The 141,473-nt window shown below is 42.7% G+C and overlaps 11 protein-coding genes across 30 annotated transcripts in view; 4 read left to right on the top strand and 7 right to left on the bottom strand.

The window, feature by feature from the left end:
- kcnc3b (potassium voltage-gated channel, Shaw-related subfamily, member 3b) overlaps nt 1-5,545 on the top strand; it is a 24,895-nt gene extending 19,350 nt beyond the window's left edge. The window contains exons 3-5 of the mRNA XM_047032874.1: nt 1,555-2,536; nt 4,260-4,457; nt 5,424-5,545. Of these exons, the coding sequence (XP_046888830.1) occupies nt 1,555-2,536; nt 4,260-4,457; nt 5,424-5,545 (1,302 nt within the window). The remainder of the gene's footprint in view (nt 1-1,554; nt 2,537-4,259; nt 4,458-5,423) is intronic.
- A 19,860-nt stretch (nt 5,546-25,405) lies between these two features.
- Nucleotides 25,406-31,158, top strand: LOC124475433 (potassium voltage-gated channel subfamily A member 7-like). The gene is made up of 3 exons (XM_047032032.1): nt 25,406-25,728; nt 26,127-26,887; nt 29,162-31,158. The coding sequence occupies exons 2-3, from the start codon at nt 26,207-26,209 to the stop codon at nt 30,053-30,055; spliced, it is 1,575 nt and encodes a 524-aa protein (XP_046887988.1). The 5' UTR covers nt 25,406-25,728; nt 26,127-26,206; the 3' UTR covers nt 30,056-31,158.
- A 263-nt stretch (nt 31,159-31,421) lies between these two features.
- Nucleotides 31,422-32,534, bottom strand: fgf21 (fibroblast growth factor 21). Its single transcript, XM_047032692.1, has 4 exons — nt 32,360-32,534; nt 32,169-32,246; nt 31,979-32,082; nt 31,422-31,715 (listed from the first exon to the last, which is right to left on the bottom strand). The coding sequence occupies exons 1-4, from the start codon at nt 32,490-32,492 to the stop codon at nt 31,422-31,424; spliced, it is 609 nt and encodes a 202-aa protein (XP_046888648.1). The 5' UTR covers nt 32,493-32,534.
- Nucleotides 32,535-34,526: 1,992 nt separating this feature from the next.
- LOC124475432 (liprin-alpha-3-like) lies at nt 34,527-55,429 on the bottom strand. The gene is made up of 32 exons (XM_047032031.1): nt 55,149-55,429; nt 51,239-52,119; nt 49,474-49,575; nt 48,754-48,918; nt 48,568-48,642; nt 48,390-48,449; nt 48,036-48,164; nt 47,382-47,474; nt 46,957-47,009; nt 46,378-46,471; nt 45,814-45,948; nt 45,285-45,368; nt 45,023-45,154; nt 44,844-44,906; nt 44,230-44,333; nt 43,569-43,755; nt 43,156-43,349; nt 41,417-41,663; nt 41,005-41,144; nt 40,618-40,766; nt 40,149-40,245; nt 39,849-39,930; nt 39,492-39,692; nt 38,639-38,701; nt 38,019-38,045; nt 37,483-37,658; nt 37,125-37,222; nt 36,785-36,960; nt 36,394-36,462; nt 35,956-36,118; nt 35,671-35,739; nt 34,527-35,503 (listed from the first exon to the last, which is right to left on the bottom strand). The coding sequence occupies exons 2-31, from the start codon at nt 51,572-51,574 to the stop codon at nt 35,687-35,689; spliced, it is 3,747 nt and encodes a 1,248-aa protein (XP_046887987.1). The 5' UTR covers nt 51,575-52,119; nt 55,149-55,429; the 3' UTR covers nt 34,527-35,503; nt 35,671-35,686.
- Nucleotides 55,430-56,883: 1,454 nt separating this feature from the next.
- Nucleotides 56,884-68,651, bottom strand: si:ch211-234p6.5. Of its 4 annotated transcripts, XM_047032030.1 has the most exons (24): nt 68,358-68,651; nt 65,937-66,009; nt 65,727-65,825; nt 65,259-65,331; nt 64,983-65,083; nt 64,744-64,862; nt 64,425-64,628; nt 63,982-64,297; nt 63,807-63,866; nt 62,866-62,934; nt 62,678-62,758; nt 62,262-62,414; nt 61,758-61,856; nt 61,519-61,627; nt 61,227-61,306; nt 61,021-61,125; nt 60,814-60,904; nt 60,605-60,660; nt 59,947-60,081; nt 59,291-59,824; nt 58,951-59,072; nt 58,481-58,611; nt 57,061-58,277; nt 56,884-56,972 (listed from the first exon to the last, which is right to left on the bottom strand). In XM_047032030.1, exons 1-24 carry the CDS (start codon nt 68,396-68,398, stop codon nt 56,928-56,930), a joined length of 4,113 nt encoding a protein of 1,370 aa, XP_046887986.1. In that variant the 5' UTR covers nt 68,399-68,651; the 3' UTR covers nt 56,884-56,927. The 4 variants fall into 4 exon arrangements, with proteins under 4 accessions (XP_046887986.1, XP_046887983.1, XP_046887984.1 ...); XM_047032027.1 differs by having other exon boundaries at nt 56,884-58,277; nt 65,937-66,006; nt 68,358-68,649; XM_047032028.1 differs by lacking the exon at nt 68,358-68,651 and adding an exon at nt 66,442-66,640 and having other exon boundaries at nt 56,884-58,277; nt 65,937-66,006.
- A 7,056-nt stretch (nt 68,652-75,707) lies between these two features.
- LOC124475984 (stonustoxin subunit beta-like) lies at nt 75,708-85,469 on the bottom strand. Of its 3 annotated transcripts, none has more exons than XM_047032911.1 (6): nt 85,396-85,469; nt 83,610-83,742; nt 80,915-81,518; nt 78,157-78,219; nt 77,900-78,042; nt 75,708-77,782 (listed from the first exon to the last, which is right to left on the bottom strand). In XM_047032911.1, exons 3-6 carry the CDS (start codon nt 80,958-80,960, stop codon nt 77,348-77,350), a joined length of 687 nt encoding a protein of 228 aa, XP_046888867.1. In that variant the 5' UTR covers nt 80,961-81,518; nt 83,610-83,742; nt 85,396-85,469; the 3' UTR covers nt 75,708-77,347. The 3 variants fall into 3 exon arrangements, with proteins under 3 accessions (XP_046888867.1, XP_046888869.1, XP_046888868.1); XM_047032913.1 differs by having other exon boundaries at nt 80,915-81,061; XM_047032912.1 differs by lacking the exon at nt 85,396-85,469 and having other exon boundaries at nt 83,610-83,748.
- LOC124475983 (stonustoxin subunit beta-like) lies at nt 84,669-86,743 on the top strand. Its single transcript, XM_047032910.1, has 5 exons — nt 84,669-84,801; nt 85,089-85,121; nt 85,301-85,363; nt 85,480-85,622; nt 85,725-86,743. Exons 1-5 carry the CDS (start codon nt 84,750-84,752, stop codon nt 86,151-86,153), a joined length of 720 nt encoding a protein of 239 aa, XP_046888866.1. The 5' UTR covers nt 84,669-84,749; the 3' UTR covers nt 86,154-86,743.
- A 3,279-nt stretch (nt 86,744-90,022) lies between these two features.
- Nucleotides 90,023-111,077, top strand: mybpc2b (myosin binding protein Cb). 14 transcript variants are annotated; one of them, XM_047032086.1, is made up of 36 exons: nt 90,023-90,158; nt 96,248-96,265; nt 96,420-96,452; nt 96,716-96,733; nt 96,839-96,850; nt 96,968-96,988; nt 97,524-97,547; nt 98,000-98,026; nt 99,277-99,303; nt 99,406-99,438; nt 100,918-100,983; nt 101,193-101,341; nt 102,010-102,127; nt 102,234-102,282; nt 102,671-102,730; nt 102,899-103,068; nt 103,167-103,299; nt 103,954-104,078; nt 104,466-104,571; nt 104,759-104,922; nt 105,033-105,198; nt 105,508-105,614; nt 105,792-105,821; nt 105,917-106,059; nt 106,260-106,419; nt 106,536-106,640; nt 106,791-106,979; nt 107,132-107,266; nt 107,519-107,686; nt 107,922-108,010; nt 108,239-108,434; nt 108,531-108,670; nt 109,520-109,679; nt 109,922-110,058; nt 110,242-110,428; nt 110,945-111,077. In XM_047032086.1, the coding sequence occupies exons 1-36, from the start codon at nt 90,137-90,139 to the stop codon at nt 110,974-110,976; spliced, it is 3,519 nt and encodes a 1,172-aa protein (XP_046888042.1). In that variant the 5' UTR covers nt 90,023-90,136; the 3' UTR covers nt 110,977-111,077. The 14 variants fall into 14 exon arrangements, with proteins under 14 accessions (XP_046888042.1, XP_046888041.1, XP_046888044.1 ...); XM_047032085.1 differs by having other exon boundaries at nt 96,417-96,452; XM_047032088.1 differs by lacking the exon at nt 96,968-96,988.
- A 104-nt stretch (nt 111,078-111,181) lies between these two features.
- Nucleotides 111,182-118,375, bottom strand: LOC124475466 (testicular acid phosphatase homolog). 2 transcript variants are annotated; one of them, XM_047032101.1, is made up of 13 exons: nt 118,278-118,375; nt 118,126-118,168; nt 117,704-117,800; nt 117,335-117,430; nt 116,997-117,083; nt 115,041-115,196; nt 114,579-114,677; nt 113,343-113,438; nt 112,812-112,944; nt 112,513-112,595; nt 112,186-112,292; nt 111,771-111,949; nt 111,182-111,423 (listed from the first exon to the last, which is right to left on the bottom strand). In XM_047032101.1, exons 3-13 carry the CDS (start codon nt 117,785-117,787, stop codon nt 111,314-111,316), a joined length of 1,230 nt encoding a protein of 409 aa, XP_046888057.1. In that variant the 5' UTR covers nt 117,788-117,800; nt 118,126-118,168; nt 118,278-118,375; the 3' UTR covers nt 111,182-111,313. The 2 variants fall into 2 exon arrangements, with proteins under 2 accessions (XP_046888057.1, XP_046888056.1); XM_047032100.1 differs by having other exon boundaries at nt 118,126-118,375.
- A 12,251-nt stretch (nt 118,376-130,626) lies between these two features.
- Nucleotides 130,627-137,363, bottom strand: lrrc4bb (leucine rich repeat containing 4Bb). Its single transcript, XM_047032476.1, has 3 exons — nt 137,256-137,363; nt 132,797-133,377; nt 130,627-132,670 (listed from the first exon to the last, which is right to left on the bottom strand). The coding sequence occupies exons 2-3, from the start codon at nt 133,037-133,039 to the stop codon at nt 130,682-130,684; spliced, it is 2,232 nt and encodes a 743-aa protein (XP_046888432.1). The 5' UTR covers nt 133,040-133,377; nt 137,256-137,363; the 3' UTR covers nt 130,627-130,681.
- Nucleotides 137,364-140,722: 3,359 nt separating this feature from the next.
- LOC124475848 (coiled-coil domain-containing protein 18-like) overlaps nt 140,723-141,473 on the bottom strand; it is a 14,090-nt gene continuing 13,339 nt past the window's right edge. Inside the window, exon 19 of the mRNA XM_047032691.1 lies at nt 140,723-141,473. This exon is cut by the window's right edge and continues 445 nt beyond it. The gene's annotated coding sequence lies outside the window, so the exon portion shown is untranslated.

Below are 141,473 nucleotides of genomic sequence, written 5' to 3'. Positions count from 1 at the left end.
AAATAAAATAAAAACGATATATTCTTTCTGAAACGGAGTCACTGGCAGATTACTGTCTGGGCGGAGTGCAGATCTCAGCGCAGGAACACTCTTATGACTGCTTTTGTTTTGCTTTCCATCCAACAAATGTGCCTTGAGGAGAGTTTTGGAAGGGGATGAGCAGAAAGATGCCAGACATTGTAGAATGGAAATGATGGCAGGCCAGATTCTCAGGAGAGGCAGGAAATTGGAGGCGGTGTCCAACCAGTTCTGGAAATGTACTGATGACACTAATGCTTTTCACGAACATCATTACCTACTTTGGCAGTTGATTTTAGAATATCACTTCATGAAAGAATATCCTGAAATACATTTTAAAAGAAAAAAAAGAATTTTAGCTCACTTCCACACTGTCTCTCGTCAACATCAACGTACATTAGATATGGACATATTTCTGCAGTGGAATATAAAATATACAATTGTGACTGACAGTAGTAACACAATGTATGTTTTGTGGTAATGCACTTACATACCATTATGGGTCTATAATGTGTTAGTAATTTTACCCAAATCAACATTTTGTATGTTCTTAGTTTCCCCAAGTACATTTAGGGCAACAGATAATACATTTGTAAAAATGAGTTCAGACTATTAATAGAGATTTAAAATAAGATTGAGGGTCTGGTCTTCCCCCTTCCCAGGCCTTCTTCCTCCATTGGGGCCCTGGGTTGTCAGTCCCACTCTTCCCCCCACTTCGACGCCCCTAATTGGGTTATTAAACACTGTCCCACAGCCTGGCCCGGAGACACTGAGTGGAGACTGTAAGAAGCCAGGAGCAGGTCCAGTGGGAGCCTTCTGATTCTGAACCCCTCTGACGGTCCTCTGGGATACACAGCATCTACAAGTCACAAGCCCCAGATCGGTTTCTGCCCACTCCGCCTCCCCTCTCTCTGTCTCCCATCAATACTCCCTCTCCTTTCCCTCCATCCTCTCGTCCTCACCTCCTCCTTGCTTTGGCGCTAGTGCCGGTGAGGGAGTCATAGTCTGTGTTCTTCTCATTCCACCCAGGGTCCCCTCCCCCCTTTGCTCTCTCTTCTGCAGGTTTATGACGTGTCTCCACAGTTATTTCCTTTTTTACGACAGCTTTTCTCCTTGGGCTGTCATGCCTATGACCGTTGCAGCCGTTTTCTGAGTGTCAGATAGAATAACACTGTATAAACATCATGCCCGGTAACAGTGTGACCCTGCATTTCACCCTGAAGGTCAACAATTATCTCTCTTTAGGGTCTAGTCGGGCTTTACATAATCCTGGCTTATTATCTCACAACACTGAGTAGTACCCTGCAGTGCCCTGCAGTCTCTCAGATAACCCGGGTCCTGCTGTTTTCCCCTGTAGCTCGCATGGTAAACGGAGTGGTGGAAACCCATCATTCATCTATCTCTCTCTGGTGTCTCGGTTTGCTGGCCTGTCGCTATGTGGATGGTTGCATTTCTGAATGACTGATTATACTTCCCCCATCTTTCTCTCTCTCTCTCTGCACCCGTCCCTTCTGTCTCTCTCTCGTTGTTCTGCAGTATGTGGCGTTTGGTTCACTCCTCTTCATCCTGATCTCCATCTCTACCTTCTGTATGGAGACACATGAGGCCTTCAACACCATCTACAACAAGACGGAGAACGTGACGGTGGGGAACGTGACGCGCGAGGAGATTGTCTACGAGGTGGTGACCGACAGTTGGCTGACGTACGTGGAGGGCATGTGCGTTATCTGGTTCACCATCGAGGTGATGATGCGCGTCATCTTCTGCCCGGACAAGGCCGAGTTCTTCAAGAGCACCCTCAACATCATTGACTTCATCGCCATCCTGCCTTTCTACCTGGAGGTGGGGCTGAGTGGCCTGTCTTCCAAGGCTGCCAAGGACGTCCTGGGGTTCCTGCGTGTGGTCCGTTTCGTGCGCATCCTCCGAATCTTCAAGCTGACCCGCCACTTTGTGGGTCTCCGAGTCCTGGGCCACACCCTGCGCGCCAGCACCAACGAGTTCCTCCTCCTCATCATCTTCCTTGCCCTGGGCGTGCTCATCTTCGCCACGATGATCTACTACGCCGAGCGCATCGGCGCTTCTCCCGATGACCCGACTGCCAGCGCCCACACCAACTTCAAGAACATTCCTATTGGCTTCTGGTGGGCTGTGGTCACCATGACCACCCTGGGGTACGGGGACATGTACCCGGAGACGTGGTCCGGCATGCTGGTGGGCGCGCTGTGCGCCCTGGCGGGCGTGCTGACCATTGCCATGCCCGTGCCCGTCATCGTCAACAACTTCGGTATGTACTATTCCCTGGCCATGGCCAAGCAGAAGCTGCCCAAGAAGAAGAACAAGCACATTCCTCGGGCCCCTCAGCCCGGCTCGCCCAACTACTGCAAGCCTGACGCCCTGGCTATGGCCACTGCCTCTCCTCAAAGGATCCTGGGAAACGTAGTTGGTGGGGTGATGGGGCCTGGAGGCCTTGCAGGGGACTGCCCTCTGGCTCAGGAGGAGATCATAGAGATAAACAGAGGTGAGATGTTTCCATTTTGGCTGTACCTTCAGGAGACACGTTAGCAAGTTAGCCTCCTCGTTCAGCTAATCTCGTTCTGTTCGTGCTACCCTCCAGGCAGATTTGAGAGTTAGGGTCCCTTGCGTAAGCTGTTGTTTAGTTTCACCTGTCTTCAGGACAAACAGTGACTTAGCAAAGGTAAACAACCTTGAGTCAAGGGACCTTGATGATTCACATCAGCACATTAGCACAACACAAAGCTTAGCTGAGCATCTGGGCCTCTTGCCCTTCAGCCCAGGGAGCACAAATTACCCAGGCCAAGGCTTCTATTTCTGGGGGAGAGCCTGTCAAACTTTCACAGTTTAGCAGTCCTACATCCCATCAAACCTAAGACAGGGATTTGCACACTAAGTGGGGGGAAATCTGCTGCACCAGATACTTTGGAATCCGAATGTTCAGTGTCAGCTGGTGATACTCAGTAATGAAGCAGTTCTTTCAATCCTCAGGAGGGTGGGGTTGGAGGGCAATGAGGGGCTTTTTCTCAGAAAGGTAATGTTAGACGTTTCTGGATGGCTTGTGGAGCGGATTCTTGATCCAGCCAGAAGAGATAGAGGCCCATCAGAGCTCATTTGTAATTTATGATCAACTTGTGTGTCCACATTCGCCATGAGGCGTCCATCTGCCAGTGAAGAACAAACTGTTTAAAGAGAAATGGAACTTAATTGGAGCCTAAGTGTAAAAAAAAATCTAATGTAATTTGAGTGAGAACATTTTCTAACGGTTAAAGACGTACATTTGCCGACACAGCCTATGTATAAATGACATTTTTGTGTGTGGATGGACGTGTTATACAAGTAAAAATCCACACACATGAATTGTGAACACCTAAAATCTTCGTTGATGTGGCAATAAAAATGTTGTTACTCCACAAGCACTTTCCCTTCCTCAAACACGCACAGACATACGCGCTGTCTTCAGAACAGCTCTGGATTGTGTCGGTGTACTGCTGAGTTGGAACTCGTGCTTGAGATTGGGTTTGACAGCTGCGTCCAAAGATATAACCTCCAGTCACCCTGTACACATGGCACATACACAGACACAGCACACACATCTTTCTGTGTTTAGTTCACCATACCAGAGTGAACTGATATGGTGTCCATACACTGGCACTGGTTACTAGGCAACATCATATCACCTACCCCCTCCCAATGTAAAATATGGGGATACATACATCTGTGGTGCTAAAGATACACCAGTTTCATATGACCACAAGGCCTTCAGCTCTGGTTGGACTGCAGGGACAGCTGAAACCAACGCTCTGAAGTGCTGTTTGCCAGTTCAAGGACAATTTAAGGAAATAAACCATTAAACTCAAATGTATTTTACACTAACAATATAATAACCGTTAATTAACCTTATCGCAGCCCCGAAAGCTAGAAATATCACCTTCCGTTTCCTGTTTATTTTTTTTAAGTAATGAGGAACTAGGGACTCGTGCTGACTGTACAAAGAGGGAGGCAAGACGCCATTTCTACAATCTTTGATCCTACAACACAACAAAGTATCTCACAAAAACACGCTTGATTCTGTCATACTTTGAGTATGAGTATGCAGCGTGTCACCGCCCAGACACTAAGCCTCAGTCTACAATCCCTCTCTTCCCTCATTTCCCTCTTCCACTCCCTCCACCCTTCCCCCCCCCCCCCCCCCCCCCTCCTTCCCCTCCATCTCTCCTACCCTCCAGATTCCAAGCAGAATGGCGACGCGGCATCCGCCGCCCTGGCTAACGAGGACTGCCCCACCATCGACCAGGTGTTGAGCCCAGACGAGAGGAGCCCGGCCGGGCGTGGAGGCATCACCCGGGAACGCTACCAGCAGGACCGCGCCTGCTTCCTGCTCAACACCAGGGAATTCCGTGCCACAGATGGGAATGTGCGGAAAGGTATGTTTCTCCTCGGGGGACGGATACACAAACACACACCACTGACGTAAACACAGCAACACCCGCGGCAGGAGAGGCATAAGGGCCGCTAGATCCTCCCCTTGGACACGCACAGGCTAGGCGCACTGGCACTAATGCACTCACGCTGACTGTAGATACGGGTGAACACACGGTATATATGTGAAGTAACACAACATGATATTCATCGGAGCTGAGGCTGTTTTATATTGAAGTGAAGCTCCAGTCACAGACACAAGCACACACATGCAAACAGAAAACTTTGGCTCGGCTCATCTGCTCTGCTCTGCCTGTTTCCGCCTCATCACATCCACGTTGTCCCAGGTCTCCATCGCCCTCAGACTTTCGTTCCGCTGTATTTTCTCTCTCTCTTTCTTGTTTTTTTTTCCTCACTCTCCTCACTGTAATCACATTGATGTCTTCCATTTTGATCGTGCTGTCCTTGTGTTTTTTTATGTGTCTCATAGCATCTCTCTCTCTATCTCTCTCTTGCTCTGTCTAATGACTCAGACAGTATACCATGGCATTAATTTATCTTCTCGTCACGTCTGTTTGTTTCTCTCCCTCTCTCCTTCCCTCTCGCCCTACTCCCCACCTATTTACTGTGTTGGCTCCTACCTCTCCCTTGTTTATGCCTGCCCCCCCCCCCCCATTCCCACCCCCTTTTCTGTCTTTCTCTCTCCCTCCCCACCAACCTTGACCCCCATATTGAATCCATATTCCCATTCTGTTCCTGCCTCTCTTTGTTTTTTGGGGTACACACATTCCTCCCTTTGACCTTATGTGTCCTCTCCTGGTGACACTGAAACCCAAAACCGAAATCCATTTATTTACTGTTGCAACAAACTCTCTAACCCTCAACCACCACCTCCACCACCCAACCAACCTGCACCAAACACTCCCTCGCACTCCTCCTTACTGCTCCACACCCTGTTGACAACTAACTAGAGGCCGCAGCTCTGGCAGCCAGCCCTGACTCCCCCTTGACTGAGGATTGGTATAAGCTGGAAGGGTCTCTGTTACAGCAGGACCTCAATGCAAACTCCACCTCCTCCTGGATCAAACCATAAGCCAACAGAGGTAACACCATAAAGTCACATGGAGCTAAACCTGAAGCCCTTAGCTGGTATCAGCTCTGTCTTGAGAATCTTCAGAAACCAGATATGAGGTTGATTCTAGGAAAATGCATTGCATGTTTGCAGTCACACACACACAAACACAAACTACATATGCAAACACAGACACACATACACACACTTTGCATGGTTGCAGATCACAAATTGACCATTGTTTCCACTGTATTGTGTTGTACCTGTGTGTCTGAGAGAGTTTACGCAAGTGTCACCCATGTCTTCAGTGGGATTGAGAGCGTGTTGTGGACATGAATGAATATAAGTTACAAAGGAAGAGATCCTTCCATTCCTTTGAGCTAAGGTTGGGTAAAACTAAGATCTTTATTTGATTCGAGCGTCCGCTAAATGAATAAAAGTAAATGATTATCGAGGCCCAATTGCATTGCTTTGTCCAGAGAATCATTGAATTAGAAGATAGCCTTTAAATGAAACTCACCTTTAATGTTTTGCAGCTCTGTGTTCTTAACCTCAGCCCAGATTTATACATTTGTCTATGTAAAGTGAAAAGAACATTCATCCAGTACATGTAGAGAATGTCATGCAAAGTCAGTGACATTCCTCAATAACTAACTATTCATAAATATCTAACATCTGACCACAAACTGTGCAGTGAGTTGATAATTAGTGTTTTTGTCAAAACCAAAACTTCAACATAGGTACACACCAAGTGCACACACCGAGTGTGCGTGTGTGTTCTGTTTAGTTTGAATGCAGTACAGGTGTGTGGGTGTGTCAGTGTGTGTGTGTGTGTGTGTGTGTGTGAGGTGGCAGCTCCTCTGGGAGCATAGCACAGTTGTGTTGTCAGGGAAACGAAGGGTCAGGTGGTGTCTGATGTGTTCTGTGTGGTTGTTGTCTCTCTCTTCAGGTTGTGTCATATCACGCGTTTGTATGTGGGCTTATTCATTCTTACATGTTACACTCTGTCCCTGTCCTCTCAATGCCATCTGAGTGTCGTGCTGTATTTGTCGTCGTTGTACTGTGGCTGTTGTATTTCTTTTGTGTTACTTTTCTGTGGGGTTTTATGTGTCACTCGAAGGTCCCTGGTTCCCACCCCTCTGACCTTCACCCTGACGATAGCCAGTAACACACTGTCATGTCTACACAAAGACCAACCCACCCCTCTTGTACGAAGGGGTTTTTATGGCATGTCCGTGTACAGTAGTTAGGATTGAAGGCACACGTTCTACCGTGTCTTGACTTTTATCATTCCTACTGTACATGCGTTGTGCAAAGTACAAAACACCCAGTACAAATCCCCACTTTTAAAACCAATTATTCTTCAGACCCTTGTCATGCGTATTGAGATAAACGGATATTTGTTAATGTAAAGGAGCCCCTGTTTTCACCTGGGTGGAGTGTCACATGCCTGTTGAATGTGGCGGTGTGTGTCAGGCATCTCTCAGGGGGTCAAAGGTCCCAGGGGTCAGGGGATCCTTTGAGGTCAGAAGGGAACAGTACCTGACAAGGACATGCCACGCTGAGATTAGAAACATTCTAACAGGTTCCATGGTTTAGGTCCCATGGCTTTCTATACTGCACATAGGCCACTGTCTTCCATTACAGTAATGCTGTATGAAAAAACAACAATGTTTTTATCCTCAGACGTGTTATGTCTTAAAAAAAATACTGTTCCCTTGACCTCTACCTGTGCTTTCAGTGCCTAGTGTGGTTTCCAAAGCGATGTTGTGTTATATTTGTATTGTGCAGACTTGGGTACTTATCAAAAGCCAAACAGTATGTACACTAAAGCTGCACTTGGTGACTGAAACACAAACACACAAACTGACTGACTGCCTGAAAAACAGTCAGGCAGACAGACAGAGACAGAATGATTGAAAACCAGCAATGCTGTCTAAGGTAAGCGAGTCCTGAGCTGTTAAGAGACCTTCTCCTCCCTGACTGCTTCCGTTTGTGTTTTGAAGGCTCTTTTGTATGAAAATCGCAACTTAAATGCCTCAAAAAGAATCCCTCTTTAAAATAGAAAAATGGAGTCAGTTATCATTGCAACCAACAAAGCGGTTAGGATGACATCAGCAAATCTTGAACTTCTCTTTATCGCAGCGCAAAAGGTTGCTTGGAAGGAAGGATACGCCCTTGAAATCTCACAATTAATTTTTTTAGGAGTTGGAGTGACTCTTTTCTTTTGGAAAGAGCACAATGTTCTTAGCAGATCCCTCCCATTTCAGCAGCGCGCAGGATATACTAGATATACTGCACTGTACCCGGAATCTGTAACAAATGACTGGTAATGTAATATCATGTATTTGTTCCACTGTCCAAATATAGAATAACTGAGACAGGCATTGCCATTCAATATCACAATCCAATGGAACGCAAAGTGCATTGGAATGAAGGACAGAATTCCGAAAGGGGCTCTGGAATATAAAGTCCCTGGAGATCAGTATAATTGCCCCAGATAAAGAAGAATAGAGCCTCAAAAAGAGCTTCTGTTTTTGTTTTAAAGTGGGATTCCTTTGCTGTCTATAACTGGTCTGTGTGTGCTTTGTTCAGTTTCTTTCAGAGATATTTGCATATGTTTTTGCAACTTATTTGTTAGCATTTAAGTCTCTGCAATACTTGTCCATTTGACCTGCTCCAGGCCAATGCAATAAGCCTGGCTCCACAGGATCAAACGGCCAATCAGCTCTCTGATTTTTCCCTCTAAATCATCCTCTCAAACTTGTAAGCTCTTTACCTTAAATATGTTGTTTTCCTCTCCTCCCTTCTCACTGTCTTTTGAACTTACTCTGTATTTCTCTCTGTCTCGCTCTTCCACTCTATCTCTCTGTCTCTCTCTGTCTCTCTCTCTGTCACTCTCTCTCTCTCTTGCACACGCACACACAATGTTCCACTTTCTTCCTTGTGTGTGCGTGTGTATCTGTTTGTGTACGAGTGTTTATGGTCAATATGTCGTGTGGATGGATGTGTCTGTGTTGACGTTTATGTAGTACTGCCTGTGTGCGTGAACGTATGTTCTGTATGTTCTTGTGGACCTGTGTGTGTGTGTGTGTGTTTGTCTATCAGTTATTTTCGATATGTTTTTGTGGTTGGCGGTACCGGTGTTTATCTGGCGTTTGCATAAAACGCTCCTTTGAGTTCTGTGTGGATGTCGTTTTTCCTTTCAATCTGTCTAAACCCTTTTTTAATGAAGAACTTCTGAGGATTCCGATTGATTTGTTTAAATTTGATGATCAGCAGAAGACCTACATACACAGTAGTAGAAGTGTAAGTCATTATCGATTTGAAGGTATGTGAGTGTATATGTATAAACTGCATATATATTCAAATGTAATCAAACTCACAGGGTCATAGGGCTCTATATCACGGTATTAAGAAACTGAATGAGGACATAAACAGGAAATAATGAGGACTAAAAAAGGAACAGAGAGTAGCAAAGTAAGCAACAATGTTGCGCAAGATTAGTTTAGGGGAGTCAGATGGCTGAGTGGTTAGGGAATCGGGCTAGTAATCAGAAGGTCTCTGGTTCGATTCCCGGCCATGCCAAATGACGTTGTGTCCTTGGGCAAGGCACTTCACCCTACTTGCCTCAGGGGGAATGTCCCTGTACTTACTGTAAGTCGCTCTGGATAAGAGCGTCTGCTAAAATGACTAAATGTAAATGTTTAGGAAATCAGGGCTATGAGCACTATACGCTGATAAGAGTTTTTACTTTTTACTTGATCACTTATGTTGTTTTCATGGTAGCATAACTTAAACTAAAAACTCAATTTAAAACTGAACACAGATCTTCTAGTTTTGTTAACACTTGTCTGTTCATTATCCATTGTACATTTTTCAGATCTGTCACTAATACGTGTTCGTGTTTTCATCTTATCCAAGTGCATGTGTTTTATTTGTGAACAATTTTACTGTGTATGTTCGTCACAAATATTAACTGGATCTGCTTTTACCTGATTTACGGTTAGTTTAAATAGTTTAGTACTAAGTATAATACAATCCCAAGACCTTATTAAACAATAGTAGTAATAAAGTGACCATAGACATGGATACAGTTTGACGTAAATGTGGTTGACACTACTTCTAATTCATTGCAGTTTTCCCTCACGTGCTCAACACATTGCAGCTGATGTTTTGGAACAATAGATCTCATTATGAGACACTTGACCCCACATCAAAGAAGCCTACTGAACTCATATAAGAATGTGATACTCTCTGAGGTCATGTCACATGGCCTGCAGAATAGGTATCTATTTACCATATAGTTCCTTTAAAATTAGAATATCTCAGAGTCATCCTATGTTGGTCCATCACCCACAAGACAGAAAGGATGTGCCTCATCAGGTAAAAAGTCTGGTCTGCATATTTTCATCTCTTCTTTTGTCTTCTTCTTCAATGTCTCACTCCATCTTCCGCTCCTTTCTGTCCTGTGATGACTCCCTCTCTCCCCTGGCTCCCTTCTCTTCCATGGTTTGTCCATCCACGCCATATCCATGTCCTGTAATTAACACTCATTCTCCATCCCACCCACCAGGCCGCCAGTGCAGTGCAAGTGTAACTAAAGTCTGACCTGTGGTAGGTGTCTTTTTTATCATAAAACTACTTAACCTATAGGTGGTTTTCTTCACCTGCTAGATATATTTAGGAACATAAGATGTCTTTTAACTTACTATTTTGATCTTCCAAGATGGATATTTGACCATCGAAATTCTAATAGGCAGATGTTGGTCCCCGTTTTTTGATGAAAAGTCTGTCACACTCCCATCTTTATCTTAGAATAAGAGTCCATCTGACTAAACTGAGATACAATCATCTGTAACCTAAGCATGTCCATTCAAAATACATATTTTCCGAATTTTGTCCTCATCAGTTTGATTCGAGATATCTGTGAAGTGAACGTGTCAGTTTTTTATTGTCTTTTATCCATAAGCTCTCATACATGACAAGTGTTGCCAAATCCTTGATCTTAGATTTACAGCCTTACTTCTATACAAGCAGACATCTACAAATGCCTCTGATGGATCAATCTAATTATCTTATTCTTTTGAATCATGATTTTCATTATATTTAACATAAGTCATAAATCATGCATACCAGTTGCAAAAAATGTCAACATAAGTAGCATTTATATCATGGTGTTTGCTTTCACAGCAATCCAGTCCAAGGGTGTATTGATTTGATTCCTTCAGAAGAGAAGATGTAAAAGAAGATCCTAATGTGCTGTAGGCCTTAGTTATGTTTAGTTTACTTTAGTTTATTTTGTTTATTTGATTTGTTTGTTTTGTTTGTTTAGTTTTTCTAAAAGAGCTAAAGGTGACAGCTTTAGAAGCATCAACACATACTGCACAAGAGGGCTGTTAAAAGCAAACATTAAACGCAGGCTCAGTCAACTTAAATTCACTTTCTTTAAAGATATACTTTATCGGAGCTTTAACATGACATATCGTAGTGAAGGTACTCAATAGAGTTCATTTTGAAGCCGGAGGGTGTTTTAATGTTTCACAACCAAAGCGACTATCTTGCTTATATACAGTTTGTCAATAAGTAATGCGAGAAGCCTAAAGTGATCAACCTCAAGGTTGTGAGCTTGTGGCGGGAAGTTGGACAGTCTTTTGATTCATTTTTATCCTCCATATCTGAAGGCTGAGACCTGAGTCTATGGTCGCTGTGTTCTACCCTTAATGAATATGACCCGGCATTGCTAGCATGTAGCTCATCTTTGGTGAGAGCTGTGGAACAATCCCCCCCCCCCCCCCCCCCCCCCCCAAGAGGGACCTCTAGTGTTTGTGAACCTCTGATAAATGTTCTTAAAGAGGAACACAGCGTTGTAGAGCAGCCATGTGAAAAAAGCCGAATGATAGAACCTACTATCTTTACCTCACGTTCAGCCACTCAGGTCTTCAGTTTTAGTTCTTTGAACAGTACAGACTGCATGACGACAGGCAGTATAGGACATGCTCATTGGAAAGGCATCATCAATATTTCACTGAGTTGGCTTCCTACTAATGTGCCTGAGTGAGTCTGAAAAAAAATAGATGATTTTTATTTCTGGAGGACGAATGATGTTTAATGTAGTGCCCAAGCTGGTCACTGTGAGCTTCGACGTTGCCATAGAGAATTCATTGTTGTCCTTGTTGTTTATTCCGTAACAACAAGGCACATAGGGCATCATGCCAAATATAGTTCTTTGTTGTCTTTGATGTGTTTGTGAAGCCTAATGATGGTTGGAGTTTGATATCAATCCAGTGACTTGATCATTTCAAACCAGAAATCACATTCACGGAAAATCAGATCATGTTCCATCACAACTGGAACGACAGAAATGTACACATTTTCCATGCTTTTCAACAACAACAAAAAACTTTACAGTTGGTATAATTATGCAGAAAAAGCTGCTTTCAAATATCAGACTGACACTTACTGGATTGTCCAGACTCCACTCATCCTGGGTCAGTGCTCCATGGGATGGTACACCATTTCCTACCAATGGTGTCATACACTTCCTGCCCCGACAACACCTCAGCACACCACTATCAGCTGTGTGTTCTCTCTATACAGGGGGAGTTTCAATGTGTGCATGCCTCGCCCTGTGTTATCCACTCAGTGTACAGTACAGAGGGGAAAGACACAATCAAAAGTGCTTTACCACAACCTTGATATAAAGGGTTTTAGGGTGAATTATCTTGGGACAAAATGTTTAACTGGTATAGTGATTCCCAACAGCAGCATTTTATGATGACAGTGTGAATTACAGTACAGCACTGTTCATATATGTCGTTCTCCTCTGTCAAAATAATTGTCACCTGATCTCAGTTGCAGGATGGGGTTAGCGGGGGGGGGAGATGAAGTTGTGGAAATGTGGAAGGAAAGCTATTGCTATGTTGGACATTGGAAGTTGTCAGAAACTTAAAATGAGGAATTTTCAAACAGCCATAGAATTCTAAACTTCGTTTAGGCTCTGAGACCCATGACCCTATGTAAATCATCAAAATAATCATGTCGATTGTGCAGCAGCGTTTTGTGTTTCTTGACAACTCCATTCTGCCGACAGTGATATCTACACAAGCTTTGTGTATTTGCTGTTGTTGTTGCTGTGTTGGTCTAAAACTGCTCTGCTTTCGGCCAAAATGATTGTCTAAAACACCTGGACATGAAATGGAGTGTGCGGTGTTGTTGACCACATGTTGGGTGCTTTATTCAACTGGCCTGGGTGTTGCATATGAACATAAATCTTGAACTTATTTTCAGTTTGAAAAAATTATTGACATAAATCATAACTCGCATCTTCTTGTTTTGTCCTGTCCTGTCTCTGTGTCTGTCCTTGTCTGTCCTTTCTATGTTCCTTAACATTTATGATTTCAAAACATTTTGATTTGACTGTCCTTTTTATTGTTTCCATTCATGTGTTTTTACACATTTTATTGTATGACTCTCTAACCTACATCCAAATGTTCCAATGATACATTGTCTTCACCTATCACCCTATGAACCACATACATGTCCACATTCAATCGCCATTCGATCATTTAAACTTGATTATTTACTTTTTTTTTGATCCCTATAATACCAAACCAAAATAATTTAAAAACTAAACTAACAAACGTTTCAAAACCCCAAAACATTGTTTGGTAAAAAAAAAAAAAATCGCCCCAAAGCAACTGGCTATGAGAAATCTCTCAGTCTGAGTAACATATCAGGAATGGCCGGGTCTGCGTTGCGACTCGCCCCTATCCCGAGCCCCCCCTTTGAGACGTACGAGGCTCCAGGACCACTGCGCCGCTGTCGGTCCCCCATCCCCTCCATTTTGTAGCGGCAAGGAGTTCACTGTTGAATGGAATAAATGGCTCAGCGCTGAACAAAATGCATCTACACCACCACTAGGATTCATCACAGTGCAAAACAAATAGCAATAATGTTAATGATCTTGAATGTAGAGAGAATGACCTCTTGTCTTGTCGGTTGGTATCAGTTGCATGCGTCAGGTAGGAGATGGGGTCTATTAAAGATTTTAGCTTTAGAAGTATCTTGTTTTGAAAAAGTGAGAAACTAAAAAAAAAAATTGGGTGTTCGTAGACAGCAATATGCTGTAACAAAAGCTGAGAACATGTGCAGTCAACCTTTTCAGCTTAAAATAGGTGAGTAGATGAACATACATTTGTGTGCTGTCTGGACCAAATCACAAGTAAATTATGTCCAGAAAAAAATCATCATGAAACAAATTATAGGATTTATGTAACCAAAGAAGAAACAATTGTAGATGAGCTCAATCTTTAGTAGGTTTATACTTCATTTATCACATCTGAATGTTAGTGTTTGTACAGACATCTTTTAGGTGGTTATCCCAAGTTTATGTGAAAAACAGGCATATAGATTGACCCTTTAGAAACTGTACATTATCGGATAACTGTAGATTTAACACTCACTTTAAGTGTGATATCACAAGGCACTTTCAGTTATTAGTTAATAATAAGACATTCAGCAATCTAAGAATAACAATACACAACGTTTAATTATCCTAGCCCCGTCTCAATCGATTGTGGCAGGCTATGACAACATCAAACAGGATTTAAAAAAAACATGTGGACATACAGAATGACATAGGAACTGTACTACCTTGCTGTCAAATGTTATACTTTATGACAACTGGTTGTCATACACTGGTTAAAAGCGATATAGGCAGTTGGCATACCACAGTTTTTGGCCAAGTGTAACATGATAATAAATAAGAGGATGCCAAAAGCATTGCTAATGTACTGGTGAATAGATAGTTTATATAAACAAGGTAAAAAGACTGTGAAGGAAATGTATGTTTAGTTTAAGTCTGACTGAACATAGTATTCTGTATGTATTAGCTGTCAATAATTCAAGCACTTTACTAACACTTATTGTTACTTTACTAACATTGAATCATCAAGTTGAACATGCATGTGTGGATTCAACATAATACACATTCCATGTTATAGTGCAATTATACATTTCTGGAAGTGGAAAAAATATGAAATATATTTGACATTATTCTAAATCATGGGGGGCTGAACTGTCGTGATACATTTTTATAACAATTAGATTTTTAGTTTTTTCAAAATATCCGTTTCGCCTTTTTAACATTTACATATCATTTTGTACTTTTTCATTCTTGTTTTTCTTCCTATTTACCAAAATCCATGATTGCTTTTCTAAACTGACTTAAAAACAAAAAAAACGAAGTTATCATCTACCCACAGTTCACTACAGGGTATTATGAGAGTGTGAAAAAGCTTTTAAAAGGTATAAGAACAAACAAAAATCTTTTTGAAAACCTTCTTAAAATGTTATGGTTATTAAATGTGACAGATTGTCGCTATTGGGGTTCCTATGAACAAAGTCAAGTCAGTCTTCCTATCTTTGATTTCGATCATTATATGAAAATCGATAATCACACATACTCATATATGCAATATACATGCAATATTACATTAATGCTGGAAACATACTGTGCACATACATATGTAAATATGCAAATCTATTTTTAATCCAGAAAGCGTGCACAGACTAATAGGAAGCCTACCTATTAGCATTGAGTTAGATGTTCACATTTCTAATGTATACTGTATTACAATGACATAAGCCATCTGTCTTGTTCTTCAAGTTGGTCTTGTTGTCTTGCTGGTCTTATAGATTTTGATGTTGTAGATGTTTTTTTTAATTGTTTTTATTGCCAAGATAGTTTTATACTTCCTGAACCTGTATTAGTCCTGTGTATTTTATTGTAAAATGGATTTGTTGTGCTATTGCATATTCAAACATCTACTTTAAATGACTAAATCATTGTTCACTTCACAATTTTTATCTAAGTTTGAACTAAATGTTAGCAAAATAAGATGTCTAAGCTGCACCAATCACTCTTTTACATAAATAAGGATATAAATGATCTAAAATCAAATTATCTTATTCCAGGGCCCTTCGTTAAAAGACCATGTATCTACTATCCGAAAAGTATTATTTTGTCAAAGTCCATGTGCTTCCAGACTTTAGGGTCTTCAGAATAGAGATTTGTGGGCCAAATACGAACTTGAGATTTATGACTTGAATTTTTGCGTGAACTTTGTCATTGATTACAAATCATGATTTACTCCGTTGGAATTCATCACGCACTTTTAAAGACTCCATCTGAGTTCACATTTTACCAAGTAATGCTTGTCTTTAATTTAATCATTGATTGTCATTAAGTTCAATAATGGTGTGTGTAGTATTCCAACAGCCCCACTCCCTACCATTGTCATTTTCCCATTTGTGAACATTGGCAGTCTTTGTTATCTACAATGTATTGTAACAAAGGTATAAGAATGTATAAAAAAAAATCTGTAGAGACTGAATGCTTTCACCACATGGTCGTACAACATACTTAGGACACTTTGACATAAACCTTGTTTAAGTAAACAAACCTACATGTTGAAAGTACCTCTATGAGGCTACTGTAGGCTGTAATGTCAATTTAAGAACCCATGAAAACTAGCTAGATTTAACTAGCTATATCTGCAAAGCAATGCTTTATAGGTAAGTAATAATAATTGAAAGTGTACATATCTGTTATCTACACATGTGAATATATATTAAAATCATCTGAAATATAATTTTTCAATGTAAATTTTGTCTGAAAGGTGGGAATGGTTTTGAACTTTTATTTTCCATTTTAACATTCTGTATTAGCATTTGTCAGCCATCCACAATTAATGTGACGTGGGTTCCCCTTTTCTTTTGGATGAGTAGTTGAACTTGTGTGGTCAGATTCCCCATCATGTGATTGTTGAACATTACAAGTTGTGCTGTTCAAAGCATAGTGTCTGTACATACATCATACTCACATTACATTTTAATTAATTATACTTATAAGGTTCATATCAACACTTTCAACATATATATATTGAATATTGAATTACAATACCTGACATTTTTGGTGACATACCAAATAATCAGCAGATCTTTATTATTTTTATTGATATTCATAATTATGCATTTGATTCATCATTATAGAACGTTGCAGACCATAAATGGGCTGTTTCAGGGGTAAATGTATTCATCTTAAATTATTATAAAATAAAGTCTCAAATATTCCTTTAGTTTTGATTGTTGGTTTCATTGCACTCTTTGAATACATAGCACATATGTAAACATTTGTATTTTTTCCATGTGAAAAATTCTACTAGTTGTCACAATACTTTTCATATCACCTTTGACTTTACCATAACGAGTTGACACTTTTTTTCATTTATTGTTTTGTTAAAAATTCTATTTTCAACAGATGTGCTATAAATGGTCAAAGTGTGTTTGAGTTTCATGTTTTAAGATTTTACAGTATAGACATGTGGACTGTGTTATGTTTTTCCACCATGAAAGTTACCTTTTCTCAAGCAGGCTTTGAAAGATGAAGAGGGAGAGAATCAAAGCACAGTTTAAGAAGAACTGCAGCCATAAATGATGATAGTCAGGTGGCTGAGCGGTTAGGGAATCGGGCTAGTAATCTGAAGGTCGCCAGTTCGATTCTCGGCCGAGCCAAAAAGATGTTGTGTCCTTGGGCAAGGCACTTCACCCTACTTGCCTCGGGGGATTGTCCCTGTACTTACTGTAAGTCGCTCTGGATAAGAGCGTCTGCTAAATGACTAAATGTAAATGTAATGTAAATGTACAGTAGCCTACATAGCGCTTGTGAGAAGCTCATGGGGATATTTATATTGTTGAAAATATTTAATGTATTAAAACTGTACATCATGCATACATGTATTTAATTATACAGTTTAACCTATACCCTCTGATTGTTGAAAAGCTTTGACTAAATAGAACTGCACACACAGACTTTAGATGGGGGTTTAAAAAATTGGTATGATGTCTGAATATAGTTTTAGCATTTATTCAGCTCTATCATGTGCAGGACAATAACTTAACTGTTGTGTTAATTGGGACTGTGTGTACTGGTCATGTTTCCATTCCTAAAATATGTATATGTATGTCTGTCTGTCTGTCAAATTGATGTTCCATTCATGTCTCACATATATACGCATAACACACACACAAGCAAACACACATACACTAAATACATACACGATACTTATCATGATAAGTTGCCTATGTTAAATGTTTTCGGCATATTGTTGTAATGGATAAAGTAATCCACTCTACATTCTGTAGGTCAGATCATGTAGAGTGAATGGTTGCAAACTGGAGTGTTTGATGCTGATTGTTTGGTGATTTGGTGCTTGTTGTGTTGTTCTTAACCACCCACAACATTTTTGTTATACACCCTTGTGTTAAGGTACTGTTAAGGGGCTTTATGTATGATGGTTAAGAAAGAACCCAACTTGTGTTTAGACAAAAAGTTGGAATAATGGTATTTAGTATTTATATTTCATTCTCACATGCACAGTAAACCAGCAGTATCCAGGTAAAACGAACCCATGATTACTTATATATGTATATTAAATTATGTTTAAATAATGTTTGCATTAACGGAAAAATATTATTACATATGACAGATCCTTGTAAATGAGTAGACTAACTGCTGTGGGCTATTTTCTATACCTACAATACAGAATTTAACAAGTAACAGTGGAGGCAGTGATAGCATTGACATGAGTTTAGAAACCCTAAACTTTACTTAATCTTATCAAACTTATATTTATTTTGCCTGGAAATGAAATATTAACTACTGTCTGTTCTTGTCTTTGCAGTGTTAAGTTTCTAGCATTCGCCTTTTCTCTAAAGAAGACACTTTGAGTCAGTTACCGGTAATCACAAATTAGCGGCAAGAGCTACATAAGAGCGACGTGTGACGCTGATGAACAGTTTAAGGAGACCTTTGGCGTGATGAGAGAGACCGGAGTGTAATCAGAAAAAAACATAAGGTCTGATCTTCACGTTGTTACCAAAGCAGCCTCTTGGAACGCCACAATTTTTGACGACAGTCCTACAGATTTTGACAAACTGACTGAGCATTGCACTGACACACTTTGGAGAGAAAAGGACTCTTGCTCTTACATTCCAGATGACATGATCTCTGATGCTCACTATTGTGTACAATGACCAATAACTGGCAGCAGAGCTGGGCAACTTAGTGCATAAACAAATAATCATTCACCTTCATCAAGGACAAACTAACAATGTAGCATCTCTGCTAACTCAACTGTAGCATTTGTTGGCTGGGAAATAACTTAAAGACTTTCTTCATCGATAGTTTGAAGAGAGTGACACGGAATCATGCACTGAATGAAACCTTTTTGATGTCATTTTCCTCTTGTGTTCCTTAACGTTAAAATAAGTTAAATTAAATTGGTTACATGAGAGACAAAGACATAGGAATCTGCCAAAGTAGTGGTATCGTAGCTATTCATCCCAAAATGCTTCTTCAAAATAGAGTAAACGGCAAATATATTAGTTACAGGCTAGGTTAACCGAATCATAGAATATGACTGTCTGTCCTCCTGCCTCATTCTTCAGAGCACAGGACTTGTAGAATAGTGATCAGTTTTTACCTTCAAATCCTGAAGTCTTCCATTTAGTTCCCTCAGATTCCTTCATCCAACCCTCAGTGAGATTAGAACATGTGTACTAATGTACACAACCAAGCCTATGTAGCACTTGGAGGGGTCAGATGGCTGAGCGGTTAGGGAATCGGGCTATTAATAAGAAGGTTGTCGGTTCAATTCCGGCCGTGTTAATGACGTTGTGTCCTTGGGCAAGGCACTTCACCCTACTTGCCTCGGGGGGAATGTCCCTGCACTTACTGTAAGTCTCTGGATAAGAGCGTCTGCTAAATAACTAAATGTAAATTTACCGAAATTATATTTATAAGAAATATGTGGGCCTGTAGATTATCCTTTACAGTAAGACTGCTGTGGGAAGACTTTTTCTCTCTGTCTCTCATGTAGTCACTAGAACACGTGGCATAACAAAGGTCCTACGCATGCACTTGCTGAATGACCTTCTTGTAAAGTGATATACAGTAGGACTACTATTCCACATATCCAGGACAAAGTATGAACTGTTCCTGGTACTTGCTACTGCCTCATTCGGGAACAAAGGAACAAGTAGAAAATGTCATGAGCGCATCAGAGTTGTAAAAGAGGCAAATGCTGAGTAATGTGAACTCTGCCTCAAGAAACCCCCTTATGCACATGTGACGAACACAACTATTAGTCACTTATTGACTGACTGACTCACTGCTCAAATCAATCATGAGTAGACCGATGGACTGACTTACAGAGACAGGCCTCACTTCCTTGAGACTATCTGCACAACTTTCTCCATTAAGGGGAAACAAGGGCCTACCTAAATTACAAAGCAGAGGATACATCAACTACATAGATGCTGTTAAGACACAAGTGTCCAAAGTCTGACGGTCTTCTGATGGGACCAATCGGGCTAAATACTACCCCTGCCACATATATACTGCCAATAAGGCAAAAACTACCACAGACACATACTGCCCCATCTCTGTCTTGTTTCCCTTGCCAATGACTGCTTTAGAGTTTAGTCTAGCCTGGATCAAGATTGGGATGGCCCTATAGGGGAGACTGCGAACGATAGAGGAACTGAAGGGAAAACGGACCCAGGAAACCAGAAAAGTGGAAGGAAGTGTACAAAGAGAACAAATCTATATTTTGATAAACAGATAAATTATCCATGGCTTCAGAGGAAGTGCAATGGCAGAGAAGAGGCCAACACGCAAGAGAAAATCAGTTGCAAATGCCCAAGTATCACTGTTTGTCAAAACAGAGTCAAAGTCATTGGGGGAAAAAGATAAGTTAAAAGTCATTGGATTTGACTGTGGGATGTCATACCTGTGTTCCCACAAGGAATGAAAAAAATGTTATGGAAAAGACTATGAGCGACCATACAGCCTTGTGTCTGTGGAATAAAGACACAGGGTTGACCTTAGAGGACGGACGCTGAAATAAACAAATGAAGAAAAAAAAATGAAAATGCATTTTTGTAACTTTGTTTACCAGCATGACTACTCTGCATGACTGTCTTTGCAAGCCCTTAGAGACGAGGGTGCTAGAGATACAAAAAAATATATAAAATGAGTTTAAAAAAATGTTATATGCAATTAATGTTTTAAAAAAAGATTATAATGAAAGAGAAGAGCTATATTTTGTTTTGAAAAAGTAAAAAAATGTGAATACTGAAACATGTATGTTTGCAAAATACATCCTGAACAATGTTTTGTTTGATGAAATCTCTGCTACTACTGCCCCCACGTTCTGCACTTGTTCAGTCATGTTTCCCATGCCTACAGTACATTGTACTTGTTCAGTTCGATCACTTTTTCAGTTCAATCCATCTTCTTCTGTATTGTTTTTAAATATGTGTCCTCATTCTTTCCAAATGGAGCATTGAAGAGTTAACATGACTCTTTACATTTGTGAGGAGCCCTGATTCTTCCCTATAAACGTGTGTATGTTTCCCTCATTTGCACAACTACTGTAGCAGCGGTTCTGATACAATAGCTTTCCATGCTGTGTGTTTGACTGGTGTATGTATTACAAAAATATACAAAGTTTGCTTTTTTACTTTGGCAATAATATACAAGTGTTGTTATATGATTGTAGCAGGGCACAATGGATAACTGTAATGGCTATCTTCAACCCCTCTTTGTTTTGAGATGTGTAAGGGTTGTTATTAGAGGTGACTGGGTGATGCTGGGATAGGCAGTGCTGCCCCAGTAAGGCTCAGAGGAGAGATGATGGAAGGAAGAGTAGGAAGTCGTCCAATAAAGACTGATGTCTGATCTCCCCAGATTCTGCATCGGTGGTAGATTAAAGAGAGATTTCAGGTTTGCATGGAACCAACTGCCATTCCAAAGTTGTGTGTTCTTAAGGACTCAGGTGTGTTGGTAGTGTGCGTGGATGTAGGTGGTTTGCTATTTTTCTTACACAAATAAATTCTAGTATAGATAAGATAATGTGAACACCTCACAGTGATGTTTAAAACGCATGCATTATGACTTGATTGTCGACTTCCCGAGGGGATCCACAGTCTCAAAATATACCCAAGCTCCTTCGTTGTTCGTCATGAATCCAGTCCTGATATTATGAGCACTGCGTCGTGTTGTAGAGCATCATCGTCTTCCTTCGAGAGACAACTGAACACTACTCACCCTCGCAGTGTCAGTATGAGTGTATGGAGGTAGCTCGTCATTGTTGTTAGGTGGTCAGGTCTTGCATCCGTCTTATCCATTGAAGCGTGCCTCCAGCTGGTTCGCTCACAAACTGCACACGTCTCGCAAATACACTTCACAAAGACCCAGAGCTTCCAAACTGATGTCATTGAAGTACTTTAGAGAAGGAGAGGGATGGTGAGAGAAACCAGTGGCCACTGTGCAAGTTGGTTGATATAGGAATATGTTGTTTTCACCAAGGGTCCCCCCCCCCCCCCCCCCCCCCCCCCTGTTGAGCAGGTTTGGCTGAATGTAGACTCTCCTAATCCATGTCTTATATGGTGGTTAACACAGGTTTCAGGACCTGGCTGGACCAGTGTCTGCTTAGGCAGCTGTAGAACAGGCCACAGTCCATCCCTAGTAATGCATTACAATTGGACTTTTTAAGACTCAATGGCGTGAAATATGAAAAAGGCTGTCCATCTATCGAGTTGGGTCTATGCTGGTTTTACAGGGTCTGTAACTTTGTCCACTTTGGAGAAAAAAAATGGTACAAGGCATTAAGCCACTTAGGTTTTGGGGGTCGCAAAGTAAGTCGTTTGTGAGTATTTCAGAAGTTAACTTCCAACAACAATGAGCACACGAGCAAAAACTCGGTTTTACTGAAGATTTATTAGCACTAGACTTATTCATTGACTATTAAGTTTGCCATTCCCTCTTTTAACTGTACTTTTGACTGCCCATGCCAGGCTAAAAAAGATGTCCTAACTTTTATATTGCATAAAACTGCCATTTGATTTAGTCATGTTGAAAAGGATGAGTTACAATGTAAGAGTGCTAAGTCTGTTTTATCTAGAATTATACTTAATTTTTTAATCATTTTAGTTTGATTAACATGGCCACAACTGGGTATTGTGAAACATAAGGACTACTTAACATAGTAGCAGTACTGGCATAATCCCCCAAAATTATATCTATAGGTCAACAAAGCTGCGTTTATAAACGGTGGATTATTATGACACACTTTTGTTATTATGACATATTTACTACAAATGCATATCCCTTAATATACCTGGTTGTTTCTCACTATGTGTCACTAATTTACATTGTGTGCCTGATGTTTATAGCCAAAACACTCACATATTTTCAGTTGGATATGATTTTGAATTGAAGATATGCAACTTAAACCACTATACCACTACTAGAATGGTCTCCCGCCGAAGTCATTCTGTAAACGGTTTAGGTAGTTGCAACCATAGCCATAGTGTACTATGGTCAGTTACTCTTGACACAGTAACTGCACTAGAAGTGTGAATGGATTTGGATAATATGTTGTATATTCTGAGGCTTTTATGGCTGAAGACATACAAAAACCTTAATACGGCATTACTGTTACATGCATTGAAACATCAATTATTATCAGTCATTATATTTTGAAATCTCTCAATATAATTTACATCTTACAAATAAGACACTCTTTAAATTCATACCAATTGAGTTCAAATGATTGATGATACAGTATGTAATATCAACAATATATTTTTCAGCATTCCAAAGACAATTGATCAACAAATATGTTCATTTCATGTGTCATTTCAACCTATGAAACAGACTTGGGTACTATTGTTCCATTGTAATGTTCTCATACTAGGAGAAGCAAAGATGAAAAGAGGAGGTCACTGGAATATATGTTCGAGACTTATGCTGGATTTTATTTTTGAAATGTTGGAACACAAAGAATAATTCATCGAAAACTGTATAAAGTATATTTCAATGGAATGTTCATGATCTATCTTTTTATATTTTGAAAAAAAATAGAAACATATCAATAAAGTGTCATAATTGAACATATTTCGACTATCGAGACTTAAAATGTATGAATGTCAATGCGGTTTTATGTGAATCAATCTCCATAGCAGCTTGAATGAACAAATGATTAAAAGTCATGAGATGCTTTTTCAAAGACATTAAATTGCTTCAAATCATTGAAAGGAACTTCAAATAAATTAAAGTAAATGAAATACAAGAGCTTTTGTCCGATTTCTAACCAATGCAAGAAAAATGCTAAAGCACTTTTTACATTTGTTAAAATAATCATACACACCTTACCCCCACTAGATAGCACTTTTGCTTTTAAATACACATTTCTGGTTACTATTGTATTTTACATTTTATTTAACACACTTTTTGCTACCATATTGGCACTTGTGTGAAACGTATATTGCATTCAAGTCAAACTGCAGAGGATATATTTATATCAAATGCCTGTACAGTGGCCTACATTTTAGTTTTGTATTCATACACTCTTTTCTACAACGTTCTTCCATTGAACCGTAGGGGTTAGGGTTGGGGTATAATGCATCACTACATTGGCATTCTTTATGTGGTTTGACAATGTGGAATTGACAGTAACACATACAGCACTGCCCAAATCAAGGACCAATAAAGGGAAAAAAGAATGAAAACAAACACTGCAGCTCAGAGAACAATGTAATATGTTATTTTTATGGGTCGGAATGTGAAATGCCACAAAGCTTAAGCAGGCTAGAATTATGCCATTGATCAATGTCAACATGTATTAGAGATAAATAAGCAGTATGTGTCCTTCTGTGTGTGTGTGTGTGTGTACTGGCAGTGCATATGTGTGTGCATGTGTGTGTGCGAGATGGAGAGATAGAGAGAGAGGAAAGGCAGCCATAAGCAAATGTCGGCCAAGGCCATTGCGTTTTCTTCTTCTCCTGGGCTCCTACCCACCACTGCCCTCAGGTGGTGAGTCCTGGGCATAGGTCCTGGGCCTGGCAGAACTCACCACTGCCCTCAGGTGGTGAGTTCTGGGCCTAGCAGGACTCATGATGGAACTTCAGTCCCATGAAAAACAGAAAGGAATGTTTTCTTCATCTCTACAACCAAAACTGCCTCCTTTACTGAGTAGATATAACACGGCTCCCGAAAATGTTTTTTCTGTATGATTTCATATCCTCTTTGTAGTGCTTATGGGGCAATTTCAAGGTCAATTTGAAGTTGGTTTAAGGAAGATTAGTACAATTAATAAGGAATCAACTCAAATAATTAATAAGCAATTACTACATGAAATCCTAAACATCAAAATATAAAATTATCGTAATAGTATTACAAACTGTTAAATATATCTGATATATGTCATTTTGTTTCTACCCGGTACCGCACAAACAGTTGTATATTTGTACCTCTGTTAACTAATGGCAAATGAGTGAGTGAAACTCTAATGAGGACTGCACAGTAGTTTGATTTGAAAGACTACTGAAGACCCTGTCTCATTGTTTCCCAACACAGCATGTGCTATTGTTACACAATCAGACAGACAGATATGGAGACTAATCACGACTTCAGTGAGTATTGAGCTATTCATATTGGCAGGCATGGGAATCCCATTCAGTAGAATTGCTTTTTAGATCAATCTTTCTGTAGTTTGTTTAGCTAACTACTCTTCATGATACCATTCTGGGGGCACGTAACGTACAAATCTGTGCCCTCAGACAGATCTATAGGGCCCTGTGCCAGTTAGGAAGGCATGACCAAGTCGCTCTGGCGGGCAGAGGGGGCTGACATTTGATACAGGGGGTGAAGGTTGCCTTGGCTCAGAGCAAAAACGGAGGGAAAAGGACAGGGAGGGGTTGGTGTTGGGGTGGGGATTGAATTTCAACAGGACAGCATTCCCGAAAAAATTTCAAGACGGACATCGTGAGAAGGGATAGGGCAAGGGGGACAGGGGTTGTGGAGATCCAGCCGCAAACAAGCGCGTACAGCCCAGAACCTGGCCCTCGCTGCGTGAGCTCAGAGTGGAGGGGGGACTGGAGGAGGGGTGTCGAACAGGAACGAAGACTCGTCGTACTCAGACCAGGTGTGGTACGGACGGACATTGGGACAGCCTGTCGGACGGATGGACACGGTGTGACGGAGAGGAAGAGCGACCACCAGAAGAGTCATGGGAGATAAACAATGTGACTTTCCGTTCAGACGTTAGTCTCTGTCACTGGCTGTTTTACACTCAGTGAGTGATTGTCTTCATCTGGCTAACTGTGCTAACACGTCTTTACACCCTAAGAAGCGTATCATTACTAGTCACTTGGGACCACCAAAAAGTCACATAAAATTGTATAAAGTAGCGATGACTAACAAGTAGTCTTAATACATAAAACTATTCTTTAATGATGTGTAGCATTATATTCACAGTGTATAGTAGCCTATCTACTGGCCAATATATAGTTTTTAACTACACTGTTTTAGTGATCTGTAGTTGTTCAACAGTAAAATCAACAGTAATTCATACTACTATGTTCCCATGGCAAATATTATTGTACAGCAGATTCCACCAACAAAGTTAGCAATCATTCCTCTACTGTAACTGTTGGTTATTGATTATTGATTAAACTCCCTCTTGGTTTTCAGCAAGACTTGCTCAAAGTCCAAGTTTGCTACTCGTCCTAAGCAAAGCAAGGCCAGAGTGTTGGACCAGGACATAAGTGGGAATGGAGAACAACGACAAAGGGGGGGATGAAGGAGGAGGAAAAGATGTAGAGGAGGAGAAAGAAAAGCAGCTTAAGAACCAGCTCAACAGTGAGGAGAAGGGGGAGAAAGAGATCCAAGTGAGCGAGAAGGAGAGAAAGAGGGAGAGGAGGCGTTCCGGGTCGCTGTGGAGGAGTGGGTGGGCGTTGAGTGAACGTTTGGCCATCAACGTCTCTGGGATGCGCTACGAGACCCAGGCCCGAACCCTGGCCCGGTTCCCCGACTCCTTGTTAGGCGACCCTCGCAGACGGCTGCGCTACTTCGACCATCTACGCAACGAACTGTTCCTGGACCGCAACCGGGCCTGCTTCGACGCCATTTTGTACTTCTACCAGTCAGGGGGAAGGCTGCGTAGACCAGCCAACGTGCCCCTGGATGTGTTTCTGGACGAGTTGCGCTTCTACGAACTTGGAGAGGAGATCATAACCCGCTTCAAAGAGGATGAGGGTTTTCCCAAAGTGGAGGAGACGCCCCTGCCAACCAACAAGGTCCAGAGGGAACTATGGATGCTGTTCGAGCACCCAGAATCTTCCTCGGGTGCTCGGATCATAGCGATCATCAGCGTCATGGTCATCGTGGTGTCCATCCTCATCTTCTGCCTGGAGACACTTCCTGACTTCAGGCAGGAGAAGGAGTTGCGTGAGGTAAGGATGACCCTTTGGAGAAAATCAAGATATGGAAGCAGGAGAACGTTGCATATGTCCAGGGGGTATCCAATAGGGTGTCTGGAATAAGAATCTCTCTCTCTCTCTTGTGGCATTCTGAAAGTTACAGAGTGTGTAAGTCGGACATTAGAGGTTAGGAAGAAAAACAAGCCATCTTAGGTGTGAAGCAAAGGCATGTGGCTAGAGGCTTTTAGAGGCCAGCACAGGAATGAGTGACAGTGAGGGTGGAGGGATTGTATGCAGCCAGGAAAGTGAGAGTGACAAGTACTTTGAAAAGAGGAAGACTGGAAGAGCAAGTATATCCACTTCAAACAACTTAATTATTTACTACCAAGCCCATTCAGAGGGCATTGCTTTCACTGAGGCACAGAGAAGCAGTAATGTGATTACAGCTACTGAGTGAAAAAGTAAATTTCAGTCTACGTCTCACTTGTTCTGCTTTGAATATTTAATCACATTTTGATAGAAGTCAAGGGGAGAAGGTGGATCACTGGAATGATGGATGGAGGAATGTGTCATTTGATAATGGCATTACTTTCCTTGGAGCGAAATCCTTCCAACTGACATTGACCAAATTAACACATCTGTATTTATTCGTTTTTTACATAGAGGGGTCAAATTTGATGGTTTGAAGCAACGAGCCAAACCCCCACCCACCAAAACACACATAACCTAGATGCCCTCTGCCACATTTTATTTACATAAATTGATTATCTCTTATGATGTCAACTAAATATCAATAAATAGCCTGGTATTCAGAATAGTTTAATTGCTGTGTATTTTTACCCAGCAAGCATCTCTCTCAGGAAACCCTGAGTTGTTGAATGGGATGCGTGTAACTACATATGTCAAAATGGTAACATGATATATGGCTAACAGCAGGTTCCTAGGTAAACATAGTCTCTCTCAACAACTGTGTGTTGAGAGGGAACAATATTGGCAGGGACACAACTAACTGCCAAAACGAATCAGAGGCAAATGGAGAGAGACAGAGGAAGGGTGACGGAGTGATTATTTTTGTCAGAGTGTTAAATTTGATACACTTGAATTGGGGGAGCGTCAAAGGGTAGAGGGATCATTGAAAAGGGCAACGAAACACAAATACAGATGGAGAAGAAAGAGGAGGAGATTCAACTCGGAATATCGGGAACGTGAAGAGAGAACGGTCCGGTCTTAACAGTTTGTTTCAACGGGGAGACGAGACTGGGATGAGACAAGCAGCAAGCGTGTGTCATGTTAACACATTCCTCAGGGACTGCTGCGCTAGGCTGGCCAGCCTTTGCACGAGGGGCCATGCCAGGAACCTACAGTAACCCGGTCCCTCAGCTCAGGCCACACCTCATGGCAGCAGGGCGGCTACATGACTGGGGTTCAGCTTAGAGGAGGATTGGTGAGCGACGGCAAAGATTGATTGGGAGTGGCATGGCACTCTCATGTTTCTCCTCGGAGATCTCTAGGGGCTATATATAGTGTTAGGACAGCCCTAAGAGCACATCAACACATAGATGTCTGCCTTTATTAATAAACACTGTCACCAACCTGCTACTGAGAGACTTAGGGAATAGATCAAATGTAAATGAGCTCAGTACAGTAGCCTACACCTTTACCTGTGTCATGTCAGTCCCCAGCAGTGACGGTGTTTTCTCTTGGTTGGTACGCTACTTTCAAATCTTTTTTATTGCCAGCCATTAAATATGAGAGACCCGAAACAAAATGGCTACTGTGTGTAGTGCCCGACTTTATGACAGGGGGTAAATATTCTGACAGGTGGACCGGCTGATGGACTGGCTCCAAACATCCTGAAACTTAAAGCCATTAGAGATGTCAAACGCGTCACTTTTACGATGGGGCCCTCACAAACCCCAAGAGACTGCAAGATTTTGAGTTTGGCCCCTTTCGTAATCGGAAAACCATCCTCTCGTAAACATTAGCTTGTGAATGAGACGTGTGCAATAGTACTTGATAAATTACCAAGGGAACATTATAGTATAGAGGAGAATACTTAGTCAAATACAAACCCGTTTTTGTCCATCTCTTTTTCATTTCTAATCATTTTGATAAATACGATACATACAATACCTACAGATATGTCGACTAAATGTAAGAATAAAGGTCCACCAAATCGACCAACCTCTCACCAAATCTGTGACACCCATACACACGTTGTACTATCTCACTTCTCTTCTCTCTCTCTCCCTCTCTCTCTCTCTCTCTCTCTCTCTCTCCCTCTCTCTCTCTCTCTCTTCCCACCAGGAGTACTTCTACCGGTATCACTCGTTCAGCAAAAATGAGTCTGAACACATGCCCCTTCCCTCCAGCGTCTTCCACGATCCGTTCTTCCTGGTGGAGACCATATGCATCTGCTGGTTCTCCTTTGAGCTCCTCATGAGGTTCGCCTGCTCCCCCAGTAAGACCTACTTCTTCAAGGACGTCATGAACCTCATCGACTTCGCCGCCATCCTGCCCTTCTTCGTCACGCTGGGCACGGAGCTGGCCAAGGACAAGGACGCCCAGCCGGGCATGTCGCTGGCCATCATCAGGGTGATCCGTCTGGTGCGGGTGTTCAGGATCTTCAAGCTGTCGCGGCACTCCAAGGGGCTCCAGATCCTGGGCCAGACCCTTAAGGCCAGCATGCGCGAGCTCGGCCTGCTCATCTTCTTCCTCTTCATCGGAGTCATCCTCTTCTCCAGCGCCATCTACTTTGCCGAGGCCGACCACGAGAAAACGTCCTTCGTCAGCATACCGCACGCCTTCTGGTGGGCCGTGGTCACCATGACGACCGTGGGCTACGGCGACATGTACCCGGAGACGGTGTGGGGGAAGTTGGTGGGCTCCATGTGCGCCATCGCCGGCGTCCTCACCATCTCCCTGCCCGTGCCGGTGATCGTGTCAAACTTCAGCTACTTCTACCACCGCGAGACAGAGTGTGAGGACCACTCAGAGTACAACCATGTCAAGACCTCGCTGTGGGACAACGAGGAAGGGGAGGAGGAGGAGGGGGAGGAGGAGGGGGAGTTAGAGGGGGATTACTACGCCATCGAGGGCATTTGTAACCCTCTGAACGGGACTTTGCTGTGTGCGGGGCAGAGTAGAGAGTCCAAGGGGGGGGTCCTGTGCCTCAGAGAGCCCCTGGTGACTCAGGTGTGACAGAGAGGTGACCCTGTGACCTGGGATCATACTTCAGCTGCAGTGCTGATCCGAGATCAGGCCCTTGTCTGTCCTTACGATCTCATTGAAAAGGCAGCACTGATTCTAGGTTTGTCCTAAATTAGATTCTTGATGTCTTCAGGTCCTGATAGATTTTCTCAGAAAGCAAATGCAAGTAAAGAGACAGTGTGAAAGACAGGTGCTTCTTGTGAAAGCAAATAGACTGTCATATTGAGAGTGCAGGACAGGTAGAAGGCTGTACTTCCAGAAAAGACTACAGTCTGGTCATACTGTCAGAGTGCACTTAGTAATGATATCACCAGGGGGAGACATTGACAATATTTGAACAGAGAACAACTTGAATCCTGTACTGAAAATGGCCGGGTTTCCCAGATTTGTTAAGAAGCTCTTAACGCTAAGAGCTTCTTTGGAGCGTTCTGAGAAAACTGTAGAACGTTCATAGAATGCTCCTAAGAAGCTCTTAGCATTAAGAGCCTTTTAACAAATCTGGGAAACCCGGCCAATGTCATCCTAAAAGAGAGTAGAATAATATGCATTTTTGAAAGAATTATACTTACTAAGCTATTTAAGATTTGTAAATTATAAATTTTTATTTTAGCTTGCGTGATATGAAGCTACAATGTCTTAGTAATTTGTGACTGAATTTTATTTCTGTGCCTGAATATTTGAAACAAACATTTTGTTCAGTGCAACAACTTTTTTATTGTGAAAGAGGACTTGGTTGAAAACGATGTACAAGTTACAAATCCTTACAAACACAATTTTCCACAAGATGACATGTTTTTACAGGATTATGGGAAACACACAATCTGTTTATTGTACAGTCTGAACCTTCTTTATCATGCATGACATAATGTGTATGACACATGCGTAATCGTGTGTTTTAGACATTTCTGATGACCTGTCAGTGTGTTGGAAACTAGCCATGTACAAATGTGTAGAAATGTGTATTTTGTAGTCTGAAGTCTGTGATGCTACTGTTACCTATCAAAAGTAACTGACGATCAGTCAGGGAAAACAGCTTTAATCTGTTGAATTTGTGTTTGTGTTGTTTTTAATAAAGATTCTATTTTATTAATTTTCTTGATAGTGTTGCTTGTTTTAATTTGGTTTGTTTTCTCTTAATCATTTCTGCAGGATATCAAAAAGAAACTTTTGCCAAGAATAAAACATAAAAATACAGTGTCATTCAGTAATATTATATAAATAAAATAAATAAATAACAATAAAATATTGTTGTAAAACATTATACAGCCAAAGTTAAATGTCAGTGGGCTGTTTTCATTTTACTTACATAATGCAAAAGTTATTCCGATTTTGAAGCAACAAGACACACTGGAAGTCTTCATCTTCCGTCCTTTGAGAAATTCGGACTCAAAATGTGTTCGCGACTCATCATAAAAGGGTCATGTGAATCCAAGTTCAACTGCTCCTGATTCGGCGCAGAAACTCTCGGCTGCTCATGTCCCGGGACTAAAGTATTCTCCAGCGGAAGAAACCGCGAGAATGGAGGATATTGCTCGAAGGGGCGTTTGGATGACAGAGACACAAAATGTCCATGATGTGAAGACCGGAAGCGATTGTATCCATCCCCCAGCCACTGCTCTGTGAAAGTACAGTCTGCATCTGTGTGTTCCTGCTGTAAAAGGATGTGATAGAACCATCTTCATTAATTAGATATCGTTTTCATTGACCAGATATATTTTATGTGCGTGTTTGTGTGTTTGTGTGTGTGCGTGTGTGTGTGTGTGTGGGGTAGGGGAAGTTCAGGCCCTATACTGAAAAGCTATGCTAGAAAGTAATATACAGTTGGATTATTTATGACCATTTGAATTCACTATGACGAAGAGAAAAAGCTAATCATTGGCTCCAACACTCGCTGACAATGTGTTTGTCTCTCACCTGTCCTCTCAAACGGCCTTCACCATCTATACACAGGTATAGTGATGATAAAACACCCTTAATCACAACCTTTCCTTGGCGGACAGCTCTCAGCTCCAGCACACCTGGGAATATGGACATAATTCTTGAAGTAAGTATGGATGCTGTGTATTCCAAATAGGAAAATGTCTGTCTGTCCTGTGTTACTCACTGTGAGCAGTCTGTGCAGGGCTCCCCATGACTCTTCCATCCAGAGTCATCTCTAGAAACAGGCCTCTCCTATGATTTTCTGCAGCGGGAAAACATAATTTCACATTAACGACAAAAAACAAAATGTTTTGATAGTTCTTACATGAAATGTGCTGAAACATTCTGAGAGAAAGCAGTTGAATGAGCAGATACCTGTGTAGAGATGCCTCTCCCTGACCTGATCACCCAAGGACAGGAGTGGGTTGGAGTCTGGGATGTATAAGGATGAGGAGAGAGGGAGCAGGAGAGCGAGGGAGAGCAACGAGGACAGGGCCCACAAGGACATTTAGAGAGATGGCTGTAGAAAGAATACTCTTACAAAAAAAGACTTATTAAAATAAAACCTGAATGGTTTTAACATACACTGAAATGGAAAAAGAGACGCAATCAAACTCAATAAATATGAGGTGAATAAATAATTAAATAAAAATAATAAATAAATATTAAGTTAGTTAATAATACACTGTGTTTCTCTGGTCTGCATCTATTCAACAGGTTTTGATGTTTTATATAGTGGCCAGGAGGAACCAACGGCAGTCTCAGAGGGAGGTCTCTGTAACAGTACATGAGTCACATAGATTTGGGGAGTTTACAGTCTGGAAACCGATCCTATGACCGGCCCAAAAGTTGGGGATGTAAAACATTTACAATTGCCTTTTATGGACTTCCTTCTTCACTTTTTGGTGTAATTCTTGGCAGCAAACATTTGCTTAAATTCCTATCATTACAACTTTTTGTGTATGTAAATTATTTGATCAACACCTTCGCACAACCACAGCATTATATTGAAATAAAACATGCTTCTTTTGTTAGCGGATTATCACCCCCTTCAAACATAACTTCACAGAAATTATATAATGTCCAAGGACATACTGTCCAAGGGCAGTTATTATTTGGGGTTTTAGTTTATTCTTTGTCACAACCTTCATTCTTTGAAGGTTGGTTGGGAACCCCAAAACAGGTACACCGAAGTGATCACTTCCACTGAAGTGTGATGCTTTATTTGTGGAACTGGGTGTGGATGCATGTTTGTGTAATTGTGTTAATGTGTGTGTGTTACTACCCGTGTGTCAATCCACAGAATGTCCTGTATTAACAAAGCAGTGGTGTGTTTACTTGGCCCAGCTGTGTTGAGTTCTACAAGAAAACCGGATAACCCTTATATGGCTTTCGTTGGCACGTCAGAAGGACACAAACATCGCATGAATCTTTGTTCACCAACCGACAAACGTGCAGTCACTCTTATTTCAAAAAGAGTGCGTCAAGTGTGTGAGGGTGTTTTCGAGAATGCGTTTGAGTGCATGTGAGAGTGTGTGTGTGTGTGTCCATCTCCACAGGAGCACAGATACAGTCATTTCTGGAAGTCAGGTGACCTCTCTACAGGTGGTCTGGAGAATATCAACTTGATACCCTTACCCTGACCCGAGTTGTTGCATGGCAACTGTCTTTGCAGTTTATAATACATCAACGGCAGTATCTGTGAGTGCACGGCACCACATAAAGATGTTCCTGCCCTGAGTAATCTTTCAGTATCCAAATTCCCACTTTATACAATTGGCACTGACTCAATAGAATCTCATAATGTGTGTGTGTGTATGTACGTATGTACATTTGTATGCAAACTGCAGGTTAAAGTAGGCCAATCCCAGTTTCATCCAAGACACTGTGATTTATTTTATCCTCAGCCATTTGTATACTTCATGGTGCAATTCAGTTCATTTCGTTTAAATCCCAAAACTATATTGGAGTATGAGGGTTGATGCACCAGTCCCCAAACAGCACATCACATTCCGCTGTGGGAGAAGCTTGTCACTGGTCCATGTCACACATTAAACGTGAACGTGTTTCTGCAAGTATGTTTAGCTTTTTACTAGAACTGTATATAGTCTAAGTAGGTGATGACTCTATTGGGAAATTACAGAAATCAAACTGTTGGGTAATGAACAAGCATTGTTTAACGATTGGTATCTGACAAATCAGAAGTAATGTATTCGTGAACTTCAGTTCTGGCAAATAAACTTCAGTTCCAGCAAAGGACCTTAATTTGTTCCGGCAAAGGACCTTTTATATTTTATGGGACGTGGAAGATACTTTATGGATGTTGTTCTCGATTTTCTGCCAAAACCCTTAAAAGCACTTAAGGAACCATCTGAAAAATGTGTGAGACATCTGTATTACAAGTGTGAGAAGTAGTTAGCCTAACAATTTGGTTAAAAATATTTTCTTCTTGGTAAAATAAATAAAATATTATTGTTGACATTTCTGTTACCATGGGAAAAGAAACACAGAAGAAAAAATAATTATCACTGGTATTCCTGAGTCGCATTTTACAGATATTTTTTTAATTACAGCTTTTACAATCATTATTATTAGTATCATATTATATTCAATTATCATCACTACTCTTCATTATTCATATTAATTTAAATCATAACACAATTTGTTTTCAAAATGTACACATACAAGTAGCATATCGTAAATGTCCATCATTTGAAAGGTATTTACTTTTCAACCTAAAACAAAAATACAGTCAGTCTTAACTAAGTATGAAATGAACAAACAGTTCAATACATACATACACACACACATACACACACACACACAACATACATACATAAGCAGTTATCATAAAAAATGATAAAAAATAAAATACACACATTTTACAAACTCCTTACCCAAGCTTTCACATCATTAGATGATTGATATTTCTCTCACTCTAAAATGATTTGTTTTGGCATGCATATTAACACAAACGTTAATTCTCCATTTTTTTTGTTTCGTTTTTTTACAACATGGTTTTGTCATAATGCACTTCACTAATTGTCCATCTGTGTTACTGGAATTGTGCATCTCATTGTCTGTTATGGCTTACATACTGCTTCCCTGTTCTCCTCTCCCATCCTCCCGCTCCTCTGCTACCTACCATACCTAAGCTCTCACTGGCCGCTCGACACCTGCTTAGCTACTTCCATTTGATGAAAGACATCTCTCTCTCCACTGCTCAAGTCAAATAAACATTTACTATCCCAGGGAGATTGCATTCTCTTGCTCTTAATGGCCATTTCTCTTCACTTTCAATGAGAAATTGAAAAAATGTAAATATCAAGTGATTGTGTCAATATTGCCATCCCACACTCACAACTGAAGATTAACTCACAATGGGTAATGGAGTCACTTTCTACATCATCAAACAGCTTCATGCCACAACTGTGGACCAAGACAGAGACAGAGAGAGATCTTCTTCATTTTTTCTTAAATAAAAAACAGGGTTGATCCTTTTTTATGGGTGGAGGGGGACTGTAAAACAGAATGTGACACAACTGAGCATAGCAACAATCTAATTCACCTCTTTATAAGTATGTTTGCCTTTTTTTTCCGTCTGTAAACATTGTGTTGAATGTTAACCTGTAAACATTGTGGGACTTCACTGTAAACATACATTCTTAGCAGGGCCTCCTACTCACCTGATGTGCTTATCTTTTAGCAGGAATATGTTCTGACAGATGCAGCTTCACTCCGAGGACCAGTGTTGACTAAAACAGAGAGGAGATAAACCAACCATTCAAACGTCAGGAATGACACCAAGCTGCCCATGGAGTTACTGTGAAACCACGTGGATGAAAATGACCCCTGACAGACACTGAACAACAAAGGAATTCGAATACGTTGGAATAAACTGTCAGTGGTCCAACGGGTAACCAGGAGAAACTGGGTGTGGATGAAAGGAGAGACAGGTCGTGGGTCCTCACCCTCACTCTGGACCTTCCGCAGGGTGACCGAGGGGGTGGAGATGGCAGAGGCACGGAAGTTTGCGGGTAGTGTTTCCGAAGAATCCGAGGTGACTCCGCGGAGGTCCTTCTCTCTGAACATCTTCCTCCAGGAGGGGGATCTTGTGAAGGTCTTGGTGCCGTCCTGTCGGAGGAATGTGAACACATGGAAGATTAAACACAGACAGAGCATCCAATTCTTAAAGAGATCCACTGCAGGTTCCAGAAGCAAGGAGTCATTTCATGTCATTTAGTAATTTAGCAGGCGCTCTTATCCAGAGCGACATACAGTAAGTACAGGGACATTCCCCCCGAGGCAAGTAAGTAGTAGTCTACCTTATAATCAATTTAAGTTTTCTAATGATATGGGATATCAGAAATCTTAATAACCTAAATAACCTCAACCAAAACTAAACCTACTTCATCTGGCCTCCTTTCTGTTCCCATGGAGATGAGTGTATTGTATTCCTTCTCAAGGAGCTGCCGTGCCTGAGAGAGAGAGAGAGAGAGAGAGAGAGAGAGAGAGAGAGAGAGAGAGAGAGAGAGAGAGAGAGAGAGAGAGAGAGAGAGAGAGAGAGAGAGAGAGAAAGAGAGAGATAACAAGTGTTTCAAGATTATAATTAAGATTATTGAAAATGGTGCATGATTTAAATAATCTTGATCTGAAAACTGCTGTAGGTGTCCTAATAGTGATGTGCCGGACAGTGTAGTGATGAAGTCACAGTAAAATCATGTTATATATCCATTGACTTGACATGTAACTGAGTTAACGTGTCATCGGATTGGATGGTGAAAGCAGGAAGAGGAGTACCTGTGTATTCGGATTGGGTATCTGGAGCAGCAGAGCTAGGTCGGTGTAGTCAAAGGTGTCGTCTAGGGCCAGAAGAGCTCCATGAACACCACTCTCTGTCAGGTTGTCTGCAAACTCCTTCAGACCAATGGTCTGCACCCAACACATGACCCGCTCATTGGACCACACCATTACATCTGGGGGAGGAGGGCACAGCCACTGAAGTCATCAGACATATTTAAAATCATTGTGTGTGTCTGTGTGTTTGTGTGAGTGTGCACACTACTATACACGAACCAAAGCCCTTAAAGAAAATAATAACAACAATTGATTGAATCCTAAACATATGTGGAGGCCCCACCTTGGTTCTGATGCTGGCTCTCATCCCTCCTCCTCTCCAGCTCCTTCCTGTCGTAGTTCAAGCGCTTCAAGCACATAATGCCATAATGCAGACTGACCCTGAGAGACAGGCAGAGCAACTTGTCAAAGACATGACTGACAAAGCCCACACACACACACTCACATCACATACTCTCACACACACACATACTTACAAGTACATCCAAACAAAATACTGTACTAACACAAAAGAAAAATCCAGTAAATTGCATCAAAATACACTAGAAACACACAAAACACATCACGCTGTTTAAGCACATCTTTCCGTTTCAACACATTCTATTTTACTACGATTCTGAAGACTGTATCCTCCCAGATACCTGTGGAAGCTGTCCACCATTTTGAGCTGTCCTCTCAGCTCCTTCTTGGTGAGGTGGTCCAGCATGCGGGCGTCCACCAGGGACTCCATGAAGTAGGAGCGGTACTGGGGCAGGCCCAGGCTGGGCAGCCAGTCATTACCCACCCACTCATGGTTCATGTCCCCATAGGCCAGGATCTGGCGGGTAAGATCAAAGAGAAGGATGCAGGTAGAGAGTAGTGTGTGTGTGTGGGGGGAGGGGGATTGATGGGGAAACAAATGTGAAGAGGCATCAAAAAATTGAAACACGAAACATTTTAAAGTTATGAGCGAATCCTGTCCTCTGGCAGACATTCTGCCTCCACTTGTAACAAAGAATAAACTAAAATACAGACAGATCATCTTTGCAACTGCTTGGATAGTAGAATGGTTTTCCTTTTATGGCAAACGTTTATTAATACTTTTGCTTTAGTTGCTTTCCAACAAAATGTACTTACTGTAAGTCGCTCTGGATAAGAGCGTCTGCTAAATGTTAATGTGCGAGGTAAAACATCTTACCTGGTCCCAGCTAAACTCTTTCTGTTCCTTTTTGGTGAAGGGGCGGGCAAAGAGGAATAAGAGAGAAAAGGAAGAGAGATGGAGGAATGGAAGGAGAGGGGACACGTTTTTTAGGATAAATATGAGTCAGAAGAGGGTCAAAGAGAACGTAAAAAATAATAAAGGGAAGGAGAGAAGGAAGGAGAGAAGCAGGAATAGTTTGTTAGTGAATGAGAATTAGTTGGAGAAATGCTACGTTTAAATAGATTTGTAGGAAACAGTTGGGGAGAGATGCAGCCATATATGCCTAATCAGGAACAAAGACAAAAAAGGACAGTGAATCAACGTCATTTCATCTGAGTCCAGACCGACTGGTTCATTTCAAGCAAGTTGCTTCACCTGCAATCAATAATGGAACACTGTCTCCTCCTTAGGAAAGTCTGCTCTTTATGCTAATCTAAAATCCAGTTGGATTGATTTTACTGTAAACTAGTATCTCTGTGGAATTTCAGTATATTCATCTCTGATGAATTTACATTTACTGAGGGATACACATTTTGTGAAAGCTGTTCATCTAAACATGAGATGTTCAAACGTATTTTAGAGAAACTTAAACAACAAACATGCCATGTTTGACTTACTGGTTTAGTTGCAGCAGTCAAGGACTCCATCTCTGCGTGAGTCATCCAGATGTTACTGGTGGACTGTCATTGGTATGGGAGAAAAGGAAATATTTACAGAACCTTACAATTTGCATTTCTGCATTGCATAGTACACGTGCAAGTATAATATGAGTGAGTGGTTGTGACATCATGTATTTTACGTGTGTGTACAATTGGTCTTGGATTTATAACAGCCATGATGCGGTTGTAAAGGGTAAGTGTGTTTGTATTTGTTCCCCCGGTTTAAAGTGTTAGGTGGAAATGGGAGGGATATTCTGGGCACTCTCTCTTCTCTGTTGTGGACATGAGCCCAGAAAGGACTGACTTCACCAATGTGTACTATATGTGGGAGTCAGGTGGCTGAACGGTGAGGGAGTCGGGCTAGTAATCTGAAGGTTGCCAGATCGATTCCCGGCCATGCCAAATGACGTTGTGTCCTTGGGCAAGGCACTTCACCCTACTTGCCTCGGGGGGAATGTCCCTGTACTTACTGTAAGTCGCTCTGGATAAGAGCATCTGCTAAATGACTAAATGATATGTGTGCAGTAGGAGAAAGATCAGTCCGTCTGTGTCTATCTTTCTGTCTGTCTGGCAGGGTGACTTCTCCCATGAGCACACTCTCTGACTTAAAGAGTGCTAGGTGTGCTCTTAGTCTAGCCTGAAACCTGTCCAGGTTTATTGGCATGTCTGTGCGTGTGCGAGTGTGTGTGAGAGCGTGTGCGAGCGTGTGTTCGTGTGCGCGTGTGAGAGCATGTGCGAGCGTCTGTGCGTGTGTGAGAGCGTGCGAGAGCGTCTGAGCGTGTGCGAACGCGTCCATCAGAGCTCCACTCACAGAGCGAGTGCTGGCGGGGGCGGAGGGGCTGGTGAGGGACACCATCTCCTGGATGGCCAGCCGCAGCTTGAGGCGGTGCAGAGGGTTGCTGATGCCGATCTCCCTCTGGATCTCCGTGTCCGACAGGTTGGCCATGATGGCGCCGCTCTTCACGTTGGCGCGGCAGGCTGCCACGTACCAGGCGGGCATGCCCACCCACAGCTGGGAGGAGAGAGGGGACACGGGTCGGGGGGGGGGGGGGGGGGGGGGGGGGGGGGGGGGGGAACACGCTTGCATTTCAGAACACAAATCCATTCCTACGGTTCCAGTTCAGCGGAGGAGAGGAAAGGACTGGAGAAGACGGGAGAGTAGAGCTACCTCCAGCCAGGTGACCACAGTGGGGCCGTCCCAGGAAGCGAAGGGGAGACCCTGGCGACAAGCTTCTTCAAGTAGGTCATGCCTGGGACAGAGACAGAAACAACGCTCAATATCATGTCTACAGAACAGAACTCACCTGCTGTATTCCACCTCACATTACCCAATGTACAATGACTTTTACATGATGTTACACTTCATATGACATAAGGCTCAGTCTCATGTGTTCTTAATATGTCAAGAGTTTTCTGCTTGTCAGGATACAGAACAAAATCGAAGGGTTTCGAAAAAGAGAGTTCTGACTTTTTCTTGCTGCGTCGATCCTTCTCCACGGTTCCTGTCCCCATCTTGGTCAGACCCAGGGGGTCGGCAGAGCCCAGGTCATCAGACGGCGTAGAGGCTGAGGGCGGAGGTCAAAGGTCAAGAATGATACCTCGTCTCCGACATCCTACAGTACCGCTCCACATGACGTGTGTGAGTCTTCTGGACATCCTTCCCAATCGCTCAAAGATCGCTCAAAGACAACCATATACACCTCAGAATACACAGGAATGTTATGACACAATGAGTGGTGAAGTACAACTGGCAAACGGTTGCCGGCTGAGCTACTGGATGCTTGGTTTCCATTTTTTCTCCCCTAGTGAGTTTTTCTGGGAGTTTTTCCTTGTCTTCCTTGAGGGTTTAGGTTGGTTGAGAGGCAGTTCTATGGGCGTATGTGAAGCCCTCAGTGACATTGCTTGTACAAATACGAATTCATTTGGATGTGATTTACCCAGAGAAGCAGACTCCCTGCCGGGCCCTCCCATCCTGCCCTTCTCCTTCTTCCCAAACAGCCGACCGATGGAGGACTTGATACTCTTCTTCTTGCTGGCTTTGTGGAGAGAATCCTGACTACTGGTGGTGACACCGTCAGCAGAAAGACTAGTATGAACAATCAACAACCAAACAGAGATAGCAAAACATCACTACAGCGCATCAAGGGACACGGTTTGGTCTACTGAATGCTCACGGCCTGAAAACATTATCGACTTTATAATAACTTCTAACAAAACAATGACATTAATGTTTTTTTTTCATACCTGAACTATTTTTTGTGTTTTAAGGAAGTCAGACACATTTCGAAGGACGTTTGGTCATTGTTTTAACAATTAAACTGTACCTGCGGAATTCGCGGTGATCATCCAGCCCTGCTCCTGGGTGTGTGTGAGTCATTCTGTCCAATCGCAGGGCGCGAGGGACTGGGGGAGGGGTGGAATCAATCAGAGCCAAAGCCCTGCAGTCATCTCCCTCTTTGCTATTCTGTAACAACCATAAATATCCAGTTTAGCCCAGCAGAAACCTATTTTTCTTGCTTTGTTGCTTTGTCTCTAATCACAAAAACAATCAATTGTGAAGAACCTTTTAAGATTTGATGCACTTTGGTGACAGTCGCACATACCTCCTTCAGACACCAACACAAACAAAATACACTCCCATCCTTAACACACATACATTATACTACACACACACACACACACACACACACACACAGACAAGCACTACAGGAGCAGCATTCAGGTGTGTGGGGGTACCTGTCTGTCTGTTTCTCGAGCAGGGGAATGCGGCAGGCGGGGGGTGGAGTGGCCAGAGCTGGGAGGTGAGGGGGAGGCCAGGGTGGAGGAGGTGAGGGAGGGGGTCATGTAGCCCCTCCCCAAGCTGTCTCGCCCCCCGCCCAGCGACGACGGCGGAAGAGGTGAGGCGTCCAGGGCCACGCTGCTGACCCGGCTCTCAATCTCCTCCGCCCTCAGCTCTGTGCTCTCCTTCTCCTCCTGTATCAGCCTGGGAGAGGAGAGGAGGGAAAAGGAAGGAGAGGAGAGGGAGGAGAGGAGAGGGAGGAGAGGCAGGAGAGGAGAGGCAGGAGAGGAGAGGAGAGGAGAGGAGAGGAGAGGAGAGGAGAGGAGAGGAGAGGAGAGGAGAGGAGAGGAGAGGAGAGGAGAGGAGAGGAGAGGCAGGAGAGGAGAGGAGAGGAGAGGAGAGGAGAGGAGAGGAGAGGAGAGGAGAGGAGAGGAGAGGAGAGGAGAGGAGAGGCAGGAGAGGAGAGGAGAGGCAGGAGAGGAGAGGAGAGGCAGGAGAGGAGAGGAGAGGGAGGAGAGGCAGGAGAGGAGAGGCAGGAGAGGAGAGGAGAGGCAGGAGAGGAGAGGAGAGGCAGGAGAGGAGAGGAGAGGAGAGGAGAGGAGAGGAGAGGAGAGGAGAGGCAGGAGAGGAGAGGCAGGAGAGGAGAGGAGAGGAGGGAAAAGGCAGGAGAAGAGAGGGAGGAGAGGAGAGGCAGGAGAGGAGAGGAGAGGAGAGGAGGGAAAAGGCAGGAGAAGAGAGGGAGGAGAGGAGAGGCAGGAGAGGAGAGGAGGGAAAAGGCAGGAGAAGAGAGGGAGGAGAGGAGAGGAGAGGGAGGAGAGGCAGGAGAGGAGAGGAGGGAAGAGGCAGGAGAGGAGAGGAGAGGAGAGGAGAGGAGAGGAGAGGAGAGGAGAGGAGAGGAGAGGAGAGGAGAGGAGAGGAGGGAAGAGGCAGGAGAAGAGAGGGAGGAGAGGCAGGAGAGGAGAGGAGAGGAGAGGAGGGAAGAGGCAGGAGAAGAGAGGGAGGAGAGGCAGGAGAGGAGAGGAGAGGAGGGAAGAGGCAGGAGAAGAGAGGCAGGAGAGGAGAGGAGAGGAGGGAAGAGGCAGGAGAAGAGAGGGAGGAGAGGAGAGGAGAGGAGAGGAGAGGAGAGGAGAGGAGAGGAGAGGAGAGGAGAGGAGAGGAGAGGAGAGGAGAGGAGAGGAGAGGAGAGGAGGGAAGAGGCAGGAGAAGAGAGGCAGGAGAGGAGAGGAGAGGCAGGAGAGGAGAGGAGAGGAGGGAAAAGGCAGGAGAGGAGAGGGAGGAGAGGCAGGAGAGGGAGGAGAGGAGAGGCAGGAGAGGGAGGAGAGAGGAGAGGAGAGGAGAGGAGAGGAGAGGAGAGGAGAGGAGAGGAGAGGAGAGGAGAGGAGAGGAGAGGAGAGGAGAGGAGGAGAGGACAGGGAAGAAGGAAGAAGGGAGGAGACAGGAAAGGAAAAGATAGGAAAATTAAAATTAAAATATAGACAGAAAGGAACTGAATCATCCATTGCAAACATGATGAAAAATGACTCTATATACATGATAAAATGATGACAGATAGACTCAACATACATGATATCTGAGTAATACACCTCCCCTCAAATAAGTCTGAACTGTGAATTCAGTGGAATATCTACGCAACAAGTTGGTCCTGTTCCATCTCATATCCGCTTCGTCACCCTGAGGAGAAGACCTGGCCACATACTTGATCTCCTTGTTGATGGCTTCCAGCTGCTCCTGCAGCATGATGGCCAGTGTCTGGACGTCCGTCTGACCGCTGGGCGACAGCAGCTCCGAGCCAAACAAGGTCTCCCGGTCCTCCTCCTCGTCTGAGCAGCCCCCCTCCACGCCCCCGTCAAACCCGGGACCCATCATGGTGCCACTGTCCCACTCCCCGTACTGCGCCAAAAGGAGGGGGGGAGGGGGGTACCACGTAACGAAGAGAGAGAAAAACAAAAGGGAGAGAGTTGAAGACGGAAAGACAGCTACTTCTCTGAGAAAACAAACAACGCTTTTTGGACGTCCTTGTTAATACAAGGACGGAAACACCTCTTTTCAAAACCGGAGCACCAGTTGCAGCAGGCTGATAGGTGCCGGCTGATGAGGTCACCCTCTCACCTTGTTGCTGTCATCCCTGGGGGGAGCCCATCGGCCGCGGTGGGCCCGGCGGACCACCACCCCACCGGAGGAGTTGCCGTAGCCGGCTGGGAGAGAGCCTCCGCCCTGGGGGTAGCGCAGCTCCGAGGCACTCCCTGGAAGAGATCTTCGAAAAAGGGTGGATGGCAGTGAGCTGACGCTGCCCGCCCTACAGAGTTTGTGAGATTCAAAACGGAAGCGCTTTGTCAAATCACATTTGTCCTGCTTACAGACAATGCCCCCCCCCCCCCCCCCCCCCCCCACCCTTTTCCTCAATCATCGGTGTGAGATTAAGATAAAATAAGGAACGTTTCAGTTCTGACGCTTCACTCGTAATCTTTTCTCTTTCGGAAAACAAAGCACAAAAATACATGCATAACAATAAAAACATTTAAATAATCTAAGAACCATTATCACTGTGGCCTTAAGGGCAACAACTGTTGCTTTGATGTCAATAGTTACTTTACTCTCAAACGATTGCATAAACAAATAAATAGAGAGATAAAGTATTGTGTTGGCGTGAAAAACAGAGAGGGCACAGTTAGCATCCTCCAGCAGTAGCACACAGCTATACTTTCCTCTTGGGAAAAACACAAATAAGTATTTCTTTGGATAGTTGTATAGAATATATGTTTATAAATACCCTTGCAGCTCCATGTTGGCTAACCTGGAGTAGCAGGAGCCAGGCCGGCCCCTCAGCTGGTCCAGCTCCAGCTGGATCCTCTCCAGCTCAGCTATGAGCTGGTCCTGGGGTCACAGGGGGAGACAGGGGGGTGGACACAGGGAGGGTCACAGGGGTGAACATGTCTGGACGTTATATTCAAGTAAAGCAGCCTCCACATGTTTACATCAGACATGTTGAGTTATTTTCCCCCACATTTTTGAGTTCTAAATCAAGCATGAGATCATGATAATAGGTGAATAACTGAACTCCCCGGTTGCGTTTGTGTGTCTTCTCCTGTCTGCTGATGTATTATATTTGGCCTTCCCAACTTTCAGACACGGATCAGTGCTTTTACATGGGTGGCACTTCAGTGCATGGGAGCATGTTTTGGTCTTGTTTGTGACACACAATAAGTTTCAGCTGGACTTTTTCTAATATTACTATGAACAAGGAGCCAATCTCAAATCCTTGTGTTTATCTACAAATATGAAAAACAGTAGTAGTGTAGACATGACATTTTATTAATTTAGCGTTTATCCAAAGCGAAACACCATGATGATGGCATTAGAAGGCCATACGAGAGGTTTCTTTACCTTGTTCGCAAGAAGATCATCTTGAATTTTCTTCATGTTAGATAACTCCTCTGACAGAGCGTTCTAGAAGGAGATATAACAATAAGCTGTTTACACAGTGCAATCACTTCATAAGTACTGAAGAATGATTGTTTGCGTTACGACCTGTCTTATATGGAAGTCAGTCTCATCTTTTCTACCTTCTCCTCCAGAGCAGCCATTCTCTCTTTAAGGTGGAGCTGCAGCCTCTCGTTTGACTCAGACAGCAGCTTATCCACCGTGTCTGAAAGGCGTTTGTTGTGTTCGTCATTCATTTTCTCTCTCTGTCTTGCCTATAAAGAACAAAAGGAAGAATCAAGGTAAAGATTTACGAATGAATTGACAAAACATAGAGAAGATTGGTTTTATATTGTCTAAAATGGCAGGCGCTGAATTATGCAGAGGGGAAGATGGCTCCATTACTCTCTGTAGCTCCTGGTTCTTCTCCTCCAGTTGTGCCTCCATTTGCCTCAAACGCTCCTCAAAGTTTCCATGGCGTTCCTCAGCCTACATAAGCAGGGGAGAGAGAGAAGAAGAAAAAGGGAGACAGAGAGAGAGATGGAGAATAGAGAAAGGGGATAGAAAGAGACAGAGGAGGAAAAAGAGAAAGACGTATAAGTTCAAAGGAAACAGAGAAGAAAGAGTGAGAGTAAATGAGAGAGTCAAAGAGAGAGTGGTGGAGAGAAAGAGAGAGAGAGAGAGAGAGAGAGAGAGAGAGAGAGAGAGAGAGAGAGAGAGGGAGACAGAGACAGAGAGAGAGAGAGAGAGAGGGAGAGAGACAGAGAAAGAGACAGAGAGAGAGAGAGATAGAGAGAGAAAGAGATAGAGAGATAGAGAGAGAGAAAAAAGATTCGACAGAGATGGACGGGGGGGGGGGGGGACTACTCAGTTGAGATGTGTGATCTCCATAGTGGTGTCCCAGGTCGCCACGTTGACCTCAGTGGCAGTTTACCTTGTTGAGTGCAGCCACTCTCTGTGCCAGCTGGGCTTCCACCTCTGGCAGGGTCTCTGCCCTCTGCAGGGTCTGCTGCAGCTTCTGTTTAGCATCGTCCAGGCGCTCCTGGAGCTGACGGTTCTTCTCTTCGCTCTGCACACACACGCACACACACACGCGCACACACACACATATGTATTTTAAAAGAAGACCCCACGTCTGAGAGCTCGTGTCTCCTGGTAACCATGCCGATGACACTAACACTGCCATCATTGGTAACCCTGCTAACAGTGCTAATACTTCTAATGCTGATAAAATTACTAATGCTACAAACACTAGTAATGTTCTTAGTGCTAATACCGCAAACAAAGCTAATATAAGGCTACTGCTGTGTCTAACTGAAGCTAATATAAGGCTACTGCTGTGTCTCACTGAAGCTAATATAAGGCTACTGCTGTGTCTCACTGAAGTTTGGATTTGCAAGTTAATCGGGTTTTGGATGAACATCTTTTTTGTTTTTGTAATCAATCAAAGTCATATAACATGGAAGCTAATCGTTATGTTCATGGGCCAACGACTCACCTGTCTGTGTAGTGACTCCTTGCTAGCGAGCTCATTCTCCAGCTTGTCTTTGATGTCGTGCAAGGACGTAGCTTCTCTCTGAGCACTGAGGTACCTGTGGACATGGACATAAAGATTTGGTCATTTCGGGGACACATATTAAACCCAATACAATATGTTGCCTCTGCTGGCTTATAGAGATAGCACTAAACTAACAACACATTTTTATATCCTAATGTACACACTAATTGAAATGATTGCTTAATCTAGGCCTAAGTAGGGACAGTCTTCCAGACATATATTAGGCTTAATCCCAGACTAAGAGCATCAGAAGATACTCTCTATTAGTCATTAAATTACATCCAACCCCTAGTACAAACACTGTCAGGCCCTCACGCTGGGCCAATACAAAACTGTTTGCACAGAAAGGAACCCTGGGAAACAGGAAGTGTTTTCACACCTGTGTGGCACCTTCGCGTATAACAAGCACAGCCACATACAGGAGTTTAACATGAGAGTTGGCGGGGTAGTGGCGTGTGAGAAATCCTCCTAGCATGTGTTGAGACCACAGTCGAGCCTGATGAACAGCCAGATATTCACCTGCGTTCTAGTGTGGTAATCCTCTCCTCCATGTCCTCTCGTTGGCACAAGGCCTTCAGGCACAGAAGACATTTTGTGGTGAATGATGGTGAGTCCATGATCCAGAGTATATCATCATTTTGTGAATGTTTTGGGGGGTTTTGTACTCAAAAATTATACAGGACACATGTTTATTTTGGGTTGAAGGCTAGGCATGCCTATTATGTTTAACCTTAACAACAGGGTTATGGTTAGCTGTGATCCTAACCCTAAACCTGCTACCACACCTAACCCTATCCCCGTTTTAGGACGAGAGTCGGGGCAAGCCGTAACCCTAACCCTAAAGATCTTAACCTTGTGTGTGTATAGTAGAAGTATGTGTAGCAGGGGGGGTAAGGATGAGCCCATTGGAAGGCCTTGCCCAGGAACAGACTGGCACAACAGACCTCCTTCACGTCCCTCTGGAGCTTCTGATTGGCTTCCTCCGACTTCGTCACCTCCCTCCTAGCGGCTGCAAGCTGTTCCTCTATTTCCCCCACCTGACGTGGAACACAGACGACATCTCAATACATCCGTTTTAGAATGATGACCGTTTAGGTTCCGACCGCATTTTGGCAACTGGTGTGGTCGGTTATTGTGTTTTGTTCAAATTAAAATGGGGTAATTGACTTTACATTTAAAATCCTTGTGCCAGTGTTTATGGAGCCGTGCATTTGACTCAGCAGCTGCAATACTCTAACTGTCCACAAGAGGGATAAGGGGAAATGGGTTCCACCAGTCTCACAGCCCCTGCCCATAGTAGTACTGTTCTCGTCCATAGGGTGCGGGCTTGTCACACGGAACGCTGGTTGCTTCTTGTATGGTGGATTATGTGTGAAATTGGGGCAGCTGACCTGTGTTACTTTTGGAACTTCTCCATTTCTGCCTTTTTCTGTTTGACTCTGAGTTGTCTCCTGACTGGGTTATGTCTCTCCTCTTCTCCATTTCCCCCCAGCTCTCGATTCAGTTATTCATCTAAATCTACTCTCTCTCTCTCTCTCTCTCTCTCTCTCTCTCTCACATGCTCTGTCTCCCTCTCTCCGTCTCTCTGTCTCACTCACCTGTCGACACATGAGGGCCAGTCTCTCTTTCAGCTGAGAGAGCTCTGCTCTCTGTCGCTCGATCTCTCCTTCTCTCTGCCTGTCGACCTCTCCCTCATCCAGGCCGGAGGAGGGGCCATTGGGTAGACGCTAATGTGATGAGGGTGATGAAGGGTAGAAGAAATGGGAGCAATGGAGAAAGAAACATAAGTCAAAACCAGAAATAAGAAGACAGGTGTGTGTGAACATGAAACACAATGAAATGTCCTTTATAGAGCACGTTTAGACACCATGATACCCATATAAGTACGTTAGTCACTTTGGGACTCTAACACACACAACACTGGAACCGGCATGCATAAAACCCTCCCTTACATCTTTCCCGCTGTCCAACCCTTGCTGTCGTCTTTTAATTTGGTCTCTTAAAGAGATTACCTGTGAGAAACACACATGGAAAACAACGGAATGAAGCCTTGTTCTCGGCTGGGTATAATGAAGCAGTGCCATGTTTACTGTGGACAGCGATGGTGGTGGGTGACTGTTTGGCTTGTACCTCTTGTGAAGACGATGCCAGCTGATCCTCTAACATGGACACCCTCTCCAAGGCCACGCGAAGCCTTTCCCGGACCTGCAGACAGGGAGCAAGCGTTACCCTCTCTGGACGTTAGCTCGTTCGCTACACCAGTTAGAGCACAGTTGTGAAAAGAGCCAAAATGGCTGCCGCCAGCCAGTTGCTCACCTTCTCGTCCAGAGCCTTGTGGTGCTCAAACAGAGACTTGAGGGCTTTGAGGACCTCCACCTCGCTGGACACCCCTGCAGGAGACTGGTTCTGTCGCTTCACCACCGTCATCCTCAGACTACGCTCGTGTCGAGACACGAGGCACTCCAGGTGCTCCAGCAACAACTGTGGAACAGAGACAGAGAGGTTGAAAGAGAGACAGAGAGGTTGAAAGAGAGACAGAAAGGTTGAAAGAGAGACAGAAAAGTTGAAAGAGAGACAGAAAGGTTGAAAGAGAGACAGACAGAAAGATAGAGGGAGGGAGGGAGCGAGACGGAGAGAGAGTGTAAGGTTGAAAGAGAGACGGAAATAGAGAGGTGAAGTGAGGATGAGCAATGAAGAAAAAAAGAAGATTGGAAGAATGGAAGTAGGGGAAATAGAGGATGAAACAGAAAGTGATGGATTGCAGGTGGAAGAGAGAAAAGAAGAAAGGGGGGAGGGCAGATGCAGGGCGATTCACAGGCAGAAGAAAGAGGGGGAAGGAGCAGAGAAAGTGAGATGAATAGAGGCATGCAGATAAGATGCAAAGGGGTAGGGGATAATGTGGAGGAGTAAAGTAGGGTCAGGATGAGAAGAATGTTTTAGACAAAGTGAGGAAAGGAAAAAAATGGAAGAAACAGGAAGTATTCCCACGTCATTGTGAGAAAGGCAAAAAATGAACATGGCCGATCGACGTCTTACACGCGTGTTGTTCCTTTCCGCCTTAAGCTCAGCAATCTCCTCCTCCCTCTCCAGGAGCTGCTCCCGGCAAACATTCAGCTCCTTAGTCAGCACAGCAAACTCCTGTAGAACACAGCAGACGTGTTCAGCAGCATTATGAACAACCTGTTCTGGCCTACCCCAACGCGTCTCCCCAACGGGACCTCGTTTCATCCCGGTACACAGTCACTTTCAGAAGCATGACCAAACACACACACACACACTCGCTCAGATACAGAGAACACACCTAACGTATACAAAAAAAAGAACACAGAAAAGGCAACTCACACACAAAACACAGACTGACACACACAGCAAATGTCCCCTCACGATGCTGTAAATGTGTATAGGAGACTAGGGGAACGTAAACATGCGTCGTCAACCAGGCCGTGGACCCACACAGTCTACTCAGTCATTCTCAAGCTCAGCCTCCTCTGTGAACTGGCAGGCATGGATTACATCACACTATTACACAATGATACTGCACTGGAATGCACAAGAGAGGCAAGAAACGCAGCACCAATATGTCATTTACAACCCTTTGGGGAGTACACCCCCCCCCCCCCTCCCCAACCTCCAAACTGCTCTTCAGGGCTTTTTGAAAATCCCCTCCAGGTTTAATTCAATCACCCCACTGCTACAGAACCCAGACAGTGCACGTACACGTCCTTTCCCATGCCTCCTACAGAGAAAAAATCGTAGGGTTTTCGTAGGGCCCATGTGTGGCACCTTCTCAGGCTTAAAAAGACTACAACTACCACATCTGACACCGTTCAGGCCAGAGACCAGAAGCAGGTATCCTAAACACATGACGCTCGACAGAGGGAGGTGGGAGCAGAGATGGGAGAGGAAGAAAGGAGGCGGGAGGATGGCGGAGGGATATCCAGATGGTGACACAGTGGGTACACTGGCTCCGAGCCTTCTGGGATTGTTTCTTGTTTGGATAGGGGTCAGCTCAGTTGGCATCTCATGTTACCTTATCATTCTGTTTTTTATTTTATCTCCCACACGATAGCCGTGGCCATCGGGCGCCGTTCAGTCGACTGCAATCGTGTAGTGCTTCCTCCGCACACTACTGTAGCATGCAACCATATGGGCTTTAACATGGATATGGGTGACAGGTTGGTATGAGGACCAATTCCATAATTAGACTGTAATATTCCACTGCGGTTCAGTAAACAAAGAAATGTATGACATGAGACGATGTAACGGTGATTTTACTTTCATTAACAGTTTGAGTTGAGAGTTCAAGCCTAAGGAGAGAGCCAGTCACATTGCACAATTTACAAGAGACACAGTATACTATGTCACTCTCAAGCATTTAGATCGTTATAGAAACACTGCAGCTAACTGAAACAACAAATGTATTCCCTTCCTACTAGGAGTTGAACAAAAAGCACAAAGAAAACGCTGAGCTGTGAAGCCGAAAAACTAAAGGATGCACAAGCACAATTCCTCCCATCTCATCTGTAAGCACAATATGAACGCAGATACGGGATTCTGTAGACGCAGAGTTGACGTCCCATTTATACTACAGTCACTGTGCTGTAAAGGTTGCTATAAATGTGTCAGTACTGTACTTTCCCTGACCCAGCATTGCTTTTCAAGTCACTCTCGCTATCTCTCTCTTTATTTCTCTCAGTCTGCATACATACTGCATAAGCACGCATAAACACCCCCACACACACACACACACACACACACACCCACTCTCACACACACACTGGGTGCCGTCTGGGGGTCGTACCTGTGGCAGGGCGATGGAGAGTTGTCTCGAAAGGGAGTCCTTCTCGTGGCCTAGCTCGCGGAGCCGAAGCTGAGCCGTGCCCAGGCAGTCCTGAGTCTCCCTCAGACTCTCCAGCAGACGCTCCCTCTCCGTCAGCATGTTCACCATCAGGGACTCCAGGTTCCCCGTGCTGCCCCCTTCGTCCCCTCCGCTCCTCGACTCCCTTCCGCCGTAGCCCCCTCCTCCCATGGCACCCCCGGGCCCTCCGACCCCGGTCCCGGCCGGAGAGGATGGGCCCCCACCCGTGCCGCCGCGCCCGTCCTCCGAAATGGTGGGCATCACCTCACACATCATCATGAGATCGGAGTGTGTGTAGCGAGAGTCCAAGAGAAGGCTGATAATCCCAGGATTGTGTGTGTGTGTGTGTGTAATAGGTTTGTCTGTGTGTCCTGATTTTTTCTTCAGTTCAGGTGTGTTGGTGTTTATGTGGGTGTATAACTACCTTTTGATGTCTCTCACCTCACTTGTGAGTCGTGCTTTGTGTACGCCTGTCTCATTTCTGACAGAAATGACGATGTATCAAATTTAAATCATTGAATTTTTTGCTTTTAAATACAGCATTCCTTATTTTTCCTTATTTCATATGATCTAACTTGTCTTCTTAAAACCGACAAACAGCCCACTAAAAACTAATAGTGCATCAACCTCGACGACTAACAGGAAGTAAATATGCGCTCTTCTGTCCAAAGAGGAAGATGCAACCATCTATCTAGGGCCAACTGGCCTGTGGTTGTCTGGGATTGGTTGAGGATGAGGAAGGGGAGGGGCCAGAGGGAAGGGAGAGAAGGCAGGCCTCCTATCTGGGTCCACTGGTCGGGTCGTCACGGCACCGGGAGCGCTGGCTGAAAGAGAGACGAAGCCATGTTAGATCCACTCCAGTAAACACTACTGTACATACAGTTGGAGAGAGAGAGGAGCAAGCAAACAGTAGGAGACAACAGACCAGGGGAATACCGTCAGTGTTGAAGACAAGGAGCTGGTTCCACGTGACTGACATAGCACTATCTCACACTGTAAACCGTTGGGCAAAACAGCAGCACTGTCACATAGTAATGATACCAAACAACACATTTACAACCATAGTCCTGTGTGAATGTATTCTTTTTACACATCTCTTATAACTGTAATAAGGTTTCAAATATATCAAACTGGTCAAATGTCTTGATGTCCATTATACCTTTACTATAGATTTTATATTACTTATTATCGTCAGGTATTATCAAGCTATTGAAATGGAGTAGAGCTTTAGCTGAAGAGTCCAAAAGGTCACCCAATTGTCCTGCATCTATTAACAAAGAACACAACCTTTCCACTGTTTCCATCCAGGACCAATGTGTTGTCAATCTACCCATCCTCCTCTGTAGCAACTGTACGGTTGTCAGTAGGTTCAAAGGTCAGGAGAAAAACAAACCCTAAACACTGGCATCTGTGTTCCATTCCCACACTCGTTAGTTATATGCCATTTTGTGGATAGGTAAGTAAAAAGGAGGGTTAGGGAGTGGTAACAGGAGCTGATAGTGAAAGGAGAAACACGAAGCACATCTATTGCACATGTAGGGATGAGGCAGGCACCGTGACATCAGTCAGTTTTAACTAAAATCATCCCATTTATCCGCACCTTTGAGGTAACAAAACGCCAGACTGGTCTCCTGTCACACTTCAGTGCCGGCAGCAAACACACTGATGAAAACCCAGCCTGTCAATGTGAAAGCAAAACGACACCATGGATACACAGAAGCTGCTCAGCATAGCAAAAATATGACATCCTTTTACAGTAGAACCCAGGCCCAACCCTAACTATACGGACTAGGGTCCTGACCAAATCCCATCCTTCAGATAGGACCCAGTCCCTCTCTTCTCTCTGCCTCTCTCCAAAGCTGATATTGTACATGTAGGCCTACAGTGCAGTGCTGTGAGTTATTACAACACATGGCACTTGCAGGAATCAAACCAGAATCCTTAGCAGTAGACTTGATGTGTGCTTATGCCTGGCTGTACAGTGAAATACTGATCGTTATCATCTGACTAGTCCCGTCAGGTGGAGATGACTATCTCTAGTTCAACAGACGAAACTTGAAGCGACATGATGGGTTTAAACCAATAAAGACCCTCCATGTGTAGACCTGCGTCAGTGGAGGGCTGAATGAAAACCCTATACATTAACCCTATACATTATCACGTTACATAAAAAGAGCAAACAAAACGAGGCTCTTTTCATGCTTATCTTTCAGGCTACATTTAAGCGGTAGCCTATTTTATAAGGCATTGTATTTATTAACCTAGCCTACAACAGCATGTTGACAACAGTAATATACTAGACACTGGAAAATGTATTTGGTACTATTAAGATGATTACTGTGTCTGTAACTACCACAACTATCATCCTCGTGATCTGAACCCACATCCGTTAGCCCTCTCTTATTGCTGTCATAGTTATTACCTTCCCATACAGCAAGCTAGCCTAGCTCCTGGTTGCCAACACCAATTAGGACAGGGTCCTCAATGTGCAAAAAAACTAAAATAGAGTCGACAGTGTATTAATTTAGAAACAAAACTGCCGAGAGAAAGGAAGAAACAGAGAGAGTCGAAGCTGCAAACATAGCAGTTCACCAGACATTGGGGCGGGGAAGTGTGGCTGCGGGCTCTCTACTGTCGAGTATGAAAGAAATTGGGGTTCGAGCGGGTTCAGCGTTCATTTCTCTAATACGTTACCAACAAAACAGCAATATGCCAGGTTATAATATGTGTAATGACCGTCAGGGCGGAGGTTTGAAGCTAACATTAAATTGTCTTTGCACACCACAAAACCATGTCTCAAAGCACGAAAAGCGTCATTAGAATCAATATCTGATTGTCTGCAGCTGGGTAGACAGAATGCAAGAAACGAAACACGCATCGTTAGTGTGTCCATAAGATCTAGGCTACTATTCAAATTAAAAGATTAGCTACCTCCAGGCCTGAATCCATGGAGGAAAAAGAACACTCGATAAAACACAAACACACACACACACACACATACCCACACTTCAGCAATTCAGCCCTCTGCTACATTCTTATTAACAGTGCAAATATACCGCGCGCTGATATTGTGCGGTGGTCTCTCCATCTTTTCAAAAAATCACTGAAACGTTCAAGAAAGCATCTGAGAGAGAAGCTAATTCGAACGTTAACTCATATCATGGCTTAGCCAATAATCTGTTAAGGCAATGGAGAAACGCACATTAGAAAGCTATGATCCAATAATGCACACGTTTCTATATGTGGGCCTGCATCAGCCTACCATTATCTGATAATAAAACTGCAAATTACGAATTTGTTCAACTCAATGGCCCAGAAGACGCGATATGCACAACGAGACACATGACAGTTGATTAGGGTGGAAAAAAAAGAATTAAAAAAAGAAAAGCTTTACAGGCGATAGCCGTGCAGTCACAATAATCTAGGCTGTGCGTATACATGTTAATGTTTCAGAACCACCCCCCCCCCCCCCCCCCCCCCCCCCCCCCCATTTCTCTCTATCTCTCTCTCTCTCTATCTCTCTCTCTCTCTCTCTCTCTAGGTACCTCACCTAACTGTATGCAAACGGGAACGAGCGCGCGCGCCCTAAATAAATCGTGGTGTGTGTTGCTAACGCACCTGTCAATACATTGACATACCAAGCGTTGCATCCTTTATGTTATTTCATTACATCCCTGCAAACCACTGTATCACCTCTATCCTTGATAACACTACATACGTGACAAATACACGGTTATGCACTAACTAACAACATTTACGCACGCATTTGCACGGTGCCATTAAGACATGAATGTTTCCTCGTTTCATGCCATAAAAATTGGGTTGCAAGGGGCGGTGGAAGTCCCATCCTTACCATAGTCATCGCGCGGAGCCCATATTGTCCTAATCTACCGTTAGATTTTTCTTGGGTCCATCTCCGCGTATTTCGCTTCAGTGCCCCAGTGTTTTAGAAAAACCCGGATATATGTTTCTCCCCTGTCTCTTTCCTTTCCACATGTAAACGGCATAAGGGAGCAGGGAGCAACGCTTCACCACCTCACCATAGCCTCCCCCTCAGCCGGATTGGAAGGTAATGGGTCTTAAAGAAACATTCTCTCAGCATTCTCCGCATCTCTCTGTGATTTACCCACACACACAACCATACACACACAAACGCACACTTACACAACCACACACACAGACACACACAAGCCAATCAAAGACCTGATTGATTATACAGTAAATGAGATAAATACAGGTGCACACTTATGGACATAGGTTTTACTATAACCACCAAAATATGTAACCCCATCACATTATATTCTTTACAACCATAAAAATGATTTTGTCTGTTTAATTAGTGTCTCCAATATGCTCCTGTCATATCGTGTATTTGCATGTGGTATGTAACAATTCACATTATATCCTTGACATTCTTGGGAAGTAACACAATTGAAAAAATGTCAATTCTGGCACTAAACCTATTGATGTTTATCCAGTTAACATGAGAGCCTGTGCTTCAACCTTTTTAAGTCTAGTTCTGTCCATTCTTTTTTGGTAGATTTGGAAGAACATGTATTTTTGTGTTGTTCTTTTTTGTGCAATATTATCTGCATTTTATGTCGGACCAAAACATAATCTAATCATGAGAAATAACATCTTTTTTTTTTTACCAGGTGCCTAGCAACCAAGTGAATTCTGTGATCATATGATAAATAAGCGTCTTGACCTTTTGACGTTTTATGTTGTATCTCACAAATTATTCCTTCAGACAAGCGTTAGAACAGACATGCAATATAATGTAGCTAATTATCACAGGTAATAATGGGTAAATAAAAGTAAACGTACATCGGCTTGAGTTGGCCCCTGTAAACATAAGCTAGCGCTGTCTCTAGGAGAGCGTGCCTGGGAAAAGGTGATGTAATGTGTTCTCAGACAATGATGTCATCGACTGAGACACGGCAAGGATTTAAAGTGACAAAGGCGTTTTTCAGAGCTCCGTGTAGTTTTGCATCAGCCTTGGTCAGAGAAGAGTTAAGTCGGGAGTGTGATATTGGAGTCGGGGGAGCACCGTCAGGGAGTAGAGAAGCTATTGATAAAAATGGGAGCAAATATAAATGAGATGCAGAGACATTATATTTATAAACTTTGAATATCAGTAATACAAAGAGGACACAGGCACACATGTTTATTAATTAGTACATATGGGATACAAAGCACATTCACAATAAAGACTAGTTACAGTCAGAGAAAGGATTATTTGCGACCAACGAATTACCCGACAACTGTTCGATGTTAAAACAAGTAATGGAGTGGAATGGACGTTTGACCTTACACATTTGACATAGGTAGGCTACTGTACGTTTGAGACTAGTACTGTAGTCTACTGCATTCAATACATTACTGTGGTTACAACATAGGCACATACAGATACCATGGTGAATTTCATTATGCAACAGAACATTCAGTGTTGGTTTTCTGGAGTTAACTTGAGACACTTAGTGCATCATTCTTAATACAACTGACATTTCTTTTTATCAACCATACAGCCCCAAGCCATCCATCCCTTCATCTACATCCTCTTAAAACAAGCTCCTCTGCTGCTTGTTTACATCTCACATATCTCACCCTTACAGCTCGATCATTCCTTCTTCTAAACTGTCCACACACCTCTGTGCCCTCTACAGACTGGTATGTAACACTGTCACTCTGCCTCTCCCAAAGGAAGCGCTTCGATGCGCCAGTCCGCCTTCATATTTTGAATTTGTTTTGCATTTTGGAACAGTGTTACATCTGAGGCCTTCGTGTAGTTGTTTGGCATCCTCTTTCTTCCCATGTAGTTCCCTACCAGTCCCCTTCACTTCCACAGAAACACCTTGGTCTGCGATCGCCTTCACGGGTTCATCTCCTCCCATCTCCGCATTCCTGGTTTCACCTGTCAGATGGTCATTGTTTTGCTCAGACACGACGGGGTCTAATACAGGAGAAGAAGAAGAAGAAGGGTCTTCTTCCTCCACTTTCAGCTGGTTCTCTTGACTTGCGTCCTCTCCCTTTGGTTTGAACAATCCACGGTTGTCCTGAATCTCCTCATATATGCACAGTTCATGCACCGGTTTGACTGAAGCACATCCTTTTTCCTCGGGAGACACTGTTGGTGGTGTATCCTTGTCCATTGAGGGGGATTCTGGCTGCTTATTGGCTGTTATGATGTTCCCATTGCAATTTGTTGCACTGGTGCCAGGACAACCGGGACTCTCTCCATGCTGTTCTGTTGCTCTCACCACGCTATAGGTCACTTCTTCTGCCCTCAAAACCTCATTGGTCAACTCCATTGCCACCTCTTCTTGATTGGTGGATGCTTGGACATTCGAGGCTCCGTCTGTCATTGTAATATCGTTATCTGAGAGATTGATGTCGCACGCAATCTTATAGAAGAGTGAATGGTTATCCATTATCTTCTCCAAGCTTTGACTGACAGATGAACAATCTTCATTGGAATCCGTTCCGGTGTCGCAACATGGCGGAGGTGGGTCAACAATCGACGTCCCCTCATCAAACAGAGGCTCAATGCCATGGTTCTGCAGTGGCATGAATCCTTGCCACTGACCGGTCGAGAGGAACCACTCGGTTCTAAGATTAGCGGATGAAGAACTAGCTTGTCCTCGATTGGCTGAGACATCCTCTTGATCTCCCTCTCGTTCTACCTCATCCATCATGTTGAACATGTGGTCTGCATCTCTCTGGTACACAGGCTTTGATGAGTGGTGATTGGTCGACGGACTAGCCTTCTTTTTATGTTTCATGATACCCTTTCTGCTGCTCTGTTCTTTGTGCTGTGTTTTGTTCCCCAAATGGCTGTTCCAGTCTGCCTCGTGCCTGTCTCCATGAGCCCCCTCGTCTGGAGGTGTCCTCTCCTGGGTTCCAGGTTCTTCGGTTTCGGACACGTGTAGAACACCTCTGTCACAATCACAACAGCCTCCACAGTTGTCATGACGTCCAGAGTCTGAAACAGAAACCCAGTGACAGTGATTTTGTGTTTAACGTGGAAAGTAAACAGCCTTCTACCTAATATGACTGTATCTTTTTCCCCTCAATCTAAAATGGTTACAAGGCAAGGTTTACCTTCAATATGAGTCCACCAAGGGTATTCATACCGATTGAATGACAGTTTAAGTATGTCCATTGTGATGAGGAAAGAACGAGTACCTGACGTCTCCCTTCGGTTCCTCGCCGTGTCAGAGGTTTGGCTCGTGGGGGCGCTGTGGAGGTCCCGTCTCTCCCTCCTCTCCCACCTCATCGGCCCATTGCAAGGTGCTACGGCGCTCTCTCTGACTGCACTGAGAGAGAGATAGACAGAGGGAGGGAGATAGGAGGGCAAGGCAGGGTAAAAGAGGAAGAGAGAGAGAGAAAAGAGAAAAAGAGCACTGAGATTAAAGCTAATCGCTGTTTGAGTCGACTGGCTTTGACTGGCTGCTTTCGCATGCAGAAAATGCATGTAAACTCATCGACTTCAAACAGGTGCATGTCTGAACATAGATTTGTATTTATTTTTATAAATAATTTCTATTTTTGGAATGATATTCTGTTATTTAATGCACAGCTGTGCTGCAGCAGACTCATCATAAGCGCAAGTGATACACACACAAACACACACACACACACACACAAGGTCCCACCTCCTGATGACTCTCTCTCGGATGCGCTCCACTCGTCTGAGCTTGGCCTCCCTTTGCTCAGGGGTCAGACAAAGATCAGGGTCCAAGTCAGAGGTCAAAAGGAGAGAGGATCGTCCTTCAGTCTGTGTAAACATAACCATGCTAAGATACAGTATCCATGTATGGACCAGGTTGTTACACATTGAGGTAGTGAAGGGGGAAAAAAATAATAGCTAAACGCTATGGATACAAATGGTTTTATATAATACTACACTGACTAAGATAGGAGTTGAGATGGGATGGAAGCTCATACAGAACAATAAGTGCCCCAAAATCCCCACAAAACCCCTCATGATCTCACCTTCTCCTCACTATCGCCTGGCTCCACCCCTCTGGACGAGACATGCTCCTCATCTTCCCCTCTTACCCTGGAGTCTGACATCCCCGCTCCGTTTCCTAAAGCTGCCCTCGCGCGACCCCGCGAGACCCTCAGAGGGGTCGGCTCAGTCTCTGTGTCGGGGTCTTCTCTGGAAGCCCTTGCCGTGTTCTGGACGTGCTGCTGTGCTCTGCCAGGCCCGTGTGGGTTCTGCTCATGCCTCTCTGAAGCCAGGTCCTGGAGGACCTTTGCCAGCCTCTGGGCCGACGCTTCCTGGACCATCTCCGCCTGCGGCCAGCTGGAATTTGCATTGTGCGTTTCTAACGGCAGCCTTCTGGGCATCTTATGGAGTAAGTTCCTGCTCTGGTCGCTTAGTCTCTGCTGCATCTCCTGGGGGATCTGCTCAGGAAGTGGGTTGACCAGGTCGGGAGGGGGGTCCTCAACAGAAACACGTCGGGCAATCAGAGTGGACGGCAGGACGGCTGTGACCACTCTCGTTACCCTAAGGGGAAATGGAACCTGACAAACATCCAAAACATGAGTGAATTTGATACGCAAAGGCACGTTTTTTTACTGTAATGTGAGTCAGCTATATTGTCAGCTATGTAAAGACCCTAACGTGTACACAGGGCAAAAGCTACCTCCTCTGTAGGCTCAGAGCTGAGACACTGTGGGTGTCCAGCGGGACTGGGCAGGGGGGCTGTCCTCCTATTGGCCAGCCGTTCCTGATTCCTCTTCATCCTCTCAAGCTGTTCTTCCTCACTCATCCGCACCTTCTGAGCGAAATGCAGACGAGCGCTTGAGAAAGCAGCTGTCACGTTGTGTATGATTTATATATCTATATCTCAGCCAATGTGTATCTGTATATGGCCAATGTGTACAGTTGTATTCAACCAAACAATGCACTGACATGGTCATGTTGTGTGTTACAACAATTTGGTCACAGGAAGAAAGCAGGCAATGTCACACATACAGGCAATATGAAGGCTGTGGTGCTGCCCGTGTGCGCTTGTGTGAGTGTGTATGTGTGTGTGTACGCGTGTATGTGAGTGTGAGAGAGGGAGAAAGAGGGGATGGAACTGCAGACAATCCACAGAGCCTCTGCCTCTCTCTGGTGGTTAGTGGGAATATTGCAACCTGCCCTAATTGCAGGGAAGATGGGAGAATCAAACAATCGAAATTTAGAGGTAATTGCAGATGCCAAAAATGAAATCAAACTGTGTGTCGCCATGGATATCAATTCACATGCTTTCGTGGAGAAGAGCAGAGACAGAATACATTGGATGTGAGTAATCTTACCTTAAATGTACTGTCTGGTGTGGTCCATCTTGAGCTCGAATGAGATTCTGTATATTCTGCACATATTCAGAGTGAGAGAGAAGAAAGGCATGTTGCGGTCACATGCTACTGCACTGGTTCTCTACCCATAGTTCATTTGATTGTAGAGAGCACTAGACAAATCTAGTAGCTAAGTTATTAACCATAGATGTGATTAGAAAGAGCAGTACCGGCCATGTTTTTATGAGTCCTGTCATCATGCAGGTCAGGCTGGCTTTGTCCTCTTCTACGCAAAGGATCAACAGGGCCACTGTAGATGTGCTGGAACACACACACATTCAGACACACACGCAGACACAAACCCATAAACACACACACACATTGTGAATGAACATGCTCAAGTGTATGTAAGATGTCAATAAAAAGAGAAAACTCACCTCATAGTTGGGCTCCGCCCACATGTGTACCTGATCTCTCCTCTCATTGGTGCCCTGCAGTCCCTGAGGCAAGGGGGGGCGGGCCGGAGGCTCTGGCTCCGCCTCCTGCAACAATACAGGAGAACTAATCAACCTGAATCCATCAGTAGTTACTGAAGCAGGGTATGTCATGTGATGCTGTGTTTGTGTGTTGGTACGTGACCTACCAGAGGGTGTCCGCTCTGCAGCCTCTCTGTAGGAGAGCCAGGTGACCCTGGTGACGTCTTCAGGAACACAGAGTTGGGAACTGCAGAGAACACAAGAGGATGTCAGGATAACAGAAGGCAGCTCTTCCTCCCCTGAAGCAGATACGAAGCTGGGGGTTTCTGAACACAAGTTGAACCAAGTGTAGAACTAAGAATCAGGAGTCTGAACCGTCACATCCTCAGGATAATGAGTTAAACAGCAGAACCCTTCAGAATCGATTGTAATTATTGTTGTCTTGAACACCACGTTTACCCTGGTGCCTCTGAAGGCCCAGCAGGATCCGGAAATGGTCTCTGTTGACCTTGAGGCCAGCGAGAATGTCCTCCATCATCCACAACTCTCTCTGGGCTTGGGACTGTTCCTGAGGAAAGACCACAGTGTTGACCCTCGTTGCGAACATGCTATGTGGCTAGTAAACTGACTAAATGACCGCTGCACACAACACGTTTCTTAGGACTTGAAGTGGTCATCTAAAAAGCTGGGGTTTCAACCTGTGGCATTCCGAAGTTACAGACGTGCTGGAGGTGCGAACGGAACACAGAGAGCTCGCTCTCCATCCTCTCGTACTGACACCACACTCTCTCCATCTCCTGCGCAAAAAAACAAAACAAACACAATTATAATCATCCTTCCTGGTCATCCTCATGCTCATCTGTGACAAAGAAAAAAGAAAAGAAAATGAGACCCCAAACTATTGACATAATATGAAAAATATATATAATTTCCTGTCTGTCTGTTTGCTACTGCCAGCTATGGTCCAGGCCTTTATGTGCTATGAGAGATGACTAAGGATTTCTGTTTATGGGTTGGAATGGGATGGATTGTCTGGGATGGATTGTCTGGGATGGATTGTCTGTGATGTCTATGGAAGTGTCTTTGTTGAAATGCTACTAACTGCAGACTTTCCACCCATCCCTTTGTCATACACCCTAGAGTCAAATCTCAAACCCTCCCGTCAGAGAATCCGTTCGGTTCACTTCCTCCGCATTACACACCAATGAGACATCACACATTCTGGCTCGGATGGTGACCAGTTCTTCCTGCAGCAAAGCCTTCTGGGTCATTGCTCCTTCCTGCCCTCTGAGCCCCTGGCTCCTCCAGTCCTCCAGCTGTAGCCGGGTCATCTCCAGAGCACACTGGACGCTGTCCTGGAGGAGATGGAGGGTGGGGGAAAGTTCATACAACGCTGGCAGCCATTTTCTTTAATTTGATATCTTGAAGAATTATTTCAGATTTCCGATGAAAACTGGAATTAAACATATTTTTTTTATTGTATTTTGAAGGTACAGTGACTTCACCTTTCACCTTTGAGGAAACACACTCTTGTGCAAACACACAAACACTGCATGCCACAAGGCTGATTTCTTAGAACTGCAGTCAAAAGAAAGTAATGACTTGAGCCGTGTCCAACCTTGTCTACTTGCAGCTGAGCCAGTTCTATGGAGAGCGACTGCAGGAGCTTGTCACACCCACATAGTCTAGTCAGCACCGCCTGACAGAGGGGGAAAAGAACCCTCCGTTCACCAAATGACCATCAGATACGCAATATTCACCAATATCAGAGGGCTGTAAAAAGAGTAGGAAGCTTTGAGCTCTTACATCGGCGTCACTTTCTAGAGATAACACAGGTGGGGGCTCACGTTCCTGAAACACGTCAGGTTTGGGAGGCTGCAAAATAGATCATGTGTTATAATCGAGGGGGGTTGAGTGATGGAACTTTGTGTGTGTAGTATGTATGGTAGTATGCTCAGAATGTCAGTATGTATGTATGTAGAACTATGGACAGACACGCTCTAAAAAGGCAAACTACTACTCTACCAAAAAGCAGCAAACACAGCTGTCAGACTAGTAAAAAAAAAGACTGACAGGTAAAGGCATTGTTTGTGAACAACTGTGCTACAAAACACTCAAATAATACTACTACTACATTATCGATCATGGTATGTGATATATTTATGACAAATCAAGAATATTTTTTGTATTCCCTTATAGCCCTGAACTAAAATATGTATGTACTTCTTCTGCAGTTAGTAGCATTTTAACAAAGACACTTCCAAAGACATCACAGACAATCCAGTTAACAGAATTTGGGCTAATTGACCATACAGGCCCATTCCAACTCATAGACAGACATTCTTAGCCATCTCTCATAGCACATAAAGGCCTGTACCATAGCTGGCGGTAGCAGACAGACAGACATATGGCTGCGGTGGTGATGGTGGTGGTGGTGTGGGGGGTGAGGAGCATGGGGGCTCTTCGAGGGGGGCAAGGGGGGCAACAAGTCTGTGTGTGCCCCTGTGGAGTAGCTCTGAAGAGAGAGACAGGGTCAAATGCACACATGCACATTGTCATTTATCCAACTGGGAAAAAGTATATAGCTGCTTACATATACAGCATAGGTATCTTGTCCTGCAAAATCATAACTTACACAACTCCAGTGCTGACAATTATGATGAGTAAATGTGACTAAATACATCAAATGTTACAGTTGATATTATTTGAGGCGGTTATTTGCTCATCCTTTGTTTCCAAAACCGTACCTTGGACAAAGTTCTTCTTCCAGTGGGGATATGATGGAGGGAGGAATATGTGGGTGTGGGCTGTGGAGTAGAATTAAAAGAGAGAAGAGATTCAACTCAAAATGAATGTATTTCTCAACTCACATGTTCATGGCCATATTCACACAACGCTGACAAAACAAAACCCCGTCCTAACCTGACTGATGTTTTGCCACCTCTCCGTCACAGGTGTTTGTGGAGTGGATTTGTACTCCAGCTTGGGAGACACAGGCGCATAGCACTGTGGCATCATCGAAAGGTCACCCTGGGGTCGTATGTCAACCCTCCCCACTGGTGTGTGGGGTCGCGACCCCAAATGACCTCTCGGTGTTAAGGAACCTGTCCCTATAAATTCCCCAGGCTTGGGTGGCGTGTGAGGACCTGAGAGGAAGGGGAGAGAGGCCTCATCCTGGTTTGGAACATAGGCCCTCTTTCTGCTGAACTCTGGAGGGCTGGGCGTCTTGGGTGAAGGGCTGGGTGGACAAAAAGGAAAACAGAACAGAATGTCTTAGTCATGAAAGACCCCACCCGGACACCTCTAAACGAGCATTTTCGTTATTTGACGTTATTTTTTTCAGACGCCTTCTGAGATCTGTCTACCTTTGTCTCCCGCTGCGCCTGCCTCTGTGGTCCGTGTGCGGAGTCCCCATCTTCCCCCCCGTCAGCTGACTTGGATCCTTCTGGGATCTGTGGTGGTGAGCAGCATTATGGGAGAGACCATCTCTGAGAGAGGGGGAGTGAATGAGCTCCACAGACTCACTGCTGCCACCTATCTGTGTGAAGTCCTGATAACTCGAGCAACGCCTGAGGTGAGGAAAAGGACACAGAGGCGTTAAAACAGCAATACGTACGCAGTGTATTTAATCAATGATCATTTGAGTGGTTTCAGGGAAAAGAGGGTTAAGCTTAAGAGCTCTACCTATTGATGGAACCATCGGGTTCCATACAAGCTGATTGGCTGAGGGCTCGTACCCAGCCCAACATGTCTTCCTGAGTATCTGCACTAAAGAAGTAGGAGCGCATTCCCTGGTGCACCACCTGGTGAAACATTTGACTACATTCAATCTCAAACACTGAGACACGTACATTGTACACAGTGTGATCGTAAGGGGTTGTTCATTTACATTGCTGATGGAGAGTCCTGTTAAAGTGTTTTACCTTAAAGGTGTTTTTTCTGTTTTTGCATTCTCGCGGCGTGCAGAAGAGAATGTTGTAGCTGGGTAGAGGAATGCTGCCTAGCACAGACTCCTCTCTGCTGTCTGAATGAGACATGCGAAAAGGAAGATCATTAAACACAACATCTTTAATGAAAGAAAGCCGCTTAGCTCTGTGTTCTTAAACGTCCAAATTCGTCGTGAAATTACGCTGGCCAAAAATTCTAAAGGGACAGAATTTCAAATGAATGAACCTCTTTCTTGCTAACTGCTCATTTACCTTTATAATAAAACAGACAGTAGTTGGACAAGACAAACCACCTCCTTTTCCAGAGTTTCAGCCCAGAACTGTCCTAAAGAATGGCAAAAAGGAACTGTTCAGAGGATGAAATTCACAGAGGCTCTGTATGTCTCAGTATAGCATAAAATCGCAAATTCAAAGCTCCCGGCAAGAGCAATCACAATGTTATTACCAATACCTACCTTCAGGGCCTGCACGAGTACCTCCGCTGCACTAGGCAGGATGTTTCAACAGCACCCCCCCCCCGCACAAATCGGAGAGACGCCCCCCCCAATCTGTCTCAGCGCCCTCTACTGGTGGTGTGGGACGGTTAATCAATGGAGGCACTTTGGTATTTGGCCCCCCCTCTTCATGGCGCCCTAGACGGCTGCCTAGTTCACCTATAGCAAACGCCGGCCCTGCCTACCTTCATTAACGAATTAAAACATGAATTAAACAGACACCCACCTTCTTATTGAGCCACCCCCTGATGACGACAGGACAGTTTGGATCTCTCCTGGCTGCTCTGCATCCCTTCCCAAACGTCTGCACCTTGTCATCGCTCTCCTGGGGGGGCGGAGCAAAAGCGTGACATCAAGACTTGTTTTCAAGTTTAAAGGTTCCGGGTTCTGACCACAAAAGCAGACTGTGTGCATTAGACGGGTGTGCCAGGCTGACCTTTCGGATGGGGAAAGAAGAGATGGTGACAACACTGGATGCTTGGCTCACCCTGTCATGGTCCTCCATCCTGCTACCAAAGACACAGGAGGAGGCAGGAGGAAGAGAGAGAAAACACAACAAATTATCCCTTCAGTTTTTCAGAATGAATCCACGTTAATTTATATTCTGGTTTGTGCACAGGGAGATCCAGGTATATAGAGCAACTGGTGTCACTTTACTGTCGTGTTTGTAACAGAGACTAAAAACATGGTTTGATAAACAGTCCTGCAGCCTGTTCACTAGGCCTCAGGACCTATATTAACTGTTAGTCTTAACACTCTTACCCTAAGCTGACAACAACCCTAAAATATACGTAAAGGAACAGTACACCTACTTTAGCATTAGTGTAGGTCGAATGAGTATGCAGTACACACAGTATGAAACATCATCACAGAGAGTATTGTTTTCTAATCACTAGGGCCTCAGAGCAACACAACAAACCCATTCGCTCATCCTTACTAACCTGAATCTCAGAGTGTCAGACCAAATCCCAGCCCCAAAACACAGACAACAGTCTTCCTAACAACGACACAACGGTTGGTGTCACGACACAATTTCACAATGGAGGATATTCCAAAAATCTGTTGATTGGGAGAGGTGGTGTAGTCGCACACCCGCTCCCGGCCGGTCCCAACACACTCCCGAGTTCTATTCTGAGCCATGATGGTCCCCGTGGTGAAACTGACAGGTGACAGCTGCATCGCCGTGGTAACAGGGAGCGGCCTGGGAGTGTGTGAAAATCAATCTGGCAGCAGGCTGGGATGGTATGCGAGACATCCTCTGGAATGCGTCCCAAACTACAGACTACCCCAGCTGGGATTTGGAGAGAGCGACAAAATCTAAATAAAAAACGTGAAGGGATGGAAGATGAGTCTAAAGTTTTTTTTCTCTCTGTCATATTGCAGTGCAGGCTGTGAGAATGTTGCTGTTTTTTACCATATGTATTTTCATAGTTCAGCGTAGACAACAAATGCTGTCTAGATTTTTTCCATGGCAACCAGCAACCATGTCCTCTGCCAAATAATTTTAATATGAATGGACAGCGGGCTACTGTATCTGACTTGATAAAGAACAGAAGCCAGCATTCACACACATTTACTGATAATCAGGTGCTCTGTACTCGACAACAACAACACACGTGAAGAGGGCAATTCCCAAGTAGCCTTTGATACTGAGCCACCACAAGCACTCGTGGGAGACGTTCAGCCTAGCGACGTTATAAATCTGTCCCATCAGCCATCCTCAAACAGAGTGAGAGAGTGAGCGAAGACAACAAGTAGGTCATTGTCAGAGTTTAAGCCGAAGACTCATGGCTTGAGGTAATGAGGGCTTTGTGGGTGTTGAGAAATATTTGGAAAATCTCCTCCTTATTCAGTGGGAGTCATTAGTTTGAGGAAGAGAAACTTGAAATGCTGAAGAGTGACGGAGAGGACAAATAGTGCGTTTGTGTCCCGCACAGAGTGCGCTTTGTGGCGCTCGAGGACCCTGTAGCATCATGCGAAGGTTGACACACAGCATGTTGAATAAATAACCCAGCGAAATCACCTCTCTCCATCTACGCTTGGAACTCCATTTAAAATACGCTTGCATGCAGAAACAGTCCCCAAAAGTCACCACAACCGTCAATAACCTTTGATCCCCCCCCCCCCCCGAAAAAAGTCCACATCACATCCTGATGAAAAGAGGGTCATTCACCATGAGACGCATCAAAATATTCAGAGCTGATTTTCAGTTGTGGCCAAACACTGCCTCAGTGTTAGAGTTCAGCCAGCCTGAGAATAATAATCTTGCTCTCGTAGTCCACCCATAGACAATGGGTCACATCAGGCCAACAAAGAACCGCAGATCTTCCAAAACCAGGAAACCCCAGCAGAGGTATCCTACCCCTCAGCTTCCTACCACACAGCTCAACCCACCATCACTCACACACCAAGCCCTGTCTCTGGAGACAGAGATCCAATCCAAAGTAATGGAGATGGACAGGTACAAATAGGGTGGACTGTAGGAAATATTATTGTGATGATGGAGCCGTAGAGGACTGTGGGATTTTGTCTGACTTATTGACTTAATTATGCAAAGACTAAACAAGTTTTTAAAGGTGATTCTTTTTCAGGTATTTTTTTTTAAATAATGCTTACTGTTTGTGTGAGTAAAGATGTTACAATGAAGATGAGAAAATAATTTTGCTTACTTTTTGGCATACGAATCACTGGAAGCATTATCTAAGACATCATATAAAAGGAATTTTTTTACAGTGGTACTACCTTAACAAATTCAAAGTGAACCAATTTTCCAAAGGCACACGAGTTACCGGAATTCTCCGTGATATGTATTACCACAACTTTCGTCCAGTAAAGATGCCATAAAGCTGTACTGTACCTGACCAATCGCGGCCGCCTGTTGGCTCCTTCGTGCTCCATCACTTGGCGCGGATCCTCAAAGCCTCCTGCTGGCTCGGATGCACTTTTCCTGGCTAAACCCCGGTATCATGCTGCCCAGTCCAATCACAACACCCTCACACTCCTCTACCGCTCTACGGTGATGTGTCAATCTATCGTTCTCTTTCACGCTCTATCCCCTCTCTCGCTCGCTCTCTCTCTCCCTCCCCTGTTTGTGAAGTTTGTCTGCACAGTGTGTCCGGCGATCTACCCACGCTGTCCATTAACACTAAATCCTTCTGTCTGTCCGCTAACAGTGAGCTCTCTGTCTACTGCTCCCTCTTCCTCCCCCAGTCCTCCCTCCCTCTTCCCTTTCTTGCCCTTGGCTCTCTCTCTCTCTCTCTCCATCCATCTCTCTCTCTCTTGCTCGCCATCTCTCCCTCCCCATCTCCCCGAGCTCTCTCTCTCCATCTCTCTCTCTTCATCTCTCTCTCCCCATCTCTCTCTCTCCCTCCATCTCTCAGTGTACCACTCTTTCGCTGATTGTGGGTTTGGGATTTGGGCATTTGGGGGGAAAAAGCTGTCCTGTCATTTTGTTCCCCCTTCTTGACATTTGATTGTAACTTTCCAGCCAATGTGACTCTGGATTTGAGCTGACAGCTTCTGTAGTTTGGATTATTATGCCTGTGTAGTTGTTGGGCCATGTTATATTTGAATATGGTTCATTAGATGGTATGAGGAGGCTCACCTTATAAACAAAATGATACAATTTGAGTTTGCTGATTGAAAAACAATTATTAAGATAATGTATTTAGCATATTTGTGTTAACGTGGTCTAAGTTTAGAAAGCCAAAGCAACGACTGAAAAAGAGGATCAGAAGATCAGCTGAAGGAACCAAACTGATAGACTCAGATTCCCCTTCACAGTGAGTGTTGTAACATAGCAACCTGCTGATATGCAGGGTATTTCCTGAGGATGATAAGAGGATAAACATAGAACTCATTCAGTCTCTCACCCAGTCTAAATGTACCCCTGTAACATAGTGTAGAGTAGAAGTCTGTTTGCCTGGCATTGTGTTTGTATAGTAGAAGGTGCCACTGTAGGACTGTAATGTATTGTACTACAATAAAATGTAGATTCTGACCATTTCCTCGACAGTGCAACACTGTGTTTCATATTTGGGCATCTGATATTGGCTCGTCAATTTAGTTTATAGAGTGTGATTTTTTACCCTATTGTGAGCATTTAAATAGCTTCAACCATTACCAATAAGAGAGTCTTCAACTATGTAATTAGCATCTCACACAGTTTACTTATTTCCTTTTTTACCTCAGATATTTAGAATGACCAAAGAGCAAAGAGGACCAATCAGAGTAAATCTAGACATTTACGACTCCTCCCCTTACAGCAAGGGGCTGTGACAGAATACATCTCCTTGAATGACAGCTGTGTGGCTATTTACAGGCTCTTGTTACATGCTGTGACCAAGGAGGGTGGGTCTCAACGACAGATGGGTGTGACTGGAATTCAACACCCACAGGCTCAAGGTTAGTGCAGTGTCGATAACTACTAACATTTCAGTTAAAAGATGAGCAGCTTCTGTTAAATATAGTTTAAATGTCAAATAATTATATTTACCAAACCTGACCTAAATCCACAACCCTACACAAATTTGTATTTGTGTCAATATCTTTAAGGGAAGCACAACATAGAACCAGTATGGCACAATCAAGGGTCATACTAGGCCAAGAAAAGTTCTTAATGCAATGGTTTGTTTACAAAAATAGACAGTTTTTCTGATTTTTCCTTTCTTAACAGTAAGACTCCAGCAGAGGGCACCATTGATTCTCTGCGATTCAAATTCCATTATCGGCAGTTCCAGAGTCATCAGTGGGAACATAAGTGGTGAAATTAAAGCTCTCAACATTCACAACTTTGATATCAAAATATGCCTACTAAATAAAGGTAGAGTCCATGGTGGTGTTAAAGATGAGCGGCATAGATTATTTTTCAGATGTGATTCATTCTTTCAACAGCAGATGAGGCTGTGGTCATTTTTTAGAACTTTAACATGGCTTTACCTTTTCTGGTCGCATACAAAATAACCGCATGCACTTTTTTTCAGGGAAAACCCCATCTCATTCACCTCTTTAAAATTGAAATGTTAGTTTATTTCAAGGGTAAAAAAAAATTATGTTTAGAAATTCAGGTTGCTCAAATTGCCCACAGGTTGTGATTGTGAATCGCTGCGTTGTAGTACCTTAACATTTATCTGAGTATCAAAACTGGAGCTTTATAGATGTCATGTGGAATATAGAAGAAGAGTCAAGGCATTCAGTCATCCACTGACTCAAGAAAATTTGGGCAATTAAACTTGAGAGGATAATGGAATGAGGGCGCACACGCTGTTAGGAACCGAATGACAGGGAAAGGGGTCGCTTCACTTCGGGAACTCGTTTCATGTCATAAGGATTAGGTCGTATCACCGCTCTAATGCCCCACGTGATTGCTCTTTAGTATTGCACCTACTTCCAGCGAAATGCACATCTATGTAGCAAATATAAATACATACAAATCGAAATGGAAAGCCCAAAAACTAACATACAGTATATGTTTGCACCGTACTACTGCACGATGATATATGCTCATTGTATTCATTCTTGAGATTAACAGAAATGTTGCTATTTTATGAGGGTCATAAACAACCGAAATGATAGCTGTAGTGCAACCTCTCATTCCCATGGCCACGGGAGGTAGGGGTCCTGAGAATTCTGCAGCACTAGTGATGTGTCGTTCGTGAACGATTCGTTCATTTTGAACGAATCCTTATAAGGACTCGGGAGTAACGAGTCCTCTCAACGAGTGATTTGTTCATTTCCCGACTCGGTCTTTCTACGAGTCTTTGGATCATTTTTCACGTGACCTGCATAGGCTCTGTAGCTAGAGGAAACGAACGATTCGTTCCTTTCCCGACTCGGTCTTTCTACGAGTCTTTGGATCATTTTTCACGTGACCTGTATAGGCTGTAGCAAGAGGAAACGAACGATTCGTTCCTTTCCCGACTCGGTCTTTCTACGAGTCTTTGGATCATTTTTCACGTGACCTGCATAGGCTCTGTAGCTAGAGGAAACCAAAGATTAGTTCCTTCCCCGACTCGGTCTTTCTACGAGTCTTTGGATCCTTTTTTCACGTGACCCGCATTGTATTTTTTAGTAGAGGAAACAGTTTCCTTATTCCCTTTTGCGTGGCCGCTGTTTTAGTAAGACGTGAATGAATGATATTCGCTCAAGTCATCATACTGACTGGTTTTGTTATTTTCACTTTACATTTACACTTACAGTTTAGTGCAGTGTAATTGTTTGACGTGATAATTAAATGCTAGTGTGATAATACATGACCAAATCATACAAACTCATGATACATTATTTTAATGCAGGAATTTATTTTGAAATAGTATTTGCTGGTGCACATGTCATGCACTAACCTACAGTGGACGTATAGGGGCTATACGTCCTTTGCAGTGGACGTATAGCCCCCTAAATATCCCCCTCATATCCGTTGAATAGCTTATCATAATATGTCTAGGATATTAACAAAGCAGATAAAGTACTTCGGAAGTGATATGATTAGGTGATAATCACACATGTATACAGAATGACAAATGTTACACATCCACTGTAACCAGATATACATTTAGAAAAAAAAAAGAATGAGAAAGAAAAATGCTTGATTTAAAAACTGTGTACTATAAGGTGGTAACAGACAGTGTTTTTGTCGTTTTGTGTTGTGTAAGTCCAAATAAGTTTTCTCTGGAACAAAATAAATGAGTAATGGCCAATTAACTCTCATCATTGAGCTTCTTTATAATCATGAGATTACATCGAAGTGGACCCACACGAGACCCCCATTAGCAGCTCCAGAGTGCAAACTGCCGATCACATCCGAAGTTCAAACGTCAAAATTAAGGGATGTTTGAAATTTGTTACCTTTGTGATCCTTTGGGCATATACATTTTCAGACGACGCATTTCCCTGTAAAGTACTTGTGTTTAAGTGTGTGTTAACGACAAAACACTCAGACTGTGTCTAAAAGTTTCAAAAAACACAGTAGTTGCTGAGCTCGTTGTTTATGAGTTTTGCTCGTGTTGAGTCTGGTCTGTGTGAGTGTGAATATCTGTGCTTTGATGCTGTAGGGTGGCCTACTTCTGTAGCCCATAAAGCCCTGCAGAGATGAAGCAGTTCAAGGCTGGGGCCCAGCTGTCATAAAAGAAACCTGGCTGACACCCGAGAAACATGCCAGGGGCCTCTCAGTTAACAAAGGGAACCACAAGAGCCATAGGGCACTGGGGCTGGATATTCACTCCTGCTAAAATTGCACTATTTGAAGGAGCAATTCAGGCGTAAAGTCTTCGCACCCTGCGGCGAGGATCTGCTGGCCTGGGTATTGGTGACCAAGGATTTACATTACATTTAGTCATTTAGCAGACGCTCTTATCCAAAGTGACTTACAGTGAATACAGGGACATTTCCGCGAGGCAAGTAAGTAAAGTGCCTTGCACAAGGACACAGTGTCATTTGGCACAGCCAGGAATCAAACTAGTAATCTTTTGATTAGTAGCCCATTCCCTAACCACTCAACCATCTGATTTGCTTCTGAGGGAACGTTGAAGCTGATTCAATAGGGGTGGGGGGGGAAATCGATTCAGTCTTCTAGCGATTCACATCGATAAAAAATTGAATTTTTTATCAATTCGTGACCCCAAGATCGAATCAAATCGTGAGGTACCAAAAGAGCCCCACTCCTGTGATTCAACGTTCGTTAACGAAGATGAGTGGAGCTTGCGAGCCAAAGCTTGTGGGGTGGACTTCAACGGTTTTGTCTGAGGTGTTACATTGTTTTACGTTGTTTGTTTGTGACCGGAGCAATCCACAAATAGACAGATACTGTAGCTCAACATTAGTCTTGTTAAAAAAAGCTCACAGAGCCAACACTAATGTTGAAAACTCTAGACTGTTTTTGACAGGGAAGCAAAATCCTTACTTGGGTGTGTCAGACCCAGATTCAAGGTGTTCATAAGCTTCAGTACACCTATAGTTGTAATTAATCACAGACCATGATTAAATATGATAGAAATTCATATTTTATTTCACATGTCCACAGAAAGAATCAAACAAACATTACAAACATACAATGGATACAGCAAACACACATAAAGGAATTGTATATATGTCCATCAAGAGCTTAGAGGTATTTTCTCTATAACATGCAACCAATTATACATCCCAACTTTTAATTATTTAGCTAGATGCTTTCCCCCAGAGCAACATACACGTCAGTGGGATTTGAACCGGCATCCTCTTGATCTGCAGTATGCATGTAAATACATTTAAATACTCAATCTGGTGGTACGAATGAATCCTCCCTCGGTATTTACCTTGTTTGAGAAGCCTGTTCCTTTCACTTTCTTTCTGTATTAATTTGTCTCAAGTGAAATACATGCCTACAATAACCATGCTCAGCTTTTCTAGGTCAGTTATAATATATATATATATATATATATATATATATATATATGCATATCACAATTATAACTCTCTTAAATGTAAGTAACTCAGGCATCATCATTCTGGTTTCTTCACTATGTTGCATAAAGACTGCATCCCTACCCAGAAGCCTGGTAGAATCTTCTCTTTCAGGGGAGTCTGGATGCTGTGCAACAGCCTGACCTCTTTCTCTTCTCTTTCCATCTCAGCACTAACCAGGTAGAAGTTTACGATGCCAGTGGGCTGGTCTATGTAAACCCCCAGAGTGGGGAACATTGTGAATCTCCTCGCCTTTGCCGTTTAACCACACCCTGGTAGCAGGAGCCAGACCAGCCCAGGCCCCAGGACCCCTCATTCTCCCCCAGAACGCAAGACCCACAGTTGGCCCTCCTCCCTGCTCCTTCATTGGTGGCTCTGATGACCACCAAGCATGTGTACTCCACCTTCCAGTAGCTCCTCCTGTTCCAGATACCCTCCTTGCTCACCAGCTGGAGAAGAAGAGAGAAGAAGATCATATATGGTTGCATCCATGTGGATGCGGCAAATATCTAGATCATGTCGGTAGTTTATTTCCCATGTTCCAGGATCTCTGGTGAATAGCTCTTCATGTTTTAGACATTCATACATTTGGTTTTATTTCCTTGTTTTCAGATAATATTTGTATGTCCTTACACTTCATAGGATTAGCTTTACATGTTGGCACTGGGACATTAGGCTCATGGACAGGGACTGGTTCTGTAAGAGAGATATAGAGATTGTATTTTGTTTTATTGTAGATACATGAAAGAGCTCAATCACAACAATAAAGTAACAAAAACTTTTTTCTTTTTTTTTCAACCAAAAGTAAAGTTGTGTCATCAGAAAATAAAAATCCTGCTAGCGTTTCTAGTCAGCTTTGGTTGTTTTCCTCACGGTGAAGTTCAACATACCAACTTTAGGCAGGTCAGTGAGTTACAGTACTGTAGGGTTACCATATCACAGTGTCAGGATTTGAAGTTGGGCACAATAAAGACTAGACTTTGACTGGGTTCAAAAGGGTCAAGTTTACGGTTCTTAGAAAGGCCAGTGCCGTGTTCAATAATAGTTTTGTAGAACTTAACAGTGACCACAAAATGCCTGGGCAGAAACCATCCATCACTGTTACAGGCAGACATAGTTATAAAAGCCTAGTGATGATTGGGCTATTGATAGTATGGGTGGACAAATACCTCCTGCACGCTACTGACACAACTACACAAACACACGCTAATTTAAAATCTTTACTTTCGTATACCGCAGATGAAGTCATTTCTGTCCCAGAGAAGATCAGGCAGGGCAGGAAAATAGATCGAAAGTGTGGCGATGACAAGATGCTTCACTAATCATGGCTCCCCTTAGGTTCTGTGATATCACATTGTTTTATTTATGGTTGTTTGCCTTATTTGATAACTTTGTACAGCACTTTGGTTGGCGTTGGCTGTTTTTAAACTGACTTGACTTCACATCCTGTACATCCCCTGGCACCGGCTGCGTGGGGTCCAAAAAGGTCCAACAGGACCTTATCACCCAGACAACTTAAAGGACATCGTTGTTTGCATATATTCAAGACTAGTGCTTCCAAGTGACACCAGTTTCAGTATCCGACATTCAGAATTTTACTCTTCAAAACCACCAGCTTGTGTTTAAAAATACAACACAGCTAAAACAATCAAGTCAGAGAGTTTGACTTTATAAGAGATGTAGGTAAACTTAATCAATTTGAGTTCCAACCATAATCTGATCAAGGTGGAGACACCCATAAGGTGATGATGAATGATTGAAGGGAAAGTAAAGGCAAATGTACAGTTTATTAAGCAAAGTTTGTCTCAAAGCATTATCATGAGAAACAATCCATCTAGACAATGCCTCCGAAAAGCCATTCCTCAATGCTGACCACCGGACGGGGAGAACAAGGTCAATCAATGTCAATGATGTTGGGGGGTGTGGGGGGCGGGGTGTGCATAATGTTGGACATTTACTTTTGAAGATGAAGCTTTGGACATCAACATTCATGGCATGTAAGATTCCAGGAAGTGGTGTCACTAGCTCCAACCTGCACTTCCATAGGAAAACTGAGATTCCCTATATAGATCTCTGCATGTGACATACAGCAAAACGGGTCTGAAGGAAACTATGGTAGCCCACTTGCTGACAGGCTAACGCAGTTCAGTTTACCCTGTCAAATACCAGAGAGGCCACCGCATGAATATTCTTGTCTAAGACTTCACGACCACAATTTTCCAACATAACAAACATGTACTGTATGAATTTAGCAAGTGGAAAATAATATGCTGAAGCTTTGCAGTAGGTATCAAATGATTGATTCAAACAGATTCAAATCATCCAGATGAAAGCCAGTCGCATGTACCAATACGGCATGCTTCTTTCATTCAAACAACTCCATGAACGTTTGTAAGCTGTGTAAAAGCTGATCTCCACGGAAACCTGGGTGAGACAGATGAAACGAGAGAAAGGTTGGTGAGAAGATGATGGATGAGAGAACAGAGATCTCTACTACCAAGAGATTCAGCACAGTGTGACAGGAGTGAGGAACAGGCTTTGCCTTGGACAGCAGCTTTGTCAATATCTTTATCAAATCCTCACATAAACACAATCCTTTTGCGTTTGAGTCATATTGGAAAGTATAGACAGTGGTATGACAACAGAATGAAGGTGCCTAAAGGATTTAGAGAGATGAATGGGCAACCCAGCCAACCAAAAGATACATGTTGACCATTCCCTAGACCTGTGGAATTGGTTTTATGGTACTTGGACAAACAAGTCCCCTGTATGTTCCTGTGTACAGTACTTTGGTCTTGCCTCTCCACATAAACAGGACACCACTGTCACATTTTTTGTTGAATGTGTGTACCTAGGTTCTTAATTCCTGATCATAAAATGTTATTTTAAAATGAATGAAAAGAAACATAACAGTGTAAAGTTCAATCATTTCCTGGTTTTCTGTTTCAGCACAAGCCAAGAAATCTTAGGAAAATATACATACATGACTATTTATTTATTATATTCATACATATTCAACATGAATCCAAGTCAACTTTCAATTCATTCTTTTTTCATTCTTTGCTAGTATACCCCCTTTACAATACAATAGTCATATAAATACATAATCATAACAATGATAAATAGTAACATTAAGAGTGGTTTGTTAGTCATCCTGCACATTTCTCTGTCCAAGAAAAGACAGATTCTATATTACTACATTACATAACAATTACTAATACAGAAGTTGTCAACTAACATCCGTTTCCCTCTAAAATAGCTGCTGTTTCTTAAAACAGAAGGGCAGTGAAAGCTTCTGAGTGGGACAGATTCTGAATCTCCTTTTGTCTGGGTACTGGATGTAATTGGATGTACTTGGATGTAAATCCAATTGCTCACATCAAACGTACAGTATTGGAACACCTTCCGTTAAGATGATGTGTCTTTTTTCACTATCGAGCAGGAGGAGTGCGTCCCCAACCACACCCCCGGAAGCATCTTATCTTTGAAGGAACACTTGACTCTGTGAAGCAGCGTGACCTCTTTCCGCTCTGCGCTCTCCTCACCCTCCTTCCCTTCCCGCACTGCATAGAAACTCATAACGCCAGCTGGCTGGTCTAGGTACACCCCTATGACAGAAGACTGAGGGTTATTTACAATCTTAACATTAAGGCCTTTGTGCCAGGCATGGTAGCATTTCCCAGCCCAGCCCAAGCCCCAGGACTTCTCATTTTCTCCAAGGCCACTGGGCCCGTCGGTGTTCCTCCTGCCTGCTCCTTCGTAGGTGGCTCCGACGACCACCCATCCTGCATACTCCACCTCCCAGTAAGCCCTGTAGCCCATGATGCCCTCCTTGCAAAGCACCTGAGAGAGATGGGGAGGGAGGGAGGGAAGGAGGGAAGGAGGGAAGAGCATTTCTCCATGAGTGATTAGCCAATGTTAGTATGGTCATTTTTGGAAGTGGCTCTTTGAAAGACTTACTTGTGGGGCGTGTTCATATCTCTCTGGTCTGTCCAGAACCGGGCACAAGATGCTATCAGTCATGCGAGACACCTCGGTCCCGCCATCTGAGATCCAAAGCGTCTTATTGGCAGTGTTGTCATTCAGGGAGAGGTTGATCCAGTCTTTATTTAGAATAAAAACAGATTTTTTTAAAATATAACATGAAATGTGTTTTGGATCAAAGTGAACAATATGACGGAGCGCACTGTACATTAAAGTACAAAATGTGTTCATACATTTCAGGAGATCTGCTCTGCAGGACGGCTCAGGTACATTGGAATCATAGACAGGAGTCATTTCTGGAAGATAGAAGAAAAACTAAAAATAAACTTGAGGGCTGTTTCTAGATTCTGAACACCCAATTAATGCCACAAAAGGTTAGTGGTTCCCCTCAGCAACATGAATATAATCTATCCAAGAGATGGAATGTCACAAAGTACAAATACTTTGTTACTGTACTTTTTACTTTCACCCCTTATATTTTTTACACAAATATCTGTACTTTCTACTCTTTACATTAGGTAAATTCCTGGATTTGTTTTTCCTTTTTTTCCGAAGAGATATTTTCGGAACAACATAAGTTTTCCAAGGTTGAAAGAAAAAGTTTCCCAAATCTATTTTCAAAAGTTCTTTCAAAACATTTTCGAAAAAAAGTTTACAAAGATTGCGAAAAAATATCTTGCCATAAGTTTCAAAAGGTTGAAAAAATATTTATTTTAAAAAGGTTTCGGCCATCTCTGATCTAACCTACGTGCAAACTAATGTCAGATTGGGACAATTCAGTCATATGTACAGGATATACAAGTATACAAGTACAATGAAAAGCGCTGAGTTACCATCAACAGTGCAGTTTTCAATAATCAAATAGATAGTAGCGGACTATAATAACAATAAAATATAAAACCTACAGGTGTGGGTCCACCCTTGACTTGTTTGACTTCTAGAAAATATAGTAAACATGAAGAAAGTTACAGGAGCTGTAAATACGCTTGTGTGACAATTGCTAGTCAAGTAAAAGAAACAGGTAGGTATTTCTCATTCTCAGATAAAGTCATCATTCTATGTCAACCATTATTTATTCATAGACACCAATCTGTCACTGCCAGATATGCTTTATGAAGCATGTGGTTTGTTCAGGCCAGGTGGTTAGAATAACCAGGGTACTTCACATACTACAACTCTGTTCACATGCAGTCCAGCACACACTCAAAAAGATAGATCCCCGTCCAACCAAAGCTATTAAACATGAGAACAAGCTCATCTTATAGGTGTTTAAACCACATGGACATGTTTAAGAGGTTTTTTTTGGCAAGCAGTGGCACAGATTTCAGTGATGTGGGGTGTCCAATTGGCTTCAAGGACTTCTTGCTATCAGTCCTTTGCTAAAGGGAAAGAACCTTGGTCTAGATAATATATGTGATAACCAGGTTGTCCTGAGACGGTCGTGTCCTCACAGGTTCGTGGAAGGACGTATATAAGCAGTTAATCCCTGTACCCTTGGAAGCTGCCAAAATAAACTAATTATGAGACCATTCCAAGATCATATTGCCTCTTCAAAGAAACAGTTTCCATTTCATGCACATACAAGTTCTCTCAGTGTAGCCGTGGAGCGTGATCTACAGGTCATTCAAGCACCTACTACCCCAGATGTTATTTAGTTTGTCTACTTTATGGTTTGTACATTTACTCTGTATGTGACAGGGGATTTCCATAACCATTTAATGTTATGAATGTAATAATTTTGGAGTGTACCTAGCTGTGTTTTTTAAATGTGTTCTGTAGCACTTGAAGTGAACACACAGTATGTTAATCAAATGTAAATGATTCTACTTTAAAACAATCAACGGATTGAGACAAAGTTGATAGCTAGCTGTGAACATTCATTTTTGTACCATAATATATCATTCAGTCCTCCTTGTCACTGTGCCCGTAGAGAGGAAGCCAGGCTAACAAGGCATGAAATTATGGCCAACAGTTTGCACATAGCACAAGGCAATGAAAATAATAACACTGGCTGGCTGGCACCATACAAAACATCAGAATTGGCAAGCTTTAGACTATTGTTGGCTTGTTAGTAAAGTAGTATATTGTGACATTGTAGAATTGTTTACTGGGCAGTTAGGTCTGTGTTGTTACAATCATGGCTCTACTGGAGTGTGTGTTCTTCTGTAAATTAAATTGAGGACTCAGAGAGAAAATTTAAGAAGGCAGAGGATTGCTGAAGTAATAATACATCTTTGAATGAGTGCAAAAACTGAAAATTCCCTATGTTGAGATCAACATGGTCTAATCAATTGATGACTCTTTTTGGTGTTGGTTAGTCGTTTGGTTGGTTGGTTGGTTAATTCTGGATGCTATAATATGTATTCAAAGTCAGAAAATACCCTTCTGTTTCAAAAAGAATTGTTACACAAAACCTTTATAGATTTTGATAATAAAATGGAATATGCTGTCCTTCATAACCACCCTTTATAATACAGTGCATTGCAGTAATACCTGTCTGTCTACCACTAAATATGATATACATGACTCGGTATATCATGAGTAAGGAAGTACAGTATGTCTGTTGTGTCTGGCTTGTTCTCACTACCACCATAGTCTATAAATATGGTCCCATCAGTTCCACTACAGAGTTACAGAGGGTACTCAGAAGTCTTTGGTGCGTGCTGAACTGCCTTGTAAAACGCACTGACCAGATATCTGCTTCTATTTGTGCCCAATCATGGGATCGCAGTAAAGAGCAGCAGTCTATAGGTCCAATTAAACGATTGTGTGGTTAAGAAGTTGAATGTTGTTAATTATTTGTATCAATTATGTGCAACAGTTTCAAGAATGAATCTTGAAAAATATATAGTCTAACAATGAGTGTCTTCTGCAGTGTGAATATAAAAAAAATGGTAAGGAAAAAAAAAAAGTCCAGAACAAGAAAGTCTGTTTCGTTATAGTTCAGACAGATTGATATGGTGTTGGTGTATGATGATGGTGGCTCCATACCTGACTTCATGGTGTCAGATGTCATACATCTGGTAGTGGCGGGCATCTTGGTGTTTGGCTTGAGTTTGGAGCTCTTCTGGCGATTGTCTCTCGGCTTTGTCTCTTCTCTATCAGTATTGTTATCTCAGTGTAGGAGTGCTTATATACCTTTTAAGTGGGGCAGGGACGGGGGTTAAGGAACTCAGATAATGTGCAGGTGCACGTTAAATACAAGTTGACAATGTGTGTGTGTGTGTGTGTGTGTGAGGGGGCTGCTGAAGGGGGCATGGTGTTCATTGGAGAGCTGTCCTGAACAGGCTGTCTGATGCTTTTCCTTCCTTTCTTGTCAGAGGTCTGACTGTCTGAATGTTTCTGGGTTTACCAAGTAGGACAATATGGCTGGTGACACACATTCCCGCACGCACTTGTGAACGAGCACATTTGATTCCTCTCCTCTGAGTTTGCTGCATGGGAGAGTGCCCCAAAGTGCCCCATTTTTTAGCGTGTGTGTTCTAGACGATGTGTGTGGTTGAGTGAACACGTGAAGAACACCACTGTCCCTATTTCTCAGGCATGTGCACCCCAGAAGGAATGATTCCTTGAGGATTTCAGTGAATTCGTGTTCCTATTTTACACAGGACAAACAGGTTACAAATTAAAACAAGGCTAGAGTGATGTCAATAAAACATAGTGAATAATTTAATGTTTCCTACTACTGTTTTATTTTATTATTATTACTATTGAAATATTTTAATCTCCCAAGCTTTGACATGGACATAGGCCAAAAAAACGTATATTGCCAAAGGCAGGTCAAAACTTAGTAGCAATCAGTTACGTTAGTTCTCAAACACAAAATGCCATTTTTTGGAAGAGTTGTTTTCCCAAAATGACAATCAACGATGTACATAGGAGTCTATGTTGCTGCCCTTCAAGCCAAAGGGAAAAGGGGTTCAAATTGTCCGTTTCAAGCAACATTGACGATTATCTAACACACAGTAAAAGTAGTTAGCTTGGCTAGCTCTAGCTATCTAGAATTTCAGCAGTTAGCTAGCATATGCTAGTTAGCAAAAAAAAATGTTGCTACTAATATTATTTGTCCCCGCCAATAAATCACTGTAAACATAAGGACATTTCAATCATATTAATAATGTACATTTAACATATTACAATGTAGGGTATGTGTTACAGCAGTCATTTTGGTGTCCCCCTCAGGAATTGCTCTTGAGAAAATGTCATATAATTGTCCCCCCCAAAATTGATAGCAGATTTTTGCCACTGTTGTTAATGTGTGATAAGCGCGATTTGGAAACGTTTGCTTTCTGTTAAAATTACTGTATGTGAGTAGGCCCTATTATTTTAAACTACTTGTAAACTGTGCACATTTTAAGCACATAGCCTATAATCTTCGCATTCACTGATGGTCAAAATCAGTGATTCTCAAACTGTGGTACGCCCCTTCTAGTGGTACGCGGAGGAATATCAGAAATATTTAAATACCTTAACTATGATATCATTGTAATGTGATTTTAAAAAGTTTTGCCTTCCCTATAATATTTTTGTTTCGAAAACAAAAATAAATGTTGCGCTACCTGACGGTTCTCGGGTAGTGGCGCATGCAAACATCCACGATAGTTGCTGCGCGAACTGTGTAGCTCAATAGGGCAGGGCTCCAGACTGCGACCAAATGGTTGCATTTTGCGACCAGTTTTGAGACAGTGCAAGCATTGTTTACAAGCACTCACGCATGTGTGACCTACAAATTTGGAATTTATTGAGTGTGCTCAATGTCAGCACACGGTAGCAACCACGCATAGATAAGACGTCCTTGTACAGCGATATCAGCGAGCCCTCAGCATTAGTTGCCTACCGTAGCTAAAAGTCTTGGAAAGTTTAGGCTATTTTTCACTATAGGTTCCTACGAACATGTATTACGTAATCTGCCAAACTAGTGGGTTTCCCATCGTTCTTTTGGTGAGCAGTCTCACCAGCCCTTCTCATGGAGCCGAGCAGCTAAATAGTTATTTAGCATTAGCGTTGTTAGCTACTGTATCCCTGTGTTTGCCTGTGTTATATTAGCGTTAACTATGGTTTTTGCGCTGTTACGCTGTTATACTCAGAAAGTATCGTGTCGTGGTGTAGGAGGACTGTTCGAAAAGCGCTGCATCATACATTTAAGTTATTTAGCTAAGACTTGCATGTACAGTACGTAATGTCACATTAATTAATGTATTTAAACTCAAGTTTGTGTGGTGCGTCGCTGTATATCAGTTGTAAAACTGTCAGTAAAAAAACGGACCCATATGCAACCGACGCAAGCACACACCACAATTTCCCCAGAAATTGGGTACAATTTCCCCTTCTCTACATTAATAATTGCATTGCAGATCGATATAAGGTGTACCCCAAAATGTTCTGCTTGCGCTCCAAAGATATTCAGTCCGGGGCTACTGTAATCCTAGTAAAAAAAGTTTGTCTGGATCCCAATAAGGTATAGCCTACGGCCCTACGCTACTGGATATTAACGTCGGTCATGAAGGTGGTACTTGGAGAGTCAAATATTTTCTGAGGTGGTACGGGGTCTAAAAAGTTTGAGAACCACTGGTCTAAATAATTGACCTCCATCAGTACGGCAGTTATTTGCTGTCATTAATGCTTGTGTCCCAGTTCAGAAGTCGGGCTGACCTTGTGGTTCGAAATTGTGTTCTGATGTACTTACTCCCGGCTGCGCGCGTGGTGTGTCTCAGTCCTGCGTGAGGCTCCCACCTGTCCAAGGCTGCCCCGTCCTTCATATCTCCGTTTCACGCCCTACTTCCACAGAATGTAATCCAGTACAGCACTTGTCAACAAATCTATTTTAAAAGACAGAAGGGAATGAATTCCGGACGATGAATGTTAATATGACTGCATGACTTTTCTGTCCAAGTTCCTATGAGTCTGCACTTGTTGGACAACAAGGGGCACCTGGTTTTTAAATGATGTGCTGACAGGATTTGTTTGTCAGGTTGAAAGCTTAGAACTCAGACATGGTGTACAAACGACTCTGTTAAACCAAGGTTAAGTTTGCCCATATTCACTGGGGAAAGATGAATGTTTTTTACTACATATGTTTGAAAGTTAATTTTGTTAAAGAATCCCTTTGCGTTTAACTTTCGTATGGAATCTAAAGACACTCCATTGAAAAGTGGTTTGAAATCAATTGCAGAAGGACTGTGAATACAGTGTGCCTGTTGTCCATTTCCCATACATGTTCATATATGAAAGGGAATTGAGGAGGGGAAAATGCTGTTTTCTATTATGTCGCAAAAGCAAGAACTGGGATGGTATCGGCTCATATTTTAACATTTCAGATTCTGTACAGTAATGTCTAGCACCATTCCTATGGAATTGTATAGCACAACTTCTGTGTTACTTCTGTGTTAGATATGGCTATTGCTAACCACAAGACAACCCATTGGAAGGAAAGAGAGGGAAGGTTACAGTGTTAAATTATTGTGTTTCCATTTCCATGTGCATGTATGTGTTACTCTGGACACATAATGACTCATATAGTTGACAATGTGTTCAGGGCGCCACACATTAGCTGTAAGTGAATGTGGGTTAGTGGGTCAGTCTCTAACCCTGTCTTAACGCATCATCACGGGATGGTGTCATCCCCATGACACCCTCATTGACACTTTTCTTTTTTAGGTTTAGTGTCATCCAAATTCTACCCTTGCTCCCTTCCTCATCGCCCTTCCTCATCGCCCTCTCCCGAGAGTATTTAAAGTGATGTACCGGGACCAATAGGGACAGTCCTCCATAGTTGACACCAAGCTAGCTACAGCTAGACACCCTGGACTCAAGAACCAGCATCAAGATGCCTACTAGATCAAACAACACCAGTAGCATGCCTGCATCACACAAACCAAGTAAGGGAAGACACTTTCTAACTCTTGGACGATATGTTCTTAATATTAAACAATTCTGTAGCTACAACTATATAGTTTTATCAATTCAAAACTATGGAACAAGTAATTATGCTGATGAGTTATGATAAAAAAATATATGCATAAAATATTTGAATGTAGTGTAAAGTAAAAAGCAAAGGTTCCTCAGTGAGATATATATATAAAAAACTCATGAGTGATTGCAATATGATTTGATCAAATATGGAATATCGACACATCTCATCACTCAATCTCTTCTTGTTTTCTAGTGACTAAGTCAAAGTTGGTGCCTGTTCCCAAAGGTAAGATATTCCTGATCATGAAAATGTGTCCAAACTTTTGACTGGTAATGGATGTCCCTCCAATCTGTACATATAAGAAGAGTCTTTAAGATTTGCATATTTTCATAAAGCAGCTGAATTACATAATTATCTTTTTGTTGGCACATTTTAAAGAGCTTTCCCTTTTTCGTACTTTTCAGAGATTCTCCCTGTCTATGACACGAACTCCCCAGAGCCCACAACCAGAACCGACCTTCTGAAATGTATTTATAAAGATACTGCATTCATCATTCACCTTCTTTTTGTATCCTCCATCATTCGAAATTTCCCCTTGGGTTTCTTTGCCTGTCTCACCATCATCTTTATCAATGTCCTTCAGATTGGATCAACCTCTCCCTTGATGAAAAGACAGCCAATAAGGCGCTTTGGATCTCAGAGGGCGGGGCCAAGGTATCTCGCATGACTGATGAGGTCTTGTGCCCGGTGCTGGACAGACCCGAGAGATACGAACACTCTCCACAGGTGGGCTGCTTAAAATAGTGCTAAGAAAGTCTCAATAAACACTTTGTAAAAATAGTAGGGCTTTAAAGTCCCTTACAAAAATGGTGTTACTTTTGCTTGAAGGTGCTCTGTAAGGAGGAAATCTTCGGATTCCGGGGCTACTGGGAAGTGGAGTACGCTGGGTGGGTGGTCGTCGGAGTCACGTCCGAAGGAGCTCCGAGGCGCAGCAGGGATGGAAGCTGTGGCCTTGGGGAGAATGAGGAGTCCTGTGGTCTGACCTGGGCTGGCTCCCACTACCAGCTGTGGTTCAAAGGGATCAACAAAGAAATCCGGAAGGTTCCTCAGTCCTTAACCATCGGGGTATATTTGGACCAGCCGGCCGGTTTCGTCTGCTTCTACTCCGTAAAGGAAGTAATGGAAGGAGAGGAGGGCACAGGAAGGAAGGAAGTCAAGCTGTTGGGGAGGGAGAAGTTCTCCCTCAAGGAGAACATGCTGCCTGGTTTCTGGGTGGGACCAAACTCATCTTGCTCAATAGTGAAGAGAAAGGAGTAAAAAAAAAAAAAGCATAAATGTGATTGTTGTTTTGTTTAATGGTAAGATCGGAAACAAATATTTAAGATATTGTATATTTCAGTAGCGTGGTTGAACGTGATAAAAGCAGACAGCTTTTGAAGGAAACTCTAGCTAAGTTTGAGTGAAGCTGTTATTCAGTAAACATTTGTATATTTCAGTTGTGTGGTTGAACGTGATAAAAGCAGACAGCATTTTAAGGAAACTAGCTAAGGTTGAGTGACACTGTTACTCAGTAAACATTTGTAATGGTACATGAAAGGTTTTATTTAATTGATGTAGACTTATTGAATTATACACGTATGTTAAAATAAATATTTATGTTATATATATATAATATTATTTTTTATTCAGTTAGCAATTACTTCTCGTGACCAGGGGCACTGGGAAGTTTTGGGTCCCTTGGGAAATCAGTCATTGGTTAAATGGTAGCACTTGGTATACCATCCAGGCAGTGTGGGTCCTCTTCCCAAAAGGGGCCCCTTTATATGAGATTTATATTTTTTGTATGGTTTGAATAATGTCTAATGTAAAACACATTGAAATGTTTATTGTAATGGATTTACTAAATAAAAATATATCATTTACAGTTTCATTACTACTGTATTATTTAATGTTTTCCAAAACTTGTGTAAATGTTGTGAACCATCTCTTTGATTATTAATATAATTATAGATGGAAAAATTGACAGACTTTTTATCCATACACTCTGAATATAGCTTAACAGTGAGCAATCACTGGCCATAACTGGCCTTCATGGCAGACATTACCTTGATGTATTCATTACATTTGATGTAAATCTTTGCTGAATAGAACATACTCTAACTTGTGATAGGGGAGTCAAGTGGCTGAGCGGTTAGGGAATTGGACTAGTAATCAGAAGGTTGCCGGTTCAATTCATGTCCGTTCCCAAAATTACATTGTGTCCATGGGCAAGGCACATCACCCTATTTGCCTCGGGGGAAATGTCCATGTACTTACTGTAAATCGCTCTGGATAAGAGCGTCTGCTAAATGTAAAATTTAAATGTAAGATAGATTACATGAAAAATACTTTTACTCATACTTTACAGTCCTGATTATAGTACTGCGTAATGAAATGATTAGTGAACCACCCTAATCTCTCAAGTTCCCATTTTGTTCCAGAATAAGTCTGGACTCCATATTGCCTGCAAGTACCAGAAGTTTGTGGTCTTTCCTAGATGGTTCAACACTGAGTTTGCCTGCCCTCTCTTGCAATATAAGATGTACATCAATGGGCTGGCGGTAAATACTTGGTAACTACTTTGTTAGTTATTGTCTCCCTCTACTGGTCTTTCTCATCAGTTACAGAAGCGTTGGGAGCTGCCATACAGTGAACTCCTACAACAGGCCAATAGAACACTGAGTTCGTCTGTCTTTTGGTTGACCTTTGATCTCAGCACACTATTGGAGTAACACAGACTTTGGGTGGAACTTGTCTGTTCAGATAGATGTACGAAGAAAACTGCAAGAGAATTTTTAGCTTTTTTTTCAGCTATTGGTTGGGGAAACCTTTTTCAAGTGTGTCAATTTGTTCTGTACGACTCCATGCTGTTGTTGAACTATTGTTTTTGACCCTTCTTTAGTGACCTGAGCCTTAGACTAAAAAATAATTGCAACGTGTACTAAAAAGTTTATTGAAAAACTCTTAAATTGCCTAACTTCATAAACTAAGAGTTTCAGTTTTTTTCTTTTTTTGCAATCCGATACAGTAGATAGAAGTTATAATTAGGGGAACTGTCTCTTTAAAACCACGTACTGCTACTGTTTGTTGTGGTCATCACCCACCAGATGGTGCCATGTGATCAGAAAAAACTGAGTTCACACACAGCATGTTCCTTGCCCTGGGACTCTGGCAATAAACAAATAATCACTCAACTTTTTACTTTGTAGGAATATGATCTGATATTTGTCAAGACTGATTACCAATCAACAAGCAAAATCAGTGTTATTTTTTTGATGTAGATCAATGTATGGGGGGAAAAAAAGACTTTCATATACAAAATATGTATGTTACAAAATATCATACTTATAATTTACAGTCTAATTACAAAAGGAATTTGGCTGTTAAAGACTAAAAGGACAGTACACAAAACACAGTCACAGCCCTATTGTAAATCATAGCAAGATATCTCATGGCAGTGCTTGGTAATCAGAACGGAAACGGGGTCAGGTGATACTTTCTTTAACTAGTATTCATTCTTTGCTAAATGCATAGGTAAGTCTAAGGTTGCATTTAAAAATAGGAAGTCTTACATTCCTAGAGATAATTACGGGTTTCATGTTGCAAATTTCTAACTTTAGGTCTTCAAGCGAGTCTTTAAAATTGAAGTTTGGGTTTGGTACTGTCTAGTAAAATATATATTATTTTATTTTGTGCTGGTCCAGGTAGGCTACTACTGTAGCTACGTAAAATCATTCAGTACATTTCCTATTCCTGATCGAGATAGCTGCAATCATCTTTTTGGTTTTGTTAAGTCCATTATGTAACTTCCAATCGCCTTCCTCCTCAGACCGGGTCTTCCGAATTGTTTCACAAAATAAGTCAACACCGACCGAGTGTTGAGAAAAGTATTGGGGGCGATGCTTCTCATAAATTTACTGTATTTTATCATACAAATTGCTGCTTTAACATCAGCTGACTGTCGACAGTGAGCTCTTTCCATCAAACAGTTGTTGAAGGCCATACCCTTTCCTTGATTCTTATTCCTCGCACTCTGTCTCCAACTACCATACCTCGTCTAAACATGCCTAAGCTTTCCCATGCAAACATATCCCTCGGTGGGCTGTGAATAAGAGGCTCCTCGCTTTCACAGATTTACACCAGCCGACATCAGCGGGGGACTTGTCCCCATGGCGACGCTCGCTGTCAAACCGCTAAGATTCTGTGAGCTGAGAAGGCGCTGACGAGCAGTAATGAAGACCTTCCTCAGACCTGCATTTATACTACGAGATGTCAGAACTATTACATAACTGAGCTGCTCGGCCAGTTGACCGTTATAGTGTTGCGTTGAAGTGCCTTATTGGTAGTTTGAAGCGGACGTGCAGAAGGATAGAAATGCACAAGGGAGAAGCTGTTTAAATAAGGAGGAGCATGACATGCAAGTCGTGCTCTCAAAAACAGCAACATGATTTCATTTTTATTTCCTTATAATTTATTTTCCATCATATAATATTTTTTTGTTCACTTGTTTTTATCTGGTTGGGTAGGCCTATACTTTCTGCAATCAAAGAATTCCTTTGTGAAATACATTTACACAACAGAATAAGTCTCAGAAAAATTCAATAACCGGCATAATATAATCACAGAGTGCAAACGTGACAAGACAAGAGGCTGTTGTCATGTAATAAATCAAATGGACAGTGGGGATGTAACACACTACTGGTTGGTGGGGTGTCACCCTTTGATTATTGGTCATGGCTAATGGTAGGACGTGGTTAAGGTGATGATTGGAGCAACTTCAGTTCAGGAGGTGTAAGATCTGGGGTTAAAAAACAGGTCAGATGTTGTTAAGCTCACAGCTTACCGTAGTTATCCAACCCAACATGACACTATTCAACAAGTTTGTGCACTCAATTAATCTCTCCGTAAAAGTGCATTAAACCACATCTCATCACTCCCTCTCCTGTGTCTCGTCCATTTTGACACTCTCTCTGTGTAATTTCCTTGGAATCTTTTACCAGTTTCAAGTGTCAGCCTCTCCCCTTCTCCTCCCTCTCTCTCTGACTCCCTCCCTGTTGGGTCAGGGCCTTAAGTGCCAAGAAAGCTTTGGATATCAGAGAGAGAGAGAAAGAGAGAGAGAGGGAGAGAGAGAGAGAGAGGGAGAGAGAGAGAGGGAGGGAGAGAGAGAAAGAGAGAGAGAGAAAGAGAGAGAGAGAAATAAAAGGAAAAATCCCTGCCAGACCTCAGTCTTGAAGACGACAGCAGAAGGTAGTGGGATAATCATGTCTGAAGCAACGGATGCAGGTATGCTGACGCAACATGACAGGACCATTCATTTTTATCAGACATGGGGGAAATACCATCAGAGACAAGATAAATGATTGATTTAAGGTGGAATAGTGTATGCTAAACAAGGGATCAAAATACCGTACCGCATCATAGAGTACCATGCAATAGGAGCCTCATTACATTACATACATTTATAATAAATACATTTATTTATAATACATTTTGAATTTAGGTTGATTTACAAGCATATTCCTTGTGTACCAGCAGGCTCTGCTCCAGAATGAATCAGATGGGGGGGCATTTGGTTTCCACAAGGGGGTATTTTGTGTATAGCTGTTATGGAAACGTATTGCTAAAATAATAGAGGGTGGGGAGGCACAGCATTCCATTTGGGGGGGCATTGCCCGTCAATGCCCTTGGAGCCGACCCTGGTACCGGACAGATACATTTATTGATATTTTTGTCTGGCATTTCCCCAAAATAGATATTCTCCCCTAGTCTAAACAAATTATATAGGAAATCACATTCTGCAAATAATAATAATAATTATACATATCAAAATAGTTATTATTTGAAAAGTAAATCATATATGGAATTGAAAATAGTCAAACTGTTTTACTAAGTACTTTATAAACTAGTTACGCTACAGAAGAAACAAACCTATAAACTGCTTAACATAATTCGGTAACATTTTACAATCTCAGAATAATATTGATTTGTTGAAACTTCTACCATGTTTCACTGCAAATTATTTGTAAAACATTCTGTCAATGTTCCTATCTAGAAGCAAGCAAATAATATGAGTAGCAGACCAGAGAATATATATATGGACAGTTGGAGGGGAGAAAATAACAGGGGGAAAGCGGAACCCATACTACGTGTCTCTGAGGAAGATAGAGAGAGGGCCAGGTGGTGAACATAGACACATGGGATGGGGTTTGGGGTTTGGTGCTCATGTGATGGGACAGTTCGCTGAGACGACAGTAGGTAGCATCACTGACTGCCCAATCGGATCTCTAAGACATCTGACATCTAACATACTGTAATGATACGCTGTTGTGTGAATTAAGTGCAACCTAGGAGAATATATCAATGTTTGATGAGTTAATCAGACCATAGAAAATATACCAAACTCGTATGACAGTTTGTTGACATTTCAAATGACAAATACAAATGCTTGTGTTGATAGGTAGTTTTCTATGTAAGTATTATTCCCCTGTATTTTGAGCCCATTATTGCAAACTCCCCAAAATATTTTGTTCGCCTTGTAGAAATATAAACATCCTTTGAAATACGATACGTCAAAGGTAACTATACCTCACCTGTGTGTACCGCATAGGTAAATAGATCGGCTCGGTTTGTTTTGCAGACCTTGTGTCTAGGACAGCCTGTTAAATATCTATGAAAAGCTATAACCTAACCGTGTAGTGTTTTCACACCAATGTTAATTTCATTTCTTCTATCTTGCTGTGATCTGAGATGTTATTGGGGATGATAGTGAGATCTTGAACCATCTGACCAGTCATCCAAATCCACGCTGTAACATGTATGGTCAGTTTGAAACACTGGAAGTCATCACAATTCCAGTTGTATTTTAATATTTTGAATTTAATTGGCATAAATAGGTTTGTTGTGTATTAATTGCACACAATCAAGGGTTTTAAAGCATGAATTGAAAGAACATTGCCAATATTACATTCGAAGTTATAAAGATGCTAAGTCAACATTAGTGATATGAAGGTTCATAAGCAACCGCCATCTTGTCGTTAAACTTAATTCTCTGAATGTGGTCGCTGTAGTCACAGTTGGAGAATCACTTCAGAAAACACTGTAAAATAACTATCCTTTAGGCCTTATGAAGCATTTGTAGTTACTAAATCAACTATTGTGAGTTAATGCTTAGGAAGAAAATCTACACATAGAACAAGCGGTTTCTGTCATCTGCGGGCATCACAAACCTGGAAGAGCCAGATAACCAAAGCCTCAGCTTCTGAAAAGATGTTGTTTTAATTCATTACATTTCATAAGGTTTTTGAAACGTTTATTTTTAGCTCTGAACAAATATTCTATAAACAGATTGTGATGGGTAGTTATTGTTTAGTAATGGTGTGTCTGGTTTCCTGTCCTCAAAGGAGCCATATGGGTTCCCTCTTTTACATCTACTTTGACCTTGTGTCACTGTAAATCACCACGGTGTCAGTCAGCTGAGATATACAGTGACTGGAGAATGTGAGGGGGAAGTTTCGTTTTTAAAGAAACAGAACAGGAACTATGTCATGCCCTAACTGTCAGCTCTCTCCCTCCCTGGTTTTTTCTCCACCTAAAGCTTCCATATTCGTTTGCTACATAAACTCTTAATTGAGAGTATCTTTGCAAGATTGTCTCTAACCTTTTCTCAACCTATTACCTTTTCCCAATCTCCGAACAAATCATCCTTTTTCATCCCTGAACAGTAAACAGTTCCCCCTTAGGCCAGTGCTATGATGGTTTCATGGATATGAAATTTCTATCCAGCCTATGAATGTACCCCGCTTTCCAACCAGCTAAGCCCTGCCCTCACTCAAACACTGACCTTTGGCTGAACAGCTCAGATTACAACCTTCAGTCTTCCTGATTTATGGGGTTCCTCAGATTGGTTTTTACAGAGAATACCCTAAATATAACTTATTTAACTGTGCAATGACATTGACAGTTCGTATCATGATTTTACCATCCATTGGATGAAATGCAATCTACTATTGCCTCGTTTTATTTATATGTGTTTGCCAAGTGTTCTTGAAAAGTATGTGTCTACAAAATATGTTCTTCAGATAACATGTAGTTTTTTGTCTTTTTGTATGTTTTAATTTTCCACAGTTTGGTAGACTATACCATGACATTGGGTAGAATAGAGAGATGAGGTATCAGAGATTTTGGAATGAATAAGTCAAAAACTATTTGGAAAGTTTGCAACATTATGGTATAAGTTGTTTACAGCTCAAACCCTCTCTCCCTCCACATATGTTCCATCATCTCTGAGTTATTAATGTTGATATCTTTTATAGCGCTCCTCTTTCATGTCATTTTATAAATAGCCAACATAACCTCTAACCTTTCACTCTACATTTCTTATTCTGCCTTAATAAGGTCCTACCACATCCAGATTTATCACATCAATTTCGCAAGATTATATTTTTATCATTATTTACTACTTCCTTGCTTATTTCCCAAACATTTGATCACAGTGTGAAGCAAAAATAAGACCCCCCTTCCAATTTAGGCTTGCTTTCTAACTCACTCTTTCGTCACCCTCCTGTTGTCAGTCCAAAAGGCATGACAGCAGTGATGCATGAAATGAAATCCAGGAAGGGGGTAAGGGATGGTAGGGGAGGGCAAGGGAGGAGAGGAAAGAGGAGTGGCACAGGCCATCATTCCTTTCATCATTGCACTTGGACAACACTTTGAAGTGGCATATTAAGTGCTCTGATGCGTCTTTCATGTTTCCTCCCATATCAGACACCTTCTCTTCATCCCCGTTAATTTCCCCCAACTGACAAATCGTTTTTTGATGCTCAGCGAAACAAATCCACTGAAACTCAAAGAGAGATGCTTCCTGATATTTGATTCTCAGGGTGGAAATGCTTCATTTATGTGTCATACACATCTGCCTCTTTCTTTAATTTTTTATTTTTCTTTCTAGAGTTCTCTAAACAATGCTATCGGGTTCCCCGCCCGCGAACTCCTTTAATATTTGACTTTGACATTCAGTAATACTGTAGCTTGAGCTCTCTAGAAGAAATCTGCTTTAAGTAAACAATATGACTGATATCAGTAAATTATATCGTCAAGGCTGTCAAATAAAACACTGGTGACTTGCCATAAGCTTAACTGTTCTTCCAGATGTAGTCATGTGTGAAACGGACCATGTGTCCTGTATTCGTTTCTGTAAATGACCATTGTGTATGACATCAAGCTCACATGCCTTGAGCTAAAGATATCTGTCATGCAACTAGATACACCTGTTTCTTCTGTATGCACACATTTAAATGCATTTCATTCAGTGTGAATAATCACTCCTTCCACATCCTGTACATTTACTGACAAGTGACGTGATTCATATTGTATTCATTAAATCTTAATAGCCTAAGGATCTTTATTGGTGAGGATCAAATATTAAAAGAGGGTGATTTGGAACAGTTTGGAAGTAATATTTTATTCTATAAATTTTTTGTATTCTATTCAAATTCGATTGTATTCTATGCAAGTCGAAGTCTAAGACAGATAACATTTAGTCATTTAGTCATTTAGCAGACGCTCTTATCCAGAGCGACTTACAGTAAGTACAGGGACATTCCCCCCGAGGCAAGTAGGGTGAAGTGCCTTGCCCAAGGACACAACGTCATTTGGCACGGCGGGGAATCGATCCGGCAACCTTGATTACTAGCCCGACTCCCTCACCGCTCAGCCACCATCATCATCATAAACACGTCATCAGTGACTTCCGTGTGTTCCTATGTCAACTTCACGGGTGCATGGCTGTCACTAGAGCTAGCCGGTTGTATATGTTTAACGAGGGTTAGGGTTAGTCATGGGGACCTGTCTCGATGAGACACTGGCAGTAAATTATTCCTTTAACTTGTTGAATGTTTCCGTCTGTTTACTCTGGCTGTGCATACTTGAGCTCCAAAGTGATGAGAGTAAGGACAAACAGGTAACGTAATGTGTGTTTCTAACACTAGTTTATAAAAGCTATTGTATTACACTACAAAAAGCGGATACAAAAAATCTCTATTTAAATATTGTCAACTGTTTCGATGTTGGCAGCTACAGTAATCAGCTTTCCAGATATCAAGAAAATATCAATCAATGAAAGAGCTTTGATCAGATTGAGAGAATAGAACTCAGTTCAGAACTGCATTCTATCAAGACCATTCTGTAACCTCCACAACCTGTGGCCTACTGCTCACTTAACTGGACTTAGTTTCCCAAAAGGATACTACTGGCATACTGAAAAGTGTTTTGCAGATTTACACTCGAGTGGCAATCTCTTCTCAAAGTGGCATGTCTTAAGTCAAGTCTTCTCACATGTTATCCAGTGCTTTGACACCATCGTCGTCGCTTTGACAGTCAATTACAATCCTTTCACAGGTTCTTTGTCCTAAAAGATTCTTACAAGATTTTGTGGAAGAATTAAGTAAAAGGAGGAACAACATTTTAACGTAGCCTATTTCATTGTTTTTGTGCTAAACTAAACAGTTTATAAATGTAGCTACAGTTGAATGTAAGCAAATGCATAAATAAGTGAGCATGTTCCTTGAAATTGGACTTGAGGTTGAAAAATCAGTATCAGAAGTCACACTGGCCAAATCAGAGCAACATTGGACAATCCAGGGTGACTGGCGGGACTGGCAGGACTGGCAGGGATTCAGTGAGATCACACGACACCATCTTTGGCCTTTGGCAAGAGGTTGTGGAAATGCAGCCCAGCCCAGAGAAGCTCTCAGAGACTTTGCTATACGATACTTCTGATACGTCTATTTCAGAGAAGCGTGTTCTTCAACCAGCTTTCTGACTCCCCCTGGTCACTGTCAGTCCTTCCTAACCTACAGACCACAGACCAGTATTCTCTGACCTCCTTGGTCAACAAATGTCCATCCAAATAAGCTGAGTCATACGTAGCTACTAAAAAACGTTCGTGACATTAACAGGTAATCTGAGAAAGGTTTCGGTCACTTTAGGGCATTAGATTGTTTTCAAGAAGGGTACATTTCGTTCCTTGTTTTACTACCTCTTAAATTTTACAGGTGATGATTTTATATGGTGCTTTAAAGTTCTAGTTCTGAGTTCTAAGATTACATTATAAAGCAGTGATCCAAATGGTGAAATAAGATATGAAATCCAAGAAATACACGATATCTTACCTATTGCAAACAGACAGCTAAGGAAGCACAATGATGTATGTGTACTACAGTTAAAACAGAGACTTGACATGTACACAAAGTTTGATGATATGCTTCTACTGAGGTATTATAGAACTCATCACAGATGTAAGCTAAAACTGAAATGTCTCATAAACTTGTCTTTGCATATGTCTGAAACTATATATATGTGTTTCTGTATTGCAGTGCCACCGGAGGTGGAGGGTAAGTTTCTCAAAGCACATGACCGTAAATGTAGCCTTACCTTTTGTGTTTCCTTCTCCTAAACGTCCTAATGCTGCTAAAACATTCTCCCTCTATGTTATGTCGCCTTATCGCTGTCTCCATCTCTGCGTCACCTGCCCATGCCATGCAGCAGAACAGGCAGCACCAGACCCTACCCCAGCTGAGAGTGAGTCCTATTTGCCATTCTGAATGTATCATAATGCTGTATTGTGAGTTTTCTGTTTACGTATATGTAAATGGTGCACAAGAAACATTGTACAATCCATAGAAACACATGTAGTCCTACCAGTCATATTTAAGTCGGTAGTTTTGGCATCATTGGCATACTGAACAAAAAATCAACACTTATTTTTGCTCTTATTTTGCTTTTACATTAATCTATGGTCAAAATGCACATATGTCTACTAATATGTCAATGTGGTCTTTCAGGGGATGCACCTGCTGAAGGTAAGCGTCTGGGATCAATGTCATCTCAACACTCAGTCTGTTCTTAAACGTAAATATTTTACAACTGATCCCTGCTTCTGATTTCTGCTTTTTTTGTTGTTACAGCTCCTGCCCCAGGTAACAAATAAATACATGTGTGTGCTCATAAAATGAGGCAGGACAAGTTTTCGTCCGTGTGGACATTGGCTAAAATAGCTTGCCATTGTTGAAAACAAAACGCTTCTGTCCTTGTAGAAGAACCACCACCTGCAGAGGGTAAGACTGTGCACCATGTAAAACTGCTGTGACACACCTGAAGTATACGTGTGTTACATGTCATCGTACCCAGTCCATGTGTCTTCTGTAGACTCTTTTTATGCAGTCTACACATGGGCCTCTCTATGCCCAAGGACCCCTGGCCACGTGCCCAGATTGCTCATATGGTAGATCCAGCCTTGCCTACTGTCTGTTGAATCTACTTGTTTCTTATGTTCTGTTATCTGTATGTGTTTCCATGCACAATAATGAAGGGTAGCCTGGTCAGTGTTAAGGCTCGTTTTTTTTGTGTCGGGAAGAATAAGAATTAACTTGTGTCTGTGCTATCTCTCTGATGTTTGCATGTAAGGATATATTTTGTGAAACTTGCTTACAAATACCAGAAAGTTAAGTAATTTATTTTAAGAAATATACACTCACTTAAATAAAAAACCATGACACATTTGTTAATGCAATTATCTAGTCACATCTGAAATTGGCCCAGGTCTCATATACAATATTAAAACCTGTCAGAGTAATGTTTTTTTTTCCATAGGAGACGAATCACCTGCAGAAGATGGTAAGGGATAGTTTTATCTACAACCATGTACACTGTAAATGTTCTTGTACAGTATGCATTACTCTGCATGTGATGTAATATTCACTCACCTACTTTCCTTACTACTATGATCAAACCAATCACTGTATCGAGTTCAACTTACATAAACATATTGTCATTTACTCAGTAGAGCCTAAATATGTTTCTGTGTGTATATACTGTATAATAGTATATTTGTATGTTACATTTGTGAGTATACTGTATGCATACAAATGTTTATCATATTGTCCTGATCAATATGACCTATGTACAGTACAATGTTGAGTCTAAACTCAACATATAACGTGTGTCAAACGGAAAGGGTTATTTGTGTGTTGTAAAAAAAAAAAGAAACAATAGTACAGTATATATATTTATATAGCTATCTATATATATATATTTAATGTACACTTTCTGTGTAACATGTGTTTTAGCGGCGCCTAAACCAGTAGCAGAGGAGGGTAAGCGTAACAGAATTAATTTGATGGGAATGTACATTGTGTTACGTTTGAACTGTGTGTTACTACGTGACAACAATATGTCGTCCTTGAATACATGCAGCACACAGCACAGTGTATGTATTCATGTCAACTGTTTGCTTTTCTGTGTTGGTTTATTTGATTCTGAAATGACTGTATGTATATTTGTACAGTACATGTCTGTGACAAGTGTTTGTGTATAGCAGACGCATGAGACATACAGTAAATCATACTGCTTTGGTTTGGATAAGATTGATTATGTTTTCAGAAACTGTGCTGTAGTAACCATCCAGTTTCATGTGCCTGTTGTTAATGTGTGCACTATGTTGATTGTAACTATGTCATGCAGTGCTGTTTTGGTGTGCCAACATCCAAGGAAAATACTTACAGTAATTTAACAGTGATGTGTGAAATTATCTTGGAGCTGGTTGCATGATCCTTTCTTAGTCTCTGAACATTCCCTCATGATCTTAATATACAGTAAACGCCCACGCTTCTGTCTGCACAAAGCAGGATCCCATCACAGTGAATACCACTTATGTTGGTTAAACTGCTTCCTCAAAGAAACCCCTCATAGAAGCTCAAAGAAGCAATATGTCTATTGTGATGTTTGATGTTTATACCAATTTTGATGGTGCCAAACTGAATGAATATACAGGGAGTACTGAAAGAGGATGTATCTAATTATAGTGAAATAGATCATACGAATATTATGAGAAGAATCCTTTCCTGCTTACTTTTACTTGAAATCGGAAATTGAAATTGCTTGGGTTTGATTTGTTTATCTGATTGACGTGACTTTGTTTTGTGTTATGTGCCCTGATTGGTGCCTTTGCTTTGTTGGAGAATTTTGCTTTGGTTTGTTAAATGGGACCTACTGAGTCAATGAAGGTGTTTCCATGCTGTGTGGATTCTTATATTTTGGAGCAGTACTGTGTGCAGTTGTATTTGAAAAGGGAGATATGCTTTGATCTTGGACATGATGGTTGTTTTGGATTGGTTTGGCATGATTCCACTACAACGTACAGTTGTCAGAATTACAGTATGATATTGCTGTGCCAGGTTGTCAGTCATAGGTTGTCTCTCTAGGCTTGCATATAATCTAGGGGATTTTTTGAAATATATTTAGTTTACTTCTGGTTCTTGCTAATGTTCAAAGCAGGGATAGCATACTGTGCATGTTGTGCTCTGTCTAAAGACCAGTCACATGTGTCATTTGTTGGTTTAAACAGAGAACTCAGAAACTCCTGCAACCACAGGTGAGAACATCATTTGGAAAAAACATTTCTTCACCTGATATATATATATGTTTTTATAAATATGAATATTAAGTCTTTGATATCATTGATCATCCTAATCAGAGACAGCAGATAACCCGGCACCTGAAGTGGAAGGTGAGAACAAAAACCATTTGGAGGTCTGCCTCCAATAACAGTGGGACTTCAGGCTAAGTTCTAGACGTATTTGTTCATTAGCCAATCAGCTGAGAGTAGAGACAAGTAACACACCAGATCAGAACAAATGACCACATCAAAGGCATTGGGGTTTCCTGTGGAGTCTCTCTGGAGCTTTAAGTTTAAAGACCAACAATTGTATATGAAAGTCAGTAAAACTGTACAGTAAAGGGCAAATCAGTTGCATCACAGACACTCACATACAGTATATAGATCTTCAGTCAGCTTTGTCTCTGGCATAGGGAACAGACCTAGGCCCTCAATTGCCTAAAGACGTGGACCCTACAGTACATGTAGCCTAAACTAGGAGCCCCCTTTCTGGACATAGGTCATGTGCATCTCCTGACCTAGAGATGCAGGTCGCTTGACCCTCTCCAACTATAGGCCCTTCACTGCATTTTTAAATGTAGGATACCCGTCTCCTGCCATAAGCCCTATTGACCTCCTGACCCATGCACCTATTCACCTCTCTGGCCTGGCCATAAAGCGCCTCAACAGCTGCACAGACATTTGGTGAACCCACTGGGGGGAAAGTGGTATGCATACAAGACTGACAACAGTCAAAATCAAAGAATGTGAAAGAAGTGATTCTCATCATTGATCGTCCTTGGTTATTTTAATTAGGAAGTTCAGAGAATTTAGCCCCTGAAGCTGCAGATGAAAACATCTGAATGTTTAAGTTACTTCCTTCCATTTTACAGTTCACATAGAATAGCTCTGATGTCAAATACATGGTGATGATGAGAAATTATTATGAGGTCAATGGCATTGCTGCCTGGTTTGTGAAAGGAAACCTTTATCAAAGTAACCATTTGACTGGTTTTCAGAAACCCCAGCACCAGAAGCTGAACCTGGTGAGGCACAGAGACAGTTTATCTCTGGTTGTCATGGTTTATTTACACCTGTTGATCCCAACTCTTGCTGTTGGTGTCAATTGTTCCACAGAATGCTTTTGTGAATGTTCCCACATACTGTAGTTGTCCGTGGGTGGGTGTGTTTGTGAGCACTTTGAACCTGTTCTATTTAGTGTTGTGGTGCCAACCACTGCAGTGTTCACCATGCCTGTTTATTTGGTGTGTTTTATAAGTATCTACAGTGCATATTTACATCTCTTGCTTTACATGTTTTGTAAACTGTAATTTGCAGTGTGGACCACCCGCCGACGTGGTTCTTGAAACTGTTTGCCTACAGAGCTCATTGTATATTGTGTATTTATCATTTTTGTCCCGTTCATTTACTGTTTGTGTGCACGGAGACGTTGGTTGTTATGGCGACAGGATACAGAGATACTCGGAATTCTCTGATTGAAGTATTTTCCCAGTGGTCATCACACGCGCGATGTGCGTTTGTGGCATGTGTACGTTTGCATTTGCGTTGACGTTTGAGAGCGTGTCCTCAGTTGTGTCTGCCGTCACGCAGAGCCGGAGAAGACGGAGCTGAGCGGCCTGTTTGTGGAGAAGCCTGTGACGGCCACCGCAGTGGCAGGTCAGAATCACACGCTCTGCCCACAGACCTACACACACATACCACATGAACACGACACGTTCCCCCCCCCCCCCCCCGAATTAAACACGCTCAAATCAAATGCTCATCAAAACGGCTCACCATGGTGACAGTGAATCAGTAGTTTTGTTGGTGTTCAGCTGTGCAGCTGTCAAAGTGTTACTCTTTGATTGCTGGTGGTGTTTTTTCAGGGAAGGACATGATATTCATTGCCAAAGTCGACTCATCCAAACTGACGAGAAAGCCAACCATTAAGTGGTTGAAGGGGAAGTGGTTGGATCTGGGCAGCAAGGCCGGGAAACACCTGCAGTTTAAGGAGACTTATGACAGAAACACCAAGGTGTGTGTGTATGTGTGTGTGTGTGTTGGATGGAGGAAAATCTGTGACAATGTTTGGAATTTTGAATGAAGGCATTGAATACTTAATATTGAAATTCAAACACCACTGAATTTGTTGGTTTTTAATTCACCTCTTTGAAATATGAATTTATTTCAGTGTAAAAAAATCTGATCAGAAAATATAAGGTTCGCAAATTCAGGTTACTCAAATTTGAATAATAATATTCAGCCCCCCCCCCCCCCCAAAAAAAAAAAATTCAAGTCTCAGAAATTGAAATAGAACAAAATTCAGGCTGCTCAAATTCGAATAAAATTTAAGCCAAAAAATCGAGCCAGAAAAATTCTGATTGCAACATCCGGGACCAAGGATAGGTAAGGCAATCGAGCCTGAATGCAATTGAACCATCTCACTCAAAAATGTTCGCCTCAACAGTCACATTTTTGGATCTGATTTTACATTGAAATACATTCATGTTTCAAAAGACTTGAATTCTAAACTAACAAATTTGATGGTGTTTAAATTTCAATATTACATATTCAATGCCTTTTAAAAGTCACTGATTTGCTACCATAGAAGGGTGATAAGTGCAGATCATGTATACTCAAATCTTCATCACACATTCGCACATACATACACACAGTGTTCAAAGTACCCTGACCTCTCTACAGATCTACACCTACGAGATGAAGATCATCAAAGTGGTAGCAGGTGATGCTGGTGGATACAGGTGTGAGGTGATCTCCAAAGACAAATGTGACAGCAGCACATTTGAGATCACTGTGGAGGGTGAGCTGAAGAGAACCTAATATGCTGTTAAGTCCCCTTTGAGAGAACAGTTGGACGACCTGCGTATGTGTATGTGTGTAATCATGACATGTATACTCTGTTGCAGCTACTGAAAAAGAGGAAGAGGCAGACATTCTGTCAGCTTTTAAAAGATCGTAAGTGTGCGAGGGTTTCAAGTGTCAGTTAGTTAAGACCTCTGAAGGTTTTTGTGTGTGCGTGTGTCTGTCGTGTCTGTGTGTGTGTGATGTGTATGTGCGTGTTTGCATGTTTTAACTGACTTACACGAGCGGAAGGGTGTGTATGTGTGTTTCTGTAAGACATGTGTGTGTGTGTGTTTTTATGTACGTGAAATGTGCCCGTTTGCACGCGCATCCCTGTGTGTGCTTACGTGTGTAACGATAATGTAGTTGTCCAAGTGCATGTGGCTCACTATGTCTTTCAGCATGTCCAAGAAGGAGGTCTGAGTTTGATTGCTTTTTGTGGCCCTGCAACACACTTGATCTGCTTGATCCAGGGTGACAAGGATACTGTTTTCATTCTCAGAGGTGCTGGAGAGGACGATGGAGACCTGGACTTCAGCGCCCTGTTAAAAGCCACCAAAAAGTGAATCGTTTTACTTCGTGCAGAATAAGTATAGACCACAGTCAAATTCAAGACGTTATACAAAACCATTTTAATACCAACCGTGTAACACCAGACTACTGTTTTGTGTCACTGATTTTCTTTTTGAATTCTTTCTTTTCTTCTACACCCTCTCTTCATCACCGGTAGGAAGAAGAAGCCTCAGCCGGTTGCAGAAGAGAAGGATGTGTGGGACATCCTTAAGACCGCCCATCCCAGCGAGTATGAGAAGATTGCCTTTGAATATGGCATCACAGACCTTAGGGGCATGTTAAAACGTTTGAAGAAGATGAAGACAGTGGAACCCAAGCACAGTGATGGTAAGACACAGGAGAGGAGAGAACGAAATACAGTTGGTTTGACATTTTTCCTGGTTGTTGGAAAAATAAATATAATTCTTATTTCATCTTACCCTAAGCTTTCCTGAAGAAACTGGAATCCGCCTACTCTTGTGAGAAAGGAAAGAAGATCATTCTGTCTGTGGAGCTGGTCGACCCCAACGCCCAGGTCAAATGGTTGAAAAATGGACAGGAAATTAAGCCATCTGCCAAGTATGCACTCAATCACTCTCATCAAACCTCATTTCAAGACACCCTCGTATGAATTAGCAGAACATTTTGGAAGCTACTTTTACTTCTAAGTCTATTTCTGGCTTTCGCAGGACCACCTCCCAAAGTCTTATATGTATCACCTGTCTACACCATAGCAAATTACAAGATGAAATAGATTGATTGGCCCGTGACCCCTATCTAATTCACTGTGGACTATTTGGTGACAGAGGCAAGGAGATTCCTATGGCGCTGGAAAATAGCGCTCTAAAATTATCTTTACCACAACACCATATATTCAAATGGCGCTGCCATCAACACATTTTATTTATAGGGAGTCATAATAAGGCCCTCTGGGAGAACAACATGGTGGCAAGTTTGAGTCCGGCCTGACTATGAAATAACCCGTGGATTAAGACTGATATCAGTTACATGTATCAAGGTTTCATAGGAGATCCTCTTGTTTTCCTTTTGGTACAGTAGCTGCTTCATGAAGCATTTTTATCTGGAGCGTTATCTTCAGCACTGCTAGCATGAACGAAATTAGATCACATCACACAGACGTCGACATCTCTACTCCATTGCTAGTGAGAGTGTCACATAATAGGCCCTTTCTCTGTCATGCCAAACTCTCCTGTCTCTCTGTCTGGTTGACAGGTATATCATCGAGTCCGTGGGTAACATCAGGACACTCACTATCAACAAGTCTACACTGGCTGACGATGCTGCCTACGAGTGTGTGGTAGAGAATGAAAAGTGTTTCACAGAAGTGTTTGTCAAGGGTAGGGAAGCCATTCTCATTCTTTCACATCCCTATTATTAAGAACTGTTTTGCAGTCCTACCCGTTAAGAATTGCGCAATGTGTTTGGAATCCATTTAATCTCGACATACACTGCAATGTCATGTATTCAATTTACGTAATAGACACTTTTGTCAATGTTCATGTGTGGGGGGATTTGAACCTGTGATCTCTTGATTTACTGTCAAATGCTCGACCACTGAACAATACCCGCATTGTACTTAGTCTAGGAGCAGTCTTATATCAGACAATCAGACAATATTGCACAGAACACTTGGCTTAAACGAACATACTGTAATGATCACAGAGTAATAAGAGATGAAACATGAAGCTTTGTGACCTGAAGTCGAATATTGTTGTCTTCTTCAGAACCCCCAATAACAATCACCAAGCTGATGGATGACTATCACGTCGTCGTGGGAGAGAGGGTGGAGTTTGAGATCGAGGTGTCTGAAGAGGGGGCCCATGTCATGTGGTTAGTACACCATACTGACTGTGTAGCAGAAAGTCAACAGTGATCTTAGTCATGGCATTTGTAAATTCGTGTCGGGGCTACACGTGTGGTGAAAGGCATTTTTGTCCTCACTGGTCAGCATGTCCAATTCATCTCAGGGGTCTAAAATGTGTACACAAAGCTGGCATTAGTTCTGTTCTTTCCTCAGGGCTTATGAAGATCAGGAACTCTCGAGGGATTCACAGAAGTTCCGCTTTAAGAAGGATGGAAAGAAGCATTGGCTTATCATCCAGGAGGCCACCCTGGACGACATCGGAATGTACCATGCCTGGACAAACGGGGGGCACACCAAAGGAGAGCTGGAAGTGGAAGGTACCATCTATTTTGTCTGGCTGGAACTGTTAGAGGTAGGGATTTGAAATACCCCATCACGTCTAGAATTCTCCCTCCCTCACTTCCCCGTCTGCGGTCGCGTCTCCCAGAGAAGGAACTGGAGGTGTTGCAGAGCATCGCTGACCTAACCGTGAGGGCCGCAGATCAAGCCATGTTCAAGTGCGAGGTGTCGGACGAGAAGGTGACTGGGAAGTGGTTTAAGGATGGTGTGGAGGTTCTGCCCAGCGACCGCATCAAAATGACTCACATTGGCAGGTGAGAGACAGGGATGGAGGCTGACGGAGGCCAATGAGAGGCACAGGACAGGTTCTGTTGCACAGATGTAGCAAGAGCTCCCACAAGAGTTGGTCAAGATTCATCTTTTTTTGTTCATTAATTTTTATTTAATTTATTATTATATAAATAACACCACTGTCATAAAAAGCACATCTGTACAAATGTCAACCATCATACTCTGTGTCTCCACCCACAGAACCAGCCTGACATCACATTATAATTACATCTTATTAAACTGTTGTTGTGTTTCCTGTTTCCTGTACTGGATCACATGTTTGTGTGTTTCAGGATGCATCGACTGACCATTGATGAGGTGAAGCCCGAGGATGCCGGAGACTACACGTTTATCCCAGACGGCTACGCCCTCTCTCTCTCAGCCAAACTCAACTTCCTGGGTGAGAGAAACAAAAATGAAAACGAGATTCTTTACAAAACGTTTTACCTCCTAGAGGAGAGCTAGTGAAGAGGATATGTACAGTGCATTGAACTATAATACCTTTGATTTCAACTTCTGTCAAATTGACATGCATTGTGCCTTGACTGATACCTTCTCTTTCTATGTTTCTGTACAGAAATCAAGATCGACTATGTCCCTCGCCAAGGTCAGTGAAAACAGACCTGTGTGTTTTTAAATCACAATAGCACAGCTGTTTATGAAATATACATCGATTTTGTGTGTGTGTGTGTGTGTCATCAGACCCTCCCAAGATCCACCTGGACACTACAGGGAACATGGTGTCCCAGAACACCATCATCGTGGTGGCAGGAAACAAGCTCCGCCTGGATGTGGAGATCAGTGGAGAGCCCGCCCCCACCGTGGTCTGGATGAAGGGAGATCAGGTAAGGGCAGGAACTCAGCCAATCAGGGAGCAGTCTGTAACGTTGGACCCTTACGTGGCCAAGATGTGAAACTGTGTAAACAAATACTGTCAAATCAATATCCATCTGTATCTGTGTTTAGAAGAAAATATGCGATACGCCCACGAGGGTCTCGTAAGACTATTTTGACCCGGAAGTTGTTTTGACTTCCTGTCTCTCAGCCAATCACGGACGTCGAGGGGCGTATGAGGGTTGAGGCCAGGAAGGACCTGAGCTGCTTTGTCATAGAGGGGGCGGAGAGGGCGGATGAAGGCAACTACAGCATCACCGTCACCAACCCTGCGGGAGAGGACAAAGCTAACCTGTTTGTCAAGATTGTTGGTAAGTCTGTCTGTATCGATCACTTAACTATGATGGACACTGCGGAAAACTAAATCTGAAGTATATCCATAGTCACATGAGCTTTGACTGACGGCTGAAACCGCTCCCTTTTCTAGATGTGCCAGATGAACCAGAGAATGTCAAGTGTACCGCGGTGGGAGAGGACTGTGCCACTATTGTCTGGGACCCACCCAAGTTTGACGGTGGTGCACCAATCAAAGGTACATAGCGCATGACATTCCGCTTTTCAAACGACCCATCAACATTCACACATGCCTGGACGTTGTTCAATGGCAAAAAGCATCGTTTTAAAACACGCCGTTCTCTTTTTCTCTTCTCCAATCCCCTCTCTCATTCTCCCCCCCACTCAGGTTATCTGATGGAGAGAAAGAAGAAGGGATCGTCCAGATGGACAAAGCTCAACTTTGACGTGTACGAGTCGACCACCTACGAGGCTAAGAGGATGATCGAGGGCGTGCTCTACGAGATGAGGGTGTTTGCCGTCAACGGCATCGGCCTCTCCCCCCCCAGCCTCAACTCCAAACCCTTCATGCCCATCGGTATGTGGTGAAAAGCAGCTTTCACCCACGTCCTCTAAAACCCACTGCTTTTTTCTTCTGTATTTTCATCACTCCCCTGTTGTCTTGTTAAAACGGCTCCTTCCTCCCACGGTCACACACCCCTGCTTACCAAGCTTCTGTCTCTGTCCCAGCCCCGACCAGTGAACCCGTACGCCTCATGGTCCACGATGTGACAGACACCACATGCACCCTCAAGTGGCTGGCACCGGAGAAGATCGGCGCGGGAGGCCTGGACGGCTACATTATTGAGTACTGCAAAGAGGGAGGTGAGGCTGAAAGACTACATATAGCACTGTCAAATATGGATGATAATTACAATCACTGGGCTGTCAAACGAATAGGGTTCAGTTTGTTTCGAGATCAAGTATTAAGTATTGCATGATTTAATAAATATATATTATGCATATATCTATTCAAGCCGATTCAATAAATACAAATTCTGAAGCCTGAGGGACAAACTGAAGCATCTGTGTCGAAGCACATTTCTCCATGGGGTGTCTTTTCTACGTTGGTTGCAGGTACTGAGTGGGTGCAGGTGAACAAGGAACTGTGTGAGAGACAAGGCTACGTGGTGCGTGACCTTCCGACAGGGGAGAAGATCAACTTTAGAGTTATGGCCAAGAACATCGCAGGACTCAGTCCCCCTGCATTGCTTGCCCAGTCTGTCACCATCCGCGAGATCATGGGTAAGTGTGTGTGTGTGTGTGTGTGTGTGAGTCTACACAGCCATCTCCCCAAGCATCCAACAGACCTGACCTAGTTTAAACTTACCCTAGATGTAAAAATATGATCTGCAGAAATTAATACATTTAGACGTTCTAAATATAGTATGTGACTAGTCTGTCTCATGACAGAAATGTGTCAACTTTTGGGGTTTTTGAGCATGTGTTTCTCTGAAAGCCATCCTTCTCCTTCCTCCAGAGTTGCCTAAGATCCGTCTCCCTCGGAATCTGAGACAGAAATACATCAGGAAAGTCGGGGAAAAGATTAATCTGACTATCCCCTTCCAGGTTGGTTGTTTGAACAAACCCACTGACCGTCATAGAAAAGTTGTCTCTAGTCACTAAGTGCAACACCATGTCGATATCCTGGACTTGGCACAGTAATTATGAGCTCAACAGGAATAGCTATATGCAGTATTACCTCTGTAAAAAATACATGTATCAGTGCAAAACAAGACCAAAACAAGACTCTCCGTTTTCTGCATGTGATCAAAGCATGGTTTTCGTGTCTGACAGGGTAAGCCACGTCCAGTTGCGACATGGTACAAGGATGGGGAACCCATCGACCCAAAGAAGGTGGGTGTCCTCAACTCAAACGTAGATAGCATCCTGTTCATTCGCTCTGCGGAGAGAGAGCACTCTGGAAAATACGAGCTGGTCCTACAGATTGAGAACATGGAGGACAGGGCCTCTCTCGAAATTCGTATCGTGGGTAAGGATTGAACGAGAGGACTTTTCCGTCTTTTTGTTTGTGAAGGGGCTTTCAGAGATACTTGCAGCCAACCGCTGTGTGTTTCTCTCCAATCAGACAAGCCAGGGCCTCCTGTAGGAGTGAATGTGGCTGAGGTTTGGGGCTTCAATGCAGCTCTGGAGTGGAAGCCACCCAAAGACGATGGCAACTGTGACATCACGGGCTACACCATACAGAAGGCAGACAAGAAAACGATGGTATGAGATGGTACAGTACACAGGGGACAGAGGGTCAAGACAACTTCATTACCCAGGATGCCTAGCTTGTTTTATATACAGTACAAGGTTGAGAGACTAGTATGGGAATAATGTAGTCCTGCAGAAATACACTCCATGGTGTGATCTGATTCTAATATGGTCTTTGTTTTCTTTCTGATTCAGTTCTGTCTAATTCTAATGTTGCACATTTTGTCAGGCTTTGTATATTTTTCAGTACATTTCTCCATTTAGAGCAATCAAAGCATTGTATGTGTGTGATGATGTCACTCAGAAACATAATATGATGAACATTTAACATGTGGGACCATCTTGCCTGGGGGCCAATCTACATCTCTCTGCATGTCAGCTCCCTGTGCCCGAGGCTATTCACATCACCCTGTTCTAACATGTACATTGAGTCATTTAGCAGACACTCTTATCCAGAGCGACTTACAGTAAGTACAAGGACATTTCCCCCAAGGCAAGTAGGGTGAAGTGCCTTGACCAATGACACAACGTATTTGACCCGGCCAGGAATCGAACTGGTAACTTTCTGATTACCAGCCCGGTTTTTACTAACATCTGATTTCAGTTTTCCTTCATTCTCATGTATCTGTCTCACTCTTGCATTATCTCTCGCTCTTTCTCTTCTCTTCTTCCCTTTACTTTTCTGTCTTTGGCTATACAATGGGAGATAAGTACTTACACTCTCATGACAGACCTCTCTGGACAAAACAAATGGTGTTGAGGAACAGAGATAAAGCAACAACAACAAAACAGACAGACAGCTTTGGCATCATGATTCTCTCTTTCTCTCTCTCTCCTTATCTGTGTCTTGGTCTTTTCTAGGAGTGGTTCACTGTCTACGAGCACAACAGACGACCAAATTGTACAGCGTCAGACCTGGTGATGGGGAATGAGTACACCTTCCGTGTCTACAGCGAGAACCTCTGTGGTCTGAGCGAAGAGCCATGTTTCAGCAAGAACACAGCTGCCATACCCAAGATAGGTCTGTGTGTGTCTGTGTGTGTCTGTGTGTGTCTGTGTGTGTCTGTGTGCGTGTCTATGATACCTATGAGTGCGACGGTTTAAAACACTGTACATGCATGAGTCTGTACTCTTTGCTTATGCTTGTGGTTACGTACAGAAACGAATCTAGGCCATACCATGATTATAACTAAAGAACGAGTCTGTCGACCAATCAGTGATGATTGGAATGTAATATCTAGGTGTGTTTTTCCCTCTGCTCAGGACTGGACTACAACCGGGCTCCTTTCAAGGAAAAGGACATGAACGCCTGTCCAAAGTTCACACAGCCCCTGCAGGACAGATCTGTAGTGGCAGGCTACAGCACTGCCATCAGCTGTTCTGTAAGAGGATTCCCTAAGGTACAGGCGGTCCCTCAAAGCTCCGGAAGGAATCCTTTAGCATTCCTCTTTGTAAATATTGCATTGAAGAGAACATTATGTTCTACAACTAACCAGATCTCTGATTTAACAAGACCCACTTCCAGAAAGATCATATGAAATACCTTAACGCCTAACTGTGTTTCTGGTGTGGTTCCCTTCCAGCCAAAAATTGTCTGGATGAGGAACCGGATGATCCTGGGAGACGACCCCAAGTTCCTGATGCAGAACAACCAGGGGGTGCTGACCCTGAACATCCGTAAGCCCAGCCTGTATGACGGGGGGAAGTACTCCTGCAAGGCGATGAATGACCTTGGAGAAGATGAAGTGGAGTGTAAGCTGGAGATACGAGGTACGGAGAATGGGGAAGGAGGGAGGAAAGAGAGAGAGATAGACAGAGATAAATATACAGTAGTGAGTGTGTGTGTGTGTGTGTGTGTGAGAGACAGAGAGAGAGAGAGAGAGACAGAGAGAGAGAGAGAGAGAGAGAGAGAGAGAGAGAGAGAGAGAGAGAAAGAGAGAGAAAGAGAGAGAGAGAGAGAGAGAGAGAGAGAGAGAGAGAGAGAGAGAGAGAGAGAGAGAGGGGTGAGAGGGAACAGCCTGGGATTTGATGTATTGAAAAAGACACACTTAAATGATTGATTTATTAAATGAAATGAAACACACTTAGGGATATTAAATACAATAGATATCCATCTAGGCTTCAAGGTCAGTGTGTAGTATTCATTGGTAAAAAGACAAGTCGGTTGATTTGGTTATAAAATAAAATGATTAAAGAAATAGTACTTAAATGGATAGAATGCTGGAACACAAAGGCTCAACTGGGTTTTATTTCATGTAACTTGTTATTCCTTATTTCTCTTCCCAGCTGTCCCAGTTGAAAAGACGGAGAAAGACTGAGAAGAATAACGATATTTAAATTACATGAACCAAATCACAATGACGGTAGCTCTGGACAAAATACATATTTGTCTTCATCAATAAAACATACTTGAAGTGTTTATGCATCCTGTTTTATCACAATGATATAAAAATATAAATGAGTGGAACAAAAAAATTTTTGCATTGAATAGAAAGTAGTGTACTGAAAGTAGAGCATATTCATTGATAATAAAAACACATAAAAAATGCCCAAAGATGTTATGATAAGATCAAATAAGATAAGAAAAAATGAATATGGTAGAGCACTACATCAGCACATTCAGTGTACTACACCACAAGCATGGAGGATTACGTCCTACACCTTTCTAGAGTAACGGTGTCCTCTCTTGCAGATTAATAGTCCTGTACTGATCAACAGCGCCACCACCAGGACTGCCACTGCAACTGCAAGTGCTGCAATGATCCCTGCGAAGAGAGAGAGAGACATAGGGAGAGGGAGAGAGAGAGAGAGAGAGAGAGAGAGAGAGAGAGAGAGAGAGAGAGAGAGAGAGAGAGAGAGAGAGAGAGAGAGAGAGAGAGAGAGAGAGAGAGAGACTATCCATCCTCAATTGGTCCAGCTCATATAGCTTTCATAACATGCACATGCAATATATGTACGTCACTATGGAAACAAAGCATCTGCTAAAACAGTAAAAGGAAGATAACTTGAGCATAGGGATATAGTATGTTTGGTTAACTAGGATAGGCAGTTACTTTTCCAGGCTCATCCACTACCACAACAGGAAATACACAGCTAGATGAAGTTGCCCAACCTGTCTTTGACCACGACTCCACAAGACCACACTCAGACTCCCAGTCATCCGTCATGACGTCCTTAACCGCCCCAGTGAATAGGGTCAAAGGGCAGGGGTTCATCTGGCAACCAGGCACGGGGGTCGGGTACGGGTCATGGGATGAGTCGTTGCGGTAGTATAAATCCAGGGAATATGATCTCGAATTTAATGAGGCAAGCATGATCACATTTATGAAACATTCCATGGGCATTAAGTCAGTTTAGCAGAAATGACATATTGCGTAACTTACTACCAGCTACATAAACTGTACATACTGCAAGGGTAGGATTTAATTGTAAAACGTAGAAAATAGTTTCTGTATTAACTGACAAAACTGCTGTAATGTTTACGGAATACGAGAGGTGTGGGAACCACAGAGGTACAACTACATTACCCATCATGCTCCTGATAGAACTCAAAGAGTTGACAGGCAGCATAGGGAGGAAACAGGCCGTTGTAGATATCCAGTGCAGCCTGCAGGGTGATGAGGGTGGAGTCGTCCTACAGACATCACACACAAGATAAACAAGGATGGCCTTTTTAACGTTTACATTTGTAAGTTCACTGACAAGAAAATAGATTTAAATCAATTTGGATGAAATCTAGAATATGCACACGTTTCTAAATGCTATGTCTCCCTTTTTTTATGAAAGAAAAAGGAGCAGTGGTCTCTCATTTTTTTCCAGAATTATATGTGGTACAACAGATATGTTCATCTTACTGCAGAATACATGATGAATTTGAGGCTGCTCCCTTCCTCCATTGCCTTATTGAAGTTTCTTAGGATGGCATTTATTAGGACCCCTGTTAAACAAAGTGCAACAAAGAAAATAAATATCACATGACATGACAAATAACAGGAACAACCAGCCGAAACCAGTTCACAATGCACACAATCCCCAACCTTCACGCAGCGTAAGCACAGTCTGAGCCAGTAGTCACAAGCTAACATTGACATCACAACATGATTTCAAAACACAACCAAATGAAGGTCAGTGGACTTCAAGGTTGAACTCTGACCTCCTGAAAGCCTTGCCTTCTCCCTTCTCTTGTGAATGAGCATGCTGTATGTGACCTCAAAGGATGACATTTCCTTCAGGGTGTGCAACACTTCCTGTGTGGCCCAGCCAGGAAGGGTCAGGTTGTGGATCTTCTGTTAGGAACAATATCATATTAAATAATAATCATTTATAAAATGTAGCCAACTGGATGATTTAATTTAGCACAATGAGTCACATGACACAGTGCGCCCATGGTTGTGATTACTGCATTTTCTGGTTTCTGTATGTCATTAGTACCTCTATTTATAGCCCCTCTTCTGAAAATAACAGATGCTCGTTTTGTATGGGTGTATTGGCTTACTAAATCTGGCCCCTCGTTCACCTTCATACAACATAGCTTAATTAGCATTTCAATATGTTCTGTTGTGGTGTAAACAGGGTGTTGAGGTGCGTGCACTTGTGTGTACGTGTGTGTGGTGTGTGTATGTATGTATGGTGTGTGTGTGTGTGTATGTGTATGTGTGTGTGGGTGTGTGTATGGTTAGCAAACCTGGCATGTGAGAGTATCGAAGACTCTCCAGACTTTTCTGCCCACCAATTTGGACACAGGATAGCCAGTGTAGTTTGCAAGTTTCTGGATAAAGTTCTGAGGATTACAATAGGTTGAACATTTTTGAGAGCTGTCCTCAGGTTGAAAAAACAGTTTCAAAAGGTTGGAAGAAAACAAAAATCAAGTAAGTGGGGAACAATTCAAAAGGTTTAAATATATTTTCAAAAAAATGTTTCGAATTCATTTTTTCTGAACTTTTTTTTCACATCCGAACCTGATCGCGGTTGTCAGAATGTGACCTCCATGTTACATGGCTAATGTCTGACATACCAACCAAACTGTCTCAGGTGAGTCCGAGGTCAATGTATAAACTAAAGACAATCACCAATCTGGTTAACAACTGGACCTGAGCACAAGAGGTCACACATTTGATTGCTGTCGTCAGGATGCAAAAAAAATTGACAGAATATTTGACATCCCTATTTTATGTCTGAAAATGTCTGACGCGCCAACCAAACTCCGGATCTTTCTGCTCTGAAGCAAAAGCTTGCTATGGAATATACAAACAGAGAGGCAACATTTTGCTTGCTGCATTCTGAATGTTGTATCACAAGCTTCCACCAGGGGGCGGATGAACTCACGAAAGGGGGGTCCAACAATTCCAGAAGAGTCTATAATACGAAGCACGATGGGACTCCGTTTAATTAAAATCTTTTCATTGTAATTCTTGATCTAATTCAATCCTGACATTAATTAACAGCTATGAGAATGTGAGAGAAATTGCACAGAGCGGCTTTTTGAAGACGACAAAGCAACTGTGACATAGAACATCACAGACGGGCATATGAAGTCATGGAAATAGATAACAAGGTCTCAAAACGAACCAACATCCGACTGCATGAAGCACAATTCACTCGTTGTTTTGGTAACAATTGAAAACAACAACCGAAGCAAATGTAAGGATGGGGGAATCAGGAATTTGTGCCTGAAAAACAATTTACCCTAACACAAAATCAAGTCAATATGATGAATTCAGTACATGATTGTGAAGAAAATTAGTTTTCTGTTTTTGCAGTCAACTCAGGTGCTGTGCTTTCACTATGAGATCATTTCACACAAATGACCAGTCATGCATACTAGTTTGTTTATCATGTTATCATGGGTTTAAAGTACTGAAGGCTAAATACTGGAGGTTAAATTGTAACGTAATCTCAGTGGATTACTCCTTGTGCATACCTCATGGGTCTTGAGGAACGTCTGGTATGGTTTGCTGTCCGAGACATCAGTCATCAGGTCTCTGAACCTGGGACAGTGTTTGCTTGGAGATTTCAACAGCTAGTGAAAAAAAAAAAAACACTTTTCATTGTATATATTTAATTTAACTGTCAAATACACTAATGCTCTTGCTAAGGGAACTATTAGGATAGATATAATTTATTAATACTCAGGTCTTGTTCCTATTCCCACTATCTCCCAGACATGTTCCTGCGCTGAAGAACATGCATTCAGAATTACAGTCACTGAGCGGAAGCATGTTGTGACAGCAGAGAAAGCTTCAGACTAAAGCGCTATACTTACTCTGCATGCACAGGTGGGTGAAGGCCTGCCACTCGTGTGAGTGTGTGTGTGTCTGTATATGTGTGTGTGTGTCTGTATATGTGTGTGTGTGTGTGAGTCTGTGTGTGTGCGTCTGCCCACCTTGTCCTGGGCTCTGGGGATGGTGTGCACTGGGATGGGCCGCCATGGTAACTGGGGCATGATGGGAGGGGTGCGTGTGTTAGGGGGGAACATGCCAGCCAGGTTGGCCTGGGCACTCATAAGGGTACGGTCATAGTCTGTGCTCCGCACGTACATCTGGCGGGAAGACACCATAGAAATACAGAGTTACAATTCTAGAAGAATCCATTTTTTTTCCTACAAAGCTTTTTCCTTGTGTGAGATTCCAGTGTTAGCAAGTGTCGTGGTTTATTGATTATTGGGCAGGGTGGCAGGCATATGTGTGGTACTCAGGGGTAAGAGAGAAAGGCCTAGGTCTGAGCTGTGTGATCTGCACGGCAGAGAACATGTCTTGGACTAGTCTCAGTAAGGAATATGGAAGCAGGGGTTTTTGGAAGGTTGGGAAGAGGACAACAGCAGATATGGTTCCAGAGGAAGATAGAATATTCTCGAAGGAGAAAGAGGGGCCAGGGTGATACAGCATTATGGGAAACTATGAGGCTGTTATGGTTTTAGGAGTTAGTAAACAAGACTCTAGGACAGTAAGAAAGGGAGGTGCCAAGGGTTAGCAGCTGGGGAAACTCCTAACTGAAGGCCTTGTGGCTCAGTTACCCCTTATTCCAGGATCTAGGTCCTTCAGAGTGGCAGGTCAACCTGACCTAGCCAGGGAAGTGAGGAGATATACAGATGGATGTCTCATTAAGCGATTAGGGGTGAACTGGGGGTTTGATGAGGAACTGGAACATAGAGAGAGGTTTTAAGGAGACTTTACAGATAGGGAGTGTGCACGCATGTTGGCTTTATCTAAGATAGGTTGGCCTTGGCCAAAAGCGTGGGAAGAGGGGACCTTCTAGAAGGTTGTGAAATTATCAGGCAGGGCGGGAGATATTTCTCATTTAGGCTATATAATACAAAGTGCTCACATGTGTAATAGCTTTTTGTGTCTACGTATTGCTGCTGCCGTGCTGAATAAGCATCAAGCCGTCTTGAGCTGAAAGATATTCTCCAATAGTCTCCAAAGACTCTATTTTTGATCTAAATCCTTCTGAACAAAACTCCTACACAAGATATGTAGATGTATGTTCACCTTTTTAAAAGGTTCTTGGAAAAGTCCATTTAGGGCCTATATCTCTGGACAATACCTACTGTATCTTGCCCCCTCTACCAAAGTCAAAGTCGTGTGGAAGCATAAAAAAAAAAAACAAGTAGACATTGTGCCTCAATCGTATCTGACAGTTGTCTCCTTTTTTTTTTTTCTTTTTTTTTTTTCGTAAAGTCGCGTTTTCACACTACTAAATCAACCATGACAACACGGGAGGTGTCTGGGATGTTGACAGTTTGAAAGAGGTGACAAGCGAGAGGAAGGTACAGAGTGTGCGCGCTGAGGCTTCGGCAGAACACAGATCATTAGCAACAGGGAATGACGAAAGTTGTTATTTCAGTGGTAATTGCATATTACTTAATAGTAGATGGAGGGGGGGGGGTTACAGAGGATGGAGGGGACGCAGAGGGAGGGAGGAAGAAAAGGGAGACCGTGGAGAAGAGGAGGAGAAGAGAGGGCAAGAGAGGGAGAAGGAGCCAAGGGAGAGAAACAGATAGAAAGAGACAGGAAGGGAAAGCAGAAATCAGATGTTGGTAGAAACAGGATGAAGTGGATAGCCTTGGGGCACAGGGTGCTAACATGCAGAGAGATGTAGATTGGCCCACAGGCAAGATGATCCCACACGTTACATCATATTACGTTTCTGTGTGACATCAACTTGAGTCATGTTCCTTAACCTACACCATTTCAGACGTTTACCCACACAAAATGTTGACACAAAAACACGCACACATGCCTGTGCACACACACACACACAGAAATGTTCTTCTATATATAGTAATTGAATGTTTCTTCTGGAGTGCTCTCACTACATAAACGGCCAGTTTAGAGCTCACCTCTTTGCTGTTGTAGTCGTTGCTGAGGAATTGCCCATAGCGCTTCTTCAGAAACCTGCCCAGATCAAACTGTTGCCTCATCCCGAGCTGAGGGGAAATGTGGGAAACAATTTATTTAGACTTTGTCTAAATAAATGACCAACTTGATTTTGTGGTTCTATTCATTGATAAACAACTGATGGATTTTCTTGTATAAATCCTCTTTCTTTCAGATAAATCCTTCTCACATTGGAACTGATGTCAAGTGTTAAAGGAATCAATAAATCATGATACATGAGATAGCCATTACATTCCATGTTAGTGTGTCAGTGTTTTTCTCCTCCAGTAGGGGGCAGTACCTCAGTCAGCTGTCCGAAGCCCTGGGCCCAGACTTCCTCTCCGTGAGGGTCCCTGGGATAGGCCTCAATGGGCGATCGATCGCCGTGGCGGAAAACCTTACACAAGTCACAAAGGATGCTTTACGTCATGAGCACTGAAGCTAGCTCAGTCATGAAGCTGACCGTGTGACATTGTTGTTCAACACGTTGATAATAATGCCCAAAAGAAAGCTTCTCACGTGCAGTGAAGGATCAACCCCTGTACTGTAGGAACAACATAGTAGTCACACAGGTACTGCTAACCGCTCGCAACTATTACAGCGTATAACTACACAAGAGATTCTGTGTGACCTTCAAATCAAAGGGTTGGGGTTGAGTCTACAAACTTACGGCCACAATGAATTTCTGGGTGCGACATTCAGTACCGACGATTCCAAAGAGAAGAAGCAGCAGAAGCTTCTGGAACATCCACATCTTTTTGTCTTCTCTTTTGACAAAGGAAGTAAGAGAATACATTTACATTTTTTACAGACGCTTCTATCCAAAGCATTGTGCAGAGAGAGCAGTGGGCCTTTGTTGCATCATGGTAACTGATCATTAACCTTCACATAACAGGCCATCACTGCCTTTCAGTAAGCTGTCTGACGCAAAAATAGACCTGCCTTCAGAAAAGTACTTAGTACTTAGATTAGTACCTAATCAGGACCATAAATCGTTTCAATAATGACAAATACACCAGCAAATTAATGTTGATCCGATCCGAAAGAGGAATGTTGGGTGTGACTTATCACAGGTACTGCGTATTACCTTACCTTAACACACCAAAGATGTAACCAGTGGATTTGTAGGATAAAACTAGAAATGAAAAAAGACTTGCAGTAAAAATCATCTCTCTAAACGAAAGCTGAGTTGACATTTAGTCCATGTTCCACCAAAGGAACCACTGCTTGGTACCCTTGCTCACCTTCTTGACCTTCGCTCTCTGTGTATATATTTTCTTAGCCCTCCTCTAGGTCTTCTCTATGGCAATCTTAAACCCCATAGTCTCCTCCTCCTTCTCCTCCTTCTCCTCCTCCTCCTCCTCCTCCTCCTCCTCCTCCTCCTCCTCCTCCTCCTCCTCCTCCTCCTCCTCCTCCTCCTCCTCCTCCTCCTCCCAGGAATCTCTTGGCAGAAATCGTTTAGATCTCTAGTTGTGTCTATTTCCACCTCTCCTGAGAGAAGGTGGCAGAACAAGCTCAGCTCCAGATGCACGCTACAACTGCTAATTCCACTCACCTGCGGGTGTGTTTTTCTTGCCCTTGCACATGAGTACACGTGCGTACGCAGCGACGGGGACACAAACAGACAAACACAAAGAGACAAACACATTCACGCAAGCAGGCGTTAGACATCCTGGGCACACATAGTTCCGCACATACACACACAGACACACACACACACACGCAAAGCCAAGGGCCACAAACACTCATTATAACTGGCAATGTCATCCACCATGGGTTTTCCCTTAAACCTCTGAGCCTGTGGCGTTTTCCTTGACTTAGCTAACACATAGTTATCTGTTAGCATCAAAGTGGCCTTGTGGCCTACGCTGGTTATGGGTCATGGTGGGAGGTGCATTACTGTTTCGTTCATGTCTAATCATAATTCCATCTGACTGATACAAGTGAGCAGACTTATCTTAGGGACTCATCTTCTCATTAGTGTTTGTTAAGTTTGTGTCAGAGGATTGAGGAGAGCAGATTAGAACGAGTTTGTGTGAAATAGCTGACAGATTTTTTAAATGCAGCTGTTCTCATGTCATGGTTATCCCTGCTCTGTTAGGTGGAAAAACTAAAGTGAAAGGTACTCAAACACACACACACGCACACATGCAGACCGACACCAGAGCTGGTACTGGACATAGATCAGGTTTAAAAGGGCATACCCTGTAGAAATGGGTCAGTGAGTACACCTGTGCTGATGCTGTAAAAAATAAAGAGAAAATAAAGAGAAAACAAACAGGAACACACAGGGGTCAAACTAGGGAAGAGGAGTAGAAGGGTATTCCACCACATGATGGAAGATGGCACTGCAGATGCACTAGACACACAGACACACAGACACACACACACATGCAAAAAATACACACACCACACACACACACATGCAAACACACACTGCTTTTAGAGGGAGGTAAAAATGGTTGCTTTCCTCGGCCGCGCTGTATTTTGTCTTTGTTGCAGTAATTGCCTTGATTTCCCAGGCGTTGTCATGGCAACGCGGTGGTTGATGCATGTTGACAGGATCCGTTGCAGGGAGACTGAGAGGCTGAGAATGAGAGATAAGAGAAGGAGGATGGATAGGCTAGTCCAATCCTCTTGATGAATGAAGATTACCAAACAGTACCGGGCATTTCAGCTTCTAGAACCTGAGATGGGAACGCCTGAGACTGGAAACACAGGAGGGAGTGAGAGGAGAGACAGAGAGAGAGACAGAGAGAGAGACAGAGAGAGAGACATAGAGAGACAGAGAGAGAGACAGAGGGAGAGAGGGAGAGAGAGAGAGAGAGAGAGACAGAGAGAGAGAGAGAGAGAGAGAGAGAGAGAGAGAGAGAGAGAGAGAGAGAGAGAGAGACAGAGAGAGAGACAGACAGAGAGAGAAAGAGAGAGAGAGAGAGAGACAGAGAGAGAGAGAGACAGAGAGAGAGACAGAGAGAGAGACAGAGAGAGAGAGACAGAGAGGGAGAGGGAGAGAGAGACTGACAGACAGAGAGACAGAGAGACAGAGAGAGACAGAAGAAGAGAGGGAGAGAGGGAGAGAGAGAGAGACAGAGAGAGGGAGAGAGAGACAGAGGGAGGGAGAAAGAGAGAGACAGAGGGAGAGAGAGAGAGATGGAAAAAAGGAGAGGAAAGCGCGAGCTATTTTAGGCCGGAGGTTGTCATGGAAACAGCGGCCTCACTACAAATGGAGACATCTAGAACGCATGGATCGGCAAACAAATGGCGTGCGCCGAGAACGGACGGGCACAAACGCCAGCGCGGATCAGGCCCCTGTGATAACACTTCGTCTTTCACGGAGAATGAATATCAATGGGACAGCCTTTAGTGGGGACAAAAGCTTAGAGTCAGGGGCTAAGTAACAGGCAATAGTGTCCATTCAGTCAGCCAGTGAGTCAGCCACTCCATCTCTGTCTTTTAATTAACAGTCTTTTAGTTTGCTTCCTTCCCCCACCACCCTCTCTCTCCCTCTCTCTCTCTTTCTCTCTCTCCCTCTCTCTCTTTCTTTCTCTCTCTCTCTCTCTCTCTCTCTCTGTCTCTCTCTCTCTCTTTCTCTCTCTCTCTCTCTCTGAAGGACGGAGGTATTCCCACATTTCTCGGTTGCTATAGCAACACTGCAGCGAGAAAAAAGAAAGAGGGGACGCAGGCGGGGAGAAGGAGGAGGTGGAAGAAGAGGAGGAGTACAGAGAGAGAGAGAGGGAGAGAGAGAGGGGGGGGATGGGGGTGGGGGCCTAAGACGAAGGGATGCTTGTGAACAATGCTAACGCTAACGATAGCAACGCTCCCCCCCCCCCCCCCCCCCCCCCCTCCAGAAGGAGCCCAGGGCCCAGCCTCACATGTCATCCATATTTACATAATCGTCGATGGGAATCTACAGTGTTTGGCGTGTATCATTTCATATTGATATCTCAAGCTGCTAGAGACCAACAGCTATAAGCTGTTTCTGGTTCCGGTAATTTGTATCTTTTGACAATGGCTGGCTGATGTAACTGTGTCGAATTAATTTATCTTACAAGCGTCATTCTGGACCATAGGGACATGACATTGGAAATGTATAAGACTCTGCATCAATTCTCTCTCTCCACGGAGGAGGGGGGAGTGGAGGTCTGGGGGGGGGTCGTGGATGGAGAAGACCAACCCACCTCTCCCACAGCTTCATCACAGCCGAGCGGCGCAGGTCAGAGGGCCTGTCGGAACGCAGGATGGATCTGGGCTGAGTCGAACAAAGAGGCCTACTGAAACATATACAGTTGAGACCTCTACCGTGTCCTATACGTGTCTACGTTCCTGCAGAGGGATGAAACGCCGTTAGAATAGTGGATGAGCGCCACGAGGCCTAATCCTAGAAGGGTGTCTCCCTTGACACAGAGACTCCTTAAAGAGTCGATGCGTGTGCAGTCAGCTTGAGCACCAAACATGTTGGGGGGGGGGGGGGGGGGGACATGATTGTTGCCTTAGCATCATGTACCAGTGCCATTGTGGAAGACTTGTAAACATGTCCCCTTTATCTATGGCCATTTGCTGCAGAGTAACATGCAGAATTTTTGGGAGACCCACAACATTTACATTTACATTTATGCATGTAGTAGACGCTTTTATCCAAAGCGACTTCCAAGACAGAGAGAGAGCTTTACAAGACTGCATAGGTCACTGATCATAACAACCAGATAGCCCCGAACATTGTGAGCAGCCAAAACATGAAGCATACGTTGTTAAAACCAAATAAGTGCCAAAGGGAAGAACCATAAGAGCATGCAGTTAAACAAGTTACAATTAAACAACATGAAACTCAAAAAGTGCAAGTGTACCTGTAGAAAAACAGTGAAAAAACATTCACAGCGAGTACAAGACTTTAAATCCGTTACAACCAACAAGTGTGTATGATAACATAACTGTTCACCTGTGAAGGACAGTTGCTGTATTTTGGAGGGACATACAGTACATGCGTATTGAGAAAAATATATTTACATTTTACAGACTGTGTTACGTGCACGTGCGTCCCTCAAGGATACGGCAGACTGTACATCACGGGTGGAGACGGCAGGACGGTGGACGGTCTCGTATACGTTCTGCATGTCAACTGTCTCTCTGTCCTCTCTCCTCAATCAATAACTCATCTCTTGACGTCAATACTGTTATCCCCGTGGGACAGAAATGTCCTTCTTTAGGACAAATGCAGTAAGATAGGCAGAAAGGGAATGAGACAGAGAAAGAAAAAGAGAGAGAGAGAGCTTGTTCGCCTTCGTACCTCATCATGTTGTGCATAATATATTAGACGCAGTTAGAATGCTACGTCTTTCCTCGCTCTTTTCCTTAAAGCCCCCTTCCTAAACAAAACCCTCTGCTCATTCTCTCTAATTCAGATGGACAGCATCAGCAAAAAACTAAAGGTTTGATTTATGGGACTTATCTTGTAGGATTTCATTCAGACGTTTGACATATGGAAGGTGCCACAAAGGTCACGTACAGATATGTCGAGTATAGTGTGTTATATGACTACAGTTTACCCACTGTTTCAAGACTTCAGATAAGAGTTGACGTCGTCCCCTTTGCCACAGTTCTAGAAGTGGAGATCCTCTTTTTTTCACCCATGTTCTTGTATGCTTTTAATCATGCATGACAACTTTGTGTCTGGCTCCTCCTTGCCTGACACAATTCAAAAACAGCACACCCAATAATACCCTGTGTTGTATGGTTTACATTAGGTCAATTATGACCTTACAATAGGTCATCCAAGTACGTTGTTACCTCATCCCCAAAATGTATATATATATATATATATATATATATATTTATATGTATATATAAGATCCCTTTTGTGCTTACTAATCAGACCTGCATGTGAAAGACCATACATAATGTACAGAAATTCAAAGAGAACATCTTCAAAGGCCAAAGCCAGTGGTTCATTCTTAAACCCGAAACTCTTTTAACAAGGGATGGTGGGATATTTATGGGTTGGCTATGCTTGTAGAGGCTCTGTATTGGTAACGTCTAACATGGTTAGAATGCATTATGAATGAGATCATAACGCGTCCCTGCATTCGGGAAGTGTAAGCTATTTTGGAGTGCGTTCAAGATGCAGCGCAAAGGGAAATATATTTCAGTATATTTCAGAGTTGACCCGTCGCTGGAAATGAATGACTGGAAAAAAGGACATCTATACCTATCTGCAAGACGTGTGTCTTTTTTTAAATAGCGTAATCATGTCTTGAATCTCTTCTTTAAAGGCAGAGATAGATGTTTATTGTCGCTTGACCAGAGATGCTACTGTGACCTTTTAACACTGTTTTGCAGCCCATACATGCATGATACAAATGCCCCCTCGAGTCTCTGAGTTCAGATTAAATGTACTGTATGGTGGATTATAAACAGAGTACAGAGTTTAAAATACAGAGTGTTTAAAACATGTAACTTTGGGAACGTTTGTCAACTGACAGATTTGAGTCTGCACAAAAGTAAACAAGTTAGACAACATCAACACCCTAAACACCCTTTTTTTCTCTCCCTCTCTCTTCCTCTCTCCTACACACACAAACCATTATCATCTACACAAACACTTCCACAAAGCTCCACAAATCATTTATTCGGTTTCAATCCGACACGTAGATTTCTGCATTGTTTAGAGAACAAACCCAAATATGCAGTTCTCTGAGGTGACGTTTGAAGCTCGTGGTTGTGTTGAGAGCGTCCTCTCAGGAGAGACACATCAGATGAGGGGGAAGCGCAGCCCCAGGGGAGAGGGGGAGCTGGAGAGGAGGGCTGGGTGGATATATAGGTTAAGAGATATGACTAAAAAGGAGCAGCTTCCACAGCTTGGTGCGTTTACTCTTTAGAACATTCGCAGATTCCCACATTTTCATCCCCCCCAAAAATAGATAACTTGTTTTTTGATTGCGTAATGTTCTTTCTAGATCAGAGGCTGTGTTTGCCTGTTGTCTCAGTCTATAAACAAATACAATGTACTATCTAAGAAAAAGAGCCTTATTTGCACCCTGTTTTGTAGTATAATGGGTTGTCACACTGAAGGGTGATAAAGTATGCTTGTGTAAAAATATCAGTCAATGAAATCGCGTTGTCTATTTCATCTTTCATGTACAAATTAAGTCCCATTTAGTATTATTTGGTATGTCCTACTTCCACAGAACTGGGGGTAATCAATTTAAGATACAGAAACAAACAGAATATGGAATAACTTGGCCACAGCACTCATAGAAAACACATATAGGTACAACACCAGTGCCATAATCTGTTGTTCTATAACAAAGAGCACTCCCTCTCTGAAGGAAAAACTGCATTTTCAAGGTTGCAAAGCAGCTGAGGTGCTGCCTACACAGCCTGACACCTCTGCTTCACTGTGGAGTTCATGTACTGTCAGTCTCCCAGTAGACTCTGCAGTCTGTCTGAGGGCCAAGGGAGAGGGGGACTCCCTGGAGGAACACGGCTGGGAGGTTATTGAATTTGAAGGGAAACTAAGAACCGACAGAGGAAGGAGAGCTGGCTCAGTGAACAGCTTAGCCAGACCACCGAAACAGACAGGGAAAGTGAGGACAAGGGAAGGCTTCACAAAAGCAATCCATGCTATTCGACTTCATTACCATGCCGCACAATTAGATCATGATTAAAATAATTTTACAGAAGAAGTAACCTGATACGTGAGTGTTTATGCCTTTGCTGGGAATGCTGAGGTTGCCACTCGACTCAAGATCACCTTGCACCGCCACATATGTCCGTGTTAAGATCACACGCTTCTCTAATCACATTTGCATTCCAGCATTTCACTTTCATTTTTAGTGCGGATGCGTGTTAAATTTGTTCTTTGGTGTTGCATACACAACACTCTGCTCTCTTCACGCCCCCCTTAAGAGTATTACCATATGTGTTACCTAAATCTGCCCATTCTCTTGACTTAAAAGCAGCTATTGCAGGACTGAAAATGTTGTATTTTTTATATGACATTTTACATGACATTTCCCAGTCAGCAGTACCAAGCCATGAGCATTTGAGAAATCGATCTCAAAATGGCAACACAAGATTCGCAGCATTTTGGGGGTGTTGGTTCTAATGCTTTAAAGTCATATCCCAGGTCATTATCTTGCGTGTTATCAAGAATCAAATGTGCTTTGCCACTGTTTTATATCAATCTTAATATAAAATACATATGCTAGTACAGCCACAATTAGTTAACAGTGAACAGTGTTGTTCAACTAGTATGGTTGTAAGGTAGAAAGGCCGTAGGCTACTTAAATCGACATTGTAACCTTGTGTTACATTACAACAATCCAGGTAACAATCATAGCAGATGTGTCTTAGCTGTAGCTAATCCACTTTACACAATATTAACCCTACTTCATGGTCATTACTACAGTAGCTCACAATATTATTAAATAACTGAACGGCTTTGTATTAGACAATTGCAGAGTGAATACACTCACCATAAAGCATATTCCTCTAAAACATATGTCAGAAAACCTGATGCGATCTATGTGGATGTCCATGGATGCAGGTGGATGGCCAGGGATGCAGGTGGATGGCCAGAGATGCAGGTGGATGTCCAGGGATGGAGGTGGATAGCCAGGTACAAACATGCCCCAGAGTTTGCAACTTTATCCCTACCGATTGTGTGGCACCTTGCTGAACATAGATGTGCACTATAAAAACACATCAGTTAAACAAATAGAATGCTAATTAATTGTTTGGTGATTTTCGGTAAATGAGGCACCTGTGAAATCGGGTGATTTAAAGTGACAGTTTTCTGTTGTAAGGATTGTCATGGTTTATTGATTATAGGGCAGGTAGGCAGGCATGTGTGGTATACAGGGGTACTAAGGAGGGTTGAGCTGTGATTTCTGTGCAAAAGAAAACATGTCTTGAACGAGTCTCAGTAAGGAATGTGGAAGCAGGGGTTTTGGAAGGTTGAGAAGAGGACAACAGCAGATATGGTGCCAGAGGAAAATAGAATGTTCTGGAAGGATAAAGGAAAAGCCAAGGTGAGTCAGCATGATGGGGGACTGTGGTGTGTGCTCGTGTCTCAAGAACAGCAAAGAGTGAATTTACCAAGGGTTAACATCTGGGAACACTCAGAACTGAAGTAACTAAAAAACTGGACAACAAATCTATGTTCTTTTGGGGAGAATAGGGGTCTAATAAGTTTAGAAGGAGAAACACATAGAACAGAAGCCAGAGAAAAGGGCTGGCGCTTGAAGTAGAGGGGGTGAACTGGGGTTTGAGGAGAAAAGGGAACATAAGAGAGGGTTTTTTGAGATGATATTAAAGATAGCAAGTGTGCACGCATGTTGGATTTATCGAAGACAGGTTGGCCTTGGCCGAACGTGGGACGGAACCTTCTAGAACCTTCTAGAACCTTCTAGAACCTTCTAGAAACATTGTGAAATCGTAACAAGCAGGGCGGGAGATAATCCTCATATCAGTCTATATAATAAGATGTGTTTGTGTGTCATTGCTTTTTGTGTTGTTCCTGTACCAACTGAATATTGCTGAATAAACCATCAAGCCACCTTGACTCTGAAAGATATTCCGTCTCCGACTATATTTTTGATCTTTGGGCATTCCAAAGAAAAACCCTGCAGGATAATTATACAAATCTTCCTGACTTTCTCAGTGGAGATTAACAAACTCTGCTGGGTACAATATTGCAGGTGTTATAACTTTTTGAGGTAGCAGCAAAGGGCCTTAATTTAAAAAAAATTAAACACAAGAAGGACTGGCCTCTTTTAACCTCTCGAACATAATGTAAAAAGAAAAAAGACTCAAGTGACAAACACCAATATTGTTCAGAAATCTTTCATTTTGTCAAATAAAATCCCCCTATGAATGTCACAAAACATTGGCATATGGACTGTGCCACTGAGACTGTTAGTGTAACTCAAGTTAATAGTGCAGACTTTGCCATTGTTGTTGTTGTATTATACAATTAAGTCATTTTATACACATGGCAACATTTTAAGCCAGCATCCATTGACAAAATTGTAAAGATGAATCAATCTTAGTCCTTATTACGACAATAACTGAAGTGTGAATACAGTGTGCCAATGCCAGTGTTTCTTGTACCATGAAGCTCACCATTTGGGCCAGAGTGATTAATTCAAAGGGACATCTGTTGACAATTCATAATAATCATGTCACTATCACATTGAGATACCATAAACAAAGAAAAGAACAAATGAACACAAAAATGCCATTTTATTATTATTTTGCATTTAAAGAAATCTATACGTGTTCTATAGCTTAACATCATTCTCTCAGTTCATTTAAAAAGCTTTCCAAATAAGTTCAAGTTTTCACTTTCCTCAAATTTAATATTGTATCTTACCTTTTAAACTACCGAAAGGTCAGTCCATGGTTCACATTTAAAATATTCCATTTCATTTTCTTGCAATTTCTTTGCGAAGTTCAGATAAATCCACATTCGAAGTAATTTTACTTCAAATAAAAAAAGACATCTGGAATGAGGCCTCCTGTTTTAGAAAGGGGCGGTACAAATGACAGGCTCTCCATCTGTCGCAACATCAAAGCAATAAGCAGCATTATATTATGTTGTGAAATACAGTCAGGAGGACCAAGATAAGCCAGTTTGATCATCTCTGGAGTTGTTGAATGGCGACATCCTTTTGTGATTATAGTGGCTCCCTTTGCGTACTTTCTCTATCGTGTTCATTATTAAGAAGAATAAGAATAAAATAAGAATGATAATAATATGCTTTTTTTTTAAACATTTTGACAAATGAGTTGAAAGGAACATTACAGTAAACCAACATTTTGTTTATCAGAAAAAAGACTTACCAAAGTTTGATAATAGAAACACTTGTTATGCTGTTGCGGGCAGCCATGTATTCTCAAACATGGTGTGCTCTGAGGTATTGAATATGCTCTTTGAAATCTGACGGCACAGTTACCAAATGTAGCACATTGACAGAGCGGCCATATGCTGCCTTTTTACCCGTCATTTATATTCTAGTAGCGTCTCTGTGGGGGAACAGTTGAACTCTGCCCAGGAGAAGTGTCTCTGGGACCACAACATTACTATAATATACACTCATCAGGTAAAATGTAGAGGAATATCTCGTTTGAACACTTCCTGAGTTATATCATTAATCAGTGATCCCATTTTATCTTGTGGTTAATCCTTCATTCGCATTTAACGGTCTGTAATTACTTAACAAACTGACCAGAGTGCATGAACAACACCTCTTTTCCAGATTAGAAGGAGTTATGACTAACTAATGTTCTGCATGTTCCTTTCAAACATTCAGTCCTATTGATCAAACTTAAATAGTTTATCTCTACTATCTATATGTTAGACTACAAACATAAGTAAAGATAGTAATTGAATGCATCTTGAATTACAAATACTGAAATGGTTTTAAAACTCAGTGCTGTTTTTGGATATTTTTGTTGTCATTATCATTGATGCTGTTATTATTGTCGGTGTTGTGGTAGTGGTAAAGGTTCTTGTTTTGGTAGTTGTTGCTAGTGTTGATGTTGGTTGTCATTATTATAACTACTCACTGTGGCTTTGTTATAAATGGAAAGGCCCAAGCTCACCCACTCAACACAATGGCACAGAAAGTTTGAGCTGCATTGAAAGAGGGGTGCAACAAAAACAATTGCTGAGTGGATTGATCTCTAATTACATAGAGCAGCATGTTGATGCAACAGAATCTCATATACAAGAGCTAGCATCACAGGTAATCCCCAATCTCATTTTCACAAGCCGGTTCACTGGAATATGTTTGCTTTTCCAGTTTGTACTCAATTGCAACAAACATTTTAGGTTCCCTGTTAAACCACGACATGAATGGTAAGGTCGGCATAAATTGTAGTATTTTTAGAAGTTGCATGTTGCCAACAGTACCTTGATATAGGTATGACTAAAACCCTTTTATACCATACTGTAGGCATTTTACAGAACATATCTTACCATAGTATTACACACAGGTGAATCATATTCTACACCCAACCACACCCAATCCAAACCTGTATTAAACTGCTTCACTCTAAAAGTCTGTCAGTTTTTTGCCAGTGACCGCCACAACCCAATATATGACTGATTTATTTCACACTTAATGATACATGGCTAGACAACTGTACACATTATATCAAACTAACAAAATAAATGAATACATTGTTGAAACGCAAGTAGCGTAAATGGCATTAACATATGAAAGTTACATTTAAAAAATGCGGATCTTACATTTGTCATACAACCAAACATTACTATTATTATACATTTCCATTCCACTAAACCAAGATGGATGTAGAATCCCCTCTGAATACCACTGTTAAGACATTTCATTGTCCTTATGACAGCATTTAATGGCATGATCACAGTAACCATTAGCAGTGAGGCAAGATCAAATTCCTCACTTAAAGCAAATATCTGACAACTGATCTGCTTCGAATAACACATTGTCAACACTTCCCTGTGCCCATATAGTTCTTTGCATTAGGTGACCTCAATGTTTGTGTTTTCACAAAAAAAGTTTCACCTTACTTTGTTGCTGGCATACAGTATGTATCAGAGCTGTCATTTTAAGAAATAAGTACCTGGCTATTTTCAAAGACAGAGAATACTCTGTAAAGAAAACAAACTTTTCTGTGATTTAAGTCTGTTATGATTACTGTTGAAGAAGTGATACACAGATTAAAGTTGGTCAGAAAGACAATTGTTGGTCCTCCTTCCGTTCTACAACATTAATGGAGTTGTGTTTATGCCACGCAGCCAATTCAAAGATTCACAATGAGTGTTGCAATTGAGCCCTTATGTTTTTGAGTGGTAGCCAAACTCAAAACATATACATCATATAACCAACCTTCACAATTTCCGCCCCCTGATTATTCACACAGAAGAAAAAAAAAAACTACTATACCAGCTCTTACATCCCCCAAAATATCTCTGCATTGGAGTCTGCAATGTTACATATTCAAATGAAAATATATTTATATAATTTGTGGATTTTTCACAGTAGTTTGTACTGTTCTGTACCTTTGTTTCCCTCTTGTTCTGCCTACATCATAGTCACCTTGAGGGATACTCTTTAGTTCACTTTAGAGTGTCTGGCACAAGTATTTTCTGTGAAGGAAGAGAAATCTCCTCCTATTTTGTCCTGTAATGTCTTCTTCAGTGTGGTAAGTGCTGTGCATGTCACGAGTCCTGACTGGTCAACAAAGACTTGGGGATTGAGCTACAGTACTTGGAAAGGCTACTCTTTTCCTATGTGAATACAACTTGTAGAAACCGCAAGAAACATTTGCTTTGGCACAGATTTACATTGTAGCGACGTCCATTCTTTTAACTCCATTGCTTTGATCGTTACTACTAACACAAGTGGCCCATTGTGGTCATCCTTGGCTCAGTGCTTAGTCGCAGACCAGTCTATGTGTTTGTGTATTGCAGTGTCAGTGTATCCTCTCTCCTGGAGTTATGTCAATGCACTCTAGTGTCTAATCGTTGAGGGCATAAACCAGCCATCAATCCCCTCTCTGTCTTTCCCCCCTCTCCCTCTCTCTCTCTCTCTCTCTCTTTCCCTCTCTCTCTTTCCTCTCTCTCTTCCTCTCTCTATCACTATCCTCTCTCTTCTCCCTCTCGTTCTTAGATTTGAGTCTCTTGAACGTTTTCCTTTGAGTTTCCTTTGAAAAGAAGAGGCTCCATTTGTGGATTGGGGTTCTGGCCCATGAAACCCTTGAGAGATCCATGTATTCCCATAGTGGGCATCGGGAGAGACATCGGCAGAGGTGGAGACACAGAACTGAGGTTGATGCCATTGCCAGACGTGGAGATGGGCACTTGAGTACAAGAGATGGGGATGTCTTGACCTTGCTGGTTGATTTGAGATGGGTTCTTATTGTTAAGGATACCCCCCGATCCAGCTCCTTCCCCGGATCCAATGCTCAGACCCATTACGTTGTTGTTGAAATGATGGGCTTTATAGTAGTGGTTGAGATGATCCGATCGACCGATGTTCGGAAGGTTGACTATCTCCGGGTGATGGATCCTCAAGGTTCCTTCTCCCCCGCAGCCGGAATTCATTGTAGAACCCCCTGAGATTCCACTTCCTGCCCCGGCTCCAATCTCATCCTCCACATTTATGATCTCGATGGCTCGGGCAGGGCCGTGGTGTTTGTGCAGCTGATGCTGCTTCCTCAGCTTGTAGAAGACCACCAGCATCACGGCTGCCATGAACGTGATGGCCACGAAGCAGCCGATGATGATCTTGGTGGTCTTCATGACATCATCCAGGCCAGGTATGTTTGGAAGGTTCATAATGGACACAGTCACTGCTTTTTCAGTACCTCTAGTGGCTCGCGGAGAGAAGGAGGAGAGTGAGGAGAGCGAGGGCGATATGGTGACACCAGACCTACCCTCGCCCAGTACCCCTCCTGGCATTGTAGGACCTGGAAATTCGATGAAAGTCTCGTTGATGTACTGTCTGGCTGAATTCTCCTCCTGTACCGTTTCCACCGTTTCCACGGTGACGGTAGTGAAGTAGCTGTAGCTGTTGCTGGGATCAGTGGCGGACACGTTGAGGACGGCGGTTGCCGTGGTGTTACCGGCGGAGTTGGTCACCATGCAGGTGTATTGGCCGGTGTCCTGGACGGTCACGTTGGTGAAGTTCAGGGTGCCGTCGTGCAGAACCGAGATGCGGACCCGGTATGACCCGTGTGTCATGAGGGTACCGTTCGGGGTGAGCCAATTGACGGAGGTCATCGAGGTCCCGGTGCGACATTTCAGCTCGGCCGCCATGCCCTCGGTGACGTTGAGGTCGGTGGGCGGCTCCACGATGACGGGGGCGTAGCAGGTGAAGTGGCTCTGGTCCAGCTCGCCGATGTAGCGCCCCTTCAGGCCCGGAGGGGCGTGGCAGCGGGCACAGCAGGTGGTGTTGCTGGGCACCGTCTCCTTCAGCCACCAGCTGAGCCAGAGCACGTCGCAGTTGCACACCCAGGGGTTGTGGTTGAGGTGGACCCTCTCCAACACGTGCAAGGGGGTGAAGAGGTCGTGTGGCAGGCTGTGCAGGGAGTTGTGGGACAAGTTGAGCTCCTCCAGATTCTTGAGGTCGTCGAAGGCGTTGCGCTCGATGACCGTCACCCTGGAGTGCATGAGCCATAGCTTGCGGAGGGACACCAGACCCTGGAAGGAGCCGGGTCGGACGATTCCCAGCTGGTTCCCAGACAGCTCCAGCTCCTCCAGTCGAACCAATGGGGTGAGGTTAGGGATGTCCTTCAAACCGCACATGCCCAGGTTAAGGAAACGCAAGTTGACCAATCCCTCGAAGGCAGCCTCGGAGATGTAGTCCAGCTTGCGCAACTCGCCGAGATCCAGGCGGCGCAACGAAGGAACGCGGTTAAAGGCGAAAGCCGGCAGGGTCTCGATGGGGTTGTTCCGTAGCCATAGCTCCCTTAACTTGCTGAGATACTCGAAGGCCTGGGATGGCACCACTGTGAGACGGTTGTCAAAGAGCTCCAGCGTGTTGAGGTTGGGGAGGCCATTGAATGCCCCCACCTCTATCTGTCGGATATGGTTCTTGGAGAGCTGCAGGATTTCCAAATGCCTCAGGTGCTTAAAGGTTTCAGACTTTATCACCTGGTGATGAACACACATACATGAAGGGAAACTGTGGTCACACAGTGAGATTTATTTATATTATTCTGTTTGGGTTAATAGTTTAGACTTTAAACAAATATGCTGAATGATGCCCATACTATTTACCTGAATTGTGTTCTCTTGTAGGTTGAGGTATCTCGTGTTCTCCGAAATGCTTTCTGGTACCCCATCTAAACTCTTTCTTGTACAAATGACACGGCTGGCCTGATTGGAGCAGGTACAGGGGCTAGGGCATGGGGGCGCAGCCACTGTCAGCTGAGGCCCATGGTGGTGGAACCACAACAAAAACTGGACCAACCAGAGGAGGGGGGAGGGGGAAGAGGGGCTGGTCACCATGACAACACGCATGGCAACTGGGTCATGACCCACCCCCTATTTCTATGATATTGATCAAGTCACTTCCAATAGAAGATAATTAATTTGTTGTCTTTGTGTTCATTTTTACCCCTCCATTCCAGGAAACAGTTTAAAATGACTCTTTTACTAAATTGACAGATTGATGCCAAATTAAATGTTCTCTTGATCTATCATTAATGTTTCCTCATTCTAGTTATCTTGTGTCTGTTTGAATTTTTGCATGTATTTCTTTTTTTAGAAATATGTACACTTAGTTCCCATGACAATCATTTGAATAAAAAATGAAAGTTTCTTGAATGGCATGTCTCAGTGAAGTTTGATCCTCACTTCTGGGAAGAAAAAGAGAAAGGGAGAAGGGGAGAGAGAGAGAAAGACAGAGAGAGAGAGACAGAGAGAGAGAGAGGGAGAGAGAGAGAGAGAGAGAGAGAGAGAATGCATGGTCAGTCAAGTGCATATTACCAGTATTAGTAATGTGCATAAAGCTGAATTCTATAGCACTGACACAAAGAATGTGACTAAGAATTAAAACCGTGCTGTAACATTTCTCTGTCATGTCATATAGTGACACAAGATTGCATTAAATGCATGGCAGGGTTTAGACCATAGCCTGTAGCCTAACTGATGATGAGTCAGTTGACATTTTGTTTATTGGTTTATATAAAAGTCTGGTTGATTTCAAATGGTTTCAAATATTCAAGTTCAAAAATACTGAGACACATCAGGTTGAGAGAAATTCTTAGTCATTGAACTGGCTAATCAATACTGTACATGAATTACAGTGCAAATGAACAATCTGCCGATTCCTTAGCAAGAAATAAGCATTTGTTTTTTTTAAATCACACACATGCCACACAACATGAATTGGTAAAAAGAAAATGTTGATACAGAAATTTCTAAAATGTCCAAGCCTACACCTGACTCGATTGATCTTGACCCACACTACAGATAACGACATAGGCCAATACTGTCAGTGGATCGGGGTCATATTTAACACAGTCTGAAGAAGAGGAAGAAACTCAGGAACAAGATATATCCATGCCTTCCTTCCAGAGATATCATTGGGGTTTATGTTAGTCCATCCGGAAAATACAAGTGTATTTTTCACGCTAATTTGCAGTCCAGGCTTTCTCTCACAAACTACGTAGGCTGTAAATATTTTCCAAATCATCTTCTGCATGCTACCAAGCCATCACTACAAGCGCTTGAATGACGGCAATGCCAGAATAGGCTCAAACACAAGAGCATACTGCCCTGTCCTGTCTTCTCAAGACATAGATAGAGACCTTAGTCAGAGTCACTTAAGTCGATTATGTAATTCGGGACTGAGGCTACCGTTTTATGCACACAACAGACATAAAATGAAACCACACTGTTCTTTCAGTCTTCTTCAGTGGTTTAACTCTCTGATGAAGATGGTGGGCTTCCCCCAGGCTTATAGTTAGCCCACAGAACCTTCCCTGTCCTATGCAACCACTCGGATGCATGCGCTCCTAGAAACCCGGTTGCTGTGGCAACCGGCTCACTCACCATCTTGTGTTTCACTGTCCAGTGTCCTACCCTACAATACTGATGTGCAGTTAGCCAGTAAATGAACATCCATCATTTCAAACTGATCAGTTCCCTTGCCGTCAGTTTAATACTGTCAGCTGACACACAAGTTGAAGCTGTAAGCTGTGTAAAGTGTAGATTGACACATGTAAATGCACAAACTCGGCAGTTTTGTAGAGATATCCTTCGTTAACAGAGGTAGCGACAATGGAGGCAGTTTAATGCTAAATATGTAAGACAAGGCGTATGGTAGGCTAAATATAGACTCGGGGTGATTTTCTCCACCCCACATCACACAACCACACTTTAAAACACCCACCCACATTCTGCCCACCCCCCACCCCCATACACACACACACTAACAAACGCATCTCTATTGAACCAGCCACCACATTGTTAATGAAATGAGAGAGAAATTCAGACAACCCGTATTTCATGTTTCATGATGTCCGGGGTGATAAAACTAGAAGAACAACACCAGTTTTCAGATCAAGAGACATCATGACCTCCACAACATCGCAAATGATCCGCTCGCAAATCAGCAGACCAGTTCAGAGGCTTCACAGGTGTGTAGGCTACTGGTCGCGTTTCTCACACATTTTGTGGACCTCCCTCATTTAGGAGACCCTCTCTCAGGCCAAAGTTTTGAGGAGTGGCTAGTCTGTCCTCTGAACTTAATCAGAGGTGTGTAATTGGACTCGCAAAGGTCACATTGATTAGTCTTCACAATTCCAACTTGTGACTTGATAACTTGTACCGGTTTAGATCCAACGAAACATATAACAATGCCTAAATGTGTTTTTACCAACACATCTAAAGCCCATTTAAACCTGCAGTCATTGACAGGGTGACAGTAATGAGATCAACTCTTTAAAACCTACATTCATAGATTCATGTGTGCCTTTGCTTTTGTTTGTAAACCAAATCAGATTCCCAAACAGACATTTGAAGCGCATAATTGCGTACTCTTAATGCATCAAACAGTTGTAAGGACACTAGTTATTGTGGATACCTTCTTATAGACCTAGCCTAGATTTCAATCTATTGCGTAGATTCTATTGCCTACAATAACAAATGTCTTCCTTTTTGTACCATAAACCTTCATACAAACCATTTTATTATAACCCCTGCCTTGCATGACATGGACTGGAAATGATTACAAGTTTTCCTATAAAAGCATAAAACAACAAAACAATTTGGATCTGTAATGATGAAACTGCATTCTATTGTACAGATATCTTGAAAAAAACGATACTCTGAACTAGAAAGGTTGCTAAAAAGACCTATAAAAGGAGTCCTATACTGCATTCGTGATTCGTGAAAGCGTCAATAGCAACAGCAACCTAAAAGAAATAATAAAACAAATATTAACAATGCACCATTTCACACCTTGACAAACTAAAACTACATCTTCGTTCACAGGAAGCGATCTGATGGCCATCACTGGTGGCCATTTATTATCATGTCAGTCACCCACCCATCTAAACCTAAATGCTTCATAGTGGTGGTGTGTTTTAACCTTCTCAGTCATGCAGCCTCCTTTACCTCTGAACCTATTCATTTCCCGTGTCAAGAACTGGTTGCACCCATGTAGATATCGATCTGCTCAATCAGTGCTGTGGGAAAGCGCCCAGTCGTGAAAAGACAAATTAGCTGCAAGCTGACCAATTTGCTACAAACCAATCACATCATTGTAATCACGTTATTCTATCACTGCTTATTCTCCTGAGTTTAGGTATCATCGTTTTCTGCTGAGCTAAATTCTGGCTTTTGTGTAAGGATCCGAGGGCTATATGATGTGGAAATCTCGTACACAAGGCTCAATTAAACCTGATATTTACAGCTGGTCGAAGATGGGCACAAAGCGACACAGGTGCAGCAGGGCTAACATCATCTACTGTAACTATGACAACACTAAATGGATTCAGAGTTGTTGAACGTGGGAATCCGGGTAGGAGGAGGCACCATATATTCACATGAACATTGAAAATCAGTGTGTTAGAGAAAATTAGGTTTGGGGCCAAAATGTCGTGTGCTTTGATTTATTGCCAAGATTTAAATGGTGTCTGTATGGCTTTGAAACTTGGAAATACATATTTAAATAAGATTTTCCCAACCAAGTGTTAAACAATATATTGCCTTTTTTCAGCTGCATTTTCAACACTATGATAAAATTATCTTGAATCAATGCAGCCCTGCTCACTACTGGTACAGGTCTACTACGGAACGCAATTGAAATTCTTAGAAAAGGCCTAATTCTGCACATGCTGCATTACAAAATGGCTTGCATCGACTGACTGGAATATGGAATAATGACAGTTTAACTGACATAAAAATGAATAAATGTCGTAGCAGTGGGTACAAACATTCTCTTTCAGAAATGTACGACATGAATAAGAGGGTCGCGATTTTGCAACACCTTTTGGGGAAAACAATCATGTAAATGTCATTCAACATCATCTTGTATTGCAGCATCTAATAAACTGCAGTTTTTTCAATGTACAATTTACTAATGCCCTTTAAGTTAATACAGCGGTCTTATCTGCTGTAGTCTGCTATCGTTTCACGGTAAAAAAAAAAAAAAAAAAAGGTATAGACTGTATTGACAACGACGGCCATTTCAGAGATTTTCTACCTGTGTAAAATCTAAAAGGCATACCTTCTATGTTTTAGTTGCTGCGGCGTTTGGTCGACGTTTTCTCTCCTTTCCTTCTCTCTCTTCTCGTCGTTTTCCCAACCTCTCTCCTTCTATCTCTCCTTTTCTCTTCCCTAAATTGATTCGCTCGCTTCCACGCCACGGCAATGAGCTCGGCTCTTGTTCTCGTCTTCCGCAGAGGAAACGCAACGAGGGGGCAACATACGCGAATAATAGCAGGTTAATTAATTAAAACGGGAATCCACAAAAAAGAAAATGGAGCAAAGAGACACAAGTGTTATTAAATATATACATCTATTAGTTGATTTAAAAACGAGGTCGGGAACGAAATGCATCCAAGCATCTTCTCATCCTTGGAGACGCGCGCAGGCAGCAAACGCGAAGGCGCCCGTTGGGCAGAGTATTTTGCGATCCAGCATAAGCGGCAGTTTACGCACATTCCGTAGGACTGTAGCTGAATGCCACGGATTGGACGTAAAGCTCGTAGAAGGGACCACGGGCCAGACGTTCATAGATGGCCATGACCAAGACATTTCCCATGTAGGCGATTTCTTACCACATATATCAATAATGCATTCGTGACGTCGAGACTCATTCTGTATTTGTGTGACAGTCTTGTTAAATGTGGATGTGAGAGTACATACACAGTCAACTCTGAAAGCCCAATGCAATGGAGGAAAACCTTGACACATAGGGCCACAGTGACCACAGAGCAGAGAGGTTCTTGCTGATGTGACTCAGCTGTAGCACTGAGCTGTTGTATTGATCACTGACTGCCTGGATAACTGGAATCAGTGCATTCAGAAGAGGTGATCACGTTTATCTGCATAGAGTTGGAAACAAACTCAAGATGTGATATTTTCTTTCGCATCCTCCTTCACCACAATCCCTCAGGGAACATCATTCCCTTAGGGCATAATCATTTGCAGGACCGTGGTTGAACAAAGACAATAACACACCAGACAATTAGCACTTTGTGATGGTGGAATTAATGAACACAGAACACTGGCATTATTAAGGTTTCCTCCAAAGCCGAAGACTTTTGAAATAGCCAGGTTTCTAACATTCAAGCATACTGCTGATCTCCTCATCTGTGTTTGGCTTCATTTTAAAAGCTGATATGCTACATAAATCTAACCTGTATACCCTATCATAGAACAGACGTCATGGCTCTGCCTTAAAAGACATGAGTGGGCCATGTGTGTTGTGTGCATGGCCCCCTGTACAGCTCATTGTTAATTCAGCCTGTCTGTCTTAACAAGACAGTCTAAAGGCAAACTTCTATAACATTTTCCCAATATTGACTCCTGGCGCGTGTTTCCAATTCTCCTCATATCAGTGACCTTTATAACAATGAATTACCTTGTTCCTTCTATGACCATGCATCGTATCCACGTGGTAGTTTTGGATTGCAACACAGTGACAGCTTGTCTCAGTACACATCTCCACCTAGCCTTTTTATCACTTTATTCGGTACTTTCACGAGACGTATCTTTTTTCTATTTTTGGTTTTATGTGTGAATCCCCTTCCCCCCTTGCCTCGTATGGAGTTAGACTGGAGTCTTTAACCAGAAGGACCCCTCACATCCTTTACTCTCTCTCTCTCTCTCTCTCTCTCTCTCTCACTCTCACTCTCTCTCTCTCTCTCTCTCTCTCTCTCTCTCTCTCTCTCTCTCTCTCTCTCTCACTCTCACTCTCTCTCACTCTGTCTTTCTCTATCCCACGCTCTCTCCCTCTCTCTCTCTCTCTCTCTCTCTTTCTCTTCCCTTCCTTCGTTTACCCCTCTCCCTCACTCTCCAACTCCTCCCCTCCCTCTCAGTGAATGCCGTAGTGAGCATTGTTCACAACCGCCCAGCTCTGCTGAGAGCCGCACAGCAATGAGGTCTCTGTGCCTTTTGCCTCTCTCTTCCTCTCTCCCTCCCCCTCTCCGCCTCTGTCTCTCTCCCGCCCCTTCTACCTCTCCCCCTCTCTCTATTAAATTTCCAGTCACAGAGTGGTGCAGAGGATAGTCCTTCTTTCCCGCCGTCTCCCTCTGCCCCTGCTCTCTTCGTTCCCCTGCGCCACCAATGAAATCATACTCAGAGCCCTGTCTTCCTTCCTTCCTCCCTGTCAATTGCTCCTCACTCTCTTCTTTCTCCGCGTGTCTTTTCCTCTTCCAACCTCCGCGCCATTTCAGATGATTCCACGTCGCCCGAGCCAACCCCACCCCCAGCCTTCCCTCTCTCTGCCCCTCTTTCCACACTCTGTCCTCACTGTCATTGCATTTGTGTCACCGTGTGTGCGTGTGTGAGAGCGTCAGTGTGTGTTTGTGTGTTTGTCTACATGTCTGATTCCATGTGTGAGTGCGCGTTTTGCGGGGGGTTCGTACGTATTTTGGAATTCCAGATTTACATGCGTGTGTCTTATGCGTGTTTGTGCGTGTGTTTGAATGAATGTGCTTGTGTGTGGGTTTGCGCCTCGGAGTGTGAGTGTGTTTGTGTGTGTGCGTGCATTTGTGGCCATGCGCGTGTGCGTGTGTGGGGCGAATGAACAAACAGTCATTGCTGTATTGCTTGTGTCATCAGTATGTGGAGTCTCTTGGACAGAAATACAGTGGAGAGCTGTAATCCGGCTATAGAGAGACGGGGTGTGCGGCCATCTCAGATACACTCACCCCAACCCATAAACTCTTAATGCTCTGTTAGGATCCCCAGGGGATGAGAGAGGGGGAGCGGGGCTTTGGCAGTGATATGCCATCCCAAGACACATGTAGCATGCAGATAGCACTAAAGGGGGGACAGCTCACGCTAGGGAAAGCACATAACAGGATGTTGACACTTATCCATCTCTTCTATGACCCTTTATTTTGATGTGACGTTGTATTTCTGTCTTTCCCTGTCTCCTCAGACGTAGCTGAGGGCAACTGTCACAGTGGTGTGGCGATTCTTTTAAATTATTCAAGTAAATAATAGTGTGTTACTATGCATTTGCACTGATCAGACTTTTCTGTCTGTTTGTTAGCATCAGCTTGGAAAAATGACATTTTGGCAAATGAATAAAGGATTATCTTCTGTTTTTAGATATGTGACTGAAAAGAGAATAGTGTTCAATGTCATCTGTGATAGAGATTGAGTGAGATACTGGGAGAATTTAGAGCTATTCATGGTGACAACCCAGTGGGTGTGTGTGTCTGTGTGTGTAAGAGAGAGAGAGAGAAAGAGAGCCAGAGGAGAGATCCTAGTGTCACAGTATCTTAGCAACTGCCTCCATCTCCTTGGAGACAAGACCTGACATCATTTCCCGTCTGTGAGAAATCGCTTTTAGTTTGTACACAGTGTGTCTGTGTGTGTGTGTGTCTATGGAAGACTATGGTGTATAGGTGAGTCTGTGGTCATATTTAAGTTCCCAGGCATGCTTGTAATGTGTGTGCAATATAGATAGGATTCATTCCAAGTCAAATATGTACAAAATTGAAAATTTTTGAATCACTATAAATCTAAATGTTATTTTAATGTTAAACAACATTCATGTTTAAGGCAGTGATCTTTTCAAATAATTATAAAACGTAATGCTTACTATAGAAATGATTTTCGTGCAGTAAACTGTTGAAAAACACAGACCCATCCTTTCAAATGAGGAAAAAAACACATAACTTGCACATGCACAGCATACGTCTACTATAATCATGTTCAAACTTATTTTTACATTCCTGCTATTATTAAGACTCCTCTGTTGATGGAAACCGGATTACCAGTTCTGTCCTGCCATCTTGTGGAGAAAGATATAAACCAGTTTTATTTGTCTCTAAATTCTCAGTTTCACTATAGCAGGTTCTAGGGGAACAATAAGTGTACCCCATGGTACATGAAGTATTCAAATATGGAGGGTTGGAGTTACAGACAATACAAATGCATAATTGTACACATTTTTGTAACCCAGAAATGACTAAACAAAAAGGATGTGTAGAACACTAAACTGAAATAGTTAACTCTAGGTGTTTCCTGGAAATGTATTGAAACAAATTAACCATAACTATGTATTACACAGAAAATGAAAAGGAATAAAAAGGAGTTTCTTAAGTTTATATGCAAGTTTAAAAAATGGGTTAAGTTAAATACTGTCTGAGTTCAATCTGCCAATTTTTTGTGAATAATGTGTGAATGTTATGTCCCTCTTTATTCAACCTAACACACCTGTTATCTATCTAATAGAAGTCCTCTGACTTCCTGTTCGGACCAGCCG

This window comes from Hypomesus transpacificus, chromosome 13, assembly GCF_021917145.1.
Source record: "Hypomesus transpacificus isolate Combined female chromosome 13, fHypTra1, whole genome shotgun sequence".
Taxonomy (NCBI): domain Eukaryota; kingdom Metazoa; phylum Chordata; class Actinopteri; order Osmeriformes; family Osmeridae; genus Hypomesus; species Hypomesus transpacificus.
Note: the sequence above shows the minus strand (reverse complement) of the source record. Positions and strands in the feature narration are given on the sequence as shown.

Coding starts and splice junctions, on each gene's coding strand:
- LOC124475433 (XM_047032032.1), top strand. CDS start 26,207: ATGGAGAACAACGACAAAGGGGGGGATGAAGGAGGAGGAAAAGATGTA. Junction 26,888..29,161: donor AGGAGAAGGAGTTGCGTGAG/GTAAGGATGACC, acceptor TCTTCCCACCAG/GAGTACTTCTACCGGTATCA.
- fgf21 (XM_047032692.1), bottom strand. CDS start 32,492: ATGTCCTTGTGGGCCCTGTCCTCGTTGCTCTCCCTCGCTCTCCTGCTC. Junction 32,083..32,168: donor CCCTGCACAGACTGCTCACA/GTGAGTAACACA, acceptor CCATATTCCCAG/GTGTGCTGGAGCTGAGAGCT. Junction 31,716..31,978: donor AAGGCCGTTTGAGAGGACAG/GTGAGAGACAAA, acceptor ATCCTTTTACAG/CAGGAACACACAGATGCAGA.
- LOC124475432 (XM_047032031.1), bottom strand. CDS start 51,574: ATGATGATGTGTGAGGTGATGCCCACCATTTCGGAGGACGGGCGCGGC. Junction 41,664..43,155: donor GCCATCAACAAGGAGATCAA/GTATGTGGCCAG, acceptor CTCCTCTCCCAG/GCTGATACAGGAGGAGAAGG. Junction 37,659..38,018: donor AAGAGTTTAGCTGGGACCAG/GTAAGATGTTTT, acceptor CTTACCCGCCAG/ATCCTGGCCTATGGGGACAT.
- si:ch211-234p6.5 (XM_047032027.1), bottom strand. CDS start 68,398: ATGGAGCACGAAGGAGCCAACAGGCGGCCGCGATTGGTCAG. Junction 61,307..61,518: donor GGGCCTTCAGAGGCACCAGG/GTAAACGTGGTG, acceptor TGTTCTCTGCAG/TTCCCAACTCTGTGTTCCTG. Junction 60,082..60,604: donor CACCAGACAGTACATTTAAG/GTAAGATTACTC, acceptor CATTTCGCTCAG/AAGGTGCGGATGAGTGAGGA.
- LOC124475984 (XM_047032911.1), bottom strand. CDS start 80,960: ATGCCCGCCACTACCAGATGTATGACATCTGACACCATGAAGTCAG. Junction 78,220..80,914: donor ATCTGACACCATGAAGTCAG/GTATGGAGCCAC, acceptor TCTATCTTCCAG/AAATGACTCCTGTCTATGAT. Junction 78,043..78,156: donor CAGAGCAGATCTCCTGAAAT/GTATGAACACAT, acceptor TTCTAAATAAAG/ACTGGATCAACCTCTCCCTG.
- LOC124475983 (XM_047032910.1), top strand. CDS start 84,750: ATGCCTACTAGATCAAACAACACCAGTAGCATGCCTGCATCACACAAA. Junction 85,122..85,300: donor GTTGGTGCCTGTTCCCAAAG/GTAAGATATTCC, acceptor CGTACTTTTCAG/AGATTCTCCCTGTCTATGAC. Junction 85,364..85,479: donor CAGAACCGACCTTCTGAAAT/GTATTTATAAAG, acceptor AATGTCCTTCAG/ATTGGATCAACCTCTCCCTT.
- mybpc2b (XM_047032085.1), top strand. CDS start 90,137: ATGTCTGAAGCAACGGATGCAG. Junction 100,984..101,192: donor GACGGCCACCGCAGTGGCAG/GTCAGAATCACA, acceptor GTGTTTTTTCAG/GGAAGGACATGATATTCATT. Junction 105,199..105,507: donor AAAATGACTCACATTGGCAG/GTGAGAGACAGG, acceptor TGTGTGTTTCAG/GATGCATCGACTGACCATTG.
- LOC124475466 (XM_047032100.1), bottom strand. CDS start 118,229: ATGTCAACTCAGCTTTCGTTTAGAGAGATGATTTTTACTGCAAGTCTT. Junction 117,084..117,334: donor GCTTCGGACAGCTGACTGAG/GTACTGCCCCCT, acceptor ATTTCCCCTCAG/CTCGGGATGAGGCAACAGTT. Junction 112,945..113,342: donor TCGATACTCTCACATGCCAG/GTTTGCTAACCA, acceptor TGTTCCTAACAG/AAGATCCACAACCTGACCCT.
- lrrc4bb (XM_047032476.1), bottom strand. CDS start 133,039: ATGCGTGTTGTCATGGTGACCAGCCCCTCTTCCCCCTCCCCCCTCCTC. Junction 132,671..132,796: donor TACAAGAGAACACAATTCAG/GTAAATAGTATG, acceptor GTTCATCACCAG/GTGATAAAGTCTGAAACCTT.